This window comes from Pseudopodoces humilis, chromosome 10 (genome assembly GCF_049639895.1).
Source record: "Pseudopodoces humilis isolate 2021_Gansu_Grassland_sample_001 chromosome 10, ASM4963989v1, whole genome shotgun sequence".
NCBI lineage: Eukaryota > Metazoa > Chordata > Aves > Passeriformes > Paridae > Pseudopodoces > Pseudopodoces humilis.
In genome coordinates, this window is record NC_142209.1 from 5,777,356 (window position 1) to 5,899,251 (window position 121,896).

The following is a 121,896-nucleotide window of genomic DNA, read 5'->3' on the forward strand; positions in this document are numbered from 1 at the left end:
AGTTCTTATTTTAATAAGAATAATAATTTTTAAATCTCCTCCTTACATAGTTTGCTAGTGGAACTTCAAAAAGAAAAAAATGAGACTTTAGCAGAAAACAATCTATTTATAAAGTATTTTATACATTTTCCCATTGTTTATGGTATGCGGTGAAGAGTTTAAAAATATAATTTCCTTTCCAACAATCTTGATTTTTCTCTTTTCTTTGATGATCTGTAAGTAGCCCTGTGAGTGTTTACACAGCATTTTGCATGCCTCAAAGCACCAGGAAAAATTCTCCTATTATTAAAAAAATTATGGGTACAGAAGGAAAAAGGAGTTCAGTTCCTCCCAATGAATGAGGTTCCAACACTGCCTTATGGATCAGGATTGATTGTAAATTAAGATCCTTTCTTTTATTTTGCACATGCAATTTATATCAAAGCCACTGTACATATCATGGTAACTCTGATCTGAACAGCAATTTGACATGGGGATGGTATTGATGTTAAAAATAAGCTTTTTGTGTTCTTGCAAGCATCTACCTAAGGATGGCTGAGTTAGAAAACACTGCAAATTGCAGTTCATGTATGCTCTGTAGCTTTACAGAGACTCTGTAGAGTTATATTTTACGAAGATTCTGTTCATTCCAAGTAATTTTTTTTTTCATTTTGGTTCTTGGCTACAGAGAAGAAAAGAAGATTTTCCCTCAATAGCTTCTTTTGTCTATTTAGTCTTTGGTGGCAGGGGAGCTTTGAGTTCAAAGAATGTCTCTTCTGTCCTCTCAGCTGGTAATTGTCTGACCATCCACAGAACAACGCAGGGGAGGACATAGTGAGCTGCAGATAGCAAGACTAGAACTGGGACATGCTGACAGACAGCCAAGGACATGTTTTTTTGGTATCCCAAAAGCAGCGTTGTAGGTCAGATTCCTTGAAGCTGCTCACCCTTCACTGTATTCTTCCTGTCATATGTCAGGGAAGCAGCTCTGCCTTAAATCCATGTGGGAGCAGAGACAAATTGTTGAGATGTGTGGGGAGGGACAAGCAGCTGGCACAAATCAGTGATCTCCAGACCCCAAAATTACGTCTAGTGTTCCCAGCCTCCAGGTGGTCATCCAGGTTTAACTGTTCTGGCAGAACAACAAACCAAACTGCAGCCTGCTTGTCAAGACACACTATTTATTTAGCAGGAGAAACAGGAGCTCTGCTCATTCCAAGTCCATCATTGAAAAGACTGGCTTTCTCAGTCGACTGTCAGAGAAACACACGGTGGTTTGAGGTGGAGGAGAACCTTAAGGTCATCTAGTACAACTCTCCTGCAGTGAGCAGGGACACTGTCCACTAGATCAAGTGGTTCAGAGCCCTGTCCAGACTGACCTTGAATATCTCTTTGAATGGCTCCTCTGTTACATGGTTGAGGTGAGGTTGGATGAGTCCAATGACAAAGAGAGACCTTAGGCTAAGAGCGTCAAGTATATGATGTATTACATCCTGTTTTTTACAGGAAAAAGAAAGTTCTAAAAGAAGATGGTGTTTCTCAGGGACTTCTTTTTTCTTTTGTTTTTGAAATGCAAAGGAAAGTTCATGAAAACTAGGCTTAAAGAACATCAGACTGACAAAAGTGAGCTCTTGTAATGAGAGAGTCACAAGGTTGTTCTCAGGAGCCATCATGTATGAAGAAACAAAGGGTTTTACAAATGATAGAACATCACAACTCACTGCTAATGAAATTACAGTCATAGAAAGACTGATTGACAGATGATACCATGAAAAGATGGGCTGTGACCATATATTATAAAGAACTGACTGGGATGAAAATTTAATTCTTGTTGTCACTTGGCAAAAGTAACAGCTTTCTGTTTTAGCCAGCTTTCTGTTGAAACAACCTTGAGAATTCTGCTGGAAATCCAGGAAGTTGTTAAACAACTTCATTGTGGTCATGCACCCTACATGGTGAGATTCCCATGACCAGTTCCAATACACACACTGCTTTCTGGGATGCATTTTATCAGGCTTGGAAGATAGCTTCACTGAGAAATGTTTTGGTGTAGTGTAAACAGGCCCAGTTCATGCATTCGAAGGATTTGTGTAGCCAAGCAAGTTGGTAAAGAACAGGACTCAGGCATTATCCAAATAGATTAGGGTAAATGAGTCCTGATCTTTACAAAGCAAACTTCATTGGCATGCTGGAAACCTAAAAATTGATGGAATTTTTTGGTGGCAGAGAATCCATCAGTGGACTCTGTAGTACAAGGATGATGGTGTAGAGAATTTAGTGTCTCTATACTATAAATTTAATACCATACAGAAATAAATCTAATCAATTCCCCTGGTGCACCTTCTTCCATGCAGTGCTGGTGTACTTTCTGAGAATGGGAGTGAGAAGGGAAAGGAAAAGAAATGCTGAGGAACATCTCTTCTCTAAGAGATCCATTAGATGTTTCAAGGCTGAATGCACCTATCTATGCATGTCTCTTTCTCCATGGGAAAGATATGGGACAGGTGAGGGGAGAGCTTGGAGAGGAGATGGGAGTATAGTTCAGGTTGGTTTGGGTCTTAATGTTACAGCCACAGTCTAACATAGACTGCAAGAAGTGTTTGAGTAAATTCCACACATGGCAGAATAAAAGCAGGGAATAAAGATAAAATATGTAAATCTTATCTGCTAGGAATAAAAGATTACAAATGCAGTTTATGTACATGAACAAAGTTAAAAGGATGGGCTGTGTTTGAATCCACAATAGGAAGATGGAAAGCTGCACAGGCTTTTCATGTTTTATTGTTGTTTTAGCACATTTTTTCCCAACATTACCAGTATTAAGAAGAGAAAAGGAGGCTACATCCCAGACCCACTTGAGAAAAGAGATGAAATAATCTACTTACATATTTAATTTCTCCAGGGTTTTCAGAAACTTGTAAAGAAGCAGCTTACTTCACATGAACAGATTCAAAGATATATTTTTATTCACCTTTATAGCAACTACCCACAGTTGCTGTACAAGTTTATTTAGGACATTCTGCAAAAGATTGATGAAATCAAACCTAAATAAAACATTTTATGAAACACCTTCTGCTTTCATGGCTAATAGCTCTGTTTTTCAGTTCTATTATTAAGATTACAGTAACTTTCTGCTTCCATAAAAATCACAATGAGATATGAATATTTAGTAACTAGTATGGTTGTCTGACTTACTCCATATTTTTACTGATTGTTAATACCCCAGGCCATTTACCAAACAATTTCACATTCCTTTCACAGCTGTCCTTGACTGTGGAAGAATTTTTTCTTAAGCAGGTTGGCTTTAAGCCCTATTTTAATACAAAATTGTGTATCTCATACATTGTGACATCGATCCTGTGCTGTGTTAGTCCCCAGTGCACTACTGGAGACTGCAGAGGGGTTTCTTTTTGCATCTGCCAGTAAAAGCAACAGAATTTTGTCACCCAGCCTTTCTGAATTTTGACTCATCCTCACCAACTTTTTGGTGGATCTGCTGATTCGCTTTCTTTTAAGTCTTTTTGGCTGTTTGGTGGCTGGGGGGTGGATGTCTGCTGTGATTACTGTAGTTTTGATTGTGTCTGCTGAGAAAAGCGGTGGGGCCAGTGGGAAGCCCCCTGCATGACAGAGAGCAAGGCAGGAAGCTGCTGGAAACTTCTTATATTGTCCAAACCAGCCAGATTATGACAAGTGACATTTCCTAAGCTTGCTTGGGTGGCTCCTCTGCTGGCTGATAACTCTTTTCTGTCCTTTAGTTTTTAGTGTAAACTGACATCTATGTACTGGCAATGAAATGTTAAGGTGTACATCAGTTTTAATTTGGGGAACCTGAAACTATCTATTTACTTTTATTAGCATAAGCGGGTTTTTTTTTTCTCCGTGGGTGTTACTTTTACCCATTTTAATAATTGACACGTGTGGAACAACCAAGGTCTGCTATCACAGTCTGAAATTTCTGAGTTTTTCCTTAGCATTTTCTTTTCCTATTGCACGCATATAATCCTTGAACAAATGCTGATGCTAAATCAGTATGGAAAGACTGAAAATTAAAATGAGTGCTGTCTCGTGACTCTTGTGAAAAACATTCTGGACCTCCTAAGCCCCAAATGGGTCAAATATCTTCGTGGAAGGGTGTGTGAGTGCTTGTTTTGAGTTGCTGTAGAAGGACAGAGGCTAACAATGCTCCCAATTAATTATTTCAACTTGCTTGTGGGCACACACAATATTGTTGCAAATTTTTTTTTTATCAAAAGGACATAAAACACTTCTTTTTCTCTCTCTCATTTTTTTTCCTTTATTCTTTTCTTTTTTTCTGAAAGAGGTGTATTCTAAGAGGGAGACTGCCAGCCTTGGAAATTCTGGCTTTCTGAGAACAGACAGAATTTCCTGTAAGAGTTGTTATATAAGCTGTTTCCTATCAGGTTTTTATGTTTCTTTTCCTTTCTCACAATTCTTCTCTTTGATCTTAGTCTCTCCTCACTTTTCTCAGTCATTTAACCCAATCTGTGTATGCCAAAAAAGAACTGAAGTAAGAACATACCCATTTTGACAGCTAACTTACAGTAACAGTTAACTTACAGTCAATATGTGTGTCTGAGCCTATCACAGTCATGAACCTTATCCACAAATATTCTTATTTTATAGCTGGTTAACTGTAGGTGTCCATCCCATCAAGTAGTCTGTCCTTCCTTCCACGCCACTCCTGACACACAGGATTACTCACTCTGCATCAGGGGTGTTGCCACCTGTAACAATTTATTTACCAAGGTATTTTAATTATTATTCACCCTGTAAGCATTGCCAAGTTACAGAAGTACTCTAGGTTCTGTGCTTTTAAGGTGCAGTTATTTTACACAAGGATGCTTTTTTTCTGTGTTGGGAAGAAAATGGGTGTAAGGGGAATATGTTGCAATGCTTAGATTACTTCAGTAGGTAAAAAAGGAAAATGAAATCACAAATCAGGTCTTCACAGGGATATGAGATTTAATTCTGGTTTCAGTTAAATAAGTGTAGGTTTACTGAATGAAATATTAACTGCATAATTCGATCTGTCAGAGTGTTTAGGTGTGTTAAGGTGAAATTGCATTAAGAGTATAAGCTGGATTTTGATGGCAAATAGTAAATATCAGCAAATATCTCTTTGTCAGGATTTATTAGAGTCAGTACCATGAAAATGTCAGGGAGGACTTTAAAAAAACTGCAGAGCATGGTCCTATATAGGTACTTTAAAATGTCGGAAACTGAATAGTTAAAAAGCTCAAGTAAATTATTTGGCTTAGGTACTGACTATCTTTAAACCCAAGAATGTTGCATAAAGCTGAATTTTTTCCATTATCTATGGGAACCTTCCACATATGGACAGATGATCTCATTGCATCACTGATAGGGATTTGTGGCAACACCCTTTGATCCTGCCTGGACTCCCTGCCCCTTCTCACATCTATCCTAATCCTTCCCTTCTTCACATCAAGCTGTTCCACATGCCTTCCTTGTTGTCTGTCCTTCTGTGTCCACTCTCAGCTGCAGGCACGAGCCAGGCTGTTGCTGAACCTGAGGTGCTTCAGCTGAAAATGTTGTTTTCAGAGCTTCTGCCCTGATGGCATCAGCTCAGAACTGCTTTCTCAACAGACAGTTTGTTTTCAGAAAAGGAGAAGTGGAGGAAGTAGTGGAAATCCAACTTTCCACTGGTGATACGTCATCCCAGTCTGAACAATAGTGAGGCAGTGGTGACTGTACTCCACTGCATCCCTTCTGCTGGTGCTGGGGGTGCCAGGGGAGCCCTCAGCATGGATGTTCTCACCACAGCCAGCTTAATGCTCTGTGGGGTGGCAAAAACAGGAATACACATTGTTGTGTAATAACAACCACACATGTAAAAACCACATCTCCCAGCAGCAGGATAATTTCTAGGCTTGCTGACCAGTATGTGCTGTGTGAACAGTCCAGCTCAGGCTCTTAATGCAAAGACTTCTGTAGGATACACGTTTACTTTAAAACAACAATGTGCTTTTTTCCCCAGAACAGACTGTATTTTTCCAGTTCTTTCAGACATAGGCTGCATTCAGGCTTTTTCAGGATATAATAAAATTTACAAAGCCTTTCCTTGACTCCCCTGTCAATTTTTTCTCAAGGAGTAGTTTCCTGTTTACTGAGAAGGTTTCTGGAGGCACTTTCTCCTGTAAAAGCAGTTTTATAGATTCACAGAATGGCTTGGGTTAAAAGGGACCTTTTAAGGGTCATCAAGTCTAACTTCCTGCCGTGGGCACAGACATTTTGGTTTTACAGGTTTTCTAGGTTTTACACACTCTACACGATTTCTCAACCTGAGAAGTTGCAGGGAACTCTTAGGATAGCTAAAAGCTGTAATGCAGTCTATGGCCAAGTCTGATAGAGCTGATGCCTCTAAGCAACAGAGAGATGGACTTATGATAGGGAAACAACCAAAAGTTCATTAAAAATTACAGTAGCTGAGGTAGGTCCCCTCAGATCTGCTTAGGATCATGTTCTTGGATGGCACAAACCACCCAGGTTTTTCATAGCCTAACTGGGAACCCATAATCAATTTTCTCATGTTTCTTGAGAAACTCTTTCCCTATGAAAAGCATTAAAATTAAAAAAGGATGATGGTGGTGGTGATGATGGTTGACAGCTGGCTGAACATGAGCCAGTATGTGTCTACGTGGGCAAGAAAGCCAGTGGCGCCTGGAATCAGAAATAGAACCAGCAGAACCAGGCAAGTGATTCCTTCCCTATACCCAGCACTATTGAGGTACCTTGAGTTCTGTGTCTACTTTTGAGGGGCTGGAGTGTGTCCAAAGAAAGGAATGGAACTTGAGAAGGATCTGGAGCACCAGGAGCAGCAGAGGGAGCTGGGAGAGGGGCTCAGCCTGGAGAAAAGGAGGCTCAGGGGGGACCTTCTGGCTCTGCACAACTCCCTGCCTGACAGGAGGGTGCAGCCAAGGGGAGTCAGCGTCTTATCCCAACAAACAAGTGACAGGACAAGAGAACACAGTTCTAAGCTGAGCAGGGGAAGTTCACATTAGGAAAACACTAGGAAAAATTTCTTCTTTGAAAAGGTAATTAGACAGTGGAAGGGGCTGCCCAGGGAGTTGGATACCCCATCCCTGAAGTGTCCAAGGAACGATCGAAAGTGGCATTCAGGGCTCTGGTCTGGTTGACAAGGCAGAGATTGGTGAGAGGTTGCACTCGATGATCCTGGAGGTCTTTTCCAACCTGAATGATTGTGATTGTGTAAAAGGTGCAGCTTTGTGGGGTGTGCCGCTACGGAGGCGCTGACAGGCCCAGCGCTTTGGCGTGGTCACTCCCGTGTTGGTTCCCGCGCTGCCGTGACGGCCAAGGCAAGACACCTCCCCACCGGCTACGAGCGGGGCCACAACCGCCATCGCCGCTTTAAGCCGGCACATTCCGCGAGGCGGGGGCAGCTCCAGCCCTGCTACGCTGCGGGACTCCGCTCCCGGCCTGCTCCGCGCCCGCCCCGCCCCGCCGGGCCTCGCCCGTCTCAGCTTGTGGCCGGCGCGGACCGGTGGTACCCGGCGAGCGAACGACTCCCCTGCGTGACCCCGCTGGCTCTCGCAGCCCCGTCATGGGGGACGGCAGTGAACGCTGGGCGCTGTGGCTGTGGGTACTGTGGCTGTGGGTGCCCGCGCGGTGTGGCGGTGCCATGGACGAGTGCGCGGAGGAGCGGAGCGGGCGGGCGCAGCGCTGCATGCCGGAGTTTGTGAACGCGGCGTTCAACGCTACGGTGCTGGCCACGCACACGTGCGGGGCGCCGGCCGAGGAGTACTGCGTGCAGACCGGGGTCACCGGCGTCACCCAGTCCTGCCACCTCTGCGACGCCGCCCAGCCGCACCTGAGCCATGGCGCCGTGTTCCTCACCGACTACAACAGTCCGGCCGACGCGACCTGGTGGCAGAGCCGCACCATGCTGGCCGGCGTGCAGCACCCCACCGCCGTCAACCTCACCCTGCACCTGGGTAAGGATGGGGAGGGGGCGAGGGCACCAGGGAAAGAGTAAGCCTGGGCACCAGCGCAGGCTGGGGATGACCTGCTGAAGAGCAGCTCTGCGGAGAAGAGCTGGGTATCCTGAGGAACAACGAGCTGTCCGGGAGCCAGGAGCATGCCCTGTGCACAGTGGTGTCCTCGGGTGCATTAGGACCAACTTAGTCAGCTCTTCCAGGGCTGATCCTGCCCCTGTCCTCAGGCCTAGTGAAGTACATCTGGAATGCTGTGTCCAGATCTGGGCTCCTCAGGAAAAGAGAGATGTGGAGCAGGTCCACCAGGGGCTGTGGAGATGATGGAGGGACTCGAGCATCTCTCTGACAAGGTGGGAGTTTTTAGCTTAGGCAGGAGATGGCTGAGAGGAGCCCTGTCTGTCCCTGTTTGCAGGGAGAGCTCAGAGGCTGGACACAGCACACTGCTCCCTGGGACCTAGCAATGGGACAACAGACAGTGGGCAGAAATGGATGCCCAAGAAATTCCACCTGAACATGACAGCTTCTATCCTGTGCAATGACCAAGCACTGGAACAGAGACCAGAGAGGGTGTGGAGTCTCTCACTTGGAGGTATTCCAGACCTGTTGGGACACAATCCTATGCCATGATCTCTGGGATGACCCTGCTTGAGCAGAGAGGTGGGACCCAATGACCCACTGTGATCCCTTCTAACTTACCCCATTCTGTCATTCTGGGCTGACAGGCCACCTGCACACTGGGCATTGCTGGGACCCTGCCTGGGTGAGTGCCAATAGCCAGGCCCTGGGCAGTCCAGTGTTCAGGTGGTATCATTGAATCCCTGCTCTGCAGGTCCCCAGCCATGTTCACCAAGTGTAAATCAGTGCTGGCTGCACCCCACGGTTGTGTTGGGATGTCCTCAGCCAGGGGTCTGGCCCTACACAGGTTCTTCACCCTTCAGCTGATGCTTTACTCACATCTGCTCAACAGTGCATCGTAAACTTGATTTTCAGCATTCTCCAGTGAATATTTCAGGGCTTGCTCCATTGCAGTATGTATTGGAGGTGCTGTTCGTTTGCAAGAGAGGCTGCACTTCCAGAAGCAGCTGGAAGCGGAGCAGGTTGCAGTGATCATGTCCCACTCCATGCACCAGGGATCATAGAGCCATTTAGGTTGGAAAAATAGTAGAAATTCTTCCTTGTGGGGGTGGTGAAGCACTGGCACAGGTTTGCCCAGAGGAGCTGTGGATGCCCCATCTCTGGAAGTGTCCAAGGCCAAGTTGTACAGGTCTTGGAGCAATGTGGTCTAGTGCAAGGTGTCCCTGCCCATGGCAGGGGGTGGAATGAGATGAGCCTAAAGTCCCTTCCAACTCAAGCCATTCTATGATTCTGTGAAAAGACCTTTAAGATCAAGTCCAACTGGTAACCCAATGCAGCCAAGCTCAGGATTGGATCATGGAGTTTTCCAGACAACAAGCTTCAGATCCAGGTGGAAGATGTTGCTGTGAAAAGTGGCTGGCACTGTGGGAAATCAGTGTGCTAGGGCACGTCTGCTGTGTGTTCTCTTATTCCCACACCAGCATTGTCTTTAATTACTGGGTGGGCTAGGTGGGTCAACATTGATGCTGAACTGTAACAGCCAGTCAAAAAACGAAGGTGACTTTGCTGATTGGTTGTCAATTCCAGAGGTTCCTTTGGAATAGTGTTTTAGCCTTCACTTTGGTTTGTGGACAAGCTTTTCTTTTCTGTTCATTCATTTATTCAAGTTGTCATGACATGGAAAAAGAGTAATCATTAAGAATTGGAAGACAAGCCAGCCTAGAGAAAGTTGAAACCACAACTTATATCTTCATGCCATTAAATCAAGTAAATATTAAAGAAAGCCCCATTGCAGCCGTTTACAGCTTCTAATCAAGAGCAGCTGTTGAGCATTAAGTTTAATATCAGTAACAGTGTAATTCAGGGGAAAAAAGGTATTAGGGCTTGGAAAGCTGGATCTTGTGGGAGCTTGTGCCTTCATTGATGAGATGTAGTTGATGGCACGGAGTCCTGTACCAGGGGTCACCTGGTGAGCACATCCATGTGCCTCAGAAGCCTGGAGTGCCTCTCTGCCCTAGAGTGTTTCCTTGTGTTTGGAGCTTCAGCATAAATATATCAAATAAGCATATCTAATTGTCCCTCTTTATCTTCTTTTCTTTGTACATTGGGATTTTTTTTTTCCAAGACTCCTGGAAAGCAAAGATCTCAACTTCTTTTAATAACAATCATTGTAATTCTCGTTACCAAGGCAAAACGTATAGACCCATCTGTATTACTGCTGTCCTTGGTTGTGCACATCCATATGTATATGGGTGTTCTTTGAAAAACAGTATATTTCTAAAGTACTGGGAGCAGTGCACTGTGTCCTGGGCTTTGATGAAAGGTACACATTTCTTTGCTGAAAACAACTGCATCTTTGAAATACTGTAGCATTGCAACACTTTCACTTGTGTTCTGGGTTTGTTTGCAGGCTCTTGGAGCTCTGTGAATTTGCTTTGCCATGTTTTTTGAGTAGAGTACAACTTTAAAGCAGAAGCTGCCTGACCAGCTCTGACACATTTGAGGGTTTTTTTTTGGTCTGATTTTTCCTAGTTAGGTTGTTGGGTGGGATATTTTTAGTATAAAGATTTTAAGAATCAGAAGCTTGTTGTGGGCACAGTGGTGGTGAAATTTGTTTTAAGACGACAACAGCAAAGCATTAAGCTCTCTGCACATGTGCTGTTTGACTCTCTGTGTTGCTGAGTTGGTGGCAGGTTGAAGAGCTCTCGAGTACTGACAATGCCTTTTTAGCCTGAAATGCCCCAAACTGCTCTGCAGCAGTTGTTCTTTCCTACTTTTGTGATGTCTTAAAACCATCTTTGTTTGAGTGAGCTGCTGGGTGCTGTGTTTGAGTTCTGTGTGCCCGCAGGCACTATGGTCTATGGGACACTTAATTATTGACATCACTAAGAGAAAGATGCAAAGAGCTTGACAAGTATTTATGTACTCAGTAGGACATAAAGGCATTCTGGGCTGCAAAGCCCTTTCATGCAGTTAATTCTGCCTGGTCTTTGAGGATTAAGCCCTGTGCTCAGACCCATATCCTTACTTGATGCTGCAGTTACCTTAATTTCTGAAAGCATTGGTGTCCTGAATGGTTAATGCTGTTTTGCGCCTGGTCAGGGCCAGCTGCATTGACTTAAGGTTTCATGTACATGCTACCCTGTGCTGAATTTTTTGGCAGTTTGAGATGTATTGATTAACATACAGCGATGTTCAGTCCATGCAGAACAGCATTAACATTTCAGAGGGGCCTTCAAAAGGTCAATAAGAACTGCAGGTCTGTTGCTAACATGCAAATGTGTCTTTCTTTGAATCTCCTTACAATTTGCAGTTCAAAACAAGTTTAAAAAACTTTAGTTTTGGGACTAGGAGCCATCACAAAGCCTGATACAGAAAAATGGATACAGCATGGATCACTACTACTGAGTTAAAGACTCAGATCCCAGGAGTGTTCGGAGATAACTTCTGTGTCCAGAAGTTAGGGTGCTCCCTGGGGACAGGGGAATGGGGGTAATTACCACTCCCTGCACCTGGAACATCTGGAGTTATAAAGGCTATTTCTCTTTGTATGAGAGGGTATTAAGACTCCCCCTAAGTAAGGGTAAGTAAGAGGCCTGGAGACACCAATACGCAGCTGTAAATCAGGAGAAGTTGGGAGCCTGTTCACAGGGTGGTGTGTGGATAATTAAGTTAGTGACTGAGAGGAGGGAGAGCTTTTGTGTGTCCTTTTTCCGCTTTTCTTAAAAGTGTCCCGTGTCTTTCCTATTTTCCATTTCCTCAGAATTTATTACTGATTTAGATTTGACCCAGACAGTCTTTTTTTTCCTTACTGCTCTCCCACTAAGTTCCCATATATTCCTAAAAAAAGGAACTTAGAGGCAGTGGTGCCAGCTTTCAAATAGAAGATGGAAGCCAAGGCCTTACAGTGTGTTGTCTGCTTCTTTTTTGAAGCCCCAGTGTCATGTTATTTTTACTGTGTTGTTTGCTTGTCCTGGGAGCATTGGGATAGTTCTGGGATCTCCCCAGTGCTTTGTGTGCATACACTTGAGCACAGTGTTTCTGTTTAGACCCCTGACACACAGAAACAAAGTTACGTGTTGAAGATGCTCCCTTGAACACTGGAAGAAGGGTAAAAGAGATAATAGCATGGAGGTACATGGAGGTTTTTTTGATGCTGTGTGCTCTTGCTGGGGCAAAGGTTTGTGTTTTTTCAGATGTCGTATCATTTTTCAGAGCAGATTCTCACTTTTTGCTTCTGCAGCTCTAATTTCTTTGTTGCTTTCTGTTGCTTCTACACTTTTTAAAATTCACTTCTACGTGTGCCTTTGTGTTCCCAACCAGCTCTGCTAGAGCCACCTCTCATTTTTCCCCACCACTTTTACTTTCTGGCCAGATCTGCTTGATTTCAGCTATTGTGATCCCAGAGTTTTGTTCCTTGGACAAAGAGGCAGCCTCCTCAGCATGCTGGTGGCTGTTCCATGGTGGAGTGACTTCATCTCCACTGAGAGCAGCCATGCTTTTATCAGCTGCCTTTGAGCTTGCAGCAGTCCAGTCTAGTGTTCCTGGGGCAGTTAACTGTCCTCTGCATATCAGCAGGGATGGTGTCCAGATGTACTTTACCGATGATGCTGGTGGCTTCAGCTATGAATTCTGGACTGTCTGGAATGCAGAAAAGATCAATTCCTGCCTCTTCTCTCATTGCTTCAGAAGAAGAGGCAGTGTTTGGTGTTGGAAGCAGCTCTCTGGTAGGCTGCCTTTCAAGGAGAAAGATGAAATTGCTGATTGCCTTGGTTAAAAACATGTTGACTCCTGAAGTCCTTACTGTAGACCAGCCTGGAAACTCATGTCACCAAGCTGGATGATGTCTTGTATATATAAAATAAAGAAAAACCTGTGAAAACTGTTGGTTCCCAAAGAAATTAATTGCCTGTCTCTTCACTTACCCACTCAGTCCTTTATTTGGCTCAGAGGAAAGTAACGATGCTTGGTTATATATACTTTTGAAGGCATTTACAAGGAAACCCAGGCAAGTTGCCAGTTCTTGTGCTCAGCCCTGGCTTGATTTGCTCGTTGTTTTTAGCAGACGAGTTTTTTTTGAGTTAGTACAGAAAACCAGTGGGTTTCTTGTCTGAAGGAAGAGCTATAAAATGTGACTTAAGTAGGTAGGTTATACCACTGGGATGCAGTTGCTCTGTTTTATTCAGTTCAGTGATGCCCTCAGTTTGCCAGTTATCCCATTAAAACTTTATGAGCCTGTGGTTTGCTGCTTTCCTTAGGGGAACCACCATAGTAAAACCATAGTAAAGTGCAAACAAGCAGTGTGTATGCACGTGAAGCTTTGCCTAGTGTAGCTGCAATTTAAAAATTCAGTGGTAATTAAGGTGTTGGGAGGGCATTTCCACATCCAAGGCCAGTGTTCAGGGTGTATTTGGAGCCTGGGCTTTGCCATGGTATTTGTGGAGCCCTCGGGGAGACACTATTTTAGTTGGTCTTGCAAATCCTTGATTTACATTTTGCAGGTTTCAGGATGAATACTGAAGAGATCAGGGCTTTTAATGGTCAGCAGCTATTCAGTGCATTTATATAAAGGTATCACTTCCTCTGTACACTTCAAATTCCAAGTTTTTCTCTTACTCTGTCTCAGGATGCTGATGCTGCTGCAATAATGCCTTTGGGAATACTATACATGGTAGAGCACTTACTTTGCAGGGTGGAGAGAGCTGGGACTGTGTGGTATTTTGCTGCAAAACCAGCTGCTATTTGTGTGCTTGCTCTGAGTTGGTAGAATTAGTTGCAGGTTTTCACACACTCAGACAGTTCCTTTTGTAGGTTTAAACCTTTGAAACTGTTAGCTGCTCAGAATTGATAGCATGCTGAAAAGCCTCTGGCTTATTTAGGTACTTTCTTTTGTAGCCTAATGTTTTGGGAGGCTCTTGTGACCTCTCTGAGTCTGCAAATGAAAATCTCAGGCTGCTGCTTCCTGTGGAAATGAAAAATGGGATTGCTCTGCAAACAACACTTAGAGAAAAGAATTTCCAGTGTCGACGGATGGTTTGGGAAACTTGGATCTTGGGTTCACCATAAGCAGAAGGGCTGTGAGCATTATGCTTACAACCTTTGTCCGGCTAAGACCTCCTGCTTGTGTCCTGTGGCCCTAATTCAGTGCTCACTGCCACTGGTGAGGCCATGCTGAGTGATTTTTACCATCTGGCTCCATGTTCTTCCTGTGGGTTCTCTGGGATATGGGGTCTGGCATGTTAAACACCACATCTAAAGTCACCATCTCTGGTCTCTAATAACCTTTGGAAGCTTAGCCTGGGCTGCTGCCTCCCGTGTAAGCTCCTGCATGCGAAGAACCATGCCAGCCTGCTATTACACATCTCTTAACCATGAGATCTTGCTTATTGGTGGCTGCCACAGTGTGTTTTGATTAGAAAACAACATAAGTTTCATAGTTTTCCAATAAATTGCACAAATCTTGCTGTCTCTGTTGTCCCACTACACAGAAAGGAAAATGTTTCCCCCCCTGCCCCCAGATACAGCATAGTCATGTGTGTCAAATCAAGCTTTACAGCCTTTAAGTCAGGGATGAATGTAGCTACTTGTGTTGAGGACATCACTAGCTGCATTTGAAACTCATTGTAATATCAGGATAGTCTCTTGCCAGGAATACTGAGAGGACAAGCTACCTTTTGTAGCTTGCCAGACTGAAGGTGCAAGCTGCTGGTAGCCTTAGAGGGCTTTTAGGTACTTTAGAGGTAAAACGTAGTAACTTCTAGGAATTACTCTCATGTAGAAGCTTGGAAAATGGTGAAAACTCTTCAGCTGTAAAAGCATCTGAAATAACAAGGTAATTTTACTTAAAGCCTTTTTTTTTTTTTTTCTATCAGCCCAGCCCTACTTGATACATCTTTCACCAAAAAAAACCCAAATTCCCACCAACCCCCTGATATATTATTCAGTGGTCTTCAGCATTCTGTTTGAAACTGGGTGGCAAAGCACTTTTTGTTTCCATGCTTCTACTTGTCTTAGATATTCTGGTGTGATAGTCATTAAAGAGTTGTTTCCAGTGGCAATCATGCCTGCAGTTCTGATATAACACTGCTGTGTTAAACAATAGAGAATTTCAAAATTTCCTCTTTTAGAAACATTATCCAAAAACTGTCCAAAAACTATTATTGAACTTGTTAAGAAGCTGTTGCTGAAGTCTGTGGTTGCTTGAAGCTTGCAGATTACCTGTTTTTTTCTTTTTTTTCTCCTTTGGTAGGTAAGCTAGTGCCATCTTGTACACGGGAGGTACGTTTCCAGGGTGCTTGAGGCCTTATTTGTACAGTTACTTGGGGGTTTGGTGTTTTTGTGAGGGAAGGGAAGACTTTTAAAGTGTTTGTAGAGATGATATATTGAGTGACGCAGTCCACCAGAGCCCAGGCGAGCTCCAAGTATGACACCGGTGCCATGGCAGGTGTGGGGAATTGCCTTGGTGTGGGATATACTGCAGGCAGAACTTTTAGAGCCACTTGCTCTGTGGTGCAGGATAGCTAACCAGCATCAGGGATCAGGCAAAGGAATAAGGAGGAGGCTCTCTGTATGAGGTTCCAGCAGGGAAAGGATTATTGACGCTGAAGGGTCATGGACAGAAGAGTCCTCAGGCCCTCTGTGCACAGGATTAAATACACGGAGGTTTCAGGGGATGGGTACAAACAATTAACCAATAGGGAAACCAGGAGAGAGGAGTGAGAGGAGTGGATTAGAATTCAGGATCTAATAGGGATAAGGGGGAGAAGAGGGACAGCCACATGGTCCAATTGGGCCTTGAGGAATAAGGGGAATTCCTAAGGGGAGGTACTGCAAGGGGCTGGGCTAACAGGAGATTGACAGGGAAGGGTCCAGAACAAGGGGCAAGGTTTACAGCGACAGGGAAGGTACTGGAATAAGGGGATGGGTCACAATGATTGGCAGCATTGGGGAAGCTACAACTTGGGGGCAAACCAACTCTGGAGGAAACATGGGAGAACATAGGAACAAACCATAAAACCATGAACAACAAACTATTAAAATAAACATGAGCCACAAAAATTGAGAACTTGAAAAGACCGAGGGATTGTGGGTTCTTGGCTCAGCTTTCTGCAGACTTCTTAATTCTGCTACAGACTTTGGTGTGCTTGGAGAACTGTTTGTCTGACTTGGCTTTGTAGTGAGTCGTGTGTTTTATAGGAGAACAAGGTAAATGGCTATTCATCCCTGGGAGCTTGAGATGCTCCTGTGGGAAGGCCAAGGTGCAGAGCTGTTAAATGGCTTCAGGAGTGGCACCTGGCCTGAAGTAGAAAGCATGCAGACCTGACCCTTCCTTTACAATTAGCCCTCTGTAATGGAAAGAGCACCTCTTAAAAAAACACCCCAAAACCCCTTAAACCTACCAAATATTAAAACCTGCTTGATAACAGAGATTATTCAAGTGGGCAGTGGCTGGCTGAACATGGTAGTCCTTAGCTTCCCAGTGAGTTACCTGAAATGCTCATTCCTTTGGCTGCTCCAAGGCTGAGGGAGCACTGTGGATTTTGGGCTTGGCACCAGCCCAATTCTAACCACTCTGCTTTCTTACAAGTTTTTTTTTCAAAGTCTACTTTATAGCTCAACCTGCTTGGCATCGGAAAAGACCTTTTTCCTACCAGAGTGAGCAACTGCTTGTGCAGCATGTTGCACTTGGGCCAGTTTGGTTTATATTGATGGGGGAAAAATATCAGGGTTGCCCAACAGGTTGTTTTTTAACTTTTAAAAAATACATTCTTTCCATTCCCTGTATACTTTGTCTCAGAGGGTGAATTTTTCTTATCTTTGAAATAAAAGATATGGAATCTTTTTAAGGAAATGGTTGCATTGAACCTCTTCAAGACAGATGAAGGGGCTGGTTTTTTGATGCTTTCTTATAAGCCACAACCTTGTAAATACAGTGTAAGTCGCGTGCTGTGGAAGGCTCAGTTTGTGTTGGGCATATCTCTTATTGAGATTAGTGGAATGAAAGTGGAATTTTTCCTTCTGGAAAAAGTACCATCGAATGCTTCTTGATGTCAGTTTTAAGTGTGACTGTTTGACTGAGAGAAAAGAAAATCTTCTTGTCCTGGGACCTGTGTGGTCAGCTCTGATTATGATGATTATTTATAGTACTTTCATCTGCAGTCCTTTGCGTTCTCCCATCTGGTGGGATGTTGCAATGGGATTTTCTTCCCAGCAATTTGCAGGGCTGGCCCCTGGAGAGTAGCCCTGGTCAGACTGCCCTGCCTGCTGCCCTTGCCTCTCAGCCTCTGAAAAAAAATGTGGTTATTTTTGAGGATCCAGTGTGTCTCCCTCTGTCCTGCTCCTGGCTGTGGCAGTCAAGTTGCTGGGCTTGGCCCAGCAATCTCCTTTTATTGTGTGACAGCAGCTGATGCTTCCCTTCCAGCTGCTGGTTTCTCTGCTTTCGCTGTGTGCCTTCCTGGGTCTTATGGCTCCTGTTATCCTCGCTGGAGTTACATAGGGCAAGGGATTTCTCAACACTGAATCTACTTGATGAACTTGTTAAGAAGCTGTTGCTGAAGTCTGTGGTTGCTTGAAGCTTGCAGATTACCTGTTTACTTGCGTTTTCTGTCCCCTTTCTCCCATTCTCCTTCCTGAAGCTCCTTGCAGTCTTCCTGGGCTTTTACTCCTTCCCACTCCTGTTTTCCTGGTACTGAGATGTCCCTTGGCTGTGCAGTTTGGGAAGGTAACCCCCTTCCTGGGATGAGGTTTTTTAGCTGAGTTCTCTCACAGTTCTAGTCCTGGCAGCACCTTGGGATGCTGCCCTTGTACACTCAGTGCTTTATACATGTGTACAGATGAGCTGCTGGTGGTTTAATTTTGCTTAGACTGAGAAATACAATGCAAGTTCAAAATCTTTAAATGCTCAGTATTACTTCATAGTTTCTCATCTTGCATGTGTTAGGGACTGGGGTGGGGGGGAGCTCCAAGTTTTCTTAATCGAAGACATTTTTTTTGTCATAAAAGCAAATGTTTGTCTCTGTTGATTCCCACCAGGGTTGTGAAGAAAATATTAAAAGCTTGGAGTAAAGAGATTTGGGGCTACAGGGGTAGGGCAGAGCCCTCCGCTGCTGCAGAGCTGATGCCATTGCCAGAGTGAAATGTGAACTCTAAATAAAGTGAGGACCCACTATCATCTTGTAATGTCTTAATGGAATCTAGGTTTTTTTTCCCTACTTGCCCTCCATGTCTCTGCCTTGCTTGTCTGGTGTTGCAGGTGGAGCTGGGACCGTTGCTGGGCACTGGGATGGCTCTTCTGTGCCCTCCATCTATGCTCTGCAGGCATGAGTTTACTGATCAAATTACTGGCATTACACGAGCCGCTGCCCTTCTGCTTTCCAAGCAGAGTGGCTCTGCACACATCCGTGTGCGCACTGCCCCTTTCTCACACCCTCCCTCCCAAGGGCTGGCCCATGTTGCAGTGGGGTGAGCAGGGCCAGTCCTGGGACAGCTAAACTCTGTTTCCTTATGGAAAAAAATACAGATAATTTTGGAATTAGTGATACAGAGATGACTCCAAAAGCTTTGTAGCACTTTTAGGAAGTAAGGGCCTTTTTTACTGTTCACAACTTAATTTTTATTTTATTTTCTTTTCCACATATTTCCTTATAGCCTTATTTTCCTGTACTTCCATTCCTGGTAAGATGTAGGAGCTGTGTCAGGAGATGTGTCAGGAGAAGCCACAACTTTTTTGGGAAATGCTGGAAAGGCTGTGAATCATGAACTTGGGACATTCTTCTGCACCCCACATTGGTTCTCTCTTCCCTGGCAGACTGCCACCAGTTTTTGAGTATGGAGCACACAATTTCATATAAAAAAAAAAAATCCAAGAGGCAATCTTAGAAGATCTTTAATTTGATATCTAGTGATACATTTAGAATTTTCTAGGAAAATGCATTTGTCTGTGGCTCTGAAAGAACAAGGGTAGCCCTGGGAAAGAATATCACAAGATTCCCAAAATCAGGTTTGTTACTTTTCTGTGCTTTGATTTTCTGCAAGTTTAAGCAAATCACGGCAAAAACATGTTTTATTGATGGTAAGTCATGTTTTGCTCATAATTCATAGCCCCATGGTGTTGAAAATTGCTTGGAACAGCTTAGGTGCATCTATGGCACTGGCAGTTCATGAGCACCCCAGTCACCAGCAGAGACCGAGAACTTTGGGTGCAGTCCTCGTAAAAACTCTTGTGTCAGGGAGGGCACTGGGCTCGTTTTCTGGTGCACTTGGAGCAGTTGGCTCTGGTTTTGTTGTAGTTACTCAGCAAATTAATGGTTAATTAGTCGAGGATTTGGATATGCAGTTGGAACAGTGCTGTGGTCTGACACTGATCTCTGCCTGGACAGTGTCACTATTATTATTATGTGGAAAAGGTTAAAAATGTTTGTAGGAATCTCAGCTTTTCCTGTTGTGAAACTTTGTACTGAATATGTCTCCTCATTAATTGTCTGAATTTATTACCTTTTTCGTATCAGCCATTCAGTCTGTTTTGTAACTTCAGGGCTGTGGTATGTTCTTCTGTGAACTGCATGTTACAACATTAACCTGCTGCTCTGGTGGGTGGGAGGGACCCTGTCCTCCAGCTTTTCTGTCCTACAAATCCTGATTTTCATTATTGCTATTACCCAGAAAACGTTAAAGTTGACTTGAAAGCAGTGGGAGGGAATGAAGTGTTTTGAAAGGATGATCCCATCGATGGGAGGTATATGGAATGCTGGGAATACAGAGATCAATTGTGGGAAGAGAGGTGGTTCAGCCAAAGGGATAGAATTTGGAGTTGTTAATCTGCTGTGTACCAGAAAATTTGAAATGTGCCTGGCTAAATTGCATGAGTCTTTGAAACACATAGCAGTGCTGGCAGTCCACTGGTGTTTGTCCTTCCTGCAAACAAATACACAGCTGCTTGGAGCAGGCATCCCTGGTGCTCAGCACCCTGCTGTTTCCTCTGGCCCCCTGCAGAAAGCTGCTCTTGGCTTTGGGGAAACCGCAAGAGACCAATGGGAAGAAACCTTCAGGAAATGAGTTGGTGTTGTCATTGGACTCATGGAGGATGTGAAAGCATGAAGAGTTTGATTCACATCTCTGCTCTGTGTGTGCGACTTGCATAGCAGGGTAAAATGTTTTCTGTGACACCCCTCTGAGGAGTGACATGGATGCTGGCTTGCTTAAAAAATATGATGGTAGGAGTCTGAAATGTTGTGATTGGACACTGGCCAAAAGCCAGGCACTTAATTTATTTTCCTCTGCTATAGCTGAGCAGAGGAGGGGGAAAAAAAACCCGAAGGGCTTAGTGAGTTAAGAATTATAAGAAAAACATTTTAAGGGCAAAACAGGTTCAAACTTAAACAGTATAAGGAAAATTTATTATTAATAGAATTTAAAGTGGGTAATTGAGAAATAAAAGAAACCTTTAGAACACCTTTTTCCCCCTTCCAGCCCCTCCTTCCTTTCCACTGACAGTGCAGAGAAACAAAACGTGGGATCTTTAGTCAGTTTACCACTTCTAAAAATCTTTCTTCAGTTTGCTTAGGGAGAGGAGTCACTTTTGCTATACTGTGGAGTCCTTCCCATGGGAGATGGCTCTCTGTGAACTTCTCCAACATGGTTCTAATTTTCACAAGTAGCAGTCCCACCTGACTTGCTGTAACATGAGTCCCTCCCACAGGCAAAATAGTCTTCCCAAACTACAAGGCATTGTAGTCTATTAAGGATGAGCTGTTCTTGTTTGGAAGCAAGGGTCCTCTGTCTCTGGAAATATGGGCCTTTCTCACTTTGGGTGTCTCTAGAGCGTTTTAGCATTCACTCACTCCAGTGTGAGCACCTTTTCTCACGGGATCCAAGTGGATCTCTGCATCCCTCCATGCACTTCATGAATTACATGGACATAGTTTGTTGTATTATAGTCCTCACCATGGCTTGCAGAAGAATCTCAGCTCTGATGTTTGGAGTACCTTCTTTCCTTTCACTGACTTTAGTGCCGCCACATTGTTCTCCTCACGTCTTCACCTTTTCCTTTTCTCTGACTTGGGAAAAAAAGGTTGTTTGTTCTTAATTTCTATCAGTTGAAAAGTTCTTACAGGGTTTTGCAGTGCTGAAAGGTTGATCTCATCTGGGCTCCTTATCAGGGAATTGCTCGCCATGGTCACCGCCACACTGGCTGCCACAGCACTGGTACTGTTCAGCGCCTCTCTTCATGCAGGATGCTGAAAAGGAGAAGTTGCTGCCACCACCTCTGTCATTCTTGCAGCATGGTTTGCTAAAAGCAGCTAAGCAGGCAAAGTTCACTGTGAGCTGTGCTGAGATGGCATCAGCCAGGTGGTCCCAGCTGTATGGCCCCAGCCACATGGCCGCTCCCAGTGCTAGGAGTGCTCAAATCTCAGCGCCTCCCCACCTCTCAGAAAAAGAAGAAAAAAAACTCTGTGTGTTTTTTTTCCTTCTTAAATGTGTGTCATCACAGAGGCATTACCAACTTCTCTAATTGGGCCAGCAACATGTCAATCGTCTGAGCTTCAGAGATAGTTCTTCAGAACATAGTATGGATGCTGAAAGCAGGCAGGGAGCACAGAGCCTGCGTGAAACCAAGTCACACAAGGTTCTCACTCTGGCCTGAGAAAGCATGAGGAAGAATCCAAACAGTCCTTGGAGAAAGACAACAACCTTTGCAGGTGGTGTTTAGATCCTTGTTGTTTACTTGCAAGAAACAGTCAAGCGGTGGTGTTCCCTCTTGACCAATAATGGTGATGTGTTGGTTTAATGACCAATGAGAGTTTTACCTCTTGGACCTTCTCAGACCTGTCTGTAAATGAAGATCAGGAATGATAAAACTTGCTCTCTTGTGCAACCCAGCTAAGAGATTCAGTGTTGTGTTTCACCATTCCTAATATAGTGCAACAGACATAGCAGAAGCTTTGAGCAGCTTCTCTCTCAGAAGCTGCCTCTGTGACTTCCCCTGCCCACCAAAAAAAACCCAGACTGTTTTAAACTAACACAAATGTGAATGGAGAAATCGAGTTTGTGTTCCTGTAGCAGTCTCTGGTCTTGCTTTGTTCAGGTACCTGTGTTCAAGGGAAGTTTATTTTAAAGCATACTGTTGAAATCTATCAACTTTTGCTTTTCTCCTGCTGACGTCTGAAAGCTGACTTTCAGCAGAGGTAGCTCTCCAGAAATGGTAATGGATTACAAAAGGTTTTGGCTGAAAAGTAGGCATGGAGGTTGTTAAAGGTGTGGTATTTTCCTCATCAAGTTACATGATGTTTGGCTGTTCTTGGGAAAGAAGTGGCAGTTGCTTCAGTGGTACTACAGGGCTTCTTCTCAGGTGTAAAATGAGAATAACCTCAAAAACAAATAAGGAAAAAATCCTGGGTGGCTTTCCGCATGTCCTGCTTCCTGAGGTAGATGCTGAAACCACTTCCTTATTTTCTTGCAACTGCTTGCTGTCTTGGTTTGAAAAGACAGGTGTCTGCTAAGGAAGGTAGGAGCCTCCTTTGAAAAGGAAAAACTTGTAAACCCTCCCTGCTCTGAATTATTATAATTTTGAAATCAGGGAGCTCTCAGGCAAAGATATGGGAATAGGAATAACAGTTCTTTACTAGGAAAATTAAAATAAAAATGCAGTAGTACAAGAAAACCTCTGACAGAGTCAGAATACAACCTGACACCCTGTTGGTCAGGGTGTTGGTAGCAGTCTGATTAAATGGTGGCTACAGTCCTCCTGGAGTGACAGATGTGGTTCTGTTGAAGCAATGATCCTGTAGAAGGATGTAATTTTCCTCCAAAGGTCCAGTGGTGGTGTAGCTGGGTCCGGTTTTCCTCTGTGAATCCAGTAGAGGAAGGCTGACTGTGGTGTTCCAAGTCTGATTATATCCAGGTAGGAATGCTTGGCTTTGCCCCCTGGGTGGAGCATCTCACAATGGGGTGATGATATTTTATCAGTCAAGCAGTGAGACCCAATGGCCCATTAACAGAAGATATCCTCCTGGAGGGAGGATGGGTTGTGGAAGAGATAAAGAACACTACCACAGGTGGTTTTAGGATGGTAATAGAATACATACTTTTGGTTACATCTTGCATTGCAACCTAAGACACTTGTAGAGAAAAGCCTTTAGGCCAAGAGACCATGGTTTGCAGAGTGGAACATGATATGCTTTTTTGTCATAGAGGTAATGGTTAATTAATGAAGTTTTAGTAGCAGAGGTTTGCTTTGAAGTGAAAATAAGCTTGAATAGTTAAAAGTGTGTAACTCCTAGGTCTGTATGCTTTCTTTGCATCCTTTAGAAAGGCATGTTTAAAGGTTTTGAAGGGGGAGATTCATATCCTTATTGGGAAAGATTACTGGTCAATCTGAATAAGTAATTTTAAAAGGATTAATAAATAATTGGTAAGGAATTCCTGAAACATCTTCATTTACTGTGCCTAAAGAACACACACCATTGTTTTTTTGATGTTACCAAGATAAAACAATCAAATCATCATTAAACTTCTTCCTTTTAGTACTTAATGGGAACTAATAAGAAAGGTGGGGACAGACATTTTAAGAGGGCCTGTAGTGATAGGACAAGGGGTGATGTTTGTAAACTAAAGCAAGGTTGATTCAGACTAGATATAAGGAAGAAATGAGGGCGGTAAAACAGTGGAACAGGTTACCCAGAGAGATAGTGGATGGAAACATTCGAGGCCAGGCTGGATGGGGCTCTGAGCCACCTGCTTTAGTTGCAGATGTCCCTGCTTTTTTCAGGGGCTTGGACTGGGTGGCTTTTCAAGATCTCTTCCAATCCAAACCACTTTATAATTCTCCAGAATGAAGCATAAGCCGTAAGGATGAGCTGGGGGAGGCTTGGGTTTTCTGTCAGGAGCTGCTCCAAGATTTGCCATGTAACTCTGTACTGTATCACCAAACCATTTTTGTCCTCCACATCTGCTGCTTCCCCTCTCTTCTTCCTCCACCCAAGGCTTTCATGCTGACAGTCATGCTTTGTGTTCAGTTGCTGTGATAACAGTGCAAGGCAGAATTGTGCATGAATTGTGCAGTGCCCTTGCAGAATAGCTGTCCTGGGGCTCAGTGAAGTGCTTGAAATCTGGGCAGCAAGGAATAAAGGTGTGGCTTTGCAGCCTCTCAAAGGATACTGATGTCTCTCAGCCCTGCCCAATTATTGCAGCTGGGGGCAAGGACCCATGCAGCCCTTGGCTGGTTGAATCAGTTGAATCTTGGCTTCTTAAGTGCCAGCAGTTAATTTGATGGAAAAATAAGCTTTTGGTGGCCTTGGTGATACTGAGGTGTGCCTGGGGCCATGTAAGTGCTGGCTGGTGGGAAAGAGGCACCAGGATGCACAGCCAGGGGACAGGGGACTTACAGTAGTCACAGACAATTTTGAAAACATCCTAAAACTTTTTTAGAAGAACTTGTATGATGAGAATTGAGGAAGAAATTCCTCCCTGTGATGGTGGCGAGGTCCTGGCACAGGGTACCCAGAGAAGCTGTGTCTGCCCTATCCCTAGAAGTGTCCAAGGCCAGGTTGGAACAGGCTTGGAGCAATGTGGTCTACTGCAAGGTATGCCTGCCCATGGCAGGGGGTGGAACAAGCTTTGATGTCCCTTCCAACTCAAACCATTTGGGGATTCTCTGATGCTAAGACAAATTCAAAAGTATGGACTTTGGATTATGAGAAGCTACTATGAGCTTTCAAAACTCAGACTATAAAAGGAAGGAAACAAGCAATTTGAAATTTCCACTTTTTCGTCTTGCACGTGGGAGCAACTCATTAGGTGAAACAAGAAACAGGATAAAAATGTTGAGACCAGAGGTCATTTCTGGGGGAGAGTTTTCATAGAAAATATGTTCATACCTGTATTTAAGTTAAAAAACTGAATTCTTATAGAGTTTTACTTTATGCAAAACCTATTTATTTGGAGATTGAGCTGTCCTAGCCTGTTTTAGCTGACTTTGCATAAGGAGTAATAATGAGATATGTTTTTTTAAAATAATAACCCGCTAAGTGGGCCAAGTGATATTTATGCATTTGCTTTACTAGCCTAGAAGCAGATTCAAGGGCAACAGATGGATCTAGACTAAGGAAACACTTGATAGATGGTCTACTTGCTTGTCCTTTTAAAGCTTTTCAACACAAAGAGCTACTAAAAAAATAATGTGAAAGTAAAAATTTCCCATAAATGATGCTGAAGATGGAGATAGTGCATTCCAATGCAATTAAAATTATAGGCTTACTCATTTTGGAATTAATAACACCATAATAACTTGCTTTTCGGTTCATGAGTTCAAAGTTCTCATGGTGATGGATGAAATAAAACCCATGAAGGAATTTTGCACCTCTGATATTCATTGCATATCTAAGAGTTAAGGAGAGAGGGAGGCTGAAGTGATTTGGGTTAATTACTAAAACAGTAATTAACCCAATCTTGCTGTTGCATCAGCATTTATTTCTTTTCATCTCTTAGGAAGCTTTTTAACAAAAGTTGGCATATGTGTCTCCTAGGAGGAGGTTTTCTTGCAAGTCACTTGCCACCTGTACAGAGCTGCTCTTCAAACAGAGACAACCAACGGATGCTGATAAATCTTTGCAGTTTATAGTTATAAAAATGGTAATGCCTTCTGGTTTTGGGGACCAAAAAACTGTTATTTCATCCTGCAAATGAACTGTATTTATTGGTCCCAAAGAGAGGATTGAGGGGTTTTTATGCAACTTTCACCTACTTGCTTAATCTTCTGGGTGCCTGGAGGAATGGAAAACAAGTTTAGCATACCTGAGGGCTTTTCTTGCTGAGGTCTCCCTTTAGTGTGTGTCCTGCCCACACAGAGCTAAAGACGAGCAAGAAAACTCCCAGAGCAATGCATTTTTGCATGGGTATGCAGCAGTTCCTGCCCAGTCCACTTTTGCTGGAAAGATCCAGCCAATCTGCTGACCTGGAGTTGCCTCTGATGTGCTGGGAAGAGATACTGAGATCAATGGGGTGTTCAGGTTGTGGGGGTGCTTGTGTAGGGTGTGCACAAAGGACATTTCTGGTTTATTCCTGGTTGGAAGCAGAGCATGTGGACAGATGCTCTTCCATCAGATCAGGGAAAGCTCTTTTACAAGGCCAGGCACAGCATTGCAGTGCAATTTCATCTTTGCCTCTCACTCACATTTGGGGGAACGGTGGTGAAGAGTCAGCTCCCTCCTCCCTAGATAACGCTTGGAAGCTGTCCAGAGTGGGATCAGTTTCAAAAGCAGTGTGAAGTCACTAGAAAATGTAAGTTGCAGAGTCTTGCTGGGGCTTTTGGGAGTGCTGAGCCCTTCCTTCCTGCTGGGAGAGACTGAAAAATCTCTGTATATTTTTATTTTTGATGCTGAATGCATCCTTACCTCTCAAGGCAGTGAGTTTGTGGCTGCTTTGCAGCAGGGTGTCTCCAGCTCCAGCACAAGCTGAATCCTGCCAGCAAGGCAAGCAAGGGCTTGTTAGTTAAAGATAACATGCACACAGGCCAGGGGGGGTTAAAGAGCTCTGCAAGCACTCTGTTTTACAGTCGTCCTAGACATCCTTAGGAAAATTAAAGAGACCAGATGTGTCCAATAAATAGTGAGCATTTAAGGTCAGTTTTATCCTTTAAGAATAGCACCTATTCTTAATGGCAGCCATACCAGGTGACAGACACTGCATCCATGAGCATATGATTTTTGCATTGGATTGAACTCTGCCATGTGCCCCCAGGTGACCAGGCATCAGTTTTTGGCATCTCTCCTGTCTTTGAGGCCAGTATATGTTTGTAGTTCAGTAATCTCTGCATGTCATTTGGGCTGCCTACAGCTGTGGCTTGTGCTCGTATTATTTGGGCTGGCCCTGAAGAAAGTTCTGTTCAACTCTTTCATTTAGTTATACTTCCTTTAGATTTATTAAATAGTTGTCTTTTGCATGGATGGAAAATGTTAAAAATAGAGCACTCAAGGCAGGGCTATTGTGTTGGTGTTGACAGGCTCACTGAAAGCTGAAGCACGTCTTGTATTTTAAGAAGCACCAAGTTTTGCAAGGAGTTGTGTTCGCTGATGTCCTCTTGAACCCATACTAAGGAGCTGCTTTTCTGAGCTAAGAAGAGACTGACTCTTGGATAAATTGAGTGAATAGTGTGCTAGTATTCACTGGGTTGTATGATTATTCTAAATAATTGACTGAGCTTGGGATTTCTGAAGAGTTGGGGTTTTTTTCTTGTCGATTGCTGTGCAGGCATGCATAAGGGAACAAGGCACAAGTGATGGTACAGAGAAAAAAATGACAATGTAATGATCTGTACCATACAGAAAATAATTTTTTGCAAGTTCCCTTTTCCCAGTAGTTGTAACTGCTGTAAAAACCAAATTCTTTGTTTTCAGGACCCCTAACTTTGCCAAGCTTGCCCCAAACCAAAGCTGTGCCTTTCAGACGAGAAGGTAAAGGCAGGCAGGACCTTTATTTGGTGGGATTTTTTAACTGTGAAGCTATGTCCCCAAACACAAACCTGAACCACAAGTATCTCTCACCATCATGGTTGCAGAGACAAGATTTCAGATGTAAACAGTGCATGGAATGATGGAGAGCAATTTCCTGATTTTCCCATCTCAAGCTGTTTTCTTTACAACATCTGTCAGCTGTTAATATCTGCATTTTGTCATTGTGGAAATCTTAACAGTGACCACACTGCTTTTATTTCAGTGTGTCTGATGGTGTGAGTACATACACAGGCTTATGTCAGGCCTTCGTGGGCACTTGCCAGATACTGTCCTGTGAAAGTCACCTGTAACTTGTGTGAAATTGCAGTTCTGTGCGAAACTGAGACATGAACCAAACATAAGGGGAAGGTAACAAGCTGTGGGGTTGCGCTTTTTTGGTTTCCTTTTTTGTTAGCCTTCCTAAAATGGTAGGAATAAGGGGTGGGGAGGGGGTCTGAAGTTCAGGTTTTGGTAACGTAGTGATTGCTTCCTTCTGCCTTCCATTGCACTGCACAGATGTCTTTTTTGCCTCCTCGTGTGATGGCTCCCTCTGATTTAGTAGGATAATCTAATCTTCCAGCTCCCAGCTCAGCAGGGAAGTGTGTATTTTGATAAGGAGCAGTTAATGGTGCTTCCTCACCCAGACTCTGAATGATCATCAGATAATATGTACATCATCAGGAGGATGCTCCTTTCCATGCAGGTTTGTGACTTGTGCTTCAGATGGTCTTAATAATATAAATAGATCTTTAAAAGTGTATATGAAAAACATTGATAAAAAGAATTGGGTTACTTCCTATTGCTTACTGGTCATGCCTTTGTTCCAAAAGTGCTGAAGTTTATTGCTTTGTTGGCTGTCTGTGGTTGGTGTGTGGCAGTGCTCAGGCTGGAGCTGGTGGGAAGCACTGCTCCCTGACTTCACATAGAGCACAACTAAATGTGTTCAGAATGAGTGCATACATGTACTTTCCATCTTCAGAAGTTAATTATAAAATTATTTTAATATATCTGGAGATTTTTAGTTGAAGAGCATTCAACTTCCTTTAAAAAAATAGTGGGGATTACAGGGTTTTTTTTATGAGAAAATGCTGTTATGCTGAGGCTTTTTTTGGAGTTCAAATAAGTAGCATGCTTCTGTAAGCTTTTTTTTAAAGCTTCTATTTATCCTTGTGGTTGTAAGTTATGAAATAGTCACTGCCATAGGTCATGATTATTTCTGTGCTAAATTTGGGAATATAACTGGCAGCCTGGTTTTTCCCTGGGAACTTTGTTGCCAGGTTGGTACAGCAAGCTTTAGCTCCTTAGCTGTTGGGGGAAAGAGGTACTTCATTCCATTCTTTTATAATATTTTCCTTTTTTGCTTCCAGTGCATTTCTATTCACTACCTTTTCCATAGTTGTGGAAGACAGTGAGACTCGAAGTGGAACAGCTGTTGCAGCCACTTGGTTTTAGTGTTTGTCTTGCCTCTCATGTGTGGGAACTGCCAGTGGTCAAATAAGAGATTTTTAGGCTTCAGGCACTAGCTTGGGCCTGTGGGAAAGTCAAGCACATAACTTTCTCACTGTGACCTGGGAAATCATGAGGAGGAATCCAAACAGTCCTTAGAGAAAGAAAACAACCTTTGCAGGTGTTGTTTGTCACCTTGTTGTTTACTTGCAAGAAACAGTCAAGGGGTGTTGTTTCTAACTGTCCAGTGATGGTGATGTGTTGGTTTGATGACCAGTGAAAGGTTTACCTTTTTGGACCTTCTCGGAATTGTCTAGAAAATAAGATCTGGAAGAATAAAAAGCACTCTCTTTTGCAACTAAAGCTAGAGAGTCTGTGTCATCACTTTCACCGTTCCTAATACAGTGCGACACTCATGTCCAAGACTTCTTTTCTTCTTTGTGGTTTCTCATTGTGTTTTGCCAAACCCCTGTATTTCAGAGCTGCTTCCTGCTTGTGGCTTTGTACCAGCTTGGGCATCTCCACATAATTATTAATTTTGCTTTTAGTGTGTGACAGAAGCAAAACTGTGTGGGAGGTAAAAGTGTAGAAAGCAATGAAAATCTGTGAAAGAGATCCAGGGGTTTTTCATGTTTCTTTCCAGATTTTTGCTTATGACTATTTTGCATTTAAAAACCAACAAATAGCACTGTTATTTTTTTCCTATATGGTATTATAGCTAGTAAATTTTTTATTAAAAGAAATAAAACTAAGAAAGGCAGACCCAGAGATCAGTGGTCTTCACCTGGCTGCAAGTGCCTGGACTTCAACAGCTGTGGCAAATGACATGGTTTCTTTTGCAAAAGTGCAGTGAAAAGCCGAGCTGCTCTTCATGCCTTCCTCTTTTGCATACTGTTGATTTTCCCAAAATTAAATGCTGCTGACAAAAGGGATTGCTAAACACATTGGAATATGTGTCCCACTGTGTATAAATTATCTGACCTTCTGGTAGAGGCCATGCAGGACACTCAATGACCAGTGGTTGGCTGGGCTACAGCTTCCAGTCTGGAGTATGTTGGAGGTGACTTGTGGTCCAAGCACAAGCGACCAGGGATGTTCAAACATGAGGTCTTTACAAGGATACTGCTCTGGCGAAAAGAGTAGAAATGGTACTGGATCAGCTTGAAACCTCAAGGCCAGGTCCATGCTACAAGTAGATGGTGGGTGGAAAACCACCATCTCTGTCGTGGTGCCCAAAGCGTTAGAAATTCAAGTGTGCTGCAAAAAGTTCTTTATATACTTATTCCTGGGCTTTCTGAAGGTGTCTTTGTTTGGCTGCTGCCAGCACCAGGTTGGACACCTGAACAAGAAAGTACTCAACATCCCCAAACTAGGTTCACTTTATCCATAGAGACAGAAGTGCTGTTGCTGTTAGCTCAAATACCCCTTCCCAGGCTCATCATGGCACTCAGGTGCTTGTAGGGTATGTTCCAAGAGTCTGTTATCCAGCCCAGCTGCCCAGGACACTCCAGGACATTGTTGGAAGCTAATAGGCTTTTCCTGAGGATTTCTTAAGCACATAGGCATTAAAATTCTCTCCAAAAACACAGGGAAATGATCAGGGGTAAAACCCTAGGAAAGGAAACAGGCTAATCCAATTGTTTCTGGGATCTGCAGTTTTCCTGTTTACTCAGCTGGGCTTTCAAATTTTTGTCCTGCTGTTTAGAAGTAAAGTGCAACCCAAACCAGTATTCAGTTCCTTGTATTTGTCTTTGTATTCTAGGGACAGCACAGCCCCTTGAAAGGAGGCTTTGCAGAGGTAAAAGTTGCCAGGTACTGATTGTTATTGTGCTTTTCTGCTGTACACTTGCTGCCTTTGAAGTGAATTAAAATGTTTAAAAAAATTAATTTACATAATTATAAAGTCTTCTATATGTATGTATTGGAAATTGACACACAGCTTCATTGCCTGACCCTTCTCTAAAGAAGTTAAATGAGCACTGGAGAAGTAGATGATTAAATGGACAAGATTGAATGTCCTTTAGGGCTGTCTAGTAGCTGACCATCAGAATGGCCTTTCTCCCTCTGATCCACTTGGTCTGTGTGGGTGAGGAGAAGGTTGTGATTTCTTGGGATCTAGGAGGGGCAGGCAGCTCTGAAGTTGAGTGTTTTGTCAGCAAGCCGAGATAGCTGGAGGCTCTCAGCTAGATGCTTCCTTCCTAACCTCTTAAGCAGAGCACCCTCAGCAAAATGAAGTTTTGCCAAAATAAGCATTCCTCTTTAATAGCAGTATATCACCAGGAATGATTCTGACTTAAAAGCCTTAGGAAGAAAAGTTGGTCTGGACACTGTAGCAGGATAACATTTTTATGTACTTATTTTTTAAAGTGCAAACCTGGATTGCAGAGACAGGTTTCAAGTTCTTGATTTGAAGTGAACAAGTAGGCCAAATTATTTTTCTGGAGTGAGAAATATTTTCTACCTCTACCCAGCTTACTCATGGGGTGATGCCCCTGGAAGGAGCAAGATGCTGATCCGCAACTGTCGTAATTCATTACAGTTTTGTTCCTGAAAAATGTCAGGGACATTCTGTGCCAGAAAAAGAACAGAAACAAACTTCAAAACCTTGGAGGTTGCTATGAAACAGAAGTGTTTTCCCCTCGGCTCTATTAATAAAGCCTTTAAATATACTCAATGCTGAATTCCCTTGCCATTGCTGGTAGTTGTGGATTCATTGAACTACTTCAGGCAGAATTAGGGTCCTGTGTACTGCCTCTCCTATGGTACTGGAACAGAGGAGAGTGGTTTTCTGCTCCTATTTTGTGCAGGTGGAGGAAAATAATTTTGATCCTTTAATACTTGAAAAATTGTTGAAAATATACTTATTTTAGAAAATACAACTGTCTTCCATATCACACTTCTGGTTATTTTTATTTTTTTTTTCTCTCTGGCATTCATGGTTTCCTTAAAAGGGTTTCTGCTTTCTTAGTGACTTACCTATGGAAAGCCTGATGCAGTTTGCAGGAAGGACCATTCACCCCAGACACTGCCCTGTGTGTTCCTGCAAGACCCAAGGCAGCTGGCACTGCCTTTCCATCTGCTGCATGCAGACTTCCTGCAAGGACAGGTTTGGGTTTGTAGAGCAGAGATGAGAGCTGAGGGTTGTGGAGCCAGTGCAGAGCATCTGTTTCCATCTGCAGTGCTCAGCAATCCTGTTCATTTTGGATAATTAGTGTAAAAATCAGAACTGAACATTCTGTCCTATGAAGGACAACAGCCCTAATGAGGAGACCTCTCTGTGTACTGCTAAGGTGTTTTGGAGCCCTGTGTGTACCCAAACATTTGTCGTCTGCATGGAAGGCCATGGCAGTGAAATGTTTGGGCCTGCAGCTGTAATATACTCTGGCTGTGTTACTTGGGCTGGATACCCCTCCCAGGAGTGGGTGTCCATGTGGAGCTTAGGTGTAGCTTTTGGTCAGTGAACCCCAAGACCCCTTCAGCTAACTTAGTGTGGTTGCTCTCCAAAGTCTCCTGGCTACTTTAACTTGGGTGCCACTGATTCTCACTGGAGATCTGTCATGTATATTCTCAGTTTAGCTGTCTGCAGCCTGGACCTTAATCCCTTTTTGCTTCTGTTCGTAAAAGAGGTGAGTTTAGAGGGGACCACAGACCCTTCTGAACTTCTAATCCAGACTTTTGCTTGGAGCAGGATCAATGTTGAATTTAGGCCAGGTTACCCAGGGATTTGTCCAGTCTCATTCTGGAAACTTCCAAGTCCTCTTCCTGAGGTTTGTTCATGCAGTGATACAGTAACTCACACTGATGTTGACATCAAGGGCATCTCCCTGTGTAGTTGTGCCTCTTCAGATTTGTACAATTTCTTGTTCATGACAGTCATGATTTTCCAGGTAGCAATCACAAAACAGACTGCAGAGCCCCTGCTTGTTAAGCATCAATTATAAGATGACTTTTCAGGTTAGGTTGGTTTGGGTGCTTACATCTGTTTAACATGGAGATACTGCCTTCAGAAAAAACACTTAAGTGACTGGAAAGAAGAAAAATGAGAAGTTGAATTGGTGACCTCTCTGCTGGGTCACTTATTTCTGTATCTGACTGCTTGGGAACATGCCATTCAGGGGTTGCACAAAGCATGTACTAGGCAGGGTTGAGGGATGGCTTATTGCCCCTGCTGGTCCCCATGGTGGGATGTGCTTGCTATGAAGGTCTTTGGACTAGATGCTTTCCTACTGGAAGACTTTCTTGTCAATTTATATTTTCTGCAGAGCTTTGTGCATTCTTTCAAGGAGCAAACACTGAATTGATGAGTTTACAAAGCCACAGTAAGAAATGAGAAATGTTCTTCTCTTTAGGTGTTCCCTGAACTTGAACTTCAGCTTTAGTAACTGTAGCAGTAAATGAAAGGTGTGAATTATTCTGTTTTCCTCAAAGGTTTATTAAATATCTAAAAGACAACAGTGGTGTTTGGGCCCTGGAGCAGGAGACTGCTTTTGATATGGCAGAGTAACATACAAGGTGAGTGTTGTGCAACTGAGTGTTAAGAAATGGTAGATGGAGTCGACCCATCTCATAGGTGAGTGTGGTGGAACAGCTGTTGCATCCTGTTACTGAAGTTTGGAAAGGCCCTGAGCAGTTTTGAGGTGCCGAAAAAGCCTTAATTCTTTCTTTAGAGCTTTGAAGTTTTAAAATGTTTGAAAGTAAAGAGATATGGGTAGAAAAAACCTGGAATGAGATTTCCCCTTCAGACAGTTTAGAAGCCCCCTCCACATCACATCTTCCCAGGCTCCGCAGCTAAGAAGGTTTTTCCCACAGCCTTCCATCAAGGTTTTTATCGACCCCAACACTTTTTGAAGTTTGGAACAAAAATGGCCTGTTTTGATGGAGTAGGAATGAACCTTGGTCATGGTTTCATCTGCCCTCTTAGCATACTCAGGATGGATCACTGTGTGCTAGTCTCCCTTTCCAGGTCACCATCCTTGTTTTTGCTGATGTTTTGATTGTAGCCGGTGATGCTGAGCTCCTGAAGAGTGGATGCCATCAGTTAAATGGGTTTGTGCTACTCAACACTGCAGGTGTTGGGGGGAGCCCTGCTGGGCAGACATGGAGTCACTTCGATGACCATCTAGTTGGAGGCTTGATTTGGTGTAGAGCAAGTGATGCAAAACCTGTTTTCTGCTCTTTGTTTCTGAGCCTCAGGTGGTTAATTCTGCCAGATTCCAAGTTTACCAAGGGAGGGCAGTCACTCTCCTAATGAGTTTAGCAGGTTTTGGGTGCAGTTATCCATTCTGGGACAGCAGTAGTATCACCTCAAAGTTGTTCCAGTGATCTTAAGGATTTTTAAAATGAAAGAAAATAAAGCCAAGTACCTTCCTAATCCTTATCTGCAGCCAGGAGGGTATTTCGGTTAGCAGCAGATTTTCTAGGAGAGAGAGGGAAGAGGCTCATGACCAAGTTGCATAGGGAGTATGGGATAGGGCAGTGCTGCTTCTAAACTTAACTCGCCCCTTTTCGGTGAAATTAAAAAACCAAGAAGTTGTCTAAGGTGTGTTCTGGGATTAAAAAAAAAATTATGAGATCTCTTGCTAGAGCATGGGGTAGGCTTGGAAAGCTTTTACACTCGAGGTTTTGCTTGTGGTGAGGAGGGGAAAACTGGTGCAGTCACTTTTTCATTAGAGGTTAGAAATGCTCTGTTGGCATCTGTGGTTTTTAACCTCTTTAGAAGTGAAGAGGCAATATTTTCAGATAATATAGCTACTGAAGTTACTGCTAGTGAAGTTGGTTACTTGGTTTCTGAGGAACACAAAATGCTTGAGCAAAGATCAGATTGTTCAGTAGCACCTCAGCAGATAAAAATACCCCATGGACATGTTTTGTATGGCATGCTGGAGAGGAAACATTGGAGTTACTCACTTCTATTGGTGAGATCTGAATTTACTCCGGGAGAGACAGTCAGCCAGGCATTATTTGGTGTAGCTCCAAGGGCAAGTGAGATTTATGCTATCTCAGCTCTAATTTTAGTAAATTCCAAGTGATAATGGGAATGTCCAGTGGTTCTTAACACCAATACCACCGTGACTGCTCCACAAGCTTTGTGTGGAATCCCTAACTTTCAAGAGCTCTCTGCTGCTTGGATTTGATGATTGAGTTTAGGAAGGTTTTTGGGGAAGTGAGGGGGTTGACAGCATGGATTAAATTTAAAGAAGTTGAAAAAAGAGGGGGAAAATTAGAGTGATGGGAAGACCTGAGATGGAGAAGTTGATGTAAGAAGTGGCATCTTTGATGTTTTTGGGAATACCACAGTGATGTTGGATATCACTGGAGTCTCACTCCTGAGGTTATGGGGCTCTAGTAAGCATTTGGAAAACGTTATTCCCCATGGACCACTGTAGATCATTTTAATTCTGCTGACTTTACATGGAATATCAGTTAAAGGTCTTTGGACTGGTTTTTTTTTGAGAGAATGTATGTGCCTGTACAGTCTCTTCTTCCTACCTTTTTCTGAAGTTGGGATGGAGTGGATGGTAACTCACTGAAAGAAGCAAAACATCTTAAAACACTGAAGTGCTCCAACTGTTGAGCCAGCCATATGATGCTCTGATTTGCTGGATAATGCCCTAATGTTAAACATAAAAGTGCTTGAATGAAATACGAAGTCTTCTGCTGATGTTTTCTGGGAGTAAAAAAGTGGCTACCTGTACCCCCTACAAACACGACTCCTCAAAGGAGATGACCATGAGGTCAAGGGCAGAAATTTCTCTTGGCTGTCCTGCCACTCCTAATGGGGAATGTGCAAGTCTGGAGCACACTCTGACTACAGCACTGGCTGTTTTCCTGTTCCTGATCCATAGCCGGAATTGGCTTCAGCTCTCTGTGTGTTTGGTAAGGACCTGCAAACTGAAGCAAGAGGAAGAGAGAAGAAGCAAGTGCTTCTCATTTGCAGAAGGATGAGGCATGTCCTTTATGGTGACACCTCTTCCATTTAATCCCCAAATTTGAAGCACAAGTGACTTATCTGTTGCTCATGGCACTTGGCAGTAGCCCTGTGAAAGGTGGCCCTGCTGTCAGCATGGGTTGGGGACCCTTGGCTGGGAAGCTTTGAATCTTATGCTCAGTGGGGTGGGGTGAGCTGTGGATTTGAAGCTGACACATGGGAGTGGAGATGCTGGATTTACTCTATGTGCTGTTCTGCAATTTGTGGCCCAGTGGGGCTGCTGTGAGGAGGAGGAGAGACTTCCCACTGCAGCTGCAAATACAAGGGGTAAACAGGAGGAAATCAAAAAATGTTAGTACAATCTGTGCTGGATTGGGCTGTCCAGACTGTGAGTGATCAAAAGGGAGTAGTTGTGGTGTGTCTGAGCAGATTTGGAAGCCCCGGTCATGAAGCACAGCCTTTCTTGGACTTTCACACTCAGCTGGATGCAAGACATTAAACTTCTGCCTTTCAACCACACTGCAAACCTGAATTGTATTCAATTCTTCTTAATTTTTTTAATACTTTCTGTTTGGGAGGATGGTGACTGTCTTGAGGAGCGGTGATTTGTCTGTGCAGACCAAAGATTAAACCAGCTCTTTGCCTGCAAGTTCTTTATAAAGCTTTCATTGTTTTATAATTTCCTTTTACATAGTGTTGGAGAAGATGAAACAGGGAAACCCTATAAATACGATTGTTTAGCAAAAGATTCTGAAAATATGAAACCTATAATCAAAATAGAAATGAAAACTAGCTTTGAGATATAGGATACTGAGTGTTAGTTACTTTATAACCAAAGAACAGTAGCCTAGCCAGCTGAAGGAGAATCCCTGTGGATGCTAAATGCAAGTAGCAAGCAGGGAGCATTGTGCTTGTGGAAAAGCAGGCCACATAATTTTCTCAGAGTCGCCTGAGAAAGCAGCCTGGGAGATCATAAAGAGGAATCAAAACAATCCTCAGAGATGGAAGACAGCCTTGCAGGTGTTGTTTGTCAGTTTCTTGTTTTCTTGCAAGAAAAGTGTACAGGTGGTGTACACCACTGACCAATGATGGTGATGTGTTAGTTCACTAACCAATAAGAGTTTTACCTTTCTCTACTTCCGCATATCAGTCTATAAAAGATCTGAAGTAATAAACCTTGCTCTCCAGTTCAACTCACAAGAGAGTCCATGTCGTACTGCCTCGCCGTTCCCAATAGTGCAACAAATCCCTGTTGATTGAACAATACCCTTCTACTGACAGTGAATCCAAAGGTTGAAGCAGTAAGAGAAGAATTTGAAGAATAACTTTTAGAGTTTAAAATGTAAGACTGTATGGTAATGTAGTAGTTCTTATAGGCTATATATAAATTCTATAGAATGTGTGTCATGTACTGGTTGGTTACTGGGAATTAGAATATTCACCATAGGAAAAGATATAATGTATTATAACAAGAACCTCTCTCTCTTAATTTCCCCCCTCTTTCCCATCTCTCTCTACCCCCTTAATTGCCTACTGCTCTCATGCTCTTGGCCCCTTTTTCCTCTCTCTCTCTCTCCCTCTTTGAGCGTGCTTACACTGCAGCTGGCAGCGTAAATGGATCTCTTCCACCTTCTACTTAAATAATAAACTGCTTATCCTGGCTTAGAGAAGCCTCCACCACGAACCCGTTTTACTCCTACAACATAGGTTTGAAAGTACTTTTTTGTCCCACTCCTGAATGATGTTTTGTTTGAGTACACTTTTAAAGTCAATGGCTAGTGGTGGGTATTAGGCTTGAGAGATTATCCAAAGAGCTGTTGGAGCTCTTCATTGTTGGACTCAGAAGTGGCAACCAGGTAAATTAGTTGCTTATAAAATGATTTAATTGCAGTGTATTTAATAGAGAGAAGGGGGAGCTGTGAGTTTCCCCTCCATGCTGGTACTCAGCATCTACCTGGTCTTGGAGAACAAGCTCAGAGATCTCATAACCAGAACTAACTGATATTTTTTTTAGTTTAATGCTTATTTAAACACTATGTGGAGACTGTCCTGTGCAAATAGAGTTGGCACAGCTCCATGTTTGTTTGTTATAGAGATAGAAATATTTAGGGAAACTTAGCTTAGCAAATCCACCTTTTTCAGTTGTAGAAGCATCTGTATCTTCGAAGGTCAGTATGTTTTGGAGGGAAGGAGTTGAATCTTGAGAAGAGTTGATTACAAAAACCCAGTTGTTTTCTGAATTGCACTGTAATATATGACTGCAGCTAGACAGCACAAGGATTTTCCTCTGCATCTTCATGGTCACAGATTTACCTGTTGAAATTCATCTTATTTCCAAAGCTTATTGGTATGTCCATGAAAAGACTGGGAACAGCCTGGCTGTGTTTTCTCAGGAGCTGTGGGAGACTCAGCTGGGGGAACATAGATTACTCTTCAACCAGCAAGTTTGGAGGAGGATATGGTCATGTTGGGCAATGTGGTTTAAATCTGCAAGCTGTTACTATCTAGTCACTTGGTTAATGAGGCAGTGAATAATTTGTGTACTTAATGTTTCTGGGAGATTGAAATGTCCTTAAAAAGACAGTCTGTCCAACTGCCTTGTCTTTCCGCAACAGGACTTGGCATAAAGAGTAACGAGACCTGGTTACGTGACCAGCTCAATAGTACATGAGGAAATGAAGCAATGTGTGATCAGCATAGTGACATTTCTTTATCAGTGACCTTAACATGGATGAAAAATATTTTGTGTACAAATTTTTAGCTACACTCTCTCAGACTTTCATATTCTAGGGGTTTTTATCTTTTTAGTTTTCCCCCCACTCATATTTACTTACCTTCAGTATTAGAGGTCTAGATAAAAGATTACGGAGAGGAGGAAGGAAATTCCACTCTTGGAGCTGAAGTGAGAGGTAGGAGGCTAAGCATGAATGCATCCTAAAACTCCCTGAAGGTCTCTTCCCACATTATCCAGAGTAAGCTCTTCTTAGTCTAACAGTATTTTACCAGAGTTATACTGCACTGTGAAGTATATGGAATGCTGTTCTGTTATCCTCAGCAAAATCAGCTATTCCAGGAAAATGCCCCCTGCTAAATTACCAGCACTGTCAACTTCTTGTCCCTCATCTCCACCATCATCACTGTCCTTCAGAAATCAGCAGTGCAGATCTAGATTTCTTTATACACTTGTTAAAAGAAATGTTAATTGCTAGGTTTAAATAGACTGAAAATTAACTTTTTACTGCTATCCTTAGATTGACAAAAAGTAATTGTGATAAAAGTTCAAATAACTTATTGTAAAAGTATCCCAGTGTGATCTGGACGTGATTAGATCATTGCTGGTATTGATATAAGGCTTTCTTCTTGTTGTTTGTGTGAAATCTAGTGTATCTAATCAGGGGCCCATGGCTTTTTTTTTTTTTTTTTTTTTAACAGCAGTGCTTTTCTTTGCACTGTCTTGTATAGGGCAACCTGAAATTAAACTAGATTGTACTTGAGTCTTTTTGTCTGTGTTAAGAAAATTCAGCAAGTAATGGGTGGTAATGTGTGCTGGTAGTGGAAATGCTGAATGAGCTTTAAAATTACTTTTTTTCCTGACTTGTAAAAGAAAATAGACTATTTATTCCATAAAAAGTCTTTTTGGGGTAAATACTACTTTTTTTGTTGGTAGTAATACAAATTATCTACAGCAAGTATATGGTCATCACACCTTGGTGGTGGGAAATCTGAGCACGCAACTTGTCCATGGATTTGAAGTACTTGAAGTGTTATTTTTTGGAAACCAGTAACAAATCCATTTCCTAAAGCTGCTTTCCAAGTCTTTGGATTAGTGAGACATCCAAGAAAGTTATCAGTGTCCATTTACTCATCCAGAGGACGGCTGTTCTATCTGATATTGCTGCGTAACTTTGTATGTTAATGCTTTTTTCCTGACAGTGCCCCTGTGAGGCTTATGGAGTTATTTGCAGTGAGTCAGGCAGACATGGCTGTTAGCTGACTTTTTGCAAACAGGAGGCAGTTGTGTTCATCTTTCTGGAATGCACTGCCCTATGGAAGTAACACTCACCTAAGAATTTGGTCTGTGCCCTGTCATGTCTTATATAGTTTCTAAACCCTTTGCTCTTCTGCTTGAATGGGTAGATGGAAGAAGCTCTCCGTAATAATGACAGTTCTTTTTAGTGTTAGGGAAAAAGTCAGCCAGAGAGGAAACTGGAATTCAAACATGTATCTTCATCTTTCACAGCTTTTAGTTTCTGCAGTCAGATGTGACTCTGAAGATATCCTTATTGTGGAGTTGAGAAGATGCAAGGCTTCCCTCCCAAAACTCAGCCAAGAAGCTGACACATAGGAAGCCCTGTGTTATCAATTCCTCTGCTCCTTGGGCTCCTTCTATATTTAATAATTTAGTGAAAACAAAGCCTTGAGAGCATTGTATTGTTTGAGACTTTACAAAGGCAGAGGCTTTACAGATGGGCCTAAGTGTCTCTCTCCCTTTCCCTAAAAAAAGCTATCAAAAGTATCAAAAGTCTCAGCATGTAAACTAAGGACCCTAAAAGGAGAGGGAAAAATAATTATCTTGACCCCTATTTTGTGGGTTCCTACTGATGGGCAACAAATCACCTGAAGCTTTAATGCATGGTATTTTACATTACTGAGTTATGAGAGTTGTCATCTAACTTCAAAAAGTTTTTTTTCAACCTAGGGATTCAGCATTTTTGTAATGAATGTACTTAGCAGTACTAATAATAAAATTAATTTTTTTATTTTCTCTCCTGAGAAAAATATATTTTCTATGGTAGTGTTCCTTTAGGCTTCACAGTAGTGTAGTGTGCCTGAAGAAAATCTCATCACTTGGCATTCGGTGCAGATGGTTAAACTCACTTTCTGTACAATGACCCTCTTTTGGGCAATGCTATTATCTAAAGAAATCCCTGCTTGATGCTCTGCTTGAAGAATGTGTGCAGGACTGCAGAGGGTTTGGTGTTGTCAGGAAAATTAATCTACAAACACCAGAGGTTTATGTCCAAAAAGGAGACAGAGGAGTCCTTTTACTTTACTTGAATAAAGGGAGAGGCCATGGGGCATTCCCTTGGGGTCTCTCGATTTTTGGAGGGCGCAGCCTCCTTTTTGTCCTAATTTCCCAGCCGCATGTCCCTTCTCTCTTTCCCCATAGGCTGAGGTACTTGAAAGGTACAGGCTTCCTGGAATGCCTGATACCTGAGATCTCCCCTCTAATGTATAACACCACCCCCCCCCCCCCCTCTTAATTCTTAACTCTTGTGGAATTGATGGTGTTTCCCCAGTGTCCCTCTCATCTTTCACTCAATCAGTGGAATCCATCCCATTGTTTCTGTTATCTCTCAGTGATAGTTTCATCTTATCAGCAGACCCACAGCTTGTTTGTAAAGACAAACCTGCCATTCCTCTCAGTGTGGTTTAATGAGCTGTGGCATGTGCCTCTCAACACAGGGCTTGGGAATTCAGTTTGTCCTCCTGTGTGCATGATGGTCCTTGGTGTTTGTTGGGAGGCTCTGAACCATCTGGGAATGAAATGTGTTTCTCTGCATAGCTCCCACCAGTATGCTTAGCCTGTTCTTTGCAGCACAGCTGCCTCACTGCTCTGCTGCTAACAAGGTGAATTAATTGCACATCTGGAATTCCCAGGATTCCATTACATTCCTGCCACTGGGAACCAGACGCTAACATTTAGCTTCCTATCATACTGTATGGCCCAAGTTTCAACACCACCACATAAGCTCAGAAAACTAGAAGCTCCTGTGGAACATCTTTTAAATACATTAATATTTAATTTTCTTGTATCTGCTGGGGTTGACGTAGGAAAGCACTTTTTCCAGGAAACTCATTTGATAGTATACTGTCTCAGCAGTATCCCAGGTGGTGGCTGGTCCCACTTGAGCAACTCTGTTGGTACCTTCTCAATCCTTCCTTTACAAAGCAGCAAAGTAGTATCTCAGTCTGGAAACCTCCCTCATACAAAACAGTAAGGAAACACTGTTCATGTACCCATTCTTTTTCTTTTCACAGTCTTCTCTCTTCCTGGATGGGCAGACTTTAGCCTGTAATAGGAATTTTGATCTATAGGTAGCTTTCCAAATCAAGGTCTGGTGTGGATACATTGAAGTGTTTTGGAGCCTGATGTGGAGCAGATCTGGGTCTGTTATAATCTGTCAATTAAATCAAGAGCTGCATATTTTGCAGCTGGACATATCAAGAAGTTTGGACTTAGCATTATCTTTGAAGGGTCAGCTGAAAGCATCCAATTTTATTTTCTTTGTTCATGATGTTCCAAAATAATCTTACATAATTGCTTCTGTCCCTTCATGCTAAGCCATGCTACCTTCTCAAGTACTTGTGTTTTCTGGCTTAACTCTTTTCTCAGAAATAGTCACTGCATTAAGTAGTACTTTGTCCTTCATGTGTCTCCAGATGGAACGTGTGGGTGGACGTGAACTCACACACTTGCATGTTTAACACACTGTTGCAACTTCCACAAGCACTGGCAGTGTGTACAGATTATTCTCCAGAGGCAAAGTTGAAGGCATATGCTGGCTGTTACGTGTGAATCGGGAACTGGAGTGCAGTTCCATCTCTGCTTCAGTAAAAATTTGGAAGAGCTTTGCTACTGACTTCCCAAAACATATTTGAAACATAACTCAGCAGCAAACTTTGTTTTGGAAATGGCCTCACTCCAGAAATGGTTTTGTCAAGTCTGTTTATCCCAAGTTCTTCCCCAGCTTAATAGGCTAAGAAAGTAAAACCATTCTGTGTGTGGGTGGTTGAAAATGGGCTCTACAGATATTGCTGCAATTTGTGTTTCATAAATAATGGTACTTGTGCACAAGCGTGTAACTGACTGAAAATGCGTTAAAAGTTAGCATGAAGGCAGGTCAACTGTTGCTTAAAATCCATTGCTGCAGTCTCTTGGGAGGAGGGGAAGATGGAGAAGGAGATAGGCAAACTGGCTGCATTAAACAGCAAAATTCAAATGTGCTCATAGTTTTCTTAAATGTTTACTGAAGAGGGCGAAACCTAAATACTTTAGAAAAGAAAGCTGTTGAGTCTGCATCAGGCCAGGTGGTGGATGCTCACAGCAACAATATTATTCCCAAATAACAGTGCTGTTAATTATGGCCTCTGTCTGAAAAAAAAATCTGGAGCTGGTGAGTGGGAGGTGGAAAGGCTGAAGGGAGAGTAAAACATCAAAATTCCAAAGAATTCAGTGTTCTGTATGAGGAACATTTCTGGCCTTTCTGTGGCTGTACAGCCAGAGTGTGAGTCAGTCTGGAGGGTCATGTTACTCCCAGAGCTGCTGAACTTGCTGCTGCTTTGAGCACTCGTATATAGACATTTCACTTAATTTGTTCTTAATTAAGCTGAACAATATGAGCTGTGTGGTTTTGATATCTAATTCAGGTAGAAGCAAAGCCAGGTATTAGAGCTGTTGCAGTCTGTGAGCACATGTGGATCAGAGGTGAGTGGGGAAAGTGCTGCCTTTTGACAGGGGAAAAGACTTCAGAATGTTATTTAATATAAATTAGTGGCTGATTATCATAAATGGTGGAGTCATTGAATTGGGTGGAGCAGCAGTGCTCCAGTAGGAGCTGGTGTGCCCACCTTCAGGAGTGCTGAAGGAGGGCCAGGAGCAGGGGACATCTCACCCACACATATATGGGAACCATCCAGAATAATTTTCATGCTGCCTTTGGTCAGGACATCTTTGGCTCTGATCATCTGGATTTATTTAACTTCTGAAACTGAAGCATCACATATGCTTTGACTTCAGGTATGCTGGTTGAAAGAGCAGGAGGAGGACATTGAGCTGCTGGAGGCTGAGGCTCCTGGGAGAGCATACAGAAGGAAAACAGGCCTCAGGAAAACCTGCTGACATTCCTGCACTAACAACATTCACAAAATTTTTTATTTTTTATTTTTTCCCCTCAGAAGTCAGTAAAATCTAGTTGTCCTTTAAAGAAATGGTTTTACAGCTCTCACCAGATTATCTGATACTACATTTTTTTCAAGGTACTGCACTACAGTCCAATAGACTTATTTTCTTTTTACAGGAAATCATGTTCTTGCCAATTGGCCAAATACCATATTTAAAGAAGCTGTGACCTCCGTTTTCTTTAGCTATTTAAATTTTTGGAATTTGAAAGTAGTTTTTAGTCTCTTTCTTCTCTGTCATTTTTCCATCCGCACATCTCCGCCTCTGAAAAGGTACAGTTGGAACTGAATATCAGGAATACTCTCTCCAGCACCTTCTATGGGAGAACAAGTGCAAGACAGAACAGAGAGCACAGCAGAGCTTGCGGATCGAGCTATCTTGGCCTTAGTCAGGTACAAACCATGGGATAGGAAACCACGGATGTAAAGGGAAGAGCTGGAAAAAGTACAGTATATGTTGATATAAAGGTTTTTGAAACTATGCGGTTTTGTAAGGCTGCCAAATAACGCAAACAATAGGCTGATTCTGTAACTGTTGAGAAATTTTTGTTTGGGGCTGTGACTGCTTGGGGCTGCAATAGTATATAAACTGAACTTTGAAAATAATAAATTACTTCAATGACTTCAGTAAACAACTTCAACCCCTTTTTGCTGACTTCAATGACTTCAACTCTGACTTCATCTCGAAGTCCGACTTCTTTTTGCTTGGGCTTTGATTTCTTTTTGCTAAAGCTTCTTTCTTGGGCTACATGTTGCACCCCTCCTTTGAAGTTCTGTCTCTCAGTCATGCAGCAAACTCCTACTGTCAAATTAAAATTTCTGAGGAGATATTGAAATGGGATTTGCTCTTTAAGTTGAAGACTATGAGAATTACTTGAAAGTGGGTAAGACTTGCTGCTTTCTAGTGATTCCTGTGGAGATGTCGTCTTACAAAAGAAACATCCATGAGAGATGCTTTTCCTGTTGCCAAGGATCAAGGATGGAAAGTGTCCAATTCGATGGAAAGGTTTTTGGTACATCTTCTCTGGCCTGCTGCTGCTGCCACCAGCTCTGACCTTTGTGGGGCTGTGGTGGTGGTGATTACTTGCTTCAGATTTTATTGGATGGTAGTTGTCTCTCCAACATGAGAAAAGCTCTTAGGAAAATGTCATCTTGCTTGGACACCAAGGTCCCACAGTGACTTGGAATGGGTGGGAATTACCAGTTTTCACAGGTTGCTATTACTGCATGCACTGTTGGTGTTGTCATTGGACTGTCAGCAATGAAAGCAAGGCAATAACTCTGCATTCTTCTGCCAAGAATAAAAGGCAAAAGACAAATTTTGTCTTTTCTACATACATAAATTTTTCAGATCTTTTTTTTTCCCTTTGCTTCTTGGGTAAAACTCCTATAATGAAGTAAACTCCCACTTTCCTGTGTTCCTTTCCTGTGTTGTGGGAGTGACCTGTTTTCACCCATACCTATTGTAAGTTGTGGAGGAGCTTCTGGACCTTAGATATAAGCACATGAACTTTGCAAGGATCCCAACCCACAGTAACACCAATCTGGCTTGTTTTGGTGCTGATACTGGTCGCAGGAGGTAGCTTTGCAGTCCAGATACGTGAATGAGATGGAGCCCTCCCCAGAATGGCCCCTGGCATCCTTGATCATATGTGATCTCTGTGCTTGCCAAGTGTAAAGGGTCGTTTTAAAAAGAGCTTTTGTCATTTGTGATGAAAAAGGACTTTGAGGCTTCCTGTGCAGCTAGACTTTAGTGCTGGACATGGGATCTTCCCAGTCCCCAGTGAATAAACACAGCTGGCTGTTTTGGGAAATGGACTTAACATCTTTGCATGAAAGCTGTATAAGTAAGGCATCAAGCTGTAGTGAATTAATGGATATGGTTTTTGACTTTTACACTGACTTAAAAGTGATCAAATGAAAAAATGCATTTTTTGCAAGGCTGCCTTCAGCCCAGGGTAGGGGGAAATAAGCCTCCCCCCTTTGGAAACATGACTAAAACAAGCAGCCTCGATGACCTATCAATGTTGAATTATCATGCAATAATTTACTGGGCAACCTTTTGCTGTCCGGAGCCGCCCACGCACAGGAGTCAATGGTGCCTTTGTTTGTGAGTGCTGGAAGAATGCATGATCTAATGGGGTGGTGGGAGTTTGCCTTCATTCCAGCATGCTCCAGCCTGTGCTCATTCCCCCAGTGTCCCAAACACATTTCCTTCCTCTGTCCCCATCTTAGAACAGGCTCCCAGAAAAAAAAAAATTTAAAAAAATCCATGTTTGTGTCTTTGTCAGGCTTTTCTAAAACCTCAGCACCTGTATGTGGTGGAGCTCCACATGCCAGAATCTTTGGTTTAGTGGGGCATGGTTTAAGGAAAGACTGTTAAAATCCTTCAGGCCTTTCTTGTTCATGATACATGCACAGAAATATAGAGGCTCTTTAGGTGAGGACAAGAAACCTAAGATTTATCATTACTAGTGTTATAAATGCAAAGGCAAATTTGGGTTAAATAAAAAACAATTTATTATAAAACAATTTTTATAAAAAAATAAACAATGAGGAAAAAAACACAATAAAATAAACAGCACAGCGCTGGGTGGACAGGGGTCTATACCCAAAGGTATAGGTGTTCCCAAATCCACGAAGGAGGGTAGACTGTCTGGGGTTTTTATAGGGATTTTGTGTCTTGAGGCTAAATTCCAGGTAGGCACTATTCACCAAGGGTCCTTGATTGTTGGATGAATTGATTTCCTGGCATTGGAGAATAGAGTCAAATAGACGTCCGGGCAGAGTCTCCTCATATGTAAAGAAGTTCTGAGTGTTCTTTGATTTCATTTTCGGTTTGGGCTCTCAGAGTGAAGTATCTAAGTCCGGTGTGGAGTCGACAGATATCTCGGCTGAGCTTCCACTTATTGTCCAGCCTGTTTGCATCTTCAGTCGGGGTTTGCAGGGAGGGGTGCCCAGGTGCGGTGTGGGGTCGATAGCCATCTCGGCCTGGCTCCTTTCTTTGTTTAGCTTAATCATTCGTGTCCTGCTTTTTCTTTCAGGCTGATGAACGTCGCCTAGGGTCGTTACCGCCTGAATGGGTAGTTACTGCTGGGTTTGGGGAAATTCTTCGGCCACACTATATTTTATATACTTTTTACATTGTTACAAATCTAGTGATATCCTTATTTATTCTTTCACGAATTTTTATCCAAGGTTACATTTATCACAGTCCCCCGCCTGATAATCCATCACATTAAAAATTCGTGTTATTTTATCCAATTCTACGGGGGAAGGACTATAATTTTCACTCACATTCATTTTCTTCTCAGTCTGTTAACGAATTTTCACAATATTCTTGTGACAGGTTATGTTTATTTTGTTTTCAGGGTCCATCCCTTCCTCATCTCTGGAGAAGCAGAACACTTGGTCGAATTGCAAACATACTCGGTCATCATCACTTTTTAACAAATCAAGAATTATCGGTTCATTATTAAAAGAGGCTTTTTCTTCATGTTTTAAATTTTTACTTTCTCAATACACTTTTCCCCCATGGTACACATTTTTAAGTTTGCTTTATTGTAACATAAAGGGTTAACCTTATAATATGCTAAAAAGGTGGATTGTCTTTTTCCTCTTATCCAGACAGTTTTGTTACATTGGCTGCAGATTGGAATTGGAGGGAGCATCCCCACTTCTCTCTTATACCTGAAGTGGGTAGCTTTAGTTTTTTTCTCATAGGAGTTTTAGACTGCCCGTCTTTAAAACTTGCCCCTGAGTGGTAACACCAGACCTCCCCCTTTAATTCACAAAGATTATACTGAGTGCCGTTAGACAAACAACGTTCCGGAGGACAGTAGTTAATTATTCGTCTGGTATCTGTGGCAGTCAGGCACTGCTCACACTTCCCCAGGAGAGGCTCCCCCGGAGGTACCTCGGGAATCATTCCCTAGGCCAAGCACACGGCTAGACTCAGGACAGTCAGGATTCCCCACCGGTGTATCCCTCTGCCTTGCCCTTCGCCCGTATAGAAATATACGGCGGGGATTACCATCTTCTCGGCAGCAAGGATATTCTTCAGGGGCCCTTGTAGTCCTAATGGCGTACTTTCTCTTGAAAGCAGCCCACCGAGACGACTTAATTGTGTCTGTCTTGCACGGTACCTTGACTGTCTTTTGGCACTCAATTTCTAAAATTTCTGCCTTGGAGTCTAGTTTACCTCTAATCCCCTTTTGAAAAAGCAGGTACCACTCAGGAGAGTCAAGTTCTAAAAACCCCGCCCGGGTGACAAGTATTAAGAAACGGCTAGTCAGCTCCTGTTCTTTAGTCAGACAATCGGTACACAATCCCTTAGACTTGTACTCTCCCCAACAGTGGGTTACTCAAATTTGTTTACAATAAGCACATTTAAAATGTATAAATGGAAAACAATCACAGTTTGCGTTGATGTAACTTATCTGGTCTGCAGCTCTACGATCTCAGAACAATCATGTACTAATTTTTCTGAATAGAAACTGAGCAGGATTTTTGTGCAGTGGTTTTCAATTTTAAACCGGGTGAGCTGATTAAGATGGCTTCATATTTTAGAAGCCTGGAATCAGTCAGCCACTTCTCTGCTTTTTGCTGCAATATGTTTCTCACGTCGTGGGGGGTGTAAACTACCAGGGGAGGAAAAGTTATTTTCTTCGCTTCTCCCACTAACAGAGCCACTGCTACAATTGCTTGTAAACACGTAGGCCAACCCCGACTGACTGGATCTAAGATCTTTGAAGCCTATAGGCTTCCTTTTGTCTGCCCATTCCTGAGTCAGGACTCCCTGTGCTGTTTGTCTACTCACATCCACAAACAACTGGAATTCTTTATTCGTATCTGGTAGAGTTAGTACCGGGGCAGTCATAAGAACAGTTTTTAATTTCTGGAAATTAGACTCATCCTGTTCAGTCCACTTCAGCCTGTCAGTGTTTAATCTTTCATACAAAAACTTCACTTTTTTTACTGAAACCCTCAATCCACTGCCTGCAATATCCCAAGAGCCCTAGAATTTGTCTAATTTGCCTTTTTGTTTTTGGTGCAGGCAATGCAAGGATGCCTGCTACCCTCTCCGGGTCCAATTTTTTTCTTTTTTTTTTCTTGAGATATCCAATGTCCGAGGTATTTTATTTTTTATTTCAGGCTCTGTGAATTGCAGCTTGGATTTTGGTACTTTCAAACCTTTCCTTCTTAGAAAGTTTAACAAGGCAATCCTGCTTTTTCTCACGCTCTCTTCAGTCGGTCCAGCTATTAGCAAGTCTTCTACATATTGCAAAAGCTTTGTCCTGTCCTCAAGAGCAAATTGGGTTAACATTTGTTCTAAAGCTTGTCCGAAAAGGTTCGGAGACTCCACAAACCCCTGGGGGAGGACCGTCCACCTTAGCTGTTGCTTACGGTTTGTATCTGGGTCCTCTCACTGAAATGCAAAATAATCTCTACTCTTTTCGTCTAGAGGGCAAGTCTAAAAAGCATCTTTCAAATCAATCACACTATACCACAAATCTTCTGGTGAGAGTCTATTTAGTAAAGTATAGGGGTTGGCCACCACCGGGAATCTAGTCCGGGTCCTAGCGTTTACCGCTCGTAGGTCCTGGACCAATCGGAAGCTGCCATCCGTCTTCTTTACAGCCAGGATGGGGGTGTTGTGTTGAGACATGCAAGGTTCTAAAGTTCCCCCTTTTAGGAGGTCATCAATTATTTGTTTCAACCCCCTTCTCCCCTCCATCGGGATGGGATATTATTTAACCCTTATGGGGTCCTCAGAGTTCTCGATTTCTATTTTGATAGGTTTGATATCTAGCTTTCCTACCTCTCCCTTTGAATGCCATACTTCAGGGTTTATTTTCTCCTCATCTTTAGGAGTCAACTTAAATATTTTCACTACCAATTGAGAGTTTTTAATCATGATATTAATTCTTAAAGCGACAATGATGTCCCTTCCCAACAAATTGTAATCTGCTTCTTCTACTAATAGTAAATTCCCTAAGCAAATTTTATTTTCAGATTCTATTTCCACATCTTTTATTACAGGCACTTCAAAGGGGTCTCCCTTTGCACTGATTACAAAAACTTTTTCTCTGCTAGCCACACATCCGTATGGCAATTTCTGCAGGGTACTTCTCTCTGCCCCAGTATCCACAAGAAAACTTACCTCCTGTCGTTGGGGGCCCACTTTTAATTTTATCAAGGGCTCCTTGGATGTTCCGGTCCCCAAATTAAAGAGCCCCTGACACTCCTAATCTTCCTGAAAAATTTTCTCATCTTTTATTCTTTGTTTACAATTCCGCTGAACGTGTCCTACCTGTTTACAGTAGTAGCATTCAGGGGGCTCTCTCCGTGGGGCCGGGGCTGCCCAGTGAGAACCTCGACTTTTTCCGGGTAGTGTTTTAAACTTACCCTGCATCTGCTCTTGTTTCTGGACCTCTTTCACTGCAGTTACTAAAACCTTAGCCTGCAATTTCTGCTTCTCATCTTCTCTCCTCATGTATACTTTTTGAGCTTCCCTTAGGAGCTCCTGGAGGCTTTTATCTTGCCACTCCTCGATCTTTTCTAATTTTCTCCTAATGTCCTCCCAAGATTTAGCAACGAATTGTGTTTTTAACAGAACCTCCCCCACAGGAGAGTTCGGGTCAGTCTCAGAGGAAATCTGTAAACTTCGCCGTAATCTCTCGATCTATTCAGTGGGTGGTTCCTCTTTCCCTTGACATTCTCTAAAAATTTTGCTAATATTCTGGCCCCTAGGGACCGCTTCTCTTATACCTTGTACAATTATGCTCCTTAAATCCATCATGTTCCGTCTGCCTTCCTCCGTCTGTGCATTCCAGCTCGGGCTTACACTAGGCCATTTCTGGTTACCTGGCGTCCCCTGTGGATTGCGTCTGTCCCAGTCTCTGATACCGGCTTGTTTAATCATCTCTCTTTCCTCCTGATTAAACAATGATCCCAGGATTGCCATAAGATCGTCAAAGGTATAGATATTACTCCCTAAAAATTCATCTAACTTCTCAGCCACACCAAAAGGGTCATCCAACAACCGCCCCATCTCTTTTTAAATGCTCTTACATCTCCAGAGTTAAGGGGTACATTCACAAAACCGATCACTCCCGGGGCCGTCGGTACTTTCCTAAGAGGGAACAACCGGTGCCCCTCTTCACTCTCTCCCCATTCATTATCTGTCATTCTCGCTCTCAAACGGGTTCTACTTGTGGGAGGGGAATTGGTGATTGTGGGTTGCCTCCCTGTTATCAATTGTGGGAATTCTGCCGCCACCCGGCTGAAGGGAGGAATCCCCTCCGTTGTATGGGAGGGTCCCGGTTGTGGCGGCTGGACCGGCAAGGACGGATAGGGTGATCCCCAGCCTTGTGCAGGAAAAACCTCCGAGGAGGTTGCTGTGGTTACGGTGTTTACAGGCGGGGAAAGGGGAAGGGCTGCCGGCATCGCTGCTGGCCCCGAGTCTCCCGCTTGAGACACACGTATCTCAGTGGGTTGGTCTCGGGGGCCCAAGGGTGCTGAAGGCACCACTTGATCTGCAGAGGAAGGTCCCGCCGGTCCACGATATGGGGGTGGTAAGTGATCGAGGGGTTCCCAGGACTCAGCTCTCGACTCACGTTTTTCTTTTTGTTTTATTGGAAATAGCCCTACTCTGACATTTACCCAGAGCTTAGCATATTCCCTCTCCTCAGGATCTGAGGGGACCTTGTTCTCCACATAGGAGAATAACTTATTACACGTCCATTTTTCAAATGTGCCTAACACTGGCCAAGTGAGGTGACTTCTCAACTCCTGTCCTCCCCAAACCTCCATACAATAATGTATTAATTTCTCCTTTGATTTCCCCTTCCTCTGGGGACAATCTTCCCAGTGTTTTAGCATCCACCCCAAGGGACTTTCCAGTGGGATGTCTGGTGATTCCTCCCCCTGATCGGAGGAATCTTTCCCTGTGCTTCTTCTTTGAAGCTTACTCTTTTTCTGCCCCATACTTCGCAAATATATATTCTTACCTTTCTTCGACTTCTCCGGGAGTCGATATCTGTTTCTGCGTTGTGTACTTACTCTAGGAATCAAAATTTGCCGATACTCACCTTTCAGCGAGCTGAGCTGAGGTCTCTTGTAATCGGTACTTTTTGATCCTCTCCTGGACCTCTACTGGGGTCCGTTAACTAAAAGGGTTTACCAATTCTCGAGCTCGACAAGACGTATCCTTCCCCTTTTAGTTCCTTGCGATCAGTTCCCGAGACACCCTTTGGCCTCAGGTTTTACGAGTGTGTGTCGAGAGAAAAAAAACTTTCACTCTGTATCGCTTCCTTCGCGGCTGGCCAATTCCCTCGCGGGAGGATGGAAACGCGGCCTTGAAGTCCGCACTCGCTTCGTGATCAGATCACGTCTCACACACTCGCCCGATCGCCCACTCAACCAGCAGTACTTACAGCTATTTTCCTGCGTGGGTGTCTTTGTGAACAATAGACGTTTTACGAGCAAAACAAGCCGCGGCTTCCCGAAGGCTCCGTGCCTTCCCGAGCTCTCCGATCCGGATCCTTTTCCTTTTTATTGTGGTTTTTATCTCAGCCTAAATTTGGTTCGGATGTCGGAATGAACTACGGGGGCTCTCAACTCACCAGGCCGCCAAAATCAGCGGGGGTACCCGTCCTGGGCAGTGAGATTCCCCGCAGTTTCTCCGATCCGAGTCACGGCACCAATCTGTTATAAATGCAAAGGCAAATTTGGGTTAAATAAAAAACAATTTATTATAAAACAATTTTTATAAAAAAATAAACAATGAGGAAAAAACCACAATAAAATAAACAGCGCAGCGCTGGGTGGACAGGGGTCTATACCCAAAGGTATAGGTGTTCCCAAATCCACGAAGGAGGGTAGACTGTCTGGGGTTTTTATAGGGATTTTGTGTCTTGAGGCTAAATTCCAGGTAGGCACTATTCACCAAGGGTCCTTGATTGTTGGATGAATTGATTTCCTGGCATTGGAGAATAGAGTCAAATAGACGTCCGGGCAGAGTCTCCTCATATGTAAAGAAGTTCTGAGTGTTCTTTGATTTCATTTTCGGTTTGGGCTCTCAGAGTGAAGTATCTAAGTCCGGTGTGGAGTCGACAGATATCTCGGCTGAGCTTCCACTTATTGTCCGGCCTGTTTGCATCTTCAGTCGGGGTTTGCAGGGAGGGGTGCCCAGGTGCGGTGTGGGGTCGATAGCCATCTCGGCCTGGCTCCTTTCTTTGTTTAGCTTAATCATTCGTGTCCTGCTTTTTCTTTCAGGCTGATGAACGTCTAGGGTCGTTACCGCCTGAATGGGTAGTTACTGCTGGGTTTGGGGAAATTCTTCGGCCACACTATATTTTATATACTTTTTACATTGTTACAAATCTAGTGATATCCTTATTTATTCTTTCACGAATTTTTATCCAAGGTTACATTTATCACACTAGTTTGTGTTCCTATAAAGGCCACAGCTTGGCATGAGAAAACTGTTGTCTGTGCTTCTGTGTGGAGTTATTTCCCTGGTGGAATTCCTCAGAAAGTGGAAATACTTTACTTTCCTTTTTCAGATGCTGGATATTCCATTTGCTTGTGCAATACCAGTCCTCTCATCTTCCTGCTCCTCTACAATTTTCTCAGAAAAGCTGGGATGTAGTTGAAAAGGACATTTGCTGTAGAACTACAGAAATTTCTTGGTTTTGGGCATAAGGGTGGCTTTTCCGTGCTCATGTGATGCAAGTGACATAACTTAACAGTTATGTATCTTGCAGGTATTGGGCTGTTGTTGTTTAATGAAAGTACTTTATTGCAAAAGAATGAGTGTCTCAGTGTCAGGAAGATTAATCCACAAACACCAGAGGTTTATGTCCAAAAAGGAGACAGAGGAGTCCTTTTACTTTACTTGAATAAAGGGAGAGGCCATGGGGCATTCCCCTGGGGTCTCTCAATTTTTTGGAGGGCGCAGCCTCCTTTTTATCCCAATTTCCCGGCCGCATATCCCTTCTCTCTTTCCCCATAGGCTGAGGTACTTGAAAGGTACAGGCTTGGAATGCCTGATACCTGAGATCTCCCCTCTAATGTATAACCCCCGTTCTTAATTCTTAACTCTTGTGGAATTGATGGTGTTTCCCCAGTGTCCCTCTCATCTTTCACTCAATCAGTGGAATCCATCCCATTGTTTCTTTTATCTCTCAGTGATAGTTTCATCTTATCAGCAGACCCACAGCTTGTTTGTAAAGACAAACCTGTCATTCCTCTCAGTCCCTCCTTTTAATTTTTAATAATTGTCTTTACAAACTTTAGTTATCATTGACTTAATTTCTTGTTCTTTGGTCTTTTTTGGCTTTGCAATCATTTGCAGTGGCATCACTTTCTGCCCTTTTGTAGCCATCTCTGGATCACTAGGAGTGGCTACTACCTGCATCCCTTTGATAACATGTTGAATGAGTTGTACTAAGCAAGGGATCATACATGGTGAAAAGATTAGAGTTGCTACAACACATAAGAGGAAAAAAAGCATTTGTTTAACTCATAGTCCACCAGGTAACCATGAAAACATGTTCCATTTCTGTCCTTTCCATGTTTGGACCAGTACATGAACTAACTTTCTTATTCCTTTTGTTATTTGTTTCACCACCTTTCCATTGTCACCTATTTGCAAACAGCAGTTTGAGTGTTTTAATTTGTCACTCCTCCTTCTTCTGCTAGTAAATAGTCTAATACCACCCAATGTTGAAGTATTGCGTTTCTCATCTGAGTAGACTGGTCAGCAAGAAGGTCAAGAGCTGTAGCTGTCTGGTTAATTATTATTTCAAAGACAGCTTGCAACCTAATTACCTGATTTAAATTACAAATGGGTTCTCTGGCACCTGATATTAATTCATTTGGGTTCCAGGTAGCTGGTCCATGGTGTTGTATGATTCGTTCAGGTGGCCATTCATCTTTGCTTCCTCCAGCTAGGGATGCATCAACTGACTGCTTTTCTCTAATTAGGTCATCATATACTTTGACTCCTAACTGATTTCCCTGAACTTGTGGTAGCAGAAAGAACAATGGTCTAATATACCCCACATAACATATCCCTGACCAGTTCGGGGGTCTGCAGTAAGCATATCGGCCACAAATCCAGTAATTCCCCTTTAAAGCCCGGGTCCCATTGGCAAAGGGACCTTTCCAATTCTCATCATCAAAATACAGCTTGCTTTCAGGGCTTAGTGATCCCCCAACTATAGTTACTTTGTCATAAGAATCATAGTATTTGCACTTTCAAGCTCCCATCTTGAAAGTTACATCTTTCCACTTGCAGTTACATCTCAGATAACATGTGTCTTACTTGTGGAATTGTCTCGGGGCAGCTGAAAAATAAGAGGTAAAAAAAAAAAAAACAACCAAAAAATTTAGCTTTCCCCACTGTTTTACAGCCTTCAGAATATTTTGGTAATTATGAAAGGAACACCTTGCTCAGCTACCATTAGTGAGCTTAACATGCGTTTGATTCCATCTGCCTCAATATCTGGAACAGTCATAAGGAGGGCAGTTGGGGGTTCAACAATCTAAACCCATAGATAAAGTCCACTCACAAACACTTTTTCCCACATACGTGCTACCTGTTCTATTTAGACAATATGTGCCTCGTTCAGAAGAATGAAGCTGCCATGGACTTCTTTCTCTGTCCCAAAATCCTGTTCCATTATGGACTTCACTCAGGGTGCTAACCCACCATTTAGGCTCCACTGGGCTGGCCACCCACGGCCAGTTTTCAGATCCCCCTGGCCCTCCGTGGACCCAACAATTGTTAAGGTTAAAGGTTTTTGCTACTTCTTCTCCTAAGGTTAAAAAACTATTTTCCCACTTTTGGCCCCAACTTAACTGACAATATAAAAGTAAGATTATTAAGAGAAGCATTCTAATAGTATAATAATCTAATTTCCTTACCTAATTTTCACTTTCACATTGTCTTCCACACCACCTGTGGCAAGTGAAGGCACAGAAACAGCTTAGCATAAAGAAAGCAATGACAGCATGGATTGGCCCCCAGTGGCTGGAGATCTGAGAGTAGGGATGCCCAAACAGACTATTTCAGCAGGCAGTCTGTGGGTAGGCACACAGGGCTTCCCCCAATGTCGACACACGGCTGCTGCTCCAGTCCACTCCTGTGGAGTGTCAGTCACAGCTTCCCATCCTTCCCCTCCAGCTGAGATGTCCAAATCTCTGGGGCCTCAGAGATCTTGACCCCAAGTGTGATGGGTCCACCCATGTTCGTTCAGCTGTCTTGATGGCTGTTCCTGTGGTCAGCTACACCTGGAAAGATCCACGCCACTTAGTACTTAGAAACACTAGTAGTGCTTCTTTCCACTCTTTAACTAGGGACCCTGTCTCCTGCTTGGATGTTGTGAACAGCAAAGTCCAAAGGTAGGGTCTGTGCCAGCTGAGCTTCCTGTCAAAGAGATTTCAGAAGAGACAGTATCCGGGCCACATATTGTTTTAAATATACATCACTTATCTCTATCTCCGCCCCAGGCTGAGAATTACAAGGATAAGGAATTACAAACATCAATTCAAAGGGAGATAGTTGGATATCCCCCCTGGGTCTGGCCGTTATTCTTGCCAAAGTTAGTGGCAAGAGCCACACCCACAGCATCTTGGTTTCTATCACCAGCTTCAGAAGATGTTTTTTTATTTCCCCATTCATCCTTTCAACCTGGCCTGAGCTTTGGGGGTGCCAGGGGATGTGGAGGTTCCATTGTATCCCAAAAGCAGTCATAACTCCTTTAAGAATTTTTCTTTTAAAATGAGTTCCCCTATCTGAGTATATTGCTTCCACAATCCCATATCTTGGAATTATTTGTTCTTTAATAACTGACCTTGTAGTTGCTGAAACAGCTGGAAATGCTTCTGGCCACCCTGTTAACTGAAATACTATTACCAAAAGAGATTTAAATCTTGCTACTCGAGGCATTTCAGTAAAATCTACCTGGCATCTCTGGAAGGGATGTACAGCCCAAAGCCTCCCTCCCCTGGCAAGTTTCTTTGTAACTTTGTTATTGCTTTTAGCACAAATCAAACAACTTTCAGTAGCTGTTTTTGCCAGAGTAAAAAGACCCACAGCAGCATACATTTTGAGGAAGGCTTCTGCTATTCTTCGGGAGCCCCAATGACTTCCTTCATGAAGTTGTTTTAACAACTGTAAGGCTGTAGAGCTTTTGGTATCCACTGCTGACCATCCCTTGTAAACCAATTACCCCCTCTTTCCTCTGCCCCACTCTTTTTAACTATCTCAAGTTCTTCTGGTGGAAAAGATAACCTCTCTGGCAAGGGTGCAGTGACTGGGAGCAAGGGAAGTATCTTAGAGATTTCTGACAATTATGCAGCTTTTCAAGCTTCTTCACCAGACAGTCTGTTTCCTATTGCCTCTTCTGAGCACCCTGCCTGGTGCTCAGATATGTATTATTGCTACCTTTTTTGGTAAATTCACCACCTCCAAGGTGGGAGATTAAGTTCTCATGAGCCAATGTCTTTCCTCTGCAGGTTAATAAACCTCTTTCTTCCCATAGTTTCCCAAGTGCATGTATCGCCCCATATTCATATTTAGAAGCAGTAAAAACATTTACTGTCTTGTCTCCATATGATTCACAGGCTCTCAAAAGCGCATACAGCTCTGCTGTCTGAGCTGACCAGGTGGGCAGTAACCTTCCCCCTTCCTTTAATTGCTTTCCATTCACGATAGAGTATCCTGTAAATTGCTTTCCTTCTATCACCCTTGAAGACTCATCAATAAACACATTTTTTCCCTCAGGCCATGGAATGTCTCCTAGATCTTCCCTTACCTTAGTCTGGAGATCTGTTACCTGAATGCAGTCATGGAATTCACCCTGGCTCCTCTCTTCAGGGCCGTTCAAACAGGAGGCTGGGTTAAAACCTTTCCCGCTTTTAAATTCTACATCTCCCTGTTCCATTAAACAAGACTCATACTGTAATAACTGAGCTCTGGTCATCCACTTAGAGGCTCTCTCAGTTAACAAAGCTTTAATCTGATGTGAAACTTTAACAATCAGATACTCTCCCCTTTGTCAGCTTTCTGGCTTCAGCCATCATCAGAGCTGTGACTTCACAGTTCTGCAGACAATGGGGCTCTGGCTATCAGGTTTCCCAGTTTAGAAAAATAGGCAATAGACTTTGTGTTCCCCCCTACCCTTGCACTAAAATTCCTTCAGCATGACTTTGTTTAACATCCACATACTGCAACAACTTAACTCTTGAGGGTGGAGTAAACTCTCCTAATATTTTCTGCAAAGCTTGCCCAAACAAAGCAGGTGACTCTGTATAAACATGATCTAGTTCAGCAGCAAGCAATGCCACTGCCTAAATCACATCACATTTTTTTATTTTTAGTAACCAATTGCTCCCTGTTATAAATGCAATGGCAAAAATAGGGTTAATATAAAAAGCGATTTATTATAAAACAATTTCAATCACAAACAACGAGAGAAAAAACCACAATAAAATAAATCAGCGCAGCGCTGGGTGGACAGGGAGATGTCTATACCCAGAGGTACAGATTTATAAAATCCAGGAAGTAGGCACTGCAGTCCGGGGTTCTTATAGGGGTTTTCGTATCCTGGGGCAAAATCCGGAGTAAGCACCGTCCAACAAAAGAGTTTGAATAGACTTCCTGGATTCGTTGAGCTGAGTCAATGGTCGGTGGAGCAGAGTCCTTTCACATGTGAGAGGCTCTGAGTGTCCTCCAATTGCATTTCCCGGAATGGAGTGGCCAGTTTGGGTGCGGAGGAGATGGATATCTCGACGGAGCCACTCTCATTGTCTGGTTTGATTGCTTGTGTCCTGCTTTTTATTTTGTGTTGATAAGCGTTGCTGCCGGTCGTTACTGCCTGGGGAAGGTATCTCTGGGTTATTTTACATTTTGCATCTTTACAGTATTACCAATATAACATATAATTCTTTATTCTCTTTCACGAATTTTTATCCAATGTTATATTTATCACACTCCCTATCCCAATTTTTTGCATCAAGTCCATCTTAGGCATAGGGAGGTGACTAACAAATTAACCTTTATTAAGGAAACCTTAATATTTATAACATTTTATAACCTTTAACATTTATAACCTTTATTAAGGAAAGATAATAAAATACTTTCCCCTAAAGGTTCCTTATAGCCTCCACAGAGGAAGCTGCATGACCAATACTTAGGCTTCCATAGGACAATACCATCCCTGCAAGGCTGCAGCGGCAGAATTTGCCTTAGGATTAGAACTTGCCAATTCTAGCTCTCCATAACAAACCACAGACTGGTTCCTCACAAGGTAGAATTGGCTTCATAACTGAAAGTTGCCAATTCTGGCTCTTTACAACAAAGCATACAAAAAGCAGAGGGGTGTAGTCCCCTCCAAATTGGGGCCTTTCAGCTCTGCACAAAACTTCATGTAAACAAATGAATTAAATCCCCAAATTCGTTTACTACAATTTCTACAATTCTTGCAGAGAAATATGCATACAATCTTCTGAGCCCACAGAAGAAACCATAATCTTCACAACTCCCTTGAACAATCAAAAAAATTCTTTAGACAATTTTTCCCCCTCAGGGATTAAGGTGGATCGAGAGGTCCTTGTTTTCACTAGGACACACACCTCCTCTCGATCCAGACCCACTTTAAAAGTCAACAAAGGCACCAGGTTGGTGGGTTCCTGGTACAATGAGAGCCTTTGACACCCATAACGATCCATTTCCATTATCTTCTGGACTTTCTTGAGAGTCCAGCTGTTTTTGCAGATATTAAAAACGAGATTCACTTAATAAATTACAAAAAGTTTAATATAAACAAAAAGACAATTAGGAGACAAAGGAAATAAAGCAAAGGGTTGAAATGGGCGGGTGCCTTGGCGGGTTGCCAGGTACACACCTGGTATCTTGGGAACACTTTTTATCCCCTCCTGCTGTGAGGGTTTGATGCATATTCAAACTTTTTCAAGGAGTATTTAGCATGTCCCCACTCTGGTTCTGCCTTCTTAGAACATGCTCTTGTACAGTTTTATTTTCTGCTAGTCAGCATTTTTTTGCTGGTCATCATTATTCTAGCTGGTCAGCATTATTTGTAGTTTGGTTTCCTTTCTTCTGCAAATGGTCAGTGTTGATAACAGTCCAGGACCCTCATCCTTCCTTTGAGGGCAGCTGGGCTTCATATCTTTCTCCTGTTGCCAGCGGCCTGATCTTGGCTTCTTGATAACGGCTTGGGCTCTATTGTTCTTCTGTTGATAACAGCTGGGGCCCCACTGTCTTTGCCCTCTGGGGTTTCCTTGCTTTGTACCTAGGAGATTCCTTTAAGCTTAAAACTTGTTAGCCAGAAAAAAGTACATACATAGCCAAAAAGTATTTAACATATAATATTCATCTTAATACTTGCGAAAGCCAATATCACACTACAGATTTATAACAAACCCCTCCTCTTCTTTTTTTATAAATCATTTGGCTTGAGCAATAATTCTTGGTTTTTTGTTTTGTTGTTTTTTTTTTTAACTTCTAGTACTTCTTCATTCTTTTCACACAGACATTGCCGTTTTCAGTGTCCCTCTGCCCTGCAGACAGCACCACAGATTTTTCCCAACCGCTGTTTGGGTTGGGTCTCCCCTGCTGAGGAGAGAACACCTCTGCCACTTCCTTGTGGCCAACCCCATCCTCTCTGTCCTGGAGGACCCTTTGGGCCCTGCAGTTTTTCCCTCTTGGGCCAGAAAAATTCTGCCATCGCCTTTCTTCCTTGTGCTCACTCTATTTATCACACACCGTATACCAGAGCCAGTCCCTGTCCTGCCACATTGTCCAAACAGCTCCTCCCCACTTCAGTGCTCCAGCAGGCAAGGCTGGCAGCACCACAGTTGGCCAGGGCGTCCTGCAGCCTCATGGGGCCAGTGGCCACAGCCACCCCTGCCCGGGGTTGGCGGGGTCAGGCACTGCCTGGCGCTGAGTCCCAGCAGCCCCACAGGCCCCCAGCCTGTGCTCCAGGTCCCACACTTCCGCGCCTGGTCCTGCCACTCCTTGCCTCAACCATAGCTCTCCACCCTCCCCTTTAACCAATTCTGTTCCAACATGTTGCAACACAATCTCCCGTTGTCAAGACTCCTTGACTCCCCTTATTGCCCACCCAGGCGTGGATTCTCGAGACCCCTTCTCAACTCACCTTACTGCCGCCTTTGGGAATGGAGTGTCAAGACCCCTTCTTGATTTTCCCTTATTGCCCCCTTTGGGTGTCTATATCCTTAATTACCTCTGTGAGAATGTGTAAACCAACTCCACATTCTTCCAAGGGATTCTTTGGAAATATTTTGGGATCGTCATCCCTTTTGCTGGGGCCCCTTCTCAACTGTACCCTTGCAACCCTCCATAGATTACTTATTTGACCTGTGCTACCCTCCATGGGTGCCCTCCCAGGTTTACCTGTGCTATCCTCCATGGGTGCCCTCCCAGGTTTGCTCCCTGAAGATCTCATTTTACTCACTGGTGAGATTTTCAGTGGTCCTTCCCTGTGGACTCTTCACAGATTCCCCCTGGTCCGCCATTTGTCTGTCTCCTGGACAGTCTTGGGAACCCAGTTGATCGCCTGCCACCAAGAGATCACCAAAACTGGGTGAGGTGCGCCTTCAACTCTGCTCACTGCCTGCCGGCCCGGACAATGGAAATATCCCAGACAAGAGCCCCCAAATTGTAAGGAAAATTAATCTACAAACACCAGAGGTTTATGTCCAAAAAGGAGACAGAGGAGTCCTTTTACTTTATTCAAATAAAGGGAGAGGCCATGGGGCATTCCCCTGGGGTCTCTCAAATTTTTGGAGGGCGCAGCCTCCTTTTTATCCTAATTTCCCGGCCGCATGTCCCTTCTCTCTTTCCCCATAGGCTGAGGTACTTGATAGGTACAGACTTCCAGGAATGCCTGATACCGGAGATACCCACCCCAGTACATAATCGCCCTCTTAATTCTTAACTCTTATGGGATTTATGGTGTTTCCTCAGTCTTTTTCATCCTTCAGTGGAATCCATCCCATTGTTTCTGTTATCTCTCAGTGATAGTTTCATCTTATCAGCAGACCCACAGCTTGTTTATAAAGACAAATCTGTCATTCCTCTCATCGGGGTTTTTCTCACTCTCCTCCCCTCCTTATAAACTCTGTCCTGCTCTTGTTGCCCATCTGCATGCTGAAAAGTCCTATCCCATTCCATTAGATGGCATAACTCAATCTCCTTAAATATTGTCCTCTCATTTGCTGCCCCTGTAAGCCAGGAGAGCTTCTAGCATGAGAGGCTGAACAAAATACTGCCATAGGTGAGAACTTGGGTGTGGTTGGTTTGCTCAAGAGGCAGCGATTGGTCTTGAAGACCTTGCGAATTTGCTGGCCTCTGTCTTCTGACATCCAGGTTTCTGTCCTCTGCAAGGAGCACACTGCTTGTGTGAGGTTCTGGGATCTATGTGGAAGAATTGGAGCCAGTCTGTTTTGCTCACAGCTGGTCCAGCATTGTGCTGGGTGCTGGGAGAACTGATGGTTCAAGAAGGATAGAGTTGAGGCAGGAATAAGGGTGAACGGCATGGAGCACATTTCGGTCTAGTAACTGGGAAAAGCTGGCATATCTTCCTGGGAATGATGGAGAAACAGGTCAGAAGAAAAAAGCAACATTAAATTCCAATTGTATTTGATTCCTCTCTGTCCTGTCACTACAAAATAACAAAAGAGAAACAGTAAAGTTTAACCATTTCATTACTGCATTAGTGGATTTTGAGGAAAACAAATCTGCAGAGGTTTGGTTCTTTGCCCAATGCAGTCTTCTCAGATGGATTATTTTTTCCCTCAGCAAAACTCAGTGGCTGTATGCAGGAGAGGTAGCACTGATTATTCCCATGTGCCAATCCTATGTGCATGGGGTTTGAATGGATTGAGAATTAAGGAGGCCGAGTGTCCTCTGGGTTTATCTCACCCAGGCATCTGCTCACAATTCAACACTTGTAGTCATCGAGCCAGCTGGTGGGACAGTTTTCCTGATGTAAATCATCCATTCTCAGGGGCCTGAATACAAGGAGGTCTTTTGTGTGTAGAACTAATTGAATTCCTAACTTCAGGGAAAAGGGAGGAGTTCCTGAAGATCTAAATGGCATTTGCTTTATATGGGTTTTAGCATGGCACATTTCCTGGTGGACCTTGGGATACTGAATTTGGCGATCTCCCAGCTGAAGGAGAGCTGTAATTGCTGATGACAACTGGCCAAACCAAACAATAGGAGCAGGTTGTTTGGGGCAGTATCCCCTGAATCAAGCAATGCTGAACATTTTCAATGCCACTTCTGCTGCCTCTCTCTGCTGCTGCCTTTCTCTTCTGCTGTTCTCTCCAGTCCTCCCAGGACTTGCTTGCTCCTTTCAATCTGTAATTGCAGTATTGTCTTGAAGGTTTGTATGTGTGCTTGCTTACAGTAGAGGAAGGGATTAAAGGTTTTCTGCATCATCTTGAATTGTCAGAGGGGGCTGCTTATTGTGTCACCTTGTCACTTGCTGGTGAACAGCTCCATGCCCCAGCAAAGATGCAGTTTTAAGATGTGTGGCTCATGATTTTGAGCTCTAAATGCTTTAAACACATGTCAGGTTGCACTCATGAAGTGCTAAGCTTATGGTCACTGATTCCAGCATCTGGAGTTCCTCCTGCAAAATAGATCTGCCACTTCTCAATACACACAGGGAAATACTACCTGACACTTGACACTATCAGGCAGTTCTAATCCAAACTGAGCTCCAAGTCAGTACTGGCTTCTAGGAACAGGAGAACAATGTCTTTTTGTCTTCAAAATGTAATGTTTAAAATTGCCTTTCATGTGATTGTTGCTGTCACCATTTCTTAACGAAATAGCTGTGTATGTTTATTCAGCCCAGCAAGACTTGAAAGCAACCTGGGCTGCTTATCTTTGCTAGAAAAAGGCTCTGCAACCTCAATGAACTTGCCAGGCTGTTAAGCTCAGCATTTACGTTCAGTATGAACAGTGGGGAAACACATTTCCACACTGTGTCAGCTGGTCTCATGAAAACTCGATTGTTCCAACAGTATTTACTGGCAAGGCACTGCATAGCCTCTCTCTGTGCATTAACTGCATTCCTTTTTAATGCCATTAACTGCACTGCTCAAAGAGTTATGCTACCAGCTGCCATAAATGTCTTTTTCACGTGGGTTGCTCAGTTGGGAGGGGTTTGGCCTGCCATATAAAACTGGAGATGAAAAAGGGAGGGTCCTTGCCATTTAGCAGGGGTTCCCAGGGAAAATGTTTTCGTGCTGCTCAGAGTGCAGTTATCATGTGCTGTGCCTTTAGCTGAGCTGGGACTTTTACAAGGAGTTGTGGGAGACCTTGTCAGGAAACGGATCATAATTCAGTTATAGTGGAGAGCAAAAAAAGTATTTTCTGGGACAAGCAGCCTGTGACCTGGCCTTTCATCTAGAGCTGAAAGCTGTGTGTATGAGTGAAAGAACATGCTCAGCCCCCTCATCATTCCCAGGATTTTTTTTGCTTTTGAAGCATTTCTTCCCCATCTTGATGAAGCCTGAACACAGAGGTTTTGCTTCACACCAGAGGAATGCAGTACTAGTGGAAGAAAAATAACCACCCCAGTTCAAAAGAGCAGGGTATTCCTGACAATTCAGCTGATATAGTTTTTAATGAAGTGACCTTCATTGTTGTCTCTGGCTAATTTTTTATCCCCTCTTGACTTAGGAAATGGCTGCTCTTGCCTGATGTTTTCCTGTTCTCACTTTTCATTGAAGGCCCCACCAGGGATTTCAGTGTTAGATTTTGCTTTATCTTGCCATATAAGCTCAAAGAAAACTCAGCTCATTAAGCTGATGACACTTGTACTACTGATAAAACTATGATAGTAGATGTGTTTTTTAGTTGCCCTCCATCCAAGTTGTCGGTGAAGTTCTGGGATAGGCTGCCAAATTGCAGGTCAACACACTGGGGTATTCCTGCAGAAGAAGGAGGAAATATTTGCTTCTTGGCCCCTTGCCTTTTACCTGGAAAAGATGTGATGTGTATCCTGGGTTTGTTTAACATTGTTATAAATGCAATGGCAAAAATAGGGTTAATATAAAAAGCGATTTATTATAAAACAATTTCAATCACAAACAACGAGAGAAAAAAACCACAATAAAATAAATCAGCGCAGCGCTGGGTGGACAGGGAGACGTCTATACCCAGAGGTACAGATTTACCCAAATCCACGAAGGAGGGTAGACTGTCTGGGGTTTTTATAGGGATTTTGTGTCCTGAGGCCAAAACTCCGAGCAGTTACTGTTCAACAGAGTTTAGATGGCTGGTTGAATGAATTTCCTGGAATCGTGGAACTGAATCAATAGACGACTGGGCAGAGTCCTTTCGCATGTGAAAGGTTCTGAGTGCTTCCTGATTGTATCCTCGGTTGGATTCTCAGGGTGAAGTGTCCAGGTCCGGTGCGGAGCCGATGGGTATCTCGGCTGGGCTCCTCTTATTGTTTGGCCTGATTGCATCTTCAGTCGGGGCTTGCAGGGTGGGGTGTCCCGGTGCGGTGTGGAGTCGATGGGCATCTCGGCCTGGCTCCTTTCATTGTTTAGCCTAATTGTCCGTGTCCTGCTCTTTCTTTCAGGCTGATGAACGTCGCCTAGGGTCGTTACTGCCTGAATGGGTAGTTACTGCTGGGTTTGGGGGAAATTCTTAGGCCACACTATATTTTATATAATTTTTACATTGTTACAAATACAGTTATATACTTATTTATTCTTTCACGAATTTTTATCCAAGGTTACATTTATCACAGTCCCCTGCCTAATAATTTATCACATTAAAATTCGTGTTATTTCATTCATTTCTAGTGAAGGAGAACTGTGTAGTTTTAACTATATTTGTCTTCTTCCCAGTCTGTAAGTGAATTCTCACAGTATTCTTGAGAAGGGTTGTTTTTATTTTCGAATTTCTTTAAGGCTTCGACTGCCTTCTGGTTCTCTCTTTTCTCCTCTAACTTCATTAGTTTAGAGAAAAGAGTGGGTTTCCCTTGTGTCTTTTCTGGGTCAATTGGAAGGGTGGCAATTTGCATTCCTTGCACAACAGAATGAATTAATCTGATGAAGCAAGGAATCAAACACGGGAGAAAGATGATTCCGGCAATTGAACAAGATATAAAGAACACTAACTTTTTCCACCAAGCTCCCTGTCCAAATATCTGGTCCCACCAGGAGGCTTGCAGAATTGAGTTCCATTTTTGAACGGGCACATGTGCTACTTTTTTTATTTCGGCAGCTAGTCTTTTTATTGTCTTTCCATAATCATCTATTTCCATGCAACACTCGGATTCATTGTATTTACTGCACACTCCTTCCTCGGCCAACAAATAATCGAGAGCTAGTCTGTTTTGGTACACAAAAGCTCTCATTTGCAAATGTTGCTTCGCTAGGAGTTCTAGGGCCTCTGAGGTGTGGTTGGAAACTACTTCTACTACCGCTTGTAACCTGATAAATCTGTTGAGAAGGTAAATGGGAGTCCTGTAACCCCAACTGCCATCGTTTGCCCAAGTGGCAGGCCCATAATACTTAATGATCCTTTCAGCAGGCCATTCTTCTTCTTTCCATTTCTGACTGCCTCCTGCCATGGGTAGTTCCCATTTTAATTCCCTCTTTTGTCTATTTAATGTTTCAAAGAGGGGAGCTCCCAGCAATTTACTTTCTGTTCTGGGTAGAGTAAAGAAAAAGGGTCTAATTATTCCGAGAGTGCAAGACCCCTTCCATTTCTTAGGTAGCTCACTATATGCTTTCTTGCCACATAACCAGTAAATTCCCTAAGCAAATTTTATTTTCAGATTTTTTTTCCACATCTTTTATTACAGGCACTTCAAAGGGGTCTCCCTTTGCACTGATTACAAAAACCTTTTCTCTGCTAGCCACACATCCGTATGGCAATTTCTGCAGGGTACTTCTCTCTGCCCCAGTATCCACAAGAAAACTTACCTCCTGTCGTTGGGGGCCCACTTTTAATTTTATCAAGGGCTCCTTGGATGTTCTGGTCCCCAAATTAAAGAGCCCCTGACACCCCTAATCTTCCTGAAAAATTTTCTCGTCTTTTATTCTTTGTTTACAATTCCGCTGAACGTGTCCTACCTTTTTACAGTAGTAGCATTCAGGGGGTTCTCTCCGTGGGGACGGGGCTGCCCGGTGAGAACCTCGACTTTTTCCGGGTAGTGTTTTAAACTTACCCTGCATCTGCTCTTGTTTCTGGACCTCTTTCACTGCAGTTACTAAAACCTTAGCTTGCAATTTCTGCTTCTCATCTTCTCTCCTCATGTATACCTTTTGAGCTTCCCTTAGGAGCTCCTGGAGGCTTTTATCTTGCCACCCCTCGATCTTTTCTAATTTCCTCCTAATGTCTTCCCAAGATTTAGCAACGAATTGTGTTTTTAACAGAACCTCCCCCACAGGAGAGCTCGGGTCAGTCCCAGAGTAAATTTGTAAACTTCGCCGTAATCTCTCGATCCATTCAGTGGGTGATTCCTCTTTCCCTTGACACTCTCCAAAAACTTTGCTAATATTCTGACCCCTAGGGACCGCTTCTCTTATACCTTGGACAATTATGCTCCTTAAATCCATCATGTTCTGTCTGCCTTCCTCCGTCCGTGCATTCCAGCTCGGGCTTACGCTAGGCCATTTCTGGTTACCTGGCGTCCCCTGTGGATTGCGTCTGTCCCAGTCTCTGATACCGGCTTGTTTAATCATCTCTCTTTCCTCCTGATTAAACAATGATCTTAGGATTGCCATCAGATCGTCAAAGGTATAAATACTACTCCCTAAAAATTCATCTAACCTCTCAGTCACACCAAAAGGATCATCCAACAACCGCCCCATCTCTTTCTTAAATGCCCTTACATCTCCAGAGTTAAGGGGTACATTCACAAAACCGATCACTCCCGGGGCCGTCGGTACTTCCCTAAGAGGGAACAACCGGTGCCCTTCTTCACTCTCTCCCCATTCATCATCCACCATTCTCGCTCTCAAACGGGTTCTACTTGCGGGAGGGGAGTTGGTGATTGTGGGTTGCCTCCCCGTTAACAATTGTGGGAACTCCGCCGCCACCCGGTTGACGGGAGGGATCCCCTCCGTTATATGGGAGGGTCCCGGTTGTGGCGGCTGGACCGGCAAGGACGGATAGGGTGATCCCCGGCCTTGTGCAGGAGAAACCTCCGAAGAGGCTACTGTGGCTAAGGTGTTTGCAGGCGGGGAAAGGGGAAGGGTTGCCGGCATCGCTGCCGGCACTGAGTCTCCCGCTTGAGACACACGTATCTCAGTGGGTTGGTCTCGGGGGCCCAAGGGTGCTGAAGGCACCACTTGATCTGCAGAGGAAGGTCCAGCCGGTCCATGATATGGGGGTGGTAAGTGGTCGAGGGGTTCCCAGGATTCAGCTCTCAACTCACGTTTTTCTTTTTGTTTCATTGGGAATAGCCCTACTCTGACGTTTACCCAGAGCTTAGCATATTCCTTCTCCTCAGGATTTGAGGGGACCTTGTTTTCCACATAGGAGAATAACTTATTACACGTCCATTTTTCAAATGTGCCTAACACTGGCCAAGTGAGGTGACTTCTCAACTCTTGTCCTCCCCAAACCTCCATACAATAATGTATTAATTTCTCCTTTGATTTCCCCTTCCTCTGGGGACAATCTTCCCAGTGTTTTAGCATCCACCCCAAGGGACTTTCCAGCGGGATGTCTGGTGATTCCTCCCCCGATCGGAGGGATTTTTCCCTGTGCTTTTTCTTTGAAGCTTACTCTTTTTCTGCCCCATACTTCGCAAATATATATAATTTCTTACCTGTCTTCGACTTCTCCGTGAGTCGGTATCAGTTTCTGCGTTGTGTGCTTACTCTAGGAATCAAAATTTTGCCAATACTCACCCTTCAGCGAGCTGAGCTGAGGTCTCTTGTAATCGGTACTTTTGATCCTCTTCCGGACCTCTACCTGGGTCCGTTAACTAAAAGGGTTTACCAGTTCCCGAGCTCGACAGGACGTATCCTTCCCCTTTTAGTTCCTTGCGATCAGTCCCCCAAGACACCCTTTGGCCTCAGGTTTTTACAAGTGTGTGTCGAGAAAAAAAGCTTTCACTCTGGATCGCTTCCTTCGCGGCCGGCCAATTCCCTCGCGGGAGGATGGAAACGCGGCCTTGAAGTCCACACTTGCTTCGTGATCAGATCACGTCTCACACACTCGCCCGATCACCCACTCAACCAGCAGTACTTACAGCTATTTTCCTGCGTGGGTGTCTTCGTGCACAACAGACGTTTTACGAGCAAAACAAGCCGCGGCTTCCCGAAGGCTCCGTGCCTTCCCGAGCTCTCTGCTTCGGATCCGTTTCCTTTTTATTGTGGTTTTATCTCAGCCTAAATTTAGTTCGGACGTCAGAACAAGCTACGGGGGTTCTCAACTCACCAGGCCGCCAAAATCAGCGGGGGTACCCGTCCTGGGCAGCGAGATTCCCCGCAGTTTCTCCGATCCGAGTCACGGCACCAATCTGTTATAAATGCAATGGCAAAAATAGGGTTAATATAAAAAGGGATTTATTATAAAACAATTTCAATCACAAACAACGAGAGAAAAAAACCACAATAAAATAAATCAGCACAGCGCTGGGTGGACAGGGAGACGTGTATACCCAGAGGTACAGATTTACCCAAATCCACGAAGGAGGGTAGACTGTCTGGGGTTTTTATAGGGATTTTGTGTCCTGAGGCCAAAACTCCGAGCAGTTACTGTTCAACAGAGTTTAGATGGCTGGTTGAATGAATTTCCTGGAATCGTGGAACTGAATCAATAGACGACTGGGCAGAGTCCATTCGCATGTGAAAGGTTCTGAGTGCTTCCTGATTGTATCCTCGGTTGGACTCTCAGGGTGAAGTGTCCAGGTCCGGTGCGGAGCCGATGGGTATCTTGGCTGGGCTCCTCTTATTGTTTGGCCTGATTGCATCTTCAGTCGGGGCTTGCAGGGTGGGGTGTCCCGGTGCGGTGTGGAGTCGATGGGCATCTCGGCCTGGCTCCTTTCATTGTTTAGCCTAATTGTCCGTGTCCTGCTCTTTCTTTCAGGCTGATGAACGTCACCTAGGGTCGTTACTGCCTGAATGGGTAGTTACTGCTGGGTTTGGGGAAATTCTTAGGCCACACTATATTTTATATAATTTTTACATTGTTACAAATACAGTTATATACTTATTTATTCTTTCATGAATTTTTATCCAAGGTTACATTTATCACAACATGGACCTGAAAAAGATGTTTGTCTTGTTTTCCTGTGTGTGCATGTTGTTCCTACCTCAAGCATACTTTGCTCTCAAGTAAGGAGCTCTCTTTGAGAAGAGTCCATGTAGTAAGAGAGACAGGAAAGCTGGGAGGATCCGATTTGTACGCAGGATGCCTGCTTCTTACCTTCATTGCGATTCATGAGAAAAACACTCCAAGTACATGGAAACAGGATTCATCTCTTGTACTGAGCAGGAAGAGGAGGGAATGCCTAAGCTAAGTTAGTGCTGAGTGTTGATCCTCTGGAAAAAGCAGTTTGGCATTAATGGTGGTGCTTGCTTCTCACTTGTTTTCTGTGTGTAAGAAAATCTCATTAAATAATCAACCTCTAACCAACAGTGAGCTGGTACCCAGCAAAAGCCATGATTGTGAATGTCTGGCTTCCAGTCTCGTGCTTAGGTCATCCATAACTGCACACATGATATAAATAGGAAAAGGTATTTTGTAGGAAGTATCAGAGGGCTTGTATCTTTATAATGTCCCAGCTGTCCTGCATGTCATGCACAGACAATACTATTTGGTGGGTAGTTTAAACACCAAATTGATCTTTTTCTCTTCTTGGTTGTTGTAATGTGACACTGGCCAAACACCAGGTATCCATTAAAGTTGTTTGCTTACTTTCTTTTGTTACAGTTGAGCAGAGGAGAGGGGGGAAAAAAATTAACAAAAAGAGCTCATGAATTAAGGACTGTAAGAAAACACTTTATGGGAAATACAGGTTCAATTTTAAAGTTATAAAGTAAATTTATTATTAACAGAGTCAGAGGAGGATAATGAGAAATAAAATAAGCCTTTAAAACACCTGTTTTCCCCCAGCCCCTCCCTCTTTCCCACTGACAGCGCAGGAAGACAGGGCATAGGGGTTTTAGTCAGTTCGTCATTCAAGATCTTTTTCTGTTCGCTCAGGGAGAGGAGTCTTTTTTCTCTTATGCTGTGGGATCCCTCCCATGGGCAAAGAGTCTTCCCAAAACTATTGTGGGATGGGTCATTTGTCCACAGGGTTCAGTCTTTTAAGGATAAACTGCTCTAGTTTGGAAGCAAGGGCTTTTTCTCTCTATCTCTGGAAGCAGGGTCCCTCTTTCTCTAGTCAGGTCTCCCACTAGACTACAGCTTTCTCTAACACCTACCTGCTCCACTTTTCCCACAGGCTGCGAGTGGATTTCTGCATCCCCTGTGGACTTCATGCTTTACAACAGGACAGTTTATTTCACTGTAGTCCTCACTATGGCTCCCAGAGGAATCTCCACTCCAACACTTGAAGCACCTCCTCCCTGTCTTTCTTTTCCATTGACCTTGGTGTCACCATGTTGTTTTCCCTCACATGTCCTCATTTCCCCCCCCTTTTCTGACTAGAAGAAAAACTGCTGCTTGTGGGTACCGTTGTCAACAAGTTCCACTGATTCGAAGATTCTTGCAAGATCCCACAGTGCCGCGAAGTTGATCTCGTCTAGGTTCTGTGCTGGGGAAATTGCTTGTCACGCTTCCACTGCTGGCCAGGCAGCCCTGCCGCCACCACATGGGCAGTGGCAGCTGCTGCAGTGCTGGCGCTATTTAATGCCTCTCTTCATGCGGGACACCGGGAAAGGGAAGCCACCGCCCCTGCCCTTCTGCCTGCGGTGCAGCTGGCTAGGGGTGGCCAGGCAGGCAAGGCTCGCTGTGGGCCGTGCTGAGATGGAGGTGGCCGCCGTGTGTTGCCGCGCACCGTGCCGGGGATGGGCCCCAGCAACCACGCTTCACTAGCCCTGGGAAAAAAAACTGCACTTCCTGTTTTGATTTTCTTCTTAAATCTGTCATCACAGAGGTGTTACCAACCTCTCTAATTGGGCAGCAGCATGTCTATCTCCAGAGTTGTCAGAGATTGGCTCTCTGTTGGACAGGGTGGAAACTTCTAGCAGCTTCTCACAGAAGCTACCCCTGTGGGCCCCCCTGCTACCAAAAAACAGGCTGTGCCAAACGAACACGTTGGGGGGCATAATTTTTCAGATGCTGTATATTTTTATTTTTTCAGGTATGATGGTTTCTGGACCCCTTGCTGTGCTTCTCCTACTTTGGTTCCTCCCTCGTGCAAGAGAGGCTTTGGGTGTGATGTGCTTAAGGCAGGTTGGCCCCCAGCCTAATCACTGGGAGGCCTGCAGGGCAGAACCATGGTTCATGACCTAATTCATGGCTGTCAGGTTGTGCAGGTGTCCTTTGAGGACATTCTTTTCTTGGTGCATGGTGCTGTCTCTGCTCATAGGAGGTGAACCCTTCAGTAAATGACAAGCCTCATGTTAAAATTTAGCATGGTACAGTTCATTCATTTTACAAGTTGAGGTTAAATCTGTGTGACTTCTACAGGTTGAAAAAACCTGTTTCTCAATCAGCTGAAACTCCTCCAGTAGCTTTTTTTTATCAAAGAAAGAACCAGTGATGGCTGCAAATTCTGCTTAGAGCACTGTTTTTCTTGAAAGTGGTGGGAGCATGAAAGAGCGTGGCAGGGACTAAACACCCAAGGTTTTATTCAAAACAAACTCAACATTGTTTTAGCAAGCTCTCTACGTGCTCCAGGGTGTCCTGATCATACACAGTCGGCTTGTTGAAGTAGAGCAAGAACAGCTGATACACAGCTGTATGCCTCCTAATGGGTTCTCTCAGGGACATGACTCCCCTGGGGTGTTGGTTTATATGCATGGGGGTAGATGCTCAAGTCACTGGAGAGGACTCATGAGGGAGGATGATGTGCTGCCTGTCACAGACAGGTTAGGAGGAGAACAGAGGGCAAGGAGGTGGATTTTCTATTGTCCTTCTAGGAGATGGAGAACATGGGTAGCTTGTAAATTATTGCACTCTGATCTGAAAAAAGCCTTGGTGACTTTAGTCACATGATATGGAAAACTTAAACCTCATTTTGTTTCTCATTCACAAACTCATTTTGTTTCTTCCAGGGAATGAGTAGAAGAGGGCTGTAGTTGGAAAGTTTAGAGCTGGAGGAAAAACTTTGTGAGCTATAAAAAGAGATTGAGGTATTTTCTATTTAGGAAGGAAGCAGAGGTACAAACCAGGCTCTACAGTGTGACTTGTTCCTGTCTGGTTAATACTGTTTCTCCCATGTATATACTTAGGAGAAATATCATCAAATGTCAGCTTGGGCTTGGTCTTAAATACACACAAGCTGCTCACGTGTCTGATGTAGTCTGTCATCTGTTAGGGATGTATGCAGAAGAGAATTGCAGCTTCTGAAATATGTTTGGTTGCACAGAAGCTTGTAGGTCTCTTTATTTAGCTATTCAGCCTGCTCTCAACTTCTGCTTTCACTTCCTTCACCTTGTCTTTGCTTGGAGATACAGTACTGGACTGGAAGAGGTACTTCTGGTGTTGCTGGACATGCTCATCCTTAGGGATAATGCTGGGAGATGTTTCTCCAGAGAAAGAAATGCAGTGCAGCTCTTTCCCTTCTTTCTCAATTTTGAGTCTTTCTCACATGTGTCTCTTTCCCACAGGAAAAGCGTTTGACATCACGTATGTGCGCCTGAAGTTCCACACCAGCCGGCCTGAGAGTTTTGCCATCTACAAGCGCACACAGGAGGATGGCCCTTGGGTGCCCTACCAGTACTACAGTGGATCCTGTGAGAGCACCTATCACAAAATCAACCGTGGCTTTATCCGCACTGGGGAGGACGAGCAGCAGGCACTCTGCACTGATGAGTTCAGTGACATCTCCCCTCTTACTGGAGGCAATGTGGCCTTCTCAACACTGGAGGGGCGTCCCAGTGCCTACAACTTTGACAACAGCCCAGTGCTGCAGGTATGTGAATAGAACTGTGTTGGTCAGGTGGTCTGAGTTGAGTCTTCCTGTTGAGTCACTGTGGATGGTGGCTTTGTGCTGACTGGGCTGCACTATAGCCCTTACTCATAGTGAAAGGCCCTTGCATAGCTAAGTTGGGATGGACTATCCACAGAGATGGTTTTGAAGGAAGAGTTGAACTCTTGAGTCTATTGATAGTAAGTTTATGGTACAAAAAAGCAAACCCGGTGATTAAGGGTGATTTGTCAGTAGGCATCACAGAAGCCTTCAGAGTATGAATGTAAATCTCTTCCAGCTTAGAAAGCAGCTGTGGACATTCTGCTGTTGTTTCAGATACAAGGACAGAGGAAGGTAAAATCTTGGTCCAGTTAATATTTGAGGCATCTGCATGTATATTTCAAGCAGAAAAAAGTAAGAAATGTAAGATTCTTCTAAATACATAAAGCATTACAGGAATCCCTACCCTGTTCTCTTACATGTGTATTGAAGCAGAGAAGTTTGATTTTATCTTTGGTATTTTTCTCTTGCAAGTGGCTTGGCAGGGGGGTTTGCTAGTTTTTGTGTTCTGCTTGATGACTTCTCCAGTTTATATTGCAGCAAGGAGCTAAAGCTGTTGGGTTTGCCTCACTGGGGAAATGAAAAAATAAGATTAATGGGAAAGGATGAAGAACTTCTAAAGTGGGAAAGAACCAGTTTGGCCACCTCATTGGTGTAGCCAACCCTTGCAGAAAACCATGTCTTATTGCTAAGGTGAACAAGGAGATTTCACGTTAGCAATGTGTATAATTTTCTGATGAACTCACTATGTAAGGAATAGAGATCTGACGGCCAGTTTCCTAAAATATGTGTCAACCCCTGGTGTTGCATTTCAGAACTGAATTAAATGTGTATGTTGTGATTGGTATTTCCATGTGTTCCTGTCAGTGTCTGCAGTTCAGTAAATAAACACTATGTTGCTGGCTGAGCAGTGACACAGGTGCTGCACAGTTGTACATACAGGATGTTTCTTTGTGTTCTTTTTTATGGTGTTTGAAGGAAAACAGCTTTGTAAAGGGTATAATAAAACCAAAGCAGTGCTAGTGTCAGTGGCTGGCAGAAGGTGATATGAAATTTGGCAACAGGCCGTGTGCTGGCTGCTGCTGCACAAGGGCAGGACAGCATGTTACAGATGCTAGGCAAATATTATGAAAAATTCTTGTGTTGTAAGTCACATCTGTCTGTCTTCCTCAGCTTCCCAGCCTCAGTCATTTGTCTGTCTGTATCTTTTAGTCTGTTGCAATATGTCTGCAGACAAATGTACCCTAAAGCTTCTCCCATTGGTGCTGCATAGCTTTGTAGGAAAACTACAGCCAGACACGGTTACCAAGCTGACATAACTGCCTGCCCTGCACTATTTGCTGGAGAGGTTACTCAGTGCTTCCTGGTTGAAAGCCATCAGGATGTGAAGAGGCTTTGGAAAGGGTCTCCAGAGATGAGAAGGGGTCAGGAAAACCCATTTGAACCAAGAGGATGTGGCATCAGGCTTCTGGGGTGGGAGCATGTGAGCTTTGGAGGTGCAGAGGGGAAAACAATGAGGAAAGAACCAGCTGCTGACGAATGACTTTGTTAATAGAACTGCTAATGACTGGTACTCTCTCAGAGAGGGTGTTTCATCTGATGGGATTTCTGTCTGCTCTAGGAATGGGTGACGGCTACAGATATTAGAGTGACCCTCAATCGTCTGAACACATTTGGAGATGAAGTTTTCAATGACCCAAAAGTTCTGAAGTCTTACTACTATGCAATTTCTGATTTTGCTGTGGGTGGTAGGTGAGTAGACAATAAAACTCTGTGCTTACTAAAGTTTTTGGTTAGTTTTACTGGACTGCTTTAAAGATACTGACTGTATTCACATGATACCAATAGGCTCTGGTCTTTACTGACTGTCCTAAATCAAGAATGCTTTAGAATGAATTTTACATAATTTGCAAATATTTTATATAAACTTTTGTGGCTGTAACTTCAGAGTTGGCAGAGATCAATTTTTTTTTCCTTGATTAGATGAAATATTAAGTGATTTGAGAGGGTAAATGGTAAAAAAAGGAACTAAAATGAAAAACAAAATAAGAAATTTTTTTCTGCTCTGTGGTTTCTGTGGTTTTTAATGTGTTATTAAATTCTTCTCTGCCTGTATCTGTACAGTAACTAACTTACTTACTAACAGTAAGTAGAAAATCTCAGTGTCTCTACTTCCCATATATTGAAGAAACTATCTCCTTTGGAGGTCTGAAACACAGATATGTTTGTGATTGTCCATTCCTTTTGCCAAAGTCTATTGTAGAATGTTTAAACCTTAAGTAGTTGATGATAAAATGTTTTAATAAACAGAGATGAGACCACTGCACGGTTTTGGACTGTTTGCATGTGACGGTCCTGAGACTGGGATTTGGCCAAATGGAGATTTGTATTGGCTGCACCACCAGTCTGGAGGTTCCTGGGCTTCTGTATTAGTCACCTTTGTGCTATTTAATTTCCTACTGATACCACAATAGCCCATACTCGGTGAACATAGCGTATTCTGGGCTCTCACAAGAGAGAAGTTGCAGAAAATTTACTGACATAAAGCCAGCTAAATCTTTGCTTCTCCTACTCAGATTATTCTGAAGACTGCAAAGCAGCTTTCTTCCCTTTCTAAATGCCTACCTAGAGCAGGCTGCACCTCTTTGTTTCATAGAATAGTTTGGTTTGGAAGGGACCTTCAGAGATCTTTCAGCCCCCATTGTGGGCAGGGATACATTCCACTATCCCAGGTTGCTCCAAGCCCTGTGCAACCTGGCCTTGGACACTTCTGGGGATGGGGCAGACACAGCTTCTCTTGGCAACCTGTGCCAGTGTCCCACCACCCTCATTGTTGAACATTGATTCCTTATGTCCAATCTAACCCCACCGTCTTTTAAATTAAAATTTGAAAGGTGTTTGAAATTACTGTCCCTTGTCCCATCACTACAGGCCCTGATAAAAAGTTTCTCTCTATCTTGTAAAACCCTTTTTAGGAGGGCCTCCATAAGATATTCATGATGCCCCCTCTTCTCCAGACTGAATGACAGTAGTGTTGGTCTTGATTTTGTTGTAATCATCTACCTTCAAATTTCTCTCATCTCAGATTTTGCTATCTGGGCCCCGTTTTTTGGTATTGCTTTGTGAGTGACCTGGAGCTCTGGAGTTTTAATACCTGTTCCTTACCTCTCCTGAACCAGATGCAAATGCAATGGGCACGCAAGCGAGTGTGTGAAGAATGAGCTTGGGAAGCTGGTCTGCAACTGCAAGCACAACACGTTCGGAGTGGACTGTGAAAAGTGCCTTCCTTTCTTCAATGACCGCCCATGGAGGAGGGCAACCGCAGAGAGCGCCAACGAGTGCCTGTGTATGTGGCTGCACCTGTGGACAGCTTGTCTGGGACAGGGTCCCCTGCCTCTGCTGGCAGCCACAAGCTGGCCCTGCCTTGTTTTAATTTGTCTCAGTTACAATTAGTCAGCATTAAGCACAGTTCATGGGACTGTTGGTCATTCCACTCCTGTCCTGTGGGAGTCCTGCCCTAGGAATGGGCATCTTCTTTCTGGAGAAGGATAGGAACCACCTTTAAGAAAGAGTTGTCCTGCAAAAATGTACAGGCTTGTACTTTATGAGACCCATGGGAAAAAAAAACCTGTTTACTATGCTGGAGTATAATTGCCCTTCCAAAACCACTTCATTTAGCATCAGCTGATTTTTGTGTTTGGGTTATTGGTTTTTACAGTTACTTGTTGATTATTTAATTTCTGGACCGCAAATGCAGGTCTCTGTCATGGAACACAAATTTGCTTGGTGTTTTGTCCCAGACCGCGGCACCTCGTAGTTTACTTTATGGGGAAACGTTTTCAGACAAAAAAGTTTTCTTCCTGTCTGACTTCTGTGTGTCTAGATAGGTCACAGCTGTCTGTTGCTTCCCTCAATGGGCTGGTGAAATTGGGATGTCCCACTGTCTCAGGATTTGCAGTCCAGGAGAGAAGCTTTCATTACAGCATGGAGTAGCCTCATGTTACTTTTCCATGCTTGTTTGGATGACAGAGATCGGTGATGCTGTGGGAGGACATTTTGACTGCAAGTGGCAGCCTGATGTTGAAAGAAGTGGGGTAGAAAATGCTGGTTTTCTTTTGGGCATTGATGAGAATGGTCTCAAGTTTGTTTCAGGTCTTGGAGTGATTAAAAATTTCAGCTTTACAGCTGAACTGTGCAGGGTGAGTTTTGTGCTGTTGGGATGGGCTGGTCACTGATAGTGCCCTGTCTTTGCAGCATGCGACTGCAACGGGCGGTCCCAGGAGTGCTACTTTGACCCCGAGTTGTACCGCGCCACAGGCCATGGCGGCCACTGCACCACCTGTGCCGGCAACACAGATGGACCCCACTGCGAGCGCTGCCGGGATAGCTTCTACCGCCTGGCCAGTGATGAGGCCTGTCTGCCATGCAGCTGCAATCCAGTCGGTGAGCAGTGCTGCAAATGCAGCTGCTTGCAAACTTCCATGCACAAATGCACCTCTTCTTTAGGCCATGCAGCTCATTGCAAACTCCGGGATAAAAAGAGTTTCCTACATGTAGGAAATACTTACTGGGTTGTATTTCGGTTTAAGTTACCCTTGGATCTAAATGGGGTTAGGGTGGCAGGGGCAGATGGGTCACCTCTGCAGCATTTACTTCTCCAAATGTATTCTGAAATAGATTTTTTTTTTTTCCTGGATGCTCCCAGTACTAAAGAACTCATTTAAATTCTTAATAACCAAGATGACGTGAGTGGGTATTTCTGGAAGTGGTTCATGCTGAGAAGTTGTAGTAAACTTTAGCTGCTGCATCAGTTTCTCCTACTGAGTATCCAAGCACTATAAATACAAACCAGTGTAACATTAAACACAAAAGGGGGTGGGGTGAGATAAAAAAAAGTAAACTCAAAATATGTAGTTAAACTCCTTTTGAAAAAACAGGGACAAGGATAATTCTGGCAGGAAAATAAATCTTTTGTCATGAAGGGAACCACTTATGTTGGCAATTGATGAGACAGGTCTCCATGATTTGCATCAATTAAGCCATTTATTGATTCCAAATGTATTTATACTTTTTCAGCTATAGCTAAAACTAGTAACAATCATATTTCTTAGTAACATTGCTAAATCATAGCCTTGCACAGACCTGCACAGGCATGTACGGTCCTGCATGATTTATCTTAAACAAAGCATACCAAGCACACCTTTTGCTTCCTCATTCAGGGTTCTGCCTTGACTTGACAGGGCTTGCAGCCCGCTAGACTTAGTACATCCACTTCAGTCACGAGTTGAGCAGTGCTCTGAGTCTTGTTCTCCATTCCCATACACTTAACCTTTAAGGAGGGATCCCATAACTACACCAGCCCATAGCAAGTAAAGTGGAAGGAGGGAAAAGGGTAACACACGTAGTAAGATTTGATGTGAGGTTTCAAAAGAATAGCTGGTATAAGTCTTTGCTTGCATCATGCCCTAAAAACAACCAGAGAGAGGTCTGCCAGGGTGCATCTCCTATCTAATTTTGTCAAGAAGTCATTCAGTTGTGAAATTTTTGACCAATAAAGGCCCTTTCTTCTTCTGACTGCTTTCCTGGGTCTTTGTGTTAGACCTTATTTTAAGAGGGATGAGGGTTGATGTCAGCTGAGACAGTCGAAAAGATGCAGGAAGGTGACTTCTCAGGTTTTTAAGGACAGCTTTCAGAGGCTTTTATAACTTATCCATCAGCTGGTATGCTGTGACACACTGACACCCAGGGTGTGAATGCCCTGAAATACCAATCCAAACAAAACCACTCCTGGATATGTTTGGATTGGTATTTTTTTGTCAAGTACTCCTTTTTCCTAAATAATCCAAAAGGATTATTTGTTTGTTTGTTTGTTTATTATTTCATTAAAGGGACTGCAAAGCGCATTTGAACTTCAGCTGTATATGATAATGGTTTTGTGCCATCCAGCCTAATCATCTTATAACTCTTCCCTTTGCTAAAATCTTCTGATTCTGATGTGGATTGAAGTGGAAAAAAACAACTATTTCTGTATATTAAAATATTTTTGTCCTGGTAGTTGACTCTTACAGTGCTGGCAGCTCCGAGTTGGCAGCTACATGAATGCTTGGGAGAAAGCATTTTGTCCGCTATGGATTAAAGAAACCTGCCACTGCTTCTTGTGCAGCACCACTTGAATGGAGCAGTACTGAGGAAGGCGTCCTTCCAAAAATGAGGGTTTTGCTCAAGAGTTTACTAGGATTCATAGTGGTACATGCAGCCTTGCTTCAAAAAGAGGCAGTTTAGTCTTTAAATGCAACTTAGGAGTCAGGGAAGGAAATTGGGAGTGTGAAAGGGAGAGGTCAGGGAAAGGGGAGATGCTGATTAGGGGGAACACAAGGGATTGATGGAATAAAATCTTGGAAATTACATATTGCAGAGTAAAACAGATGTGGAATTGGAGGCATGCAAATGAGGATGAAGCAGGAGAAGGCAATTTGAAGTTAAAATTATATTTTGTATATAAATATATATATTATGTTTATATCTATTAATATATATTTGTAAATATTATATTTATAGATATATTTTAATCTGTCTATCTAAAATCCCTGTGAACTCGAGGCAGTCTTTAGGTAAACTGTCACCCAATCAGCTTGAGGCTGTGCTTCCCACTTTCTTCTTCCTTATTTCTTGTCTGTTTTGTAAAGTTTGTATAGCTGATGGAGCCATATATGTGTGCTGAGGTGCCTGTCCCTGTTCTCCCCACAGGCTCCCTCAGCACACAGTGCGACAGCTACGGCCAGTGCAGCTGCAAACCTGGTGTGATGGGGGACAAGTGTGACAGGTGCCAGCCAGGGTTCCATTCCCTCTCTGAAGCTGGGTGCAGGTAAGGAGGATTGCAGCTCTCTAAAAGAAAAACTAGGCTTTTTTAGAAGTTTTCTCTATGTGGCTCTTACTGAACTAATCTCTCTCCTGACTCTACCAGGCCATGTTCTTGCAATGCTGCTGGTAGCACAGGAGAATGCAACATTGAGACAGGGCGATGTGTGTGCAAGGACAGTGTGGAAGGATTCCACTGTGAGAGGTGAGTTTTTCTTCCCATGGCTTTGTTCCAAGAATGAAAAATATTTGAGCGAGGACCTGGGGTTAAGCATCAGGGAAATTAATTCTCTTTCCTTCGCATCTTCAGATGCAAACCTGGATTTTTCCATCTGGATTCCTCCAACCCAAGAGGCTGTACCCCCTGCTTCTGTTTTGGACACTCTTCAGTCTGCACCAGTGCTGTGGGCTACAGTATCTATAACATCACATCCAGCTTCGAGTTTGGTAAAATTGAGCTTTCTTCTGTATCACAGGGTGGGCTGTAGACTCGAGTCAGAAGCAGTTAAAAACCCAACTCCTTCCTTTCTGTGCAAGACTACAAACCTTGTGCAGGCAGGTCTGGGATTCCTCTTTTGGAAGCGCTGAAGCTACCTGGAGCTTCCATGTCTGCAGCTTGTTTGTTCAGATGGGGAAGAATGATTTCACAGCTCTGGCCTTGGGCACACAGTTATTGTACACCATGCAGGTGCAATTGGGAATGGCAAATATAAATCTTCCCTAGCCTAAGAGATGTGTTGACAAAGCAGAGTTTCCTCAGTTCTAGAACCAAATCAGGACTTTCTGACTGAGAGGATCAAAATCACTTTAGATTCAGGATTTACACAGGTCTGAATAAAACACAATTGTGTTTCCAATGAGTCTGTAAGCCTAGGAAAAATCTGGTTTTTTATGCAGTCAGTTTCATGTGTATGCATGTTTTCATGCTGTGTAGTCTGAAAAGAACATATTTTTAATTAAAATTCTACTGGAGAGCAGTTCGTACAAAGGTTGCAACTCTCAACAAGTTGTAGGGGACTGCAGGTTTTTCTATCTCTGCTTAAGCTCTTTAGAAAAGAAGGTTTTGGACAAGTAAGTTGTCAGAGCGTTCAAAGTTCAGAAGTTTCAAGCCAGCACTTGAGTTAGGGGCTTAAATTAGAAATATGGTGTTTACTATCTAAATTCTGGACAGCTGCTTTCTGCAGCCTGTCAATGCCCATGCACATCAAATTAACTAAGATATGAACAACGTGATACGAGAAGTGTGTGCAAATCTCCATCTTACAAGGGTGTTAATTCTTGCCCGTTTGATTCTTCAGGAGAGGATGAGTGGCGTGCTGAGCAGCGTGATGGCTCGGAAGTCTTGCTCCAATGGAGTGCTGAGACCCAAGATATCTCCGTTATCTCAGACACCTACTTTCCCATGTACTTCGTTGCACCCCGTAGGTCATTCTAAAAGCATGGCTTTCTGTGCTGCTTGTGCCTATCCCTAACCATATCCCTGTCCCCTAACCATAAGGATTTCTTCCCCTTTCAGGCAAGTTCTTGGGCAACCAGGTTTTGAGTTACGGGCAAAACCTGACTTTCTCCTTCCATGTGGACAGGCGGGACACACGCCTCTCTGCAGAAGACCTGGTGCTGGAAGGGGCTGGGCTGAGGGTGTCAGTGCCTCTCATTGCCCAGGGCAACTCCTACCCCAGTGAGAATGTGCAGACCTACACCTTCAGGTACAATGGGAACAGCTGTCACCTGGCCTGGGCTGCCTTTGGCCTCTGAGGTCTTGAGGAAACAGAGATCATTAGGTTTAAACTTACGTGGGTGATGTTGCAATAGCACAGTGCTGTTGCAAGGAAGCTTTTGAGAGGGTGCAGCTGTTAGCAGCTGAAAGCTGTGCTGATGATGCTTGGCTCTTCTTCCCAGGCTCCATGAGGCTGCAGATTACCCGTGGAGGCCTGCTCTTATGGCATTTGAATTCCAAAAGCTTCTCTACAACTTGACTTCCATCAAGATCCGTGGGACATACAGTGAGAGAAGTAAGCTGAGCAGAATGTCGTAGAAGAGGGGGCAAACTCATTTGTCTAGTGCTTGGGTTGCTTCATTGTAGGGTCCAGCCATAAACAGCTGTGGCAGCTTATTTGGCAAAGCTTGTGCCAATGGCTTTTCACCTGACTTTCCTTTTCCTGGCTTTTTCCTGTGTAGCATCTTCTTCCAGGCTTCCCAAAGAGGATATGGGAAAGAAAAGTGTTGTCTTTGAATGTCTGAAAGCTGAACACTTATCAACTGCTGATTCCTTGCTCTAGACATGGGAATTTTACTTTGTTTTATAGCAACTATCCTCTGATTGGTAAAAATACATAGTACAGACTACTGAAGGACATGGTAAGATGTAGGAAGTTTACAACACTTGGCTTTAAGTTTCGCTACACTGGAAATGGTTACATCCTTCCTCTTTCTGGGTCTTGCCTTGACATGACAAATGGGAAAGACAAGGTCTAAAGTGCTGTCTGTGCAGAACCTGAGTGAAAGGTCCTCATAATGAAGATTTATAAAAATTGCATAAATTAGAAGCAAAAATATGTCTTTAGGTATTGCTATGCGATGAAGAATTTTTGCAGAAAGATGCAAAGGATGAATTTGCATTTGGGAAAGGTGGGAAAACTGCAAGTGTTTTCAGAGGGGTGGCCCAGAATGAGGAATGTATGGTTGTGCAATGGAAGATAAGTGTGGAGCAAACCATCCCTGAGTGCTGTAGCCATTGCTAGTATGTAGGAGCTGAGGTTCTGCTTAGTGCACTGGAGCTGCTGCAGTGGTGTAAACACAGTGGTATAAATTAAAAGCCAGCTATGTTGTGTCTGGGCTCTGTTTTGCTCCAGGGTAGAGGCTGGCAGTAGAGGAGTAAAACGCTGAAATGCCTGAGGAAGGAATGGCTTGAGAGGAATAATTGAAGAGTTTATCCCAAGGTGTGGTTTGCAGTGTATTATAATAGAGACATGGTCTGTTCTGTCTTGAAAGCCAGGAATTGATGTTGGTATTTGATTTGGAAGTGGGAACCATACACATGTAAAAATATAACTTAATTTTAATTGACTGTACTTGCTTATCTGCTGTTCTCAGATTTTCCTTGATATTGTCATTCTCAGCTTTCCTACCCTGCATGTTCCCTTGGTGAGCTCTAGTGAATCTTTTCTCATCTCTCTAAACCTTCCTGGAGGTTTTGCATCTTGATTCACCTTACCAACTGCAAGCAGCCACCTGTCTGTCCCTCATACCATTCAGCTGTGTTTGGAGAAGCAGTGATGATAGCCTTTTTGGTTACAAAGGATTTTCCCCTTGATGCTTTCTAGGTGCCGGTCACCTGGATGATGTCACCATCACAAGTGCTCATCCCGGACCTGGTGTGCCTGTGGCCTGGGTGGAGAGCTGCTCATGTCCAGTGGGATATGAGGGGCAGTTCTGTGAGCGTTGTACCTCTGGGTACTGGCGAGAGACCCCAAGCCTCGGGCCCTACAGCCCCTGTGTGCCTTGCACATGCAACGGGCACAGCGAGACATGTGATCCTGAGACGGGTAAGGGGGGGCTAAGCAAATGCGGAGAAACAAGAGGATGGTTCTTCTTTTCTGGATTGGACAGTGAAGCAAAACTCATGTCCTTCTCTATTCCAGGCATGTGCAATTGCAGGGATAACACAGCGGGGACTCACTGTGAGAAGTGCAGCGATGGGTATTATGGCGATGCCACGGCTGGCACAGCCTCGGATTGCCAGCCCTGCCCATGCCCAGGCATCTCAAGCTGTGCCATTGTGCCCCGCACCAAGGAGGTTGTGTGTACCAGCTGTCAGGCTGGCACTACAGGTGTGTTCCTACATAAAACATCTTTTTCTACATGCAGATGCTTGTGAAAATGTGTCTCCTGCTAGTTCTTGTTCTCTGATCCACAGTGAGTAGCTCTGAAAGCTGCTGTGTCTTCTGGTTTAAATCCTTCTACCTTCTTCAGCCCTATTTTTGGTCCTGTGTGAGGCTTGGTGCTTCACGTATTTTTCATGCCTGTTTCTTGAGAACAAAAGGCTTGATCTAAAAAGTCTGACCATTTCTGTGCTGTATAGGAGAGCCATACTGCCTTCCAGTAGAGCTCTGATGATGGCATGGTGTTGGACAGAAAATAGATTTAAAAGAGCCAGGAAGGTAGGTCAAACTGAAACAAAATTAGAAGGTGCAGTTTGCCAGTAAGGCACTACAGGATGCTTCCTAGGAAGAGCAGGAAGGCTGCAGTGACTCATGAACACTGCCCAAAAAAATCCAGGATCAAACTAGTGCTCAGCAATTTTAAGGAGAAATATGTGAACAGATGCAGATCTTTTTTTCTTAGCAATAAGCTGTGAAGTCCAAGCATGTAGCTGAGTTGTTAAGCAGAAACTTTTGTTCTGCCTGCAACCAGCAAGGAAGCCATAGGATGGTTGACAGCCTTCATGCTTCTCTGCTGATTTTATGCTTGGCATGGCAGAATCCAAAGTAAAGAATACCTGTAAATTCTTGAATGCTTAGGAAAGCCTCTAACCAAGCACATAAGCAGCTCATGGGGGTTCCTGTGAGTGCCACTGCATTGTGAATTGAAGCAGAATCCAGGCCCTAGGTTCCCTTCAGCTCAAGTGTCTGTAGCAGCTGATCTTTCTTGTAGCTATGTGATTACAGAAGAGTTCCTCCTGGCTCACACCACCTTTTTGGGGTGTGAGGAAAAAGGGGGTTTGTGCAAGAACTGTCCAAGAAAAGGAGCTCACAACTGGCTGTCAAGGTTAGATCTGCAATAAGTGTAGGAAGCTACTGAATCAGATGCTTCAGTGGTTGCCTGTGGAGGTTCAGCAGGTCTCATTGGCAGAGGAGCTACCTGGAGCAGTGATGCCCCATGGAACTCTACCCATTCAGATTCTTAAATTAAGAACAAATTTCAGCAAATAGGTTTGGCTTAAATAGATAGGAGGGAAAGGAAGAATGGAAATGATTCATAATGCAAAGTTCATAATGCAAAGTTCATAATGCAAAGTGAAAAATCAACTTGAATTTAGAGATGAGGAGGGATTTGTATCTGGCCCCAACAGAAGGATGGAAGGGGAGAAGCTGAAGAGTTTACTTTTCAGAAAGCACTACTGAATCCATGTGAGATGGCAGCAAAGGGCTTTCTGCTGCAGCACCCATGTCTGTATTGTGTCACAGGCAAGAGGTGTGAGCTGTGTGATGATGCCTATTTCGGAGACCCACTGGGCAAAAAAGGTGCTGTGAGGCCCTGCCGCCTATGCCAGTGCAACAACAACATCGACCCCAATGCTGTGGGCAACTGTGACCGCCAGACTGGCGAGTGCCTCAAGTGCATCTACAACACTGCTGGCTTTTACTGTGACCGCTGCAAGGATGGCTTCTTTGGGAACCCCCTGGCCCCTGACCCCTCTGACAAGTGCAGAGGTGAGACTTGCTTCTTCTTGCATTTAAAAATGGTTTCGTCCCCAAGTGCTGCTGTCAGGCTGTCACTTGTGCCCATTAGCAGCAATGTGTGGCTTTATCCTGATTTGGTGGTTTGAGCTTGCATTTTATCCTTGTGTTTTGTGGGCACTTAGTGCTATCACGGCAAAAGCATTGTGCAGTGCAGGTGCTGGGTGGCTATGTGGTTTGGATCCAGGCCCATTAGGGTAAATACCAACACCACAAGGGATTTCTAACTTTGTGCACATTTCTCCATGCCTTTTTATTTTTGCAGCTTGTCACTGCAATCCCTACGGCACAGTGAATCAGCAGACGATTTGCAATCAAGTGACTGGGCAGTGTGAGTGCTTGTCTCATGTCACTGGGAGGGACTGCAGTGCCTGTGAGCCTGGATTCTTCAACCTCCAGAGTGGACGTGGCTGTGAGAGGTGAGATTTGTCTTGGCTTGGGGCAGAGACCCTGGTCTTGGAGGGTCTGTGCTTACATTGTGCAGGAATGTGATGTTTGCCACAAGTAACAGGTATGCCTCTGCTGCTGTGGGTGGGGAGGAGCAGTAGTCAGGGAGCAGCTACGAAGGCTGTATAAAAAGCCTGACTTATAAATAGCTTCATAAAGAGCTTTAAATCAGGGTTTTAAATAGAAAACTGGTGCATGACTTTGTGATTGTAGCAGGGGTTCTTGGGTTCTTCTTTAGTGCAGGCAGTAAGTGACCTTGCATGGTTCAGAAGCTCGGTGCCTCACCTGCAGCAAGAAAAATGGCTTTTGGCAAATGCAGATGTTGAGCTGTGCTCTTCAGAGAGTCACTTTGCTCCACATGTCCCTTCTGTGTCACATCTGATGTGTGTCTGCCTCCCCCAGGTGCAACTGCCATGTGCTGGGCTCCACCAGTGGGCAGTGTGACATCCAAACAGGACAGTGCGAGTGCCAGCCAGGCATCACCGGCCAGCATTGTGATAGATGTGAGGCAAACCACTTCGGCTTTGGCTCTGAAGGCTGTAAACGTAAGTCTCAGGGGCCACAGCGAGGCACATTGGAAGGGTGTTACACACCCAACCTTGCCTTTGCTTTCCTTCTACCTCTAGGAAGGCATTTTGTCACCTCGCTCCTCATCACAGCAGAAGTTGGCACTTTTATGTCCACACTGTGGGTGATGAAATTTGATTTCTGTGCTATAGTTTATCTCCTTCTTTTGTCACTGTCGTGGTTTTAAACCAGTAACTAAAAAAATTACTTATTTCTTGCTGTGAGATATGAATTAGAACAAGAGCAAAACAGGCTTAAAACTTAAAAGGAATAAAGACAGTTTATTAACAAATTACAAGAATAAGAACACCAGAATAAACTTCCAGAAAATCCTTTTATCTCTCACTACTTGACCATTTCTTTGTACACATGACAACATAGAGACAAAAAACTTTATAACTTTGGTGGTCAAAAACAGTCTCAAATTTTTGCTACCGTCTTTTCATCAGTCTTGGTAGAGAAACAGAAGTCTCTTTTTGTTAACCTATGGAGTTTCTCACAAGAAAACTATTTCTGTTATAGTTTTCTATTGCTCTGATGTCAGCTGCCCGGAAATCTGTCATCAGATCTTCTCCCATTTCACATCACTTTGATGTGTGTATGGGCCATGAGTCTAGGGATGTCATTTTAAGGATAAGTCATTCAAAGGCAAAAGTCTTCTTCATCTGTCTCTGTGAGCTTTCCTGGAAAACAGTTCTCTCATTGCCCCCAAGGCTTCAAAATCTTCGCTCTACTCAGTTCCAGCAACTCACTGTATCACAAGTACTCTCTCTCTTGCTCAAAATCCACACTTTGAATACTCTATTCCTCCCAATACTCTGTCATGAATTAAAGGAGTCTTTTTAAACTACTATTGTCCATCTCCATAGCTTTAACAGAAAGATATTTCAGCTGTAAAGCATCTCCTTATTCTCTCTTTCCTATTTAAAACTTAACTCTTTTCCTCACTGTTTTTGGTGGTTTTATGATGTCTTCTTCATGTTGATTGTCTCTCTTTCTCTGTCTTTCTGGGAAAAGGAGTAATCTGTACGTTTTATCCAGGTAGTAAAAAGCTTTAGAAAAGCTGCAAGAGTTCATGGTGTCAGGTTTCAATCCAGCAGCAGAAACTGAAAACTAAACTAGGCTGGCCGGCTCTGTTTTCTTTTCCTCCCCCCCCCACCTCTTCGTCCTCTGCGGCCTTGTCTGGCCTAGGGGGAAGGGCGGGGGGGGAAGCCACAACAGAGCCTTGTTACCTTCTCAGAAGCTGGAAACAAGAGGACAAGAGAGCTCTGACTGTACATCTTAAGGAGGTGTTCACTGGTTGACTTAACTTTTTAATGGTCAAAACTGCTGTCAATTTTAGAAATGACTGATAATTGGTCAGGAGAAAAGACTCCCATCAGCTACCAGCAGTTTCAACTTCCTTAGCTCTCAAAACCACCTTAAAGGTAAAGCTACCCCATGACAGTCACTTTTTTCTTATCCGACTTACTAGATATCCAACTTAGTAGATACCTATTTATCCTTGGTGTAAACACATTCTCTGCATCTTAGCCTCCAACAGCCCTGTTTTCTAATGTGTTCCTTCACAGTTACTCTGCAGGTGTCCTCAGTATACAGGTTCTGTCTTGAGGAGCAACTGATCTTGTAAACATGAATGCAAACAGGGATGATCCAAACTTTCCTCATTGATATCCCTGCCTGTAAAGAGCAGTTGGTTATAATGCAGTGGGGTAGAATGATGCTTTGTGGGAGAGGTCATATAATAACACTGAACACACAGAGTGAATGTTGGATCCTGCTTGTGAGTAGAAGCACTGCAGTCAGGAGTGAGGTCCAGCTGTGGGTTTCTGCCCCATAGCTCTTGCAGGTGTTTTAGGGTATTAAGGATATCCTCTTAGCCTGTGAGTTTTCGGGTGTTTCTGCCTCTACTGCAGTCTGACTGAGGTTTAACTTCCCTGCAGCTTGTGACTGTGATCCTGAGGGCTCGCAGTCCCTGCAGTGCCGGGAGAACGGTCACTGTGAGTGCAAGGAAGGCTTCGTGGGGAGCCGCTGCAACCAGTGTGAGGAGAACTATTTCTACAACCGCTCGTGGCCAGGCTGCCAGGAGTGTCCAGCCTGTTACAGATTAGTGAAAGATAAGGTAATGCCACAGACACTTCTGTGGGTACCGCTGGAGATGGTGGCATGTGTCCACCTGTGCAGCATGCCTGCCCATGGCTGTTGGTGGTTGCTGAAAGCAGAGAGGCTCAAGGTGCTTTGCTGTGTCATAGCTGTGCTCTGTTCCTCTCATGTAGGTAGCAGAGCAGCGTCAAAGACTGCAGGAGTTGGAAAATCTTATAGCAAATCTGGGTACCAGAGAAGAAACTGTAACTGATGAAGCCTTTGAAGAGAGGTTGAAGCAGGCAGAAAGAGAAGTTACAGAGTTGCTTCATGAAGCACAAAAGAGCAAAGGTGAGTTGACCTGATCAGGCATGGACCAGCTAAATCAGTTCTTTGCCTGATGTTCCTGTTCCCTTTGTAGACAGCATGTTTTATTTCAAACCAGTGCTGTGCTCCAAGACTGACAGCAATTTCAGGCAGCACCGAGTTAGTGAATGTTATTTTCAAAACAACAGTGGCTGTGCTTTTATTCATGCTATTCTACTAGCAGTCTTTGTTGTACACGGAAGTAAAGATCTGTCTCTAGTTCTGTGTGGATGGAAGTGTTTTATGTGTTACCCTCTTTTCTCAACGCAAAGGAGGATTTCATTTGTTAAACAAGCAGAAAACTTTCCAGTATACTTATTATGCTTTAAATTTGCTCAGACATCTTGGGATTAAGTAGTTCTTGTTGGGATATCAGATATATCAGTGATCAGAATGAAGGCTTCAAAATCCTGGTGGCAAACTGAATTATCCCACCAGAAAGTGTAGAATATTCTGAAGAGTGCTATTTTTCCTGTTACACTCTGTTTCAAATTGATTCTTGTGTTGTCACCCCTACCATGGGATGTGTGTGAGCATGATGTTTGTCATGTCTGTGACAGTAGTTTGTCCTTAGTGTCTCTTTAATGTATAAGATAACGCATGTTTTGGAAAAGAGAACCCTGAAGAAGACTATTGACTTTGCAGCAAAAGATGTTGGTTCATTGATTTCAACCCACTTTGAGAAAGTTTGTCCCTTTTGTGTGAAGCTGGGAAAAAGTTAACATGTGTCTAATGCTGGCATTTGTTTGGGAAGATTCCTGCCAGTGAGAATGATTGCTTATGCTTTTCTCAGCTTTAGCTGAGGTAGATTTATACTGCCTGCTTGGCATCTGTGCCTAGATAATACTCCCACATAAGGGGGTAGCAGAATGGGGATTGGAGAAAGATGAGGGGATGGATTTGGTTTTGCGGTGGAATTTTTGATCTGTCTCTCTGTCGTGGAATCGTAAAATAATTTAGTTTGGAAAGAACCTTAAGATCAAGTCCAACTGTTCCCTGTCCCCCAGCACTGCCAAGGCCACCACTAACCCATGTTCCCAAGAGCCACATCCACCTCCAGGGATGGTGATTCCACCATTCCTCTGGGCAGCTGTACCAGGGCTGGACAGCCCTTGAAGTGAAGAAATTTTTCCTGCTATCCAACCCTAACCTCCCCAAGCACAGCTTGAAGCTGTTTCCTCTCATCCTGTCCCTGTTCCTTAGGAGCAGAGCCCTACCTCCCTGGGTGCACCCTCCTGTAAGGGAGTTGTGGATAGCCAGAAGGTTCCCCCTGAGCCTCCTTTTCTCCAGGCTCAACCCCTCCCAGCTCCTTCAGCTGCTCATCATGAGACTTAGCTCCAGACCCTTCCCCAGCTCCAGGTTCTTCTCTTACTAAGAGGGCAAGGTAAATGCAACAAAAACTACCCTTGGAAAAATCTGTGCACACCTATAGAAGTAATTTTTGTTTCTCTGTGGTGATATGTTTTTGAAATGTGTCAGATGTTCACGTTCAATACTTAAGATGTGCTGCAAGCTCAAGGTATTTGACCACTCTTAATTTTGGAGTTCTGTGGGCTTCTGCTTGCACTTTAATTCTTGGTAATACTCTCAGCTTTTCAAAAGTAGCTGCCTTGGTTTGAAGCACATACCTGTGCTGTGATGCCTCCATTATTAAAATGCTATTGTGGGGAGTTACCTGATGGTCCAAAAATTTGGTGAAGTTTGGTGCCTTACAAGTCCTGCATATGTGAGAACCAAGGCTCTATCCTGCCAGCTTTTGTCAAACCTTTGGTTTGGAGAGAGTTTGGAGTGGGTTTGGTATTCCACACAGCTTCTTGCTGTTCTGTATGGAGCTCGTTATGTCTTTCTTTGGAGTAGCCATTGTTGCCCTGAGTGTGGACAAATGTATGTCTGCACTATTCTTCCATCTCTGCTGAATTTGTAGGGGATAAGCTAAAGATAATTCACAAAACAGACATTTTTTACCCATTGAGGAACAGCTCTGTTGTCATTTTAAGTCAACAAGAGAGGTAAAACATGATTCTGAACACAGAATCTCCCAGGGTCAGTTCCAACACCCAGCAGGATTGTCTTATTAGCAGTAAGTGGCTTTTCATTTCTCCTGTTTGGTGCACATTCTGATTATGACTTTGATCTCAAACTAAGTGACTTGTGAAATGGCTTTGCCTAGTTCCCTTTCAGTAGGGGATTAACCTACCAACACATTGCCTGCAGTTCAGCATTGCCTGCTCCAGCTTCTCTTCCTGCTCTAATTAATTTTGCTTCCTCTCTTTTCTGTCATGTGCTTCAGACGTAGATCAGGGCCTCATGGATCGTCTCAGAGACATCAACAGCAGCTTAGTGAGTCAACTCAACAGACTGAGGAACATCCAGGGCACGGTGCAGGACACAGAGAACCTGGCGGAGCAGGCGCGGGTGCGGGTGGAGGACACTGAGGACCTGATCAGCTTGGCTTCTGATATGCTGGAGAAGGCCAAGATGGCAGCTGCCAACGTGGTGAGTGTGCTGCTGAGATCCCACACAGCTGGGAGAGGGTGAGGGCCTTTCCTTCTGTGCCTCGTGTGTTTCTCCACTTGCTCTCTCCCTTGTACAGCAAATTTGCATCAATATCATGGGAAATCAATGAAGGAAGTTCACTACTGTCAGTCACAGATTGTATCTTAGCCCAAAACAACATTAAAAGTCCTAAATAAATATTAGCACCATTGTTTTTCGAGGGATAACCCATGGTGGAAATTGCATGGGCTTAAGAAAAGTGAGAAGTAGGTTAGACACATCTCTAAGCATTTAGATCATGACAATAAATATTAAAAGCAAAGACAAATAAAAGTTGCAAAAAGAGCTTTAAGGTTTTTTTTCCTTTCTTTTTCTTTTCCAGTCCATTACATCTCCAGAGCAAATTGGGGACCCCAACAACATGACTCTGTTGGCAGAAGAGGCCCGTAAGCTGGCAGAAAGGTAGGCTGTGGCAAGAAATGCTCATGGCCTATGTTAGGGCCCTGCTCTTCCCTACAAGGGGGAAGCAGAATTTCATATGCTGGGTGGGAAACACACACCCTTTGCTGCTTAAGAGACTGAGGGATGATGGCTGTAGCACTGAGGGCAAAAATTACTCATGTGGATGACAGACATGGCAACCATTTTCCATTGCAAATATTTCAGGATCTCCCATATGTAAATCTGGGGGAAGGAAAAAAGGAAAAGTAAGAGAGAATATAATCAAGAACTGAGGATAAAAACTATTGGCTGACAAATCCAATGGCATTGTTTTTCTTCTGTCATCTTGTCCAGGCACAAAAAGGAAGCTGATGAGATTGTTCGCACAGCCAAGGCTGCAAATGATACTTCCACAGAAGCATATCAACTGCTGATGAAGACCCTGGCTGGAGAAAACCAAACTGCAATTGATATTGATGAGCTCAACCAGAAGTGAGTCAGTAAAAGAAAATTGCTTTTATTTCCTGACTTTAGAGCAGTGCTTAAAACTAAGACAACCCTCTGTATGCTTTGGATGTTGTGGGAGGTGATTTTCAATTTCTTAGCCTCTCCAGTCTTTTAGTAAGTTCAGTTCTACAAAAAATATTGTTACATAACTGTATCCTTGGGAATTTTTCAGGTACAGTCAAGCAAGGAATATTTCTCAAGACCTAGAGAAACAGGCCAACAAGGTGCTTGTGGAGGCAGAGGAAGCTGGAAACAGAGCCCTGGAGATATATGCTAATCTCACCAGCCTGCCTACTGTGGATTCCACAGGGCTAGAGGTACGTGTGGGCACCATCATGTGCAGTATTTCCTGAAGATTGCTGGGTTGCTGGCATACCTTACCTGTGCTCTGCTAATGTTCGCTGCATAAGAACGCTCTGCGGGTTTTTTGTCTATCTAGGCATAATTCAGCTTTTACACAATTCCGACACTCATGCAGGATATTTAAATGCAGAAAATCACCTACATAAACCCCACCTCCCCCAGTTTCTGAAGGACAAAAATCTTGAGTGAAATGTTTTCCAAACATCTTGGCTTGAATGTAGAAGTGGAAAACTTCACCACCTGCTCAGGAATTCTTTAGCATTCAGGAATCTGTGTGTATGTTTTCCACCTGCAGAATGAAGCAAATAAGATCAATAAGGAAGCAGAGGAACTGGATCAACTAATTGCCAGGAAGCTAAAAGATTACGAGGACTTGAGAGAAGATATGAAAGGAAAGGAGTTAGAAGTAAAGAACCTCTTGGAGAAAGGGAAGACAGAGCAGCAGGTAAGTTCCACGTTGTTCAGGCTTTTGTTCCCTGGGAAAAAAAATATGGTGAAGACAAGTAACTGACCAGATGTAAATGATTTCATCTTACTCAGTCTTAGTGTTACTTACTGATTATAAGAATGCTGAAGAATGGCCCCAGAAAGGAGATGCAGAAAGCTGTTAAAAACAATGGCTTTGAGGCTGTATGGGAGAATAGGAGATATATGCCAGATGTGATGTCAACTTTGTATTCAGAACAGTATTCCCAAAGTACCTATATTCATCTGGTCCCAGAGGAGGCACTGCTGTTCTGGATGTGGCACTGTTGTTTGAGACTTAACAGTGCATTTTCAAGGCCTACACAATTGTCCTTCAGAAAGTGGGAATACATTGATACATGTCATGTCTCCTCAGACTGCAGACCAGCTCTTGGCTCGAGCAGATGCAGCAAAAGCCCTGGCTGAAGAAGCTGCTCGGAAGAGCAGTGGCACACTACAGGAGGCCAATACCATTCTCAGCAATCTGAAAGGTAAAGAGGATGCACTTAGAGTGAATCCTTCAGTTCTAGTGTGACAAGTCACTTGGCAGTATGATATTCTGGTTAAAGGGGCCCTGCTATTGTCCTTACCTGGGTGTTGGGTGTGTTCTTTTGGCTTGTTTTACTCTAAAGAAAAAATAAAGATGTTTTCAGGGACTGGAAATTTCCTTTTAACTTCCTTATTTAGCATCAGAAGATGTGCAATAAGGAGAGCTGACCCCAGTTTACTCTTCATCCCTCCAATGTCAGGGCAGCAAAGTCTTGGGTAGCTTGATCAAAGGAGCATCCCAAGGCTCTTCTGGAGCATGTGATAAGGATCTGTTTTGCCCCCCTTAGACTTTGACAGGCGGGTGAATGATAACAAGACAGCAGCTGAGGAGGCACTGAAGAAAATCCCTGCCATCAGCCAGACCATTGCAGAGGCCAACAACAAGACACACCAGGCAGAGCTGGCACTGGGCAATGCTGCTGCTGATGCCCGAGAGGCCAAGGCCAGAGCAGATGATGCTGAGAAAATTGCCAGCTCCGTTCAGAAGGTGGGTGGGTCTGCTGCACCTCGCCCCCACTGAGATCCTCCTGTGTGATTGCATGAACTCCTGTTACAGTATTTCCTGGTGAGCCCTGTGTGCTCTCTGCTGTATTCCTCACTGCAAGTGCAAAATATGGCAAGATAGGAAATCAGTGCATTTTGATGAGAAAGAAGTTTTGACTGAAGGAAGTTCTGCACCTTCACCACCTTTTTCCATCCTCTCCCACCTGTTGGCTGTAGAGTGCTGCTGCTACCAGAGCTGAAGCCGACAAGACCTTTGCTCACGTGACAGGACTGGCCAGGGAGGTGGATGACATGATGAAGCAGCTGCAGGATGCAGAAAAAGAGCTGAAGCAGAAGCAGGCCAATGCTGAGCAGGATATGAAGATGGCAGGCGAGGTAAGTGCTGCTGGCAGGTGACAGCAGTGGGTAGGAGCTGCATTCTCCTTGCTGTCCTGGCAATAAAGGCTTTCCTCCTGTTCTCCTCTTGCAAAGACATTGCTGGGTCCAGCTAGTATTCCGACTCTTCCAGGTTTTAAGTGAGATTGAAAAGGAGACAAGTTCTAGTGCATTAGCATAGGCTTCCTGCTGGAATTTGAGAGCTACTTTTCCTTTTATTTTAACTAAAACCTGACTGTATAGCCCTGTTGATTCCATCGTGGCTTTTACTGCAAAATCCTGCTCAGTTTTCAGGGATCTTTATCCTGAAATATTCAGAAAACCAATTCACTTGAAGATTGTCAGTCTTCTTCCCAGCCCTGTAATAAAGATCTTTGTGCTGGGTTGTTATCATGGAGTGAGGAGGCAGCAACGTGGTGACTAAGTGCAGAAGAGAGGCAACAGTTCTGTAACCCCTAAACCTTTTTTGTGCTCTCACTTATTTTTTTATATCCTACAGGCCTCACAGGCTGCCCAGGAGGCAGAAGACAATGCAAGAAAAGCTAAGAACTCCGTGAACAGCCTACTCACTGTCATTAATGACCTGCTGGATCAACTAGGTAGGACTGTCTTTAATGTGCTCTATGCCTTTGAGTGTTTCCTGATGTGTGCTGGCTTTCAGGCCAATATTGTTTGGGTAACCAGATGGATCTGTTGATCTCTTGAAATGGGGTTTGTGTGGTTTTGGCAAGGACTTTGGGTTTTTTTCTTTCTTAAGTAGCCTCAGAGCTTCTTGGGCAATGTTCTGTGCTGGTTTTCTGAAAACTGAAGACTTCTTGAGGCAGTAGAGATGTCACCCATATGGCTGGTCCTGTTTAAGAAGCTGTCTCTAATTCAGAGATGGCCCAATAGAGGTCTGCTGTGGGCTCAGCCATGTGAGCACCCAGGATGTCAAAGGGGTTTTAATGCACTTCACTATTTGCTTCTGGCTTTTCAGGGCAACTGGAGACTGTGGACTTGAACAAATTGAATGAAATTGAAGGTACCCTGAACAGTGCCAAAAACCAGATGAAAGATAGTGACCTGGACCAGAAAGTGTCTTTCCTTGAGAGAGAAGCCAAGAAGCAAGATGATGCGATACAGGCCTACAACAGGGATATTGAAGACATCCTGAAGGACATTAGCAACCTGGAAGACATCAGGAAAACCTTGCCATCTGGCTGTTTCAACACCCCGTCCATTGAGAAACCCTAAGGGTGTGCTGGGGGTGGGGGGAATCGCCATGGTGAGTGGTGATTCAGCCATGTTTGGCCATGGAGTGCCTTAACACACATTACCGTCTCCAAATCCCCAACTCTTTGCTGCTCGCAGCCGCTGTTTTCTTCTCAAGTCAGGATAAGTTGAAAGGGTTTTTGTTTTTTTTTGTTTTTTTGGGTTTTTTTTGTTTGGTTGGGGTTTTGGTTTTTGTTTTGGGGTTTGTGGTTTTTTTTGTTAGTTTTGTTTTGGGGTTTTTCTGGTTTTTGTTTTGTTTTTGTTTTATTTTGGGTTTTTTGTTGGTGTTTTTTGTTTCTTTGGTTTGTTGGGTTTTTTTGAGAAGCAAATTAATTAAATATCCATCTTTGGGCATCAAAGGGGTTTTTTATATAGATTGTTTTTCTGAGCTCTCCACCTTTGCCCCTTCCTCAGACACAGTTTCCCTTAGATTAGTGCAAGGATGAGAGATGCTCTGGACTCTTTATACTGTGGTTCAGAAATAACTATGTGAGCTGTATACAGCAAGGCAAAACTAACACAACTTTCTCTCCTGTCTTCTCCCTTTGACTGTAAAATCCTCAGTCCTGGAGCTCTTTGAAGCCCCCTATGAAGGAAGGGGATGGCTACCAAAGTGTTACTGTAATGGCCAGTATAGCTGCACTCAATTCAGATCCTTCTTCCCAACTTCTAACCCTGTGAATTTATTTTTTTCATCATTACTTAGTGGCCAGTCCAACAGTGTTGGTAGCCTTTGACAAAATAGCTGAAGCCTCTTTCTGAAATGCTTTCTGTGATGATGCATTGCTATGAGAAAAAGGCAGCCTCTGATTGGAGCTCTGTGGGAAGATGGGATACTGGTGGAGTGATGGGTCTTGCCAGTCCCACTTCTGTGGAGAAGTTTTGGATCTGGTTTGAAAGCTGCTGCCTGCTGGGTAGTCCAGACTGCCAGAGTGTGGAAGCCACAAGCTGCATTTCCATCTGTTGCTACTGAATTTCCACAGGATCTGGTTTTATGGGCTTGAAATGTGACTGACAGATGAGTTTGTTGAAGCAGGACAAGTCTTGCTGAAGAGGAGAGCTGCCATCCAGAGAGCTCCAACAGCTGCACTGTCCTCCATGCTGAATGTCTTTGGGTGGGGAAGGAAGGGGGCACATGAGTGGAAATGAAAAGGTTTTTTTTTTTTCTTCCCATCTTTTTCCTGGAGGAGGACAGTGGGATTTTTATCTCTCCTGCCATTGCTCTGGCGTTTTGCCTGTTTTAAAGCTGGAAGGAAGAGCTGGAATTTCCTAGTGCACTCCTTTCTTTTTGCCTCCAGATCTCCCAGTCACTGTAAAGCTGCTGCAGCGCTGGGACCTCAGGCCAGGCTCAGGCACCAGCTCTGCCTTTTACACCACTCACATTGCTTTCCTGCAGGCTCCCTCCCCACGCAGTGCTCATTGGTGCTGGGTGGGTGTGGCAAGGAGCCCCTTGCTCCCAGACAAGAGCATCCTCTGCAGCTTCTTCCTTGTCTCCAGCCTGGCATCCCTCCCCCCTTTCCCTGAGATCCAATATATATATCTATCTTTAAACGCTATGCAACTTTGTACGTTTGTGTATCGGGGAAGAACTTATTATCTGACACACACTGGTGCTATTAATTATTTCAAATTTATGTTTTTAGTGTGAATGTAATTTTTTTTTCTGTTTTTTTTTATCATGATTATAGTGTGAGGAAGTCTCTCGTGTGTGTGTATGTGTGTGTAAATATACTCAGCCATATTTCCAGAGTCACACAGCCTGGCCTCCTCTGTGTGCTTTCCCCTGTAGCCATTGGGGCATGTGCACCATGTATCACTTCTCTCTATATCATTCTCTTAAAACTTGGGATTTCTTCTACCTGGGTTCCTGCTTGCTTCCCTGTATTGTATCCCCAGCACCCATCTTTGCCTGTCAGGTGGATGCTTTCCAGCCCTGTCTCCAAAGCCAGCCCTGCCCCCCATGATGCCTGCAGCACCCAGTTCTGTGTCATTTGTCCCCTGGGATGCTGTGCCAGGAGTTGAATGGGAGCTGTGGTTTTGCAGCTGGGCCGTGAGGAGCTGTAGTACTGTTGGGAGACCAGACCAGCACTGAGGTGGTCACAGAGCTGCATTTGGGGGCATCTTGATACCACTGTGCAAGGCAGGAGGCTTAGTGCAGACAGTGCTGCTGGGCAGAGGATATTTGGTATCCCAAAGTCTGCATGGCTCTTGAATCCCTTCCCTTAATGATTGTGGGATTTCCCTCCTGCCTGGAAACACCTCTGGAGGAGAGCTCCCTGTGCCTGCACACACAGGGACATTGGGTTGCTCTGGGAAGAGCTGTGACCACATCACCTCTGCTGAGGCTGTGAGAAGAACAGATGCAAAGATGTGTGCATGCCCTGGCTGACCTCAGGCCTAAGGTTTCCTGCTTTCTTGTGGGTTTTTGGTTTTTTTCTTAAGCCGTTTTTAACAGAATTTTATTTTTAAATAAAAGAAAATCTTTATAAGCAATCTGTTAATCAGTACTTCATTACAGCCATTATTCATTGTATAAGTCCAGTTATTTCTTTACATAATGTGATGATGTGACAGCTGCTGGTGGAGTGCTGGGTGTCATGGATGACGCGTGACATCTCTTCATCACCTTATTCTTGACTGTGGCCTCCTCAGTATGTGCCTTCACTCCAGCACAGATCTGTGGTCTTGCTGTCTGGGGTGGTGAATAAAACGCAACACTTGCAGTTTTTATGTATAAAATGGTATTTCTTATTTATAATAAAGTCTGAATATTTGTAACCCCTTATACCTGGGTATTCTGTTGAGTATTATTTTATTTTTGGTGGTAGGATATTGATGATGATGTGTCTTGATTGCAAGATTCACGTCTTGCTCCTTAGACAACCTGGTTTGGTATGGGAAAAAGGGAGAAGAAACTCAGAAATGCATGTGGTGGGATACATATGACAAGGATGATGGTTTTTCCTTGTGTCCACTGCTCCACTGCCATGTCTGTGATGGATTTTAAGCTGCTGGTTTTCCAGGACTTAAAAATATACTATGTCGTTGGTGCTGATGCTATTGGAATGGCATTGTCTTCCTGGAAAGCCCTGAGGAACTGTGGGGGAGTTTATTTGCACTGTAAGGGAAAAATCATTTTTACTAAACAGGTAGAAAAGGATGGGGCTTCTGGGAAAAGAAAAAAAAAAAACTGAATAAAGAAGATGAAATTACTAGGAACTGCCACAAATCTGGGTGCTCTGTGTTGTTGCTGGGTCCTGTCTCCCAGAGCCTGACCTGAATTGATCAAATTTTTAAGGACAGATTGCAGTGATAAGAAACTAGGCTGTTCTGTGTTCACACTTGTTTTACAGCTCCAGCTAGATTTCTGTTATTTTTCTCAGCAGAGGAAAATGCACAGGTCTCATTAACTTGCATCAGAGCTAATCCCATCTCAGCTGGTAAATTCCTATTATTTTTACATGTCAGTTTGTGTACTTTCAACCTTTCATTCTTCAGTTGTCACTAATTAATTTGTTTTCTAAAATACATCTTTTTGTTCCTTGCCTATGTTTTTGTGAAGCAAATCCCAGCTGGTAAAATCTGGCTGAGGTTTCAGCTGGATTGTGGGGAGCAGTCACAGAGCTGACTGGGTGGTGGGATAGTTCTGACCTTGCATGGGCTGTAGGTTGACATGGAGCCTCTTACCATTTTGAGGCAAAATGCTTAGATTAGGAAGCAAGTCTGTATCCTTTATTTTTTTATCTTCGGGATTTTTATTTCTAGAAGTTTTTTGTGGGCACTGTGCAAATGTCTCAATGGTGATCTTGAGGAGGGTCAAGAAGGAGGATGGGCCTTGTTTTCATGTGGTTTTCAGAGGTAATGCTCGAGGATATAGTGGAGGGTGATGAGGTAAGAGTAACCTAAGTAGATACCCAGAAAGCTCTTACAGGAAGGAGCAGACCTGGCTCCAAGGAACCGTGATAATAGTTTACAGGGTGCTCAAATAGAGATGCCCTCCTCAGATACTCAACTCAGTGTAGCCAGTACCTGACATCAAGGTGGGTGAGGAGGCAGGCACCTTGCTGAGCAGTCATGCTTGGTAGCCTTTATTCTCCTTCAGTTCCCTGTGTTTCTTCTCTCTGCCCAGGTTCAAGCTCCATCATCTCTCATGTGCTCTCTGGAGAAGCAGGAGGCTGGCAAGGGGCCTGGTAATCAGCTGGCAATGGGGAGGGTTTGGACAGACCTGAGCTGGGTTCCCTCTCACTTGGGAGGACAAGATACTGTTACAAGTTAAAAAGTACTCAGAACAACTGCCTGGAGGAGACTTCTCTAGTGTGTTTGCATGGATCTGAGGAAGTGGAGGTCATACAGCTGTCACCTCGAGCTGGCAGTGGCCTGTGCTCCCCATCTGCAGCCATGACATGTTGGACCACATTCTGGTTAGTTATTTTTTCTAGTTGGCTGCTGGCTTGACACCTTCAGTGTGCCCCCATCCCAGAAACATCAGGAATGCCATGTAAAAGTAATCCCACAGAGGCTGGGCATGGGGACAGAGTGGATGCAGTTGGATGGAAATTACTTCTTCCTTCATTCCTGTTTGTCTCACCCCTTGCTGGTCTGGGCAGGGCAGAGGCAATGCAAGGCCAGACATGACAGTACCTCCTTGCTGTGCCACTGCTGCTGCCCTGCCCTGCCCTGCCCTACTTGCTCACTACCGGCATCATCCCTGCCTGCTCCCTGCCTGTCTCTACCCATTGCAGCAAAGCTGCTGCCTGATCTCTGTTCCAGGTGGCTCTGGCTGTCATGAGGACTTTTTTCCAGGGCATCCAACTGTCAGAGGAGAGACTGAAGTCCAGGCTCCATTGCTGCACATGAAACCAGCACATCATGGCCACTGATTTTCCACACTGTGAGGAAATCCCAGAGGATTTCTTCCTGCAGGACATGGTAGATAGATGGTCCCTTGCAGAAGGAGGCTTGGGGATATGAGGGTTGACCTGGGCTGCAAGGACTCATAGCATCATGGTGTTCATTTGGCATAAGTCACCAAAATGGATTTTCTCCCTTGCTTACATTAATAAAACAGTCACTTCAGAGTTTTTACACATCCATCACTTTTCACTACCCTCAGCAAAATTTAGATTATTATGTTGTTTCAGACTGGTTTTGGAGTGGTTAATTCTGCCACAGCCACATTCTCAAGGACTGATGAACTTGTGAGCCACTGAGGTCTGCCTGCAGAAACAGCTTTTTTTGCCTGTTGTTAATGAACATAAAACATCTTCAGAAAGACTTGTGTTGCAGAAACAGACACAAAAGACAGAGGTTTTTCAGTGAAATAAAACTGTTCATTTGCAGTGTCTGATGAGCACAGCTGGTTATTTATTTCTCCCTTTGATCACACTTCTGCTTACTCTAAAAGGTAAAACATCTCTGTTAATCATGTTGGTGCAGTACCTTTTCTCAAGGGTGCTGCCATAGCAACAGGTTGCAGTGGGACATTTGCTCTGTGGAGGGTGGTGGGCAGCTGCTCATTCCAGATCAGATCATCCAGATTGCATGTGTTTAGAAAATCAGGGCCTCGGGAAATACATTTTTGGTAGTCTCATGGCATATGGTTTTCAAAGGTCATCTTGAAGCATAGTGGCAGATGACAAGGTGAGAGTAATCTGAGTCAATAAGCAGAGATGACTGAGGAGCAAGCTGTCATGGCCTTGTTTGCACATGTGGAGTGAGAGGTGGGGTGGCAACAGTGAGAAAAAAGGGATAACATGGAGGAGACATAAGGGAAAAGCTTCCTGATGGGGAGGGTTGGTTTTCCAAGAGAGAAGTCAGCCAAGTATGTGGTCTGGGTAAGATCTAAGGGAACTGCTGTTAATGGACCATGCTGCTGGAGCTAACCTTCCTGAGCAGAGGAGTGTCAGCAGGTGGGAAGGACACAGCAGAGGTGTTGTGGATGAGTGATGTACTTAAGAGCAGAAAGGATTGTGTCTCCTTAAAGGTATGAGTAGATCCTAAAAACTGCTGAATTGGTGGGAACACCATTTTATCTCACTTAAAAAAACAGTAATGAAAACCAGATAAAACAATCTCAGATGCCAAAACCCACCACTACACTGTTGCATTTGGGAAACCGTGCTCCTTGTTGTGAGCTGCATTAAGATACAGCAAGTGAAATTAAAAGGAAACCTGTATATAAAAGTGAGTTGGTTCAATCAGCAGAGGCATGTACATTTGGCAAAGGGAGGTGCAGATATGTGGTGAGTGTGGGCTGGCTGTGCATATGAGATCACCAGGAACCACAGAGGAAAGCCCTGTGAGTCAGCTCCAGGTGTCTGGAGTGTCTGGAGGCTGTTCGGCAGTGTAAGAGGCTCAAAGGAGCTCAGTGTTAATCATTCTGATCTGTCAGGCCTGAAGTGACTAGCATGTCATGCCTTGGATTAAGTTTGAATCCCTAATGGAGAAGGGGACCTAAAAGGCAACTTGTGTCTCTGGGGATTAACTTGTTAGGTGTTTTTATTCTATTTAAAGGTGCTCCTCAATCACCTGCCATCACTTATGACATTAGGAGTCTCAGGGAAGCTGCTGTGAAACAGTATGAGGGCCCATCCTTCACTGTGCCCTTCTGATGGACTGCTTCCACAAGGCAGGTGGATATGCTGGGGTCCTTCTTGTCCTGAAGTGTGTGGGATGTGGAGAGCCCCTGCTTCCAGATTTCTCTATTCCCTGTAGAAGTGGTCATGTCCTCCTGCAAGGCAAAAGCAAGGAGTGAGGTGGAACTGGCCTTCATGCCTTGTGTAGCTTGTCAGCTACCCTTGAGAAAAAAGTGTTAATGAACCTGGGGCTGTGAAGCCTGGCTCTGTCAGCAGCCTCAGACAAACATTTCTTTCTATCTTCACTTCTTATCCTTCTGGCATAAAAATGATACAGTAGGTGAGCCCAAGGATCCATCTAAACTCATTTTATATCTCAAGAGCAAAAGCAGACAAACATGTATGATGATTTCCACCTCCACCTAATTTCTATGTCTGGGGATTTCCTGATTGATTATTATCTGGTGAATCCAAATCAATCTGCTTTCTGGGCATTTATTCAAGCTGACCTTGGGTCTCTGCATCCCCAGTCCTGCTAGTCACCTGAAGTGAGGCCTGCTTTTGCAGGTTGGCTGGCTGGACCTGGCTTCCAAGCAGGCAGCCCCCATCCATCCTCCCCAGGCTTCCTGTGAGCTCACCCTGTTTCATTTTCTTCCCTGCAAGCCTCCGGCGTGTCCGGACAGCCCCGCTCTCCCCAGCCGGCACCACTGCCCTGCCTGTGGAGGCAGAGGCGGCCGGCGAGATGGAGCTGGGCGAGCGGGACGGGCAGGAGGGGTGTGTTCAGGTGCTGCAGCTATATTTTATTTCCCTAAGAGGGTGCATGCAGGAGGTCTTTGGGACGCTGTTGCCTCTCAGACAGTGCCTGTCTCTCGATGGGGCAGGCGCCTGTCTGCGCTCCCTGGGCTGGGCTCTTGCTGTGAGTCAGCCCACGGCACACGCGCTCTTCCTGTTGGGAGTGACTCAGGTAGAGCAGCCGATAAAAAACGCACAAAAAATAAGGCACCAGGCAGCCGGTGTGTAGCCCCACCGGAACGGGTGCCTGGTGCTCCCCGGCACAAGAAATGGCCGAGTGCTGGCTCCTGACCGTCGCCTGTCTCGCCGCGTTCCTCCTGCCCGCAGCCCTGAGCACACGTAGCGGAGAAGGTGAGGCTTCGAGTAGGGCTGCTGTTCCTGCTCTGATTCCGCCGGCAGATTGGCTCGCAGCTTTCTCCCCGTGCTGGAGAGTGCCGGTAACTGGAAGGTGGCTTGGGTGCGTGGCATCCTGCTAGGGCACTCTTCCCCTCCTGCCTTCGGGATTCATACTGGATTTGTAGGTGCTTCTTAGTTTTCTTCCGAGGTTAAATATCCCGTGAGCAGTTGGTCTTAGTTTTGTCACTGGTATCCTCTTTCAATAACTTATTTATATGCAATTAATTGCCTTACTGCTATTGGTATAGAGCTTTGCTCTTATGGTGGGATGCAGGTGACAAGCGTCACCCAGGCAGTGGCTGATCTGCCCATCACTGCTGGAATCAAAACCTTCCCTGAGCCTGAAGAAGACCTGGAAGCATCCAGGATCCAATTTGCTGTAATACCATGGCGTTGTTTGGATTTTGTGCAAGTCTGTGGGGCTCACAAGGTGCCCAGCCCTGCCATATCGTATGGGAGACAGGAATCTTCTGTGGTCCACAGCTTTAAAAATCCAGCAGGATCCTCTTCACATGCAAATCTCACATAGTGGAGACTGTCATGGAGGGAGATGTAAATATGTTCAGCCCAGTGGTAATTCAGCTATCCGAATTTCACTTTTATTGGCCTATAGTCTGGAGATGGGTATGTTTGGCCAAAATCAGGTTTTTGCATGTATTTTGTAAATACTGAGTGATTTAAATTTTCTTTGGTCTCCAGTACTGATGTTCTGAAATAAGCTTGCTGGGCTTGAAGTTGAATTTTATCTGTTTTAAGTTTGGTGCAATGGGAAATAAGTGTTGAATAATGTTTTTTTTGTATTTTTTCAAAAGAAAAAAAAATACATCTGTTTTCCTTTACATGCTACTTGGGTTAATTATTACATCAGCCTTAATTACATTCAAGTTTTAAAATACTGGTATAGATTCTTCCTCTGCTCCTTCCTGGCAGTGTGTGAGAAACTGCTTTCCCAGGGACTCTTGAACCCTTTTCGTGTGTATGTAAAGCTGATGGTTGATTACAGCTGTGTTTTCATGCTGCAGCAGACTTTGAGTGGGTAACTTAGCCTGCTGATGGAGCCCTGTATTGATGGAGCTTGTATTGATGTGGAGCCTTCATTGCATGCAAAGCTCTGTTCTGATGGAAGGAGGAATCTTTGCAGATTGGCTTATGTGTACAGAGCTGTCAGATCCTCACAGACCCAGGGCCACCCTCATTGTCTGGTTTTGTGAATTTAAGGAGACAGTTTAAGAAGCTGCCTGCCTTCTCCTCCAAGCCCTTCTGATGTGAGAATTCATCTCAGCACAACCATCAAGCATTTTTCATGCTTTATTCTGCATGTGGGAGCTGGGGGAATGATATCTTGCTGGATGCGTGCTATGGATCTCCTGCATCTTGATGTAGCGCGGAAGAAACCCAGCTGCAAAGCTTCTCCTCAATGGAACCTGCTCTTTTTCATGCATGATCTCACAGCAGAGCCTCAGGGCACCTGGATACAGAAGTGATCCTGTCTTCAGTTGGTCCTCATCCTCCAGCAGCTCCTTCCTGTTCCACCTCATTATCAATTCCAGTGCCTTGCTCTTGGTAAGGACTAGCCTACCTGAGCTCCTGGTTTTCTGGGAGATGAGTAGGAGCAGACACACCAGTGCAGTGGTAGCCCCAACCTGCCACAGCATCTTAAATGGCTTTGAATCAGCGAGACAGGAATTTGTTCCAGGGCTGGAGAGCTGTTTCCTAAGATGCTGCACCAGTAGAGCAACACTCAAAAAAGGGTTTTCATTCCCTGAGGGAATGGTGGTTATGCCTATAATTTAGAAACACAGTAAATCCTTTGGATTGCTTAGATGTAGGGTGATGCATGGGTGGAGTTCAACTCAAAGATCCTTATGGGTCCCTTCCAGCTTGAGATCTAGCTGGAGTGTAGAGGGATGGGGAATGGGATCAATCCAAGTGAAATCTTTCTACTGTGAAGGTGAGCACAAGTACTTGAAGAAAGTCTCACGCTGCTGCTCTCCATTGGTCCTTTGTGTTGTCCATGCCCTTTGGTCACTGGTGATTCTCTCTGAGGCTGGAGTTGCTTTCCCAGACCCTAGAGGCAGGAATTCTGTGCCCACAGGTCCCCTCCCAGCAGGCTAGGGTGGCAGATCTCCTGAGCTTGGTCTCCTGACAGCCAAAATGCAAGGCTGTGCCTGCCAAAGTTGGAAAAATATCTCTCCCTGTTTGCTGGTGCATGAGGTCATCTCTCCTCTTGGCAGAGGCTCTACTGAGTGACTCCCTCTGGAATGTGGTTGCTGATGGGTGTGTGAGAGGGCGGTGCCCAGGTGTGAGCACTGAGAGCAGGAGGTTTTGCCTGGTCTCAGGAATCACATATGCAGAGGACAGGGACGTTGTACCCTGGGGCTGAGCTGTGCCAGAAGAGAGCTGGGAAGGAGGAGGCTCAGTGTGTATGAGTACAAGGCACTATCTGCATCCATGCAACAGGTTTCTGCCAATTTTTGGACTTCCTGCACCTCCTGTGCTCTCAGATATGATCTGGGCAGGGGTTGGGTAGCTGGGCATGGCCTTTCTTGTCCCCAGGAGGCCAGCAGAGAGTAGAGCTACCTAAAGGGAGGTCAAGGCTCCCATGACAGCATCAGGGTGTTTTGGAGCAATTCCTCAGCAGGTTCTGTGCCTGAGAACCTGGCTTTTTCCCTTGGGATGTTTCTTTCTCCTGCCTGTCTTTGCCAACTATTCTATCAGCTGTGCCTGCTCTCCTCAGTGAACCTGAGGAGCCTGTCTGGAGTAAAAGTCCTCAGGATTAAATGCTCCAGTAGTGGCCACTGAGGGATTGCCAAGTAAGTGAGAGGTGGCTTCAAGAGAGCAGCCGGACAAAGCAGTGGAGTGCTGGAGAGGGCACATCTGGTGAGATGCCCAAGTCTGATGTCCAGCGGGATTATCTATCTTGGGTACAGAGGAATGCAGAATCTCATGCCTGTTCTTCCTGCCATCCCTCATGCAGCAGTGTGGGCAGCTGTAGCTTTTCTTTGCAATGAGGGAGGGTGGGGTGAGGTGACCTGTCCAATCCTACCCAAACCTTTTTTGTTAATCTCTCTCTTGGCTGGCACACTTCTGCCAAACTCCTTGAATCACAGACCACTCCTCATCACCCTGCACTGCAGACCTGGGTGGAGGGACCTGGTTGAGCTTTTCCTACTCAACTTATTCCTGGCTAGGTGAAACAAAGGATAACCTCAAGAAACTTTCCCTTTTCCCCAAAGTCTTCAGTTAGGTTACCCATGCTTTTCTCAGGACAAGACCAGGGTTTTTTTTAAACTATCTCTACCTATTCAATGTCCTGGTTGTGTTGCAAGACTTGTGAAGGAATGGAGAACAGCCCTGGCAATGCTGTTGTGTGGATTGTGGCTGCTTGGCTTGGGTTTGTCCCTCCTCAGCAGCAAAATGGGGCATTCCTCCCCAGTGTGGGGATGCAGAGCACCGTGTGGGCACCAGTGGCACTGGGGTGGCTGATGGACACAGACATGGGCACAAACACAGAGATGTGGGGAAGCAGCTCACTGTCAACAGAGCAGGAAGGGGAGGTTTGTGTCACCCTGAAAATTAAGCCTTCTGATAATGTTTCATCGTTCCCATGAAAGTCCTGTAAACATAAGTTGTTTGCACATTCCTTCTAAGAAATGTCTTTTGATGGACATTTCACATGACCAGTGTGATTGGGAAGGTGGTAACTTAATTATCCAATCCCTGGTCATCGTTGAGAATCTATAAATACTGGAGTCAGAGAATAAAGTCACAGGTTTTTGTTCTAACACTGAGGGTAGTAGTGTGAATCATTTTGTATCCTTTAGCGACAGGTTTGCACCACCTGCACCCTGTTCCTTTCCCCTCAGGGTAGGATTGCTGCTGGTGCCTTCATCTCTAGGCATCATCTGAGGTGTCTCTCTGCTCTCCTCTTCCCAGATTGTGACTGCAATGGGATGTCCAGGCAGTGCATCTTTGACTGGCAGCTCCTGAGAGAGACAGGGAACGGGTACCGTTGCCTCGGCTGCCTGGGCAACACAGAGGGTACCCACTGCGAGCGCTGCAAGGATGGCTTCTTCCGACGGTGGGGGGAGCAATGTTGCCTGCCCTGCCTCTGCCACACCTGGGGTACGTCCACAGCTGCTGTGTGGGGCAAGAAGGCTTAAGGCACCTGCTGAGCACCTGGGCAGGTCGCGCTCTGAGCCCCTACATACCAGACCACAGATTTTAAGCCTCGCCTCTGAAATAAGCACAGACTCACAGAATTGTTTGGGTTGGAATGTACCCATCCCAAACTCTCCCTCCTGTCTTTCTGCAGGTTCCCTCAGCCCACAGTGCGACAGCGATGGCCGGTGCAGCTGCAAACCTGGAGTGATGGGGGACAAATGTGACCGGTGCCAGCTGGGCTTTGAGTCCCTGTCTGAGGCAGGGTGCTGGAGGAACGGGCAGTGAGTGCTGGCCACCATCAGTGGCATGTGGCCAACAGGAGGGCCAGCCTCCAAAGCTCTCCTGGGGCCTATGCTGGCTGAAAACACCCCCTGCAAAGGCAGAGTTGGTTTCATGGCATCTCATGGACAGCCTTAAGCCAACCACGCTGGCAAGAGTGGGCTTGAGTGGTTGGAGGTTGGACCTCCATGCTAACTTGAAAGGCTTGGTGTCCTGCAACACCATCAAAATCTGAACTTAGCCACTCTCTGAGATGATGGTTTCATTATGCAGATAATGCCCAAAAAGCAACATGTAAAACAAAACCTGCCCATTTGTGGGGCTGCCTCATGTTGGTGCCACTCACAAGGAGATGCACATGCAAAAAGCCCTCTTTAAACACACTTAGGAAAGTTTCTGATCTGACTTTCTCAGCTGTGTCTTCTTCTTCCTCACCTCATCCTGCCATTGCTCCTTTGAGACTGCTGGCAGGTAAAGGGTGTTAGCAAGAGACAGATGCCTGCAGTCCTGCTGCTGGGCCTGGCCTCCTGCCTAAGCCTCCCTTGGGATGCTGCTTGGTGGAGCTCAGCCAAGGTCTATAAAATTCATCCAGGGTTTATTAAGCTCAGTGAAGCTTCACTTTGCACTTGTGAGTCTGATGCTCTCGGATGCCCTGGAGCAGTAGCAATGGGCACTGGCTCAACATGGCACCCACAGTGCTGCAGATTTTGGAAAAAGGTGGCTATGCAGTTTATTTCCCCACTTCTTGCATGGTAATGGTAGCTGGGAGGGTTATCCACTGTCTTGCATAGAAGTGGGAAGCACTGAGCTCCCAGGCCAAGCTGGAAATCCAGGTAGAGGTTCCTGCTGTCCCTTTGCAGGAGTCTGCAGTGTGAGTGTGACCCAGCAGGCAGCATGGGAGCCTGTCAATCTGGCCTCTGTGCCTGCAAGGAGAGCACCACTGGAGAGCGGTGCCAGAGGTGAGTATCAGGAGGATATGCTGGACACAACTTGGCACAGCCTTCTTCTCTCTGCAGTTGGTTCCTTGGAAGTCCATCAAGTCTTAGAATGGTTTGGGTTGGAAAGGATGTTAGAGCTCATCTCATTCCACTCCCTGCCATGGGCAGGTATCAGCGATGAAGAGAGACGGGGACAACTAACTCAGTGATCAGAATCCGAATTTACTGTGGGCTACGTAAGCTTATATACCATTCTAGGAAAGCTAGTAATTTTTTACTACAACGATTGGGTTAAACATCATACAAACATACTAGCATACATGCATATTTCAACATTGATTCAATCTTCTCCCTGTCGCCAGGCTTGATTCAATCTTCTAGCAATCTTCAAAGCTCTGTTTGTTCCTGCCAAGGCATTCTGACTATAGATCTCTTATGCTAGTCAAGTCCAAGGTACTTTTTGATTTCACCACAGGCAGGGACACCTTCCACTACCCCGGATTGGTCCAATCCCCATCTAACTTGGCCTTGGACACTTCCAGGGATGTGGCAGCTACAGCTTCTCTGGGCAACCTGGGCCAGTCCCTCACCACCCTCTCAAGACAGTTTCTTCCCAGTTTTCAATCTAGCCCTGCCCTCTGTCAGGTTGAAGACATTGCACACACCCATCTTGTTATTTCACCCAGTGATGACCTTGAACCCCGCTGATGGGCTGTATTGCATCAGAGGGATGGTTTTGTGGGCCGGTAAAAGGAGAAAACTACATGAACATTGTCACCTTCTTGCATTTTCCCAGGTGCAAGCAACACTTCTATAACCTGGATGCTAGAAATCCTGCAGGATGCTCCCCCTGCTTCTGCTATGGGCACTCAGTCACTTGTATCAGTGCGGACAACCACAGTGTCCACAACATCACCTCTACCTTCCAGCAAGGTGAAGCCCAAGCAGGACATCCCCATGGCTCCTGGGCATGTTTACCATCCCTTCTCTTCAGTGGGCTGGAGGAACCACATGGTTACTGGAATCCTAGAAATACCTTCCCTGTCCATGCTGACTGCTCCTTGTTTGTGCTCCAGGTACTGAGGGCTGGCGAGGTGTTCATGAAAGTGGCTCCCCAGCCCAGCTCCAGTGGTCCCCACGCCACCAGGATGCCTTCATAGCAGCAAGGAGATCAGAGCCAATATACTTTGTGGCACCTGGTAGGTGTAGGATCAGTGGCTGGCAAAGTGAACCCTTTGCTCGGTCTGATCCCATGAACTGACCCTTTAGGAAGAAAGAAAGATTTTAAGCCTTTTATTTTCCCTTTGCAGCAAAATTCCTTGGGAACCAGCAGCTGAGCTATGGCCAGATGCTCTCCTTTGATTACCGCCTGGACCGAGGGGGACACCAGCCATCTCCACATGATGTGGTCCTAGAAGGACATGGCCTGAGAGTCACTGCTCCCTTCTTGCCCCAGGGAAAGGTCCTGCCCTGTGGCATCAGCCAGATGTACACATTCAGGTAAGCTGGGGGCAGGGGGAGCAAGAATGGTTGTGGTTTAAAAGAGGTTCTGTGTTCAGCTATCGTCCCTTGGAGGTGGCAAATGGCTGCCTGGTTTGGGCTAGATGCATCTCAGGTGCTTCTGTCCTGGATAAGAAAGTTCCTTTGTGAGAGGGGCAGCAGAAAATGTGGCTTGAGGTTGGGTTGTGTTCTCAGCTCTGGATCAGTTGCATGCATGGAAGTCGTTGCCCAAAGGCTTGAGCTCCCAGGAGGGAGATGGGTGAGGGCTGTTGTGTTTTTTGGAGAAGGCATCTCATTTTTTTGAAATCAGTTCCACTTCCCCCCTCTCCCATGGCAGGCTGGACGAGCACCCAAGCAGCAAGTGGAGCCCAAGACTGAATCACTTTGAATTTCGCAGGCTGCTGGGAAATCTGACAGCCCTCTGGATCCGAGCCACCTTTGGGGAATACAGTAAGTGCAGAGAGAGCTTGCAAGGTCGGCTTCTCCTAGTTGTTGGAAACAACAAGTCTCTGGATGGATACACCTTTACTAAAATTTATTAAAAGATAAAAATAGTAAGTGCTCCAAGGGGGCAAAATTAAATAGCAAAGAGATTGAGCAGGATAGGAACTGCTTTGGCTGCCCATGGGCATTGCCATAGAATGTGCGACCTGTGCAGGTCCCGGCTGTGGGAGTCGTTCAGGCGGAGCTGCTGCTCCCTGCGGGTGACTGGCTGTACTTCCCTCCAGGCACCGGCTACATCGATAATGTCACCCTGGTGTCAGCACGGCCCGTTCCCGGCGCCCCCGCCCCGTGGGTGGAGCGCTGCCAGTGCCCGGCGGCGTACCGGGGGCAGTTCTGCGAGAGCTGTGCCCCTGGCTACCGCAGAAACGCCCCCGGCCAGGGGCCCTTCAGCATCTGCGTGCCCTGCAATTGCCAGGGGGGAGGAATTTGTGATCCTGACACCGGTAAGAGAAGCGACTGCGACACCCTGCTTGTAGGCTGTATAGGAATTCAGGGAAGCTGCCTGTCTCCCGAGAATACAGCTGTGGGGAGTCGAGAGCACTGACTTCACAGAAATTTCTTCACGAAAGGGGTCATTAGCTATTGTAAGGGGCTGCCCTGGGAGGTGGTGGAGTCATCATCCCTAGAGGTGTCCAGGGAAGGAGTGGACATGTCGCTTTGTGCTCTGGGCTGGTTTAAAAGGTGGGGATCTGCTACAGGTTTAATGATTCTGTGATTCTGTTTCTCATCTGTGATTCTGAGATTCTGTCTGTGATCATGATTCTGTGTCTTGGGTTTGAAATGTGGGGACCATCCAAGACAAAACTACCCAGAGCCTAGAAGCACTGTAGGAACTCTTTGGAACAAATTGGATGCATGTTGGAGAGAAAAAACATCTGCTACCCAGATAACAATATTTCTTCACTTCTGACTTCTTATTTGAAAGTTAAGCATGGCAATGCCTCAGGTTGGACAGAGCTTGAGCAACCTGGTTTAGTTGAAGAAGTCCTTCCAATGCTAACCATTTCATGATTTTATGTAGTGCTTGATGTGGGTATGATGAGGATCTGAAGAGATCTTGTAGAGGTTGCTGGACCATGGGTGCTTGTGTTGCTGTGGCTGGAGTGGTGGAGGATGTCCCGCCAGGAATGTGAGTAAATGCCCTAAGCCCTTTCCTTGCTCCTCCAGGTGAATGCTACTCAGGAGATGAAAACGTGGGCAATGGTGTCAGCTGCCCCTTTGGCTCCTACCGAGATGCCCAGCAGCCATACAGCTGCAGGACCTGCCCCTGCAGGCTCGGCCAGGGCTGCTCTGTGGGGCCAGGCAGCGAGGAGGTTGTCTGTGACGACTGCCCTCCTGGAGCTGCTGGTAATGCCAAAATGCTTGTTTCTGCTCTGCCTTTTTCCACAGGCATACTTGGAGCTGGGTAGTTCAACACCATAGTCTCAGCCCAGCTTACCTGTGACCCTTCCACTCTTGCCTGCAGTGGGGTGTTTGAGCCCCAAGGGTTGGGTAAACACACCTTGTCATGCTCTGGGAAAAGTTCTCATCTAAATGTAACATGGATGGAGAAAGGATGGGTAGGAGAGGGAGGGGAACAAAAAACAAGGAAAGAAACAAATAGGAAACAACTTATAGAAGGTCATTTGTGGCACCCAGCTTTTGGGAGTGTGTGTGGGCCATTGGCTGTGGTGGTGATGACAGCAGACCAGCTGTTGTGCCAACCCTGATGGGGCTGAACACCCCCATTTCTGTGGGACACAAGCAGTGAGTCAGCCTCTGCCTCCCGGGCACAAGCATTAACTTCTGCTCGTCTCTCCTTTCCCAGGTGCCAATTGTGAGTACTGTGCCGATGGCTATTTTGGAGATCCAGCGGCTTCCCAGCCCTGCCAGCTGTGCCAGTGCAATGGCAATGTGGAGCCCAATGCCGTGGGCAACTGTGACCGCCAGACCGGCGAGTGCCTCAAGTGCCTCTACAACACCACTGGCTTCTACTGCGACCGCTGCAAGGATGGCTTCTTTGGGAACCCCCTAGCCCCTGACCCTGCTCACAAGTGCAGAGGTGAGATCCAGGTGCTGTCTGAGCTGGGGATGAGCAAGAAAACTGATGACTGACTATGGAGTGGTTTGATGGGAAGGAGGATGCTGGAAAGTGGGAATGGTGAGCAGGAACCAAAGCACAAGGCTAAATGGTAGGAGGAAAGCAGGGAGAGATGTACTGTGGCTTGAGGTGGGGCCAGGTCCCCTGAATCTGTATCACTGTGACCTGCAGCCTGTGCCTGTGACTCAGTTGGTGCCAAGCCCGTGAAGTGCAGGAGTGACGGGAGCTGCCTCTGCAAACCTGGCTTTGAGGGTCCCCGCTGTGAAGAGAGTGAGTGCCCAGCTTGCTATGGCCAGGTGAAAGTGCAGGTGAGCATCTGTGCCAGGCCCAGGGCCACTAATTTTCTCAGGGCAGTGATTTTCTCACCCTCAGTGTCTTCTCCTGTCTTCCTCAAGCATCTACTCCTGGTGCAAGTGAAATGTGAATTCAAACCTCAGCTTTGTACCTGATTCAACTGATCTTTGTGCCACATCTTACAATGAGCCTTCATTTTGGTCTCTGCTCTTGGTCCTGACTGTGGTCCTGGTTCCCACCCCTGCAGATTTAGTGTCCTGCTGGCTGATGGCCTGGTCTGTGGTTGCAGGTGGAGCTGTATCTGCAGCAGCTGGTGGAGCTGGAGCTGCTTTTGTCAGAGGTGCAAGCTGGCAGTGGGACCGAGAGTCAAGAGCTGGAGGGGAGGATGCTGGTGGCTGAGGAGATGCTGCAGACCATCCTTAGGGAAACCCTGAGCCTGCAAGGTACCACCTTCCCACTGCCCGTGGATGTGGCCAAGTGGGCTGTATCAGAGAGGGTTTTGCTGCCTGGGCCTTTTTGCATAGCAACGAGTTTCTCTTCAGCCTTTCTCTTTCCTTCTCGCCAGCCTCTGGCAGGTCTATGGAAGGACGTGTGGCCCAGATGAAGGGGCAAGGGTCCAGCTCCCAGAGTCGCTTGGATGAAATCAAGGCAGCTGTGGAGACACTGAGGTCTTTGGGGAACCTGTATGAGAGGCAGGTGCAGGAGACCCGTCAGCTGCTGGAGAGAGCCAGGCTGGACCTGGAACACAGTGGTGCTACTCTCCGTTGGGTGGTAAGAGCATCCCGTGTGACATGCTCCTAGTCTAGCTCAGGGCTGCAAAAAAAGTCAACAGACAAAGCAAGGATTTAAAGAATTACAGATGTTGTTTTGTGAATGAATGTAGGTGTTCTGATTGTCCTTTCTTTGGAGTCAGGACCTTGAGAGGAGCTGGTAGGGGTCTTTGGGGGTTGTGGAGGTTTAATATGCTGTAGTTGCCTCTTTCACTGCCAAACTGGATGGAGAGCAGGGAAGAGCACTCACACTTCTCTTTCTTCCTCCTTCCTCAGACCATTCCTGTTTCAAGCTTTCCTGGGGGTTTGAATCAGTTCTTGCTGCTGGCACAGGAGGCTCTGAGACTGGCCGACAGGTGAGGTGCTGCCACTGTTAGCCAAAAGAAAGGAGAGAAGAGGGAAGGGGAGGGGAGGGGAGGGGAGGGGAGGGGAGGGGAGGGGAGGGGGAGGGGAGGGGAGGGGAGGGGAGGGGAGGGGAGGGGAGGGGAGGGGAGGGGAGGGGAGGGGAGGGGAGGGGGAGGGAGGGGGAGGGGAGAGGGGAGGGGAGGGGAGGGGAGGGGAGGGGAGGGGGGGAGGGGGAGGGGAGGGGAGGGGAGGGGAGGGGAGGGGAGGGGAGGACTGAGATCCTGCTAGGTGCTCAGAAGGTCCTTTTTGGAGGGTTCTGGTTGACATCTGCCAGCACTGGAGCAGGGGAAGATGCAGCTGTTGGTCTGTCTTTGCTGCCCTATAGAGTTGTCCTCAGCTGTCTTTGAGGATGTAATAGTATGTGATTTAGAAGCATCTTTGGGATCAGAGCTTTGCCCTTGGATGTCCAGTTGGAACAGAGAGCTTCTGCCCTCCCCAGTGCTCCTCTATCCTTGGGAAATGCAAGAGGAAGAAGCAATATATGGGTCCCTTTCACAGAAATGCTGTGCTTCCCAAGGGGGTGTGATCCAGCTTCAGTGAATGATGAGTAAAGGGAGTTGGTGGAGAAAACTTGGGTGGGAACCATTTCTGACAAGCCTCCTCTGTGCTCTGCAGCCACACACAAGCAGCCAATGCCATTGACCAAGCTGCAAAGGTGGCACGGGAAGATGCGCAGCAGGCACTGGAGCTGCTGCGTGCAGCTGCTGGTGGAGAGGCCACGTTGGGCTCCATGCCAGGGCTGCCCAGGAGGTGAGTGCAGGCTGCCTTGGCCTGAGTGTCAGGTGTGGAGATGCGAGGGAGGAGGGGAATGGGCAAGAATCCAGGCCCCTTTCCCTCTCTCCCCATCTGAGCTGCAGAAATGTGCAGTTGGAGGCAGGGAATTCACTGGCATGTCTTAGGGGTGGAGATGGAGGGTTGGCAGCTCTGTGGAGCATTTGCTTCCCACATCACAGCCCTCAATGTTCCTGGGGTCCTGCCTGTGCATGGGCGAAGGGGTTTAACACCGCATGTGTGAACAGGCTTCTGGGGATGATTTCCACATGTGGTTTAAAATCTGGGCTGGGTTTAGCCCAAGGGTGAATTTAAGCCCATGGTGGTTCCTTTGGTTAGACTTGGCCTCTCCAGAGCCCACCATGGTGGGCTTGCACACCATGGGTGGAATGTTAGCAGCAGCCCTGTAGGAAGTTAGAAAGCTGAACAGGGATGTGCAGGAAAAAACATACAGTGGTAGGGCAGGAATCAGCAGAGCCACCATGGAGCCCCTGTGAGGGTTCAGCTGAGTGAAACAACCCCTGATTTTGGACTGTAAGGTTTTTGGGAGTACAGAGCCAGCAGATGCCCTGGTCATTGGAGGGACTGGGATACAGGGAATGTTTGCAATTGTCTTTTTATGTGTGATAAATCTGCATGGGGCCTTGGAGAATGTGAACAAGTCAACTGAGGTGAAAGGCTGGCAGCTTGGCTGGTATCAGGCTCTCCAATCTCACATTTGTACAGGTACAAGGAGCTCAAGTCACTGGCTGGAGGCCTGAAGGCTGATGCTGATGGAATGGCCTTCAAGGCAGACACAGCTTATCAGGACAGCCTAGTGCTCCTCAGCTCCCTGTCCCGCCTGACAGAGATGGACATCGGGTCCCTTAAGGTGAGGGCTTTGTGCCTGTCAGACCAGGAGATTCCCTTTCACTCTTCCTGATGCCCTCCCTGTTTATCCTACCACCAGCTCAGCCCTTCCCAGGGCTCCATCCCTGTTGGAGAGCCACTAGATAGGCATCTTCCTACCCTTTTTCCCCTTTTGCTTCTGGTTGGTTCCTGGTGGGCACTGGAGAGATTCTGGGGCCCCCACTGTGTCTCTGTTTCAGGAGGAAGCCTCACGGCTGAAGAAGGACACAAGTACCCTGCTGGGCCTGGTGGACACCTCCTTGGCCCAGTACCGGGGCCTGCAGAACCACATGGGGCACTGGGAGGAGGAGGCCAAGCAGCTGCTACAAGGGCAAGAGGGCAAGAAAGCGGTAAGAGGTTGGCTGGCAAGGGGTCATCCCCATCAGGAGCTGCAGCCTTGGGGGGATGCCTTTGGTCCCACCACTGTCCTTGCCCAGCTGTCAAAGGCAGCTCTGCCTGCCTGGTGCCCCTTCCTTGGGGCTGGTCTTCAGACCTCAGTGTGTGGGGGGAGCTGCTGGTGCAGGGTGCACATCTCCTCCATGTAAGGCAGGTTGAAGACCTGATCCTGAAAAGATTAGAGCTAAGATGACTCAGGATATAGCTGAAGCCAGTTGAGGAGCACCGGCACAAGCTTCTGGTGGCAGATCAGCCTGTGGGAGTCTTGATTAAGGGGCAAGAGCAAGCATTTGGGAACAGATTGTCGGGTCTCTTCCAGCCCAGCTCCTCCCAGACTGCTCTGGGACCATGTGATGCTCCCATACCGTGTCCTTCACCTACTTTTTGTGTCCCTTGGTACATTGCAGAAGCTGACACAGCTGCTGTCCCGAGCCACCCTTGCCAGGAGCACAGCCCTGCAAGCCATGAGTGCTGGCAATGCCACCTTCTATGAGGTGGAGCAGATCCTCAAGAGCCTCAAGGGTAGCGTCCTAGAAACCCTTCCTTTTCCTTTCCATGTGGGAACTCACAAAGGTAGTATAGCTTCATTTCCACATGCATTTCTTCCAGAGTTCAACCTGCAAGCAGATGACAAGAGGAGGGAAGCCAAAGATGACATGAGGAGGCTTCCCATTATTAGCAGCATGGTGACCACTGCCAGGGAGAAGACAGACCAAGCCAAAGGGATTGTGGATAGCGCTGCTTCTGAGTCAAAGGCAGGCAGCAGTGTGGTAGGAGAAGTGAAGGAAATCGTCATGGAGATCCAAGAGGTGAGAACAGACTCCAGTGCTATTGTTGTCAGAAAAGGATTTGGAAGGGGAAAAACATGGAAGAAGACAAGATGGTTAGCAACCTCATGGTGGACCTGATGGATTGATTTTTGAGCTGAAGTTTCTCTACAGTGAGTCCTGCAGATACCAGTTTGGCTGTAGATGATCTCTACAGGCACATTCCTTCCATGAAGATCTCTGTGGCATCTCACTGTAGCCACCTTTCAGTAACCAAAGGGATTTTTTCACTCCTACGGCCAGAGTCACTGGCAGACTCTGTGGGTTTTTGTGGGTTCACCTCCCAGATGTGTGTTGTAATTCCCCAGGGATTGCTGATGTGTGAAGGAGGGATTGAGTCATGGACATAGAAACAACTCTCTGGAGCAATTGGTGGGAGAACATGAGGACAGCTTGTGATACTTTTGGGTCCCTTCTGTCTACCAGTTCCCTATTTCAGCGCACCCAGAATGATTTTGGCTGTGCTCTGCCTGACTGAAAGTGCCTTTTCCTATATGCAACACCTAGGAGATTGCCCAGCTGAAGGGGGAAGCCAACAAGACAGCTGACGGCGTCCTCGCCCTGGAGAAGGCAGTGGCCACCCTGCGACATGAGGCCAAGGAAGGGGATGATGCATTTGAGAGGAAACTCTTGGAGGTTGAGGCAGATGCTGCTGTAATAGAGAAAGTGGGTCCCCATCTCCTATTCCTTGTCTCCTTCCCTGTTGACTTCAGGGCTTGATTTCACCTTACACATGCTGCCTTTCTTCCTTCAGACAGCTCAGGAAACTCAAAGGGTCCATGACAAGGCTGGCCAGGCAGGGGCAGCTGTGCAGCAGATGCTGAGTGCCCTGGAAGAGCTGCTGCATCTCATGAGTAGGTTTTGCAATGCCACTTGCATTTGCATTCACTTGGATAGAAACAGATCCCCACTGGGGTCTAGTCAGGGCTTCTGGGAGTTTAGTGGGAAGCTAAATTATGTGCTGCCTGTGAACAGGCTGGGCAGCAGGGTAGAGAAGAAGTATCTAGAAAGATCTAGTCCTCATCCTTCATGCATGCTTTCCTATTCCTTGTTTTCTTTCTGTGCAAAAGACCAGCCTGGCGCTATGGATGAGGATGGCCTGAGGCAGCTTGAGGCGAACTTCAGGAAAGCCAAAAACAGAAGCAAGCAGCTGAAGGTGGAGATGTCAGAGCTGGAGCAGACAACTGCACTGCAGAAGGACCGGGTGCGCATGCTGGAGAGCAGCATTGATGGCATCCTGTCTGATATTAAGAACCTGGAGGATATCCAGAATAGTCTTCCTCCAGGCTGTTATAACACAAAAGCCATTGAATTACCATGAACCAGTTCTGGAAAGGCTGCAGCACCTGCCATGCTGAAGACAAGAGGGCTTCCCTCAATCTGGCAGAACTGTCTGTGTTTGGTTGTGTCGAACTGATCCTTGCCCTCAGGATCAGTGTGGCAGATGAAGTTCACAATGTCCCGCTGGCCCTGGAAAGTCCCTAATTTTTCAAAGTGCTCCGTCCCTTGCTCATGGGAGGAAGGAAACTCCTGGTTTGTGAAGGTGCTACTGTCTGAAGAACAGCCCATTCCTACAATATATCTCAGAGGTGCAGGGTTAGATGTCAGCCTCATGAGTTTGCATAGTTTAGACCCCAAAGCTCATAACTGAGAGGTTCTCCGTCATCTGTGGGTACCCTGTCCTGGTATGGCACACACAGAATGACTAGGTTCTCTGTGTCCATACTTTTGACACTGCCACCACCAGCTCCTCCTCCTGTTCTCCATGGAGTTTCCTTACCTTCAGCAGCTCAGAAGACAGGGAGCAAGCAGCATGAGAGGCTGCTGGGGGAGATGAGTTCTGAGTTGTGGCACTGGTGATGCTTCATGTAGTTGTCTCTTCCCAGGCTGGTAGTCTCCCCCTTGCTGGGAGTGGTGCTGGCATGCTGTGGTTCTTGTACCTGAGAACCTGAGAACCCTGTCCCATCCTGCTGCAGTGCCTGTAACCTGATTTCATTAGTTCAAAAATATTGAAGGTGTCTTGAATGTGTCTCCACCTCTGGTTTGGTGCTGCCTGTCCTCCCTCCCTCCCTTACAGTTCTGTATGTTTCTCAGGAGCCACCATCACTACTAAGGTAGCTCTCCACAGGGGTTCCCCACTCATCTCAACAGAGCTTGGATGAGTCAAAGACCACAGTTCTCCCTTCACCCTTCACTGCGGCTTTCATGTGGGTCCAGCTGCATTCTAACACTGCTCCCACCTTCCTTCAGATGCCATGCAGGGGAAAAATGTTTCAGGGGAGGTAAGTGCCACCAGATGCTGGAAGCTCTGCTGAAGCCCCTGCCTTGCATGGTGGTGAAAGAGGAGATCCCAGATGGAGAAGGACACTGGGGATTCACTCACCCCTCCTTATCTCTCAAGTCTCTGATAAAGTGGTATCTGATAAAGTAGATAAAGTGCTTTTGCTTCATGATATACTGAGTATTATGCCTGCTTTACACTTTTATTTAAGTGAGATGTATTTTAGCCCCTGGCATATGTCCTTTCTCCTGTTGTACAGCATAAGGACAGCTATTAGGGATCTGTTTTAACATGAGTTGGATTTTTTGAAAGGTAGGAGGTCAATAAATGATCAATACGCTTGGCTAGATCTTGCCTACTGCTTTATTTTTTCAGGCTTCCTCATTTGGGGTTATTTGGCCATGGGTTATCCCAGCAGTGCAGGCATTTGCTCTCTTGTTCTAACTCAGTCTTAGGGCTGTTTTAAAATCACACCAGTAACATCTCTGTTTTGTTTTATTTATTACATAATTGAAACATTTTGCTGATAAAGTTGTTTTTTGGTTTGTTTTTTTTGTCAATTACCATTTTTTCATATAGCAACAGAAAAAAAAAAAAAAAGACTCCAAAACTTTTGACAAAGGTGAAATTGGTGGCATGGCAACTTCCCTTGGGAAAGCTGGAAAGGGCAACCCCTTTCCCTCCCCTTTTATTTATTTTCTTTCCCCAAAAGACATTTGAAATTCATTTCACTTTCAGCAAATTGACTGTTAAAAAGTGGAGGTTTAAAGACCAAAACCCACAAGCTTCTTCCCACACTTCCCCTGCACCCTGGAAACCCCCATCCTCACCTCCCCAGCAGTCACATGGATCATCTCAGATGATTATTTTCTCCCCATGCTCACCCAAAGATATTTTTCCAAACCAGTCCCAGAGCTGAAGGCCCCATTACAAACCCCCATCCCTCCCCCCCATGCTGTGAGTTTTACTGAGCGGATACACAAAGGTAAGAGCAGTAGGACAGAACAAATTCATCGTCCCCACCACAGCTAAGCTTTGCCATCCCAAGCACGTGGATCAGGAGGCCATGGCATTCCCACATCCCCTTCTGCATACCAGAGGAAGTGAGGGAGCACCAGAGGTGCCTCTTGGACATGACACCTTTCCCCTTTCCCCTTTCCCCTTTCCCATTTCCTTTTCCTTTTCCCTTTTCCCTTTTCCCTTTTCCCTTTTCCCTTTTCCCTTTTCCCTTTTCCCTTTTCCCTTTTCTCTTT

At 44.9% G+C, this 121,896-nt stretch overlaps 2 protein-coding genes across 2 annotated transcripts; both read left to right on the forward strand.

Annotated features, from left to right (window-relative positions):
* The first annotated feature begins 7,465 nt into the window (after positions 1–7,465).
* Positions 7,466–99,568, forward strand: LAMC1 (laminin subunit gamma 1). The gene is made up of 28 exons (XM_088060145.1): positions 7,466–7,973; positions 73,692–73,996; positions 75,675–75,805; positions 77,233–77,399; positions 78,308–78,496; positions 80,801–80,918; positions 81,018–81,116; positions 81,222–81,358; positions 82,210–82,332; positions 82,428–82,617; positions 82,811–82,923; positions 84,235–84,456; positions 84,553–84,741; positions 86,098–86,343; positions 86,636–86,789; positions 87,220–87,362; positions 89,328–89,506; positions 89,661–89,817; positions 92,123–92,328; positions 92,711–92,790; positions 93,124–93,261; positions 93,449–93,593; positions 93,935–94,084; positions 94,481–94,595; positions 94,941–95,140; positions 95,374–95,532; positions 96,032–96,131; positions 96,509–99,568. The coding sequence occupies exons 1-28, from the start codon at positions 7,583–7,585 to the stop codon at positions 96,763–96,765; spliced, it is 4,803 nt and encodes a 1,600-aa protein (XP_087916271.1). The 5' UTR covers positions 7,466–7,582; the 3' UTR covers positions 96,766–99,568.
* A 4,777-nt stretch (positions 99,569–104,345) lies between these two features.
* On the forward strand, positions 104,346–120,992 carry LAMC2 (laminin subunit gamma 2). Its single transcript, XM_005531297.2, has 23 exons — positions 104,346–104,501; positions 108,483–108,671; positions 108,862–108,991; positions 109,850–109,948; positions 110,724–110,860; positions 111,004–111,126; positions 111,238–111,427; positions 111,765–111,877; positions 112,156–112,374; positions 113,099–113,278; positions 113,739–113,972; positions 114,183–114,319; positions 114,595–114,748; positions 114,871–115,076; positions 115,352–115,431; positions 116,096–116,230; positions 116,978–117,122; positions 117,340–117,489; positions 117,943–118,057; positions 118,145–118,344; positions 118,870–119,028; positions 119,117–119,216; positions 119,433–120,992. Exons 1-23 carry the CDS (start codon positions 104,420–104,422, stop codon positions 119,681–119,683), a joined length of 3,528 nt encoding a protein of 1,175 aa, XP_005531354.2. The 5' UTR covers positions 104,346–104,419; the 3' UTR covers positions 119,684–120,992.
* Positions 120,993–121,896: the final 904 nt, after the last annotated feature.

Excerpts from the sequence above, each read along its gene's own strand:
- LAMC1 (XM_088060145.1), top strand. The coding sequence starts at position 7,583 with ATGGGGGACGGCAGTGAACGCTGGGCGCTGTGGCTGTGGGTACTGTGG. Across the intron at positions 81,117-81,221 it reads GAAGGATTCCACTGTGAGAG|ATGCAAACCTGGATTTTTCC; the intron begins GTGAGTTTTTCT and ends TCGCATCTTCAG. Across the intron at positions 93,594-93,934 it reads TGGATTCCACAGGGCTAGAG|AATGAAGCAAATAAGATCAA; the intron begins GTACGTGTGGGC and ends TTCCACCTGCAG.
- LAMC2 (XM_005531297.2), top strand. The coding sequence starts at position 104,420 with ATGGCCGAGTGCTGGCTCCTGACCGTCGCCTGTCTCGCCGCGTTCCTC. Across the intron at positions 111,428-111,764 it reads AGCCAGATGTACACATTCAG|GCTGGACGAGCACCCAAGCA; the intron begins GTAAGCTGGGGG and ends CTCCCATGGCAG. Across the intron at positions 118,345-118,869 it reads TCGTCATGGAGATCCAAGAG|GAGATTGCCCAGCTGAAGGG; the intron begins GTGAGAACAGAC and ends TGCAACACCTAG.